Consider the following 102,104-nt stretch of genomic DNA (forward strand, 5'->3'; position numbering starts at 1 on the left):
ACGAAAGAGCTTTATCAGGATGTGTATAGGTGGCATGGTGGCTCAGTTGTTAGCATTGACTGTTACAATTTATTTACATTTAAATAATAATGCAACTTTACCTTAAGTAAAATTTACAATCAGAGAGCCTTCTCACTTGCACCCTCAACTGACAACTTGGACATTGTGGAACTCGCGATGACACAGTAAACTTCCAGTATATAATTTCTGCTATTCTCTATTAGTGGTGCTGAAAGAGCACAGCAGTTCAGGCAGCATCCAAGGAGCTTCGCAATCGACGTTTCGGGCAAAAGCCCTTCATCAGGAATAAAGGCAGTGAACCTGAAGCGTAGAGAGATAAGTTAGAGGAGGGTGGGGGTGGGGAGAAAGTAGCATAGAGTACAATGGGTGAGTGGGGGAGGGGATGAAGGTGATAGGTCAGGGAGGAGAGGGTGGAGTGGATAGATGGAAAAGGAGGTAGGCAGGTAGGACAAGTCCGGAGAAGTCATGGGGACAGTGCTGAGCTGAAAGTTTAGAACTAGGGTGAGATGGGGGAAGGGGAAATGAGGAAACTGTTGAAGTCCACATTGATGCCCTGGGGTTGAAGTATTCCGAGGTGTTCTTCCTCCAGGCGTCTGGTGGTGAGGGAGCGGCGGTGAAGGAGGCCCAGGACCTCCATGTCCTCGGCAGAGTGGGAGGGGGAGTTGAAATGTTGGGCCACGGGGCGGTGTGGTTGATTGGTGCGGGTGTCCCGGAGATGTTCCCTAAAGTGCTCTGTTAGGAGGCGCCCTGTCTCCCCAATGTAGAGGAGACCGCGTCGGGAGGAACGGATGAAATAAATGATATTAGTGGATGTGCAAGTAAAACTTTGATGGATGTGGAAGGCTCCTTTAGGGCCTTGGATAGAGGTGAGGGAGGAGGTGTGGCCGCAGGTTTTACAGTTCCTGCGGTGGCAGGGGAAAGTGCCAGGATGGGATGGTGGGTTGTAGGGGGGCGTGGACCTGACCAGGTAGTCACGGAGGGAACGGTCTTTGCGGAAGGTGGAAAGGGGTGGGGAGGGAATTATATCCCTGTTGGTGGGGTCTGTTTGGAGGTGGCGGAAATGTCGGATGATTTGGTTTATGCGAAGGTTGGTAGGGTGGAAGGTGAGCACCAGGGGCGTTCTGTCCTTGTTACGGTTGGAGGGGTGGGGTCTGAGGGCTGAGGTGCGGGACATAGACGAGATGCGTTGGAGGGCATCTTTAACCACGTGGGAAGGGAAATGTGCGGTCTCTAAAGAAGGAGGCCATCTGGTGTGTTCTGTGGTGGCTTCTGCTAGTTTATTGAGAGTGTTGCTTCATAAAGTGCTGGTTAAAACACAGTTTGTTGTATGCGAGAAACATGGATAAGGTGGATAGTCTTTTTTCCCCAGGCTGGAATTGTCAAATACTGGGGCACATAGATTCAAGGCAAGAGGGGAAAAGTTCAAGGGAGATGTATGAGGCACCGTTTTCACACAGAGGGTGGCAGGTACCTGGAACATGCTGCCGGTTGACTTTATAAAAGCAGATATTTTAGCAAAATTGAACAGGCATTTAGACAGACACATGAGCAGGCAGGAAATAGAGGGATGCCAACTCTGTGCAGCCAAGCAGAATTGGTTTAGCATGGTTGGCTGTGCTGTTTTGATCTATGTTCTATATGTTATATGTTTTAAGTCATGGTCAATCATTTTAATTGACCACTGTGACTTGTTTGCCATTATTGCTGAAAAAAAATAGGCCATGCAGTTTGAACAAAAACAGAAGTTGCTGCAAAAGCTCAGTAGGTCAGGCAGCATCTGTGCAGAAAGATTAGAGTTAACGTTTTGGTCCTAGTGACCTTTCCTTCGAACTTATAGAGTTGTTGACTATAATAAACACCGTTTTAAGCAAGAAGAAAAATCCCACGACATGAATCAACATAGAGTAAGCAGCAGGAAGGCTGCCCACCCAGAAGCCGAAGGGCATCACGTCCATTCGACCAAGTGTGGGGGCAGAGTGCGCAGGCGCGGCGTTGCTGGTCATTGACAAGGACAGAGATGGAAATAAAAGCTGTTTGTGTCCTGAAAGATCAGCACGATGTTTATCCTTATGTCCATGATTTATCCGACCCTATCAGCGGCGTCAATGGAGTCGTCGTTTTTGAATCACAGGTGAGTTTCTCACTGGGGTTCTTGGCCCAACCGGCGGAACCTTCCAGAACAGCGCCTCCACTTTAATAACATGGCGGCAGGGGTTGGCTGGCGCCGTGTGTACGGTTAAACCCAGACACGAGATGAGTTTAAATAATGTGAATTTAGTGCCCTCGTTTCCGGATTGAGATGAATGAGTTTTAACAAAGGGGAAAAAAAGAGGCAGGAACGCTTGGAAATGGACGCACCGGGGTTTCACTTTGACATGGACAAGACAATTCGGGCAAATGAGAGTCATCCTCCAGTTTCTGCTCTTGGTTAACTGTACTGCGATTTGGGAAGCAAAATGCAGCAACCTTTTATTAGCTTTTATTCTTATTTGGTGTATAGCTCATGTCATGTTAGTGGTGAGGAATGGATAATCTAGGGCCGCCGGTATATCCTCTCTGATCCAGATTTTTAACTTCCTTTATGTTTCGGAAGCTCACCCGTTCCCGTTAAACGGGAGATCCAAACCAGTTTGTTTCAATTGGCCGATGTTGGCGTCAGACTTTCACACCACAGAGGTATTTATTACTGCGTAGTAGAGTTGAACAAATCCCCTGAGAAAATTAAGATCAGGTAAAGAGCTAAGGACAACCTACTGCACTTTTTACAATATGTGCAATTTTTGAGAGCTCTTGTGGTGCAGTGGTAGTGTTCTACTCCTGAGTCTTGGGCTCAAGTCCCACCTGCTCCAGAGGAGTGTAATAATGTCTCTGAACAGGTGGATTGGAAAATATCTACAACCTAATTTTATCTCCTTATTGGTGCCGGTACTTGGTTCAAGGACTTGTGACTCATTTATAAAGTCATGAGGGGCATAGATAGGGTTAATGGTAGGTATCTCTTCTCTAGGGTGGGAAATTTCAAGACTACTGGGCATATTTTTAAGGTGGGAGGAGAGAGATTTCTAGAAGACATAGGAGCAAATTTTTTACACAGAGGGTGGTTTGCTTGTGGAATGAACTCTGAGGAATTGATGGATGCTGACAGTTACAACATTTTAAAGACGAATAAGCACAACTGGGAAAGGATTGAAGGGATATCATAGAATCCCTACAGTGTGGGAGCAGGCCATTGAGTCTACAGCAACCCTCCGAAGACCATCCCAACCAGATCCACCCCCATACAACCCTACACTGACACAGGGAGAATGTACAACTCCACATAAACAGTCACCCAAGATTGGAATTGAATCTGGCACTGGAAGGCAGCAGTGCGAACCACTGAGTCACCATGCTGTTCTATTAGCTGGTTTCTAGCAGGTCGGACTAGTGTAGTTTGGGATTATGTTGGGCATGGACTGGTTGAACTGAAGGGATGTTTCCATGCTGTATGACATCTAACCACAAAACCTCTAAATTATGGAGAGATTTGCTTCAAATGTCATTTTTAGGAAATTACAAATGTAAGTTGATCAAGCAGCATGGTTGATTCTCTTAAATATCTTTTAAAATGGCCTAGCAAGGTAATCAATTCTTCTATCAAGGTTGGAAAGGAATGAAACTGGAAAGAGTGCTGAGCATCAACCTAGCCGTGAAAATGAAAAATGATAAGCCAGCCTAGGCAAAGCTGCAAAGTTCTGTCAACCAATGTCTGGAGACATGCCAAAATTGGAAGGGCTGATCTGGACACTTGTTGAACAGTAGCCAGACATCGTAAAATTTGATTTGGTGAGTATGACTGTGCCACAGACATTACCATCACTATCCTTGGATATGTCCTATCCCATCAGAAACATAGACCCCACTGAGGTGGTGGGGTATACTTTTGGAATGGGTTGCCTTGAGAGTCCTTACTTTTGTCTCTAAGCTCCAGGAGGCCAGATGGTATTAGGTCAAATGTGCAAGCAAGTTTTCTTCTGATTACTACAAATGGTTTGAACAGCTAATGAATCAGTGCGATTTTATATTGATCACCATTTGGAAGAAGCATTAGAATAGCAAGGGCAGACAATGCACAACTGGTGAGACCCTATAGAAGCATATCTGCTCTACTGGGTCTGCAGCAGCTGATCAGAGTCAGAGGAAAAGACCTGCTTGTCTTTGTTGCTGGTCTATCTATCATAGATGTATGACATTATTGGTCATCGTGATGACTGGACAGTCCTTCTGGAGATGAAGTCTAATACTCACATTGGTCCTGCTACAGACATGCTGGACAATATTTTTCAATGTGGAGTAAGTAAGGACTACAGATGTTGGAGATCAGAGTCGAAAAGTGAGGTGCTGGAATAGCACAGCAGGTAAGGCAGCATCCAAGGAACAGGAGAATCGACATTTTGGGCATAAGCCCTTCATCAGGTAGGGCTAACGAAGGGCTTATGCCCAAATGCACCTATTCCTTGGATGCTGCCTGACCTGCTGTGCTTTTTCAGCACCACACTTTTTCTACAATATCTTCAAACAAATTTAGCAATTCCAAGACAGGCATCTATGAAGCATCGTGAGCCATCAGCTGCAAGAGCATTGTATTTTGCTACAATCTGTAACACTATGACCTAGCATTTCTCCAATCTACCATTATTATCAAGCCAGTGGACCAATCCTGGTTCTGTGAATGGTGTAGGGAAGCACACCAGGCACACCTACAATTGAGTTGCCATAGAAGACTACGTTATGCTAAATTCCAGCAGTAGCAAAGTGTAGACAGAACTCGGTCACCCCACAACTAACAAATCAGATTTTGGCTATGCACTCCTGACATATGCAGTCATGAATGTTGGTTAATAATTAAACAAATAGCTGAAGCAGGAAGCTCAACAAATACTTCTATCCTCAGTAAAGTGGAGCCCGGTACACAGTGTAAAAGACAAGGCGACAGCATTTGGAGCCATCTTCAGTCAGCATCACAAGTGTCACCGTTTAGCTAATTTGTTTCACTTCATGTGATATAAAGAATTGTGGATGATCCTTGACATGAATGCCATATTGGACTGAGTGCAGCTTCAATGAGTTAGATCAAAACTGGTGTCACTGGCAGTGAGGGGGACAATCCTCTCAGTCCCTAAAGTTCCTCGCTGGTGACCTAGGCCTTATCATTTTCAGTTAATTCATTATTGACCTTTCTTCCACCATAGGGTTAGAAGTGGGAATGTTTACTCCTGATTGCACTATTTGTGACTTTTCACACTGAAACAGCCTATGTCCATGTGTACCAAGACCTGGACTACGCCCCGACTTGGGTTGATAAGTGATTAGTAGCATATACACAACACGAGTGCTAGGCACTGACAATCTTTAGCAAGAGAGAGTTTAACCATCTCACCATTTATATTCAATGGGATGCCCATCACTAAATCCTCCACTACCAACATCTTGGGGTTATCAAGGGAACTGGAACCTGAACTGGACCAGCCATATGCATACTGAATAAATAATATCACAATTAAGTACTGAGTACCTAATCCACAATAACCTGTTCACTGTCTCTCAGTCTGTCTTCTGCAAGAACCATTTCACTCCTGACCTCATTACAGCCTTGGTTAAAATATGGACAGAAGAGCTGAATTCTAGAAGTAAAGTGAGACTGTCTGTCCTTGACATCAATGCCATCTTTGACTGAGTGTGACTTCATCAACGAGCCCTGTCAAAGCTGGAGTCAGTGGGAAGGGCAGTTGTGGGGTGTGATTTTGTGTGGTTGAAGTCATACCTGAAGTCATACCTCAAGGTGGAGGATGATTGTGGTTGCTCGAGGTCAGTCGTCACAGCAAGAGTTTCTCAGGGTATTTTCCTCTTAACATCGCTGAGGAGCTTGATTTCATGATACACCTATGGATTAATTGGAATATGGTCTTTTGGAATACTACCAATGTGTCATGAGCCAAGTTCTTCAGTGCTAGGCCCAACCGTCTTCAGCTGTTTCATCAAAGAGCTCTTGTCTATGAAGGTCAGAGCTGGAGATGTTTACTGAAGTTTGCAAAATTCACTATTTGCAACTCCTCTAAGCAGTCTGTGCCTAAATGTAGCAAGACCTGTACAATATCCAGGCTTTGGCTGAACGGTGGCAAGTGATATTCAAGCCACACAAATGCTCTGCCATAACTGTCTTTAACAAAGAATCTAACCATAGTCCCTTGACATTCAATATCATTACCATCACTGAGTACCTCGTTATCGATTGCAATCCCCAAGATGTTGATCAGAAAGTGAACTGCACTATCCATTGTGGCCACAAAAACAGGTCAGAGTTGAGGAATCCTGCTTTGTCTCCCCAAAACAACGGCAAGGTTGAACTCAGGAGAATGATGTAATATTCAGTTACCTGGAAGAGTGCAACTCCAATTTGCAAGAAGCTTGACATAATCCAGGACAAAGCTGCCCACTTGATTGGTACCACATTCATTCCTTCCACCACTGACACTCCGTAGCAGCAGCGTGTACAATCTACAGGAAATTCTGCAAAAATTCACCAAGGCTTCTTGACACCTTCCTTCCCATCACCAGTTCCATCTAGAAGGACAAGACTGGCAGATACTTGGGAGTGCAAGTTCCCCTCCCAGCTACATACTATCCTGATTTGGAAATCATTGCTGTACCTTCAATTTTTTGGGGGTCAAAATCCTTGAATTCCCTCCCTAATGGCATTGTGTGTCTACCTTTAGCATGTGGACAACAGTGGTTCAAAATACGTCACTTTCTCATAGGGATGGGCAGTAGATGCTGGCCCTGCCAGTGATGTCCTCATCCCATGAGTAAATTTAAGAAAAAGGACACCACTTGCCAATTCCCCTCCAAGCCACACCTGATCCTGACTTGTACTGTTTTGTGTTCTTTCCCTGCTGCTGGGTCAAAATTCTGAAATGTTATTCACAAGAGAATCACAGAAGTCTGACGATGTAGTGGGAGGCCAATTGGCAGCGTAAGTGTACTTTTATCCTGTGGATTGCAGTCGTTCCTTATGGGCAGTTAGGGATGGGCAATAAATGTTGGCCTTGCCTTTAATGTCTGATCCAGTGAACAAATTTTTAAAAAAGAGCTGTTAAGTATATTGAGATTGACTGACTGTGATCGCTAGGGTCTTTTTGCATAAAGGAGAGATGACCTAACTTGTGGCCATGTTAAGGTGGCAATCTGCACAAGATGAAATGGCCATTGTAGGGTGGAGTGATTATGGATTCCCAAACAAATTGTGGATTTATACTCTGCAGCTCTCTTTCTGCCTCCGCTCCCCCCACCCCCAATCTATCCTCACGTGCTGCAACCAATATCATTTTAAGTACAGTACTGATGATGCATATGGGGCAATTAGCAGCTCACTATTTCCTAACCTAATGGGAAAGTAAAGTTGATAATTCAGTTTGGGAATTCCTGGACCTGTAATGATGTGTTATCCCAGATCACATAATATCTGTAAATATTAATAGGTACTTGTTATGTAAGTTTAGCACTCCCACCAGTGGATCCATTGGAAATTTTTTTGCGATTTTTGTGACAAAGCTGTTGTGGTATATAACCAGTAAGAAAAGGAAAAATTGTTAATCTTTAACAGTGAAGCTGCATAATTCCACTTCACACAAGCATTGTTTGCAAAACTAAACTTATGAAGAACTTTAATACCCATTTAGGGGCCCGTTTTTAAAACTTATTAGTCATCAATTGCCAAGCACCACAATTCATAGGTAGTTCCTGTAGCCACCAATGAATTGTATACTATTAAATTCGAGATTTTAAAAATCATTCTGCGCTACCTGTTGTGTGGCTCTGATTCTGCATGCTGTTGGCCTCCTGCCTGTGGCATGTTCCAGTTGCCTGCCTGGGAATTACCTAAGGACCACAGTCAATACTAATTTCGAAACTAGGTAGAAGTTTACAAAATTGAGAGGCATGGATAGAATGGATTGTGGAGTTTTTTCTGCAGGGTAGAAAAGTTATTTACTAAGGGGTGTAGGTTTAAGGTAAAAAGGGCAAATTTAAAAGGAGATGAGAGGCATGCTTTTTACACAAGGTGGTAAATGTCTCTAAAGGTCAACATGCAGGTTGAGTCCATGATTAAGAAAGCGAATGCAATGTTTTCACTTATCTCAAGAGGGTTGGAATATAAAAGCACCATTGTGCTACTGAGACTTTATAAAGCTCTGGTTAGGCCCCATTTGGGGTACTGTGTCCAGTTTTGGTCCCCACACCTCAGGAAGGACATACTGGCACTGGAACGTGTCCAGCGGAGATTCACATGGATGATCCCTGGAATCTAACATATGATGGGCAAAGATATGAGGAACGGCTGAGGATCCTGGGATTGTATTCATTGGAGTTTAGAAGATTAGGGGAGACTTAATCGAGACGTACAAGATAATACATGGCTTGGAAAGGGTGGACGCTAGGAAATTGCTTCCGTTAGGTGAGGAGACTAGGACCCATGGACACAGCCTTAGAATTAGAGGGGGTAAATTCAGTACAGAAATGCGGAGACATTTCTTCAGCTAGAAAATGGTGGCCTGTAGGATTCATTGCCGCAGAGTGCAGTGGAGGCCGGGAAGCTAAATGTCTTCAAGGCATAGATTGATAGATTCTTGTTGTCTTGAGGAATTAAGGGCTACGGGGAGAATGCGGGTAAGTGGAGCTGAAATGCCCATTAGCCATGATTGAATGGCGGAGTGGACTCGATGGGCCGAATGGCCTTACTTCTACTCCTATGTCTTATGGTCTTATGTCTAGAATGCACTGCCAAAGACGGTGGCAGAAGCAGACACAACAGCAATGTTTTAAGAGGCATCTTGACAGATACATGAAAAGGAAGGGCATAGAGGCATATGGAGTGTGTAGAGGCAAAAGATGGTGTATAGAGGCAAAAAGGTGTTGGCATAGGTTTGGAGGGTCAAAGGACCTGTTCCCATCGTGTACTTTGTACTTTTCTTTGTTTTGGTATTATTCGTGTTGGTTTAGGAATAAGCATTATGTAAGGTAAAAGGAAAACTCACTTGCTGTTTGAGTTGTGCCAATCTTTGGATGGAATCTCTCACAATGTAACACTCCCTATTTGAACAATTGGTTTACTGCAAATTTTTTTGAAAGACCTTAAATTATATGTTAATAAAAATGGCAAGGATAACTGTTGCATGTGTTGAGAAGTCGTTTTTGGAAGTAATTAGTTGAGAACCAGTGTGCCTGCCTAGCTGTTAGTTTGGGGGCATTTCAAAATTTCCTAACCAGGTACTTTGGCCTTTATGATTGTCATCATTGTTAATGAAAAATCGTTGGCTGTGTTTGAATGCTTACTTGGTTAAAATAACATATTGTGAACTTTATTTATTATTTTATTTTTGTAGGCAAATGGTCAAGTATTAATAAAAGGAACTTTTACTGGATTGACTCGTGGAAAACATGGGCTTCATGTGTGTACTTTTGGAAATCTTTTTAATGGTATGACCTGTGTTCCAAATGCATTTATAAATAAGCTTATTTTCTAACTTGTACAACCTATGTTTTTGCATATAATTATATTTTATTGATAGCTTTCTATCTTATTCATATAACATGGGTTAATTTGTTTACAGAATGTTATGATTAATCTTTATATTTGACTTTAGCTCTGTCTCTGGCAATAGCAAGATTTTAAACTTCCTGGGGGTAGTAAGAACAACAATGGCACCTCCACATCTTGTTGGGAAGATAAGAACTATATCTTACGGTTTAAAAATAAAAGGTCTTCCTCTTTAAAGTGAATTTGAGGATATATTTTCTTTGTCTGATTTGGTTGTTCTGTGGATTTTAATTTCCAGTTATGGGTAGTGTGACTCTGACTCTGATAGCCACTGTGAAGGATTGTGAATTGCAAGTGACGTTGCTGGACATTTTTTTAGTCCTCCTTTTTGAGGTCTAGTCTGTCCTGATGTGATAATGCTGACTTCCAAAATGTAGAAAATGATCTTTAAGTTGCACAAGGTAAAATTTCAGCAAAAGTAATTTTTTAAAAACTAAACCCTTCCCACTTGCAGTTAGAAAACAACTGAGAGCTAAGTAATTACTGAGATCTTTGCCTGGAATTGACTTCAACCTTGGCCCACACATGCTCTTGTTTCACAGATAAGTTTCAAGAAGCCAGTGAAACTCTTGGACCATACTTTTAACTGAATAATAGCATGTCAATATTATTCTATTTTAGCCTTTTGAAAATTAACATTTTATCTTTCTTGAGGGAGCTCTGTGTGCACAGTCGAATACACTCCAATGAAATATAGAAATCAGTGGGCCAGCTTTCTGAGCATTTGTCACTTTCTCTGCTTTTAATTCTTTACACCAAAACTCACTCACGCTTCCATGTTAAACCCTAGCCCAGTGCATTCTTTATACACTTCTCTTTCAGCTTTTGTCTTTCTGTGTTCATCTTTATTCTTCCTTGTAGCCCTTGCTGGGATTGGTAGCATCATTCTTTCTGGTAACTTTGAAAATTCATCAGTTTGAGCCATTTTATATTGAGATATTTGAGATGAGGAGAAATTTCTTCACCCAGAGAGTGGTGAGCCTCTGAAATTTGCTACCACACAAAGCAGGCAAGGCCAAAACATTGCGTGATTTTTAGAAGGAATTGGATATAGCACTTGGGACTAAAGGGATTAAAGAATACGGCGGAGAGAAGCAGGAACAGGCTATTGAATTACATGATCAGCCACGATCGTAATGAATGGTGAAAATAGCAATGTTGAAGGGCTGAATGGCCTACCTGGCTCTTATTTTCAATGTTTTTATGTAATTTCAGATACCCTTGTAAAGCACTTTTTTTTTCCAATTTGATATAAAGCTTGAATTAAATCTGTTCCATGCAATAGTTAACGTGAAATTAACTGACTTAAAGGAAAGCTGCTCACAGGGAAAAATAAGTGTCCTTACATGTAGAATTGATGCTAAGCACACAACTGAGGTTACAGTCTGATTTGAAGAATTAAATATGACGACTCTTTGTAAGTAAAATCTGTTGTAAATCGTTCCTGCATTCACTTAAATGTACAACTCGTGTTGCTATCTTTTGATCTTATACAGCTCCCAATGGGTTATGGTATTCTTTAAGGCATCCTCTATTAGCCAATTATTTAATTGGCTTATTTCTGTCTTCTGATTTCTGCCTTTAATAGTACTTGTGCATTTTTGGTTCTCAAATAATTTTTCTAAATATAGATGGAAATGACTGTTAATTTTAATACATGGAGGCAGCCAAATTAAATCAACCTCTTTTTAACCCTGCATTTGAAGCATAGTAACATTTAAAATACTTAATGGCCCTCAAAATTGACCCTAGTGGTTTCTAATCAGAATTTTTGAATAACAAGTACAGACTTTCTGAATAGCTGACTTTAGCCTCCAGATTTATAGTTTAAGCCAGAGATTTAACAATTCATTAATAGCACAAGGCTTTAGCACAGTAAATTTAGACCACAAGATAATTAATTAATGTCTATGATTTAAACATAGAACAGACCAGCACAGTACAGGCCCTTTGGCCCACATTGTTGTGCCGGCCTTTTATCCTACTCTAAGATCAGACTAACCTATCTTCTATGTACCTAACTAAGAGTCATTTAAATGTTCCTAATGTATCTGACTCTACTACACTGCTGGCAGTGCATTCCATGCACCCACCACTCTTTGTGTATAGAACCTACCTCTGACATCTCCCGAAACCTTCCTCCAGTTACTTTAAAGTTTTATGTCCCCTCGTGATAGACTTTTCCGCCATGGAAAAAAGTCTCTGGCTATCCACTCTATCTATACCTCTCAACATTTTGTACACCTCTATCAATTCACTTCTCATCCTTCTTCACTCCAATGAGAAAAGCCCTTGCTCATTCCACCTTTATTCAAAAGGAAAAACATAAATTGAGATTTGACGGGTCAGTTCAGTCAAGCTATTTCCATGACATGTTGTCCCAAGGCACATGGGATTGTATCTGACTTGGTTTCTGACAACAGTGATGTATTCAGGTAGCTTCCACTAGACTGCAAGGAATAGTAATTTAATGTTTATAACTGAGACTCTATTCTCTAAATCTGAATAAGTTGATAATGAGAGGACAGCCAGGGAACAATTAAATCTCCATCCTGTACCCAAAATCCTTTTGACCTAAACACAGTTCAAAAACTAGTTGAAACTCTGGTTTCTTTTTGTTGGACTGGTTGTTTCTATTCAAATACTGGGTAATTCAAGATTGAGACGGGAAACATTTCTGGCTGTAACAGCTGCTCCTTTTTTTTTTGAGGTATTTTAGGTGCTGAGGTGATTTCCTCGAATTCCAGGGCCAGCAATTTACTGTTTTATATGCCATTGCATTGTTTTGGAACTTTAGAAAAAAAGTCAAAACAACAGCAGTTTTGAAAGGGAGAAGAACAGACAAAGGAAGCACATGGTGAAGTCAGTGCAGACGAGAGAGAGAGAGAGAAAGAAACTGACACTGCTTCTGCTGTTTGAAATCATGTATCATTGGACATCGGAGTACATCTGGGAAAATTAACAAACAGTGAAATTCGCAACTGATCTTGGAGGAACTGTTTGGGTGACGATCACAGCACAGAATCCGATAAGTGTGTTCTTTTTAGTGGCCTACAGAAAGTCTGCAGTAGTGAGTAGAGTGGTTCTTACTTGATTATGTTTTTGGAGATATGTCTCTTGATTACACTTAAAATATAAGCCATAACTATTAATTTAACCGGGCAGTGTTTGTAGAGGAGTAAGACGATGTTATTTTCTGGGTCTGTAGAGTGTGATGGAGCAAAAATGGCCTTTAGTACAGTGATATGTGCTTCTTGTCAGATGTGGGAGTTTAAAGAGAGTTTAAGGGCTTTCCGTCACAAATGCTGTTGGTTGCGAATCAGATCAAATGAATCGATTGGAAAGACAATTAGAAGCAATGAGGAATTTGCAACGGCATCAGTATGTGATGGATGGCAGTTATAGGAAGGGGGAGGGTAATCTCCTATACAGTCACATAGATGGGTTAACTCCAGGAAAGGTAAGAGAGGTAGGCAGCTAGTGCAGGAGTCTTTTGTGGCTATACCCATTTCAAACAGGTATGCTGTTTTGGAAAATGTAGGGGGTGATGGATTCTCAGGGGAACGTAGCACGAACAGCCAAGTTTCTGGTATTGAGACTGGCTCTAATGCAACGAGGGGTACGTCTAGTTCCAAGAGATCAATTGTGTTAGGGGATTCTCTAGTCCAAGGTACAGACAGACCGACAGTTCTGTGGCCAGCAGTGAAAAATCAGAATGGTAGGTTGATTCCTGGTGCCAGGATCAAGGATGTCTCAGAGGGTGCAGAATGTGCTTACAGGGGAGAGGGGCCAGCAGGAGGTCATTGTCCACATTGGAACCAATGACATAGGAAGGGAAAAGGTTGAGATTCTGAAAGGAGATTACAGAGAGCTAGGCAGGAATTTAAAAAGGAGGTCCTCGAGAATAGTAATATCTGGATTACTCCCGGTGCTATGAGCTAGTGAGGGCAGAAATAGGAGGAGAGAGCAGATGAATGCATGGTTGAGGAGCTAGTGTATGGGAGAAGGATTCCCATTTTTGGATCATTGGAATCTCTTTTGGGGTAGAAGTGACCTGTACAAGAAGGACGGATTGCACCTACATTGTAAGGGGGCTAATATACTGGCAGGGAAATTTGCTAGAGCTGCTCGGGAAGATTTAAACGAGGAAGGTGGGGGTGTGAGACTCAGGGAGATAGTGAGGAAAGAGGTTAATCTGAGACTGGTACAGTTGAGAAAAGAAGCGAGTCAAACAGTCGGGGCAGACAGAGACAAGGTAGGACTAATAAATTAAACTGCATTTATTTCAATGCAAGGGGCATAACAAGGAAGGCTGATGAAATCAGGGCATGGTTAGGAAGATGGGACTGGGATATCATAGCAATTACAGAAACATAACTCAGGGATGGACAGGTTCCTCAGTCTTTGACCCACTATATCCAACCAGAGGATGACTGTTGGGTGTTAAGAGCCACCCACCTAGCACAAGGGTTCACTGCAGACTCAAACCAAACATGCCGAGGAAGCATACAGTGAGAGCCACATTGCCACAAAAAATACATTATGCAGCAGGCCCTTGAGGTTTAGAAGCAGTAGTTCTGCAGTTTGCCCACTGTTTCCTGTATGAATCATGATGGTCCCCTCATCATGACCCTTGAAGGAATTGTCTTCACCACAAAGAATACACTGAGCAGCTTGAGAACTGGAAGGGATAGAAGCAGGGAGGAAACAATCAGCAAAACCAATAAGATTGTGTGATGGAATAGAGCTTCAGCCTATGTTGCTGGTCACTCTAATGAAGGCAAGCAATATCCTCTTCAGGTGTGTGAGGACACACAGCCACGCTTGGATTCCATTGGTTTGGTGCTTCTCTAACTATATAGAGCATCTTGGTTTGCAAGAGGGAAGAAGATGATGCAATGTGTTTGACTGATGCGCCTACTGCTGTCAAATAGACGTCAGTGTGAAAGCTGAGATGTGGGTTGAGGCTTTTAGCTGTCTGAAGCTTGAGAGAGTGGGATGCAGCAATAAACATTCACTTTTAGTTGTGATTGCCAGCTAACTGCAGTTTCTAATAAAACTGTTTTTCCTAGAATTATGTCTCACAAACTTGATTGAGTTTTTTGAAGAAGTAACCAAGAAGATTGAGGGCAGAGCAATAGATGTGATCTACATGGACTTCAGTAAGGCATTCGACAAGGTTCCCCATGGGAGACTGATTAGCAAGGTTAGATCTCATGGAAAACAGGGGGAACTAGCCATTTGGATACAGAGCTGGCTCGAAGGTAGAAGACAGAGGGTGGTGGTGGAGGGTTGTTTTTCAGACTGGAGGCCTGTGACCAGTGGTGTGCCACAAGGATTGGTGCTGGGTCCTCTACCTTTTGTCATTTACATAAATGATTTGGATGTGAGCATAAGAGGTACAGTTAGTAAGTTTGCAGAGGACACCAAAATTGGAGGTGTAGTGGTCAGCGAAGAGGGTTACAAGATCTGGACCAGATGGGCCAATGGGCTGAGAAGTGGTAAATGGAGTTTAATTCAGATAAATACGAGGTGCTGCATTTTAGGAAAGCAAATCTTAGCAGGACTTATACACTTAATGGTAAGGTCCGAGGGAGTGTTACTGAACAAAGAGACCTTGGAGTGCTGGTTCATAGCTCTTTGAGGGTGGAGTCGCAGGTAGATAGAATAATGAAGGGGGCTTTTGGTATGCTTTCCTTTGTTGATTAGGGTATTGAGTACAGGAGTTGGGAGGTCATGTTGCGGCTGTACAGGACATTGGTTGGGCAACTGTTGGAATTTTGCATGCAATTCTGGTCTCCTTCCTATCGGAAAGATGTTGTGAAACTTGACAGGGTTCAGAAAAGATTTACAAGGACGTTGCCAGGGTTGGAGGATTTGAGCTATAGGGAGATGCTGAACAGGCTGGGGCTATTTTCCCTGGAGCGTCAGAGGCTGAGGGGTGACCTTATAGAGGTTTACAAAATTGAGGGGCATGCATAGGGTAAATACACAGTCTTTTCCCTGGGGTGGGGGAGTCCAGAACTAGAGGGCATAGGTTTAGGGTGAGAGGGGAAAGATATAAAAGAGACCTAAGGGGCAACTTTTTCACACAGAGGGTTGCGGATATATGGAATGAGCTGCAAGAGGAAGTGGTGGAAGCTGGAACAATTGCAACATTTAAGAGGCATTTGCATGGGTATATGAGGGATATAGGTCGGGTGCTGGCAGGTGGGACTAGATTGGGCTGGGGTATCTGGTCAGCATGGACAGGTTGGACCGAAGGGTCTGTTTTCATGATGTACATCTCTGACTAGCTGCTCAATGTTCCAGGAAACAAATGCTACAAGAAGGATAGAAAGGGAGGCAAGAGATGAGGGGGAGTGGCCTTTTTGATAAGGGATGGCATTATAGCTGTGATGAGGGAGGATATTCCTGGGAATACATCCAGGGAAGTTATTTGGGTGGAACTGAGAAATAAGAAAGGGATGATCACCTGATTGGGATTGTATTATAGACCCCCCAATAGTCAGAGGGGAATTGAGAAACAAACTTGTAAGGAGATCTCTGCTATCTGTAAGAATAATAGGGTGGTTATGGTAGGAGATTTTTACTTTCCAAACATAAACTGGAGCTGCCATATTGTAAAGGGTTGAGATGGAGAGGAATTTAAGTGTGCACAAGAAAAGTTTGATTCCGTATGTGGATGTACTCACTGGAGAAGGTGCAAAACTTGACCTACTCTTGGGAAATAAGGCAGGGCAGGTGACTGAGGTGTCAGTGGGAGAACACTTTGGGGCTGACGACCATAATTCTATTAGGTTTAAAATAATGATAGAAAAGGATAGACCAAATCTAAAAGTTGAAGTTCTAAATTGGAGAAAGGCCAATTTTGATGGTATTAGATAAGAACTTTCGAAAACTGATTGGGGGCAAATGTTCACAGGTAAAGGGACGGCTGGAAAATGAGAAGCCTTCAGAAATGAGATAATGAGAATCCAAAGAAAGTATACTCCTGTTAGGATGAAAGGAAAGGCTGGTAGGTATAGGGAATGCTGGATGACTGAAGAAATTGAGGGTTTGGTTAAGAAAAAGAAGGAAGCAAATGTAAGGTATAGACAGGAAAGATTGATTGAATCCTTAGAGTCTAAAGGCAATAGGAGTATACTTAAGAGGGAAATTAGGAGGGCAAAAAGGGGACATGGAATAGCTTTGGCATATAGAATTAAGGAGAATCCAAAACGTTTTTGCAAATACAATGACAAAAGGGTAACTAGGGAGGGAATAGGGCCTCTTAAAGATTAGCAAGGCGGCCTTTGTGTGGAGTCGCAGAAAATGGGGGAGATACTAAACAAGTATTTTGCATCAGTATTTACTGTGGAAAAGGATATGGAAGATATAGAAAGTAGGAAAATAGATGGTGCCACCTTGCAAAACGTCCATATTTCAGAGGCGGAAGTGCTGGATGTCTTGAAATTTATAAAGGTGGATAAATCCTCAGGACCGGATCAGGTGTACCCTAGAAATCTGTGGGAACCTAGAGAAGTGATTGCTGGGCCTCTTGCTGAGATATTTGTATCATCGATAGTCACAGGTAAGGTGCTGGAAGACCGTAGGTTGACTAACGTGGTGCCACTGTTTACGAAGGGTGGTAAGGACAAGCCAGGGAAGTATAGACCAGTGAGCCTGACGTCGGTGGTGGGCAAGTTGTTGGAGAGAATCCTGAGGGACAGGATGTACATGTATTTGGAAAGGCAAGGACTGGTTAGGGATAGGCAACATGGCTTTGTGCGTGGGAAATCATGTCTCACGAACTTGATTGAGTTTTTTGAAGAAGTAACAAAGATGAGGGTGGAGGTGTAGATGTTAGCAAGGTTAGATCTTGTGGAATACAGGGAGGACTAGCCATTTGGATACAGAACTGGCTCAAAGGTAGAAGACAGGAGGTGGTGGTGGAGGGTTGTTTTTCAGACTGGAGGCCTGTGACCAGTGGAGTGCCACAAGGATCGGTGCTGGGTCCTCTACTTTTTGTCATTTACATAAATGATTTGGATGTGAGCATAAGAGGTGCAGTTAGTGAGTTTGCAGATGACCCCAAAATTGGAGATGTAGTGGACAGTGAAGAGGGTTACCTCAGATTATAACAGGATCTTGACCAGATGGGCCAGTGGGCTGAGAAGTGGCAGATGGAGTTTAATTCAGATAAATGTGAGGTGCTGCATTTTGGGAATGCAAATCTTAGCAGGACTTAAGGTCCTAGAGAGTGTTGCTGAACAAAGAGACCTTGGAGTGCAGGTTCATGGCTCCTTGAAAGTGGAGTCGCAGATAGATTAGTGAAGAAGGCGTTTGGTGTGCTTTCCTTTATTGTTCAGAGTATTGAGTGCAGGAATTGGGAGGTCATGTTCAGGCCAAAAAGGACATTGGTTAGGCCACTGTTGGAATATTGCGTGCAATTCTGGTCGCCTTCTTATTGGAAAGATGTCGTGAAACTTGAAAGGCTTCAGAAAAGATTTATAAGGATGTTGCCATGGTTGGAGGATTTGAGCTATGGGGAGAGGCTGAACAGGCTGGGGCTGTTTTCCCTGGAGCATCGGAGGCTGAGAGGCTACCTTATAGAGGTTTACAAAATTGAGGGGCATGGATAGGGTAAATAGGCAAAGTCTTTTCCCTGGGGTGGGGGAGTCCAGAACTAGAGGGCATAGGTTTAGAGTGAGAGGGGAAAGATATAAAAGAGACCAAAGGGGCAACTTTTTTTCATGTAGAGGGTGGTACGTGTATGGAATGAGCTGCCAGAGGAAGTGGTAGAGGCTGGTACAATTTCAACATTTAAGAGGCATTTGGATGGGTATATGAATAGGAAGGGTTTGGAGGGATATGCGCTGGGTGCTGGCAGGTGGGACAAGATTGGGTTGGGATATCTGGTCGGCATGGACAGGTTGGACCGAAGGGTCTGTTTCTGTGCTGTACATCTCTATGACTCTAAATATTTGCCATCTGTTTGAGCATAATGCCTCTCTGGAGTTGAAGCACCTACAGAGTGTACTTTAACTAAGAATCAACCAGAATCAACATATCAATTTGTTTTTTTGAAACTAGGTGATGCTCACAGTCCAAAGGTCATCTTCAGCTCTCAGCTCACAGTTCACAGCTCCAAAACAAAAATGAGAAAGAAAAATTAAAAAAAATCAGCTTCTAACATGTTTTAAAAATCAAAGCAGGAGTTGGTGTTTTGCTAGTTCAAGGTGCTGTATGAACCTTTATTAATACCATAAATAATTAGCAAGATTGAAGACAGATGACTAGTAAACTCAGACACACAGGAATGATTGTAATTGTCTTGAAGATAATCGTACAATTTTACATTGAAGTGGCTGGCATTTGTTTTTCTTTTCTCCTTTGCCAGTGATGTTTGCATTCGTTATCTACGTATACTAAGTGCAGTAGGTCTTCCTTCAAAGAAAATAACTTTGTTTTGTTGTAATTTAGTCATCTGGAGTTCTAAAATACATAACTTACTTTTAGGTTATCATAGTGTTGGACCTCATTTCAATCCCCGTAAAAGAATTCACGGTGGGCAACAAGATAATGAAAGGTGTGTATTACATCCAGACATTTCCTAAATAAATAGACAATGCATGTTAGATCACAAGGTAGAATAGCTGAGTTGTGATTTAAATGTAAAATATTCAAAATAGATACCAGCATGAAAGACAATATAAATATTTTAATGAGTTTTCAAGGAACTTGAATTGTTGCCGTTGCAGTATGAGAACCTTAGTCTACAAATTTCATCCTGAGAAAAAGATTTAATTCCTTTATTCACTGCCTGAAAATATTCATCTGACAACAATTTCACTTCCATTTTGAATGGCAATTTCTTGAATTAGCCTGAGTACTTTCTTGGGTAAACCCTGATCCTTGGTAATTTTACTTGGGGGTTATCAGTCTGCAGGAAAAGAAAGCTTACGAAGAAAAAGTATACTATTGCTTTTGTCATTTTCATAACTAATGTTTTGAAGTAAAGTCTTACAAAATAATTTTGATAAATAGTGATATTCCAGGTTGTAGGTTTATGTTGTTAGCGTTATATGATAGCTGGGTTTGTGCAGAACATCACGTTGAGAGAGTTCCACCAGCAACATCCATGCTTATTGGACAATATGATTATCTCTCATGGCTTTCCCGATTCGTACCTCTTAAAATTAAGAACGTATGAGTAGGCCATTTCAATCCCCTTTAGCAAAATTACTTCCATAGAAGGATGTTCTGACAATGAGATCTTGTGGTTGGAGACACCAGAACGCTTTATTTCCCTTCTGTGCTAGAAAATGTAAGACAGCATGTATTGTATGTCCAGAGGCATTGTGCATCTTAAGACTGTTTCACCAAGGAGGTTATTGGCCATCCCTGACACACTCTCTGGATGACTTCAAGCTATGGTTTACTGACTGCAGGGTGTTAGTCATTGGAGGAAATGAAAGATGACTGTACCCGAACCTTAATGCGGTCGTCATTCCAGTCATTGAGGGATGTATTCAGTAGCAGCCAAAAATCTGCAAGGGCCTGCTTTCGCTAGGTGCAGACATCCTTTTGTGGAAGAAGCTACAGCATGACCCTAGAACAAGAAAAAGACATGTCCACAGGTCTGCAAGCTCACTAGCTTTTTCATGCTTCAAAACAATTGATGGGACCCACAAGGACCAAAATCAAAACCATGTAAGTTAGATCAATATGAAAGAACTGTATTTTATCAATATTTAGTTTGTCTGTCACGTACAGAAATGCATATGAAATTGAAAGCATGTATGGTCACTTTAGGATAGAAAGTACTTTACTGAATTTAAAGTACAGCCACAGTTCTCAGCCAAAGATCAGATTGTTTGAAATGTAACAATTGGCTGTTTAGTAGATACCTAAGTTTTGGTTGTGGTTTTGATAACAATTCGAATTTAACCAATTAGTTTAAATTATACCCAGGATGCCAGTAGCCAATAGAATTTGAGTTTTATTGGTTTCCAGGTGTCAAAACCATCAAATTCTAAGAATTTTAATGTGTCATGGAGGGTACAAAGACCTGGAATTTTGAAAATTAGAGGGAGAGCAACTGCTGTTTAGAGCCGGAGAGGTAACTGCTCATCCACCGTCTTGCTCTCAAAGAAATTAAAAAACACTCTCTATCAAAAGTACCTTTTCATGTAAAACATACTTGGAGTAAAAAGAAAGAAGACTACCCAGGGAGATCAGATGGAAGATTGAAGATAGCAAAGAACACAGACTGTGTGGTCTTGAGATTAACTTGATGCCATGTTTAATAATTGTGGTATTGCAACAGCATTTTTTTTATTTGTACAGTTGGAGTCAGATAGTAAGTAGTTAAGAAAAAAGTTGGGGTTTGGATTTGTGAATAGTTTTTGTTTAATGTTCAATGTTAGGAAAATAAATTGTTATTTTCTTTAAATAGTGGAAATTACGAGTTCTTTGTCACTCACTCACTTGCATTTTAACAGATTTCAAGGTGAGGCTAGCTTTTCTGGGTGTTTTGGTTTTAATTAACAGAGGGGTTTGACCTCCCAATGGTAACACATGTCATATTCAGTTGAGGTATGGACTTGCTTCTTGTGTTATTCACTTTGTGAATCCGTATAGTGTAAAGCTCTACAAGCATTGTTCTGATTTATTTTTCTAATAATAATACTGCAATATATTCCAGGCACGTAGGAGATCTAGGCAACGTTGAAGCTAATGAAGATGGTGTTGCTGAGTTTCAAATAGAAGATCAACTCATTAGTCTTTCAGGAATTGAGTCTATCATTGGTCGAGCCATGGTGGTAGGCATTAAAAATAACCCTGTTTGCCTCATAAACAGATATTCTTTATAAAACGTATTTCAATCTACAAATATATAAAGACTTAGTGATGCAACAGATAAATATACACATTTTATATGATAACAAAACTGTCCATTTGATTGAACATCTGACTCTCTCTCTTAATCTGATTATATTAATTATATGATATTTAAACAACAGAGTAAGCTGTAAGAAATTCATGCCTATTTGAAAATGCCTTACTGTAAAATGGACATCTTCGTGTTTTTTGGATTCAGAAAGTAGCATTTTGACTGCTGGGACACACTACCTTGTCAGATTAGACCGTTAACTTGGATACAAATGGTGAATTTCTTTTAAGCATGTACACTACCAACTTAAAATCAAGTTTCCATGCATTTTCAGTCAGGATATTTGAAGCAGTAGCAAAATCCACTGCATTTTTCCAAAGCTTTACACTGTTCGCAGTGAAACAAAAATGTCTGCTAATTATGGAAGTTATAAAATGAGCGTTGAAATTAGCCATATGGAATTTATTTCCACAGCTATCAATCAAGTGTTCCCTATTTAAATGTAACCCTACATAGAATTTTGATGAGCTGATGATGCATGAGCTCAGTGTTGTCACTATCTGATGCCTGCAAATGCTTGCTTTGTGAATCATGAAGTAAAAGCTATGATTGATAATGTTACCTGATATTTTCCCTCTTGAAAGCCAGAGACTGGTAACAGAATGATAATAAAGTAAGAATACTGGATTTTTTTATAATATATTTTTATTAATTAAAAAATAGATTTTTAAATATTACAAATATAAAACAATGCAATTCAAAACAGTACAAAACTAAACCCAAATAATAAAAAAAATTCCCCAACCCACCCTCCTGTACGAATGTATAAACATATATAGAGAAATATAAAATTTTAAAAAACCTAAACTAGCTATTTAACTAAATACCCAACAACAACAACAACAACAAACAAATAAATAGTCATAACTCAGCCAGCCAAACAAAACACTCATACATTCACAGTTCCTCCTCCCTGAATATTGGACTCATGAAACACAATCGTTACGGCTGTATAAAAGCCCTTGTTAGTGTGGCAGATAAATCTGTGTCTAGGTATTTCAAAAAGGGTTGCCATGTCTTGTAAAAATTCTCAGTTTTGTGGTGTACCGTATTTGTGAGAAAATCCAGGGGAATATGCTCCATAATAATCTTCCGCCAACCCGACAGGCCTAGGGGGGTTTTCTGATATCCAACCTAGCAAGATATTCTTCCTTGCACAGAATGTAAGAATATTGAGAAGTTTTTTTATTCTTATGCGCGTCTGCAGGAAATTGGGTAGGCCCAAAAAGAGAGAAATAGGATCCTTCTCCATCCCTACACCTAAAATCCTCTCCATTGCACCCGCCACAGCGCTCCAATATGTTTGAAGCCTGTCACAAGACCAAAGACAATGGGTAAGAGTGCCCGTGCAGACCTTGCACTTGGGACATGCTGAAGATACCCCTGGTTTAAATTTTGACAAACGGTCTGGGGCTAAGTGGACCCTGTGGAGAATCTTCAACAGTAAAGCATGGGTCCCTTGTAAATTGATATCTTCCTTGTATTCTCCCATGCCTCTGAAGAAACTTCAACATCCAGCTCTCTTTCCCACATCTTACAGAGTCGATCAGACTCATCTGAGGTGGCACCCTCCAATTGGTGATATAAAGTACTGACAGAGAGTGTACTCTTAGCCCTTAGTACCCCTCTTTCTATGTCAGATTTAAAGGGATCAGTCAAAAGTGTTTTTTTTTAATAAAATCCCTAACTTGGAAAAAACAAGAGAGGTCTCTATTACGTCTCCCTCAAATAAATCACCCGTGCAACATACACCCCTAGCTGCCCAACGTTTAAATCCTGAATCTATCATACCCGGTTGAAAGCCCAGCATACCCACTAAAGGTGTAAACAAAGATGTTTTGCCAATATTACCTTCCCTCTGCCGAATTGCCCTCCATGCTTTAACAGTATTGATGACTATTGGGTTATGGCAATATTCCCTAACTGTCCTCACCTTGTCCAAAAACAGCAAACTGGTAGGGGGCACCTTGCCTGGGAGACTTTGATATCTAGCCATAGTGAAAGAGGGTCCCCACAAACCCAATCATTCACATAGCTCAAAAGCGAGCTTAATTGGTAATTTTTAATGTCTGGAAGGTCTACTCCCCCAATCTGTGAGGCAACTGCAGTTTGGCTAATTTAATGAGGGGCCGTTTATGGTGCCAGTTAAAGGAGCTGAACCAGCTGTTCAGTCTCCTAAGTGTTTGTTTATTGAAAATCAGGGGGAGCATTCGTATAGGGTATAGCAAACGAGGGAGAATATCATCTTAATAAATGCTATCCGACCCAACCACGAGACTGGAAGTGTCTCCCATCTTTGGAGATCTTGTTTAATTTTTTTCAAATAATTGAGTAAAATTGGCTTTGGCTTTGAACGCTGCTCGTTGGATGCTGCCTGAACTGCTGTGCTCTTCCAGCACCACTAATCCAGTATTTGATTTTCAGCATCTGCAGTCATTGTTTTTACCTCTTTGGCTTTGAACAGCCAATCCAGAACTGGAGTAATGAATATGCCCAAATACACAAACCCCCCGTGACTACCTAAATGGGAATCTATAGTCACTCAAGAGCCAGCTCTTTCCTAAGACCATCCATAGGCATAGCCTCTGATTTAGCAAAATTAATCTTCTACCCTGAAAAAGCGCCAAACTTGTGAATGCATTGTATCAGGTAAGGCACTGAAACTGCTGATTTGTCAACAAAATTAGAACATTGTCTGCATACAGCGAGATCTTATGTAATTTTGACCCCACTTCTGGAGCTGATATACTGAGATCCCCACGAATAGCTTCTGCCAACGGTTCAATCACCAACGTAAAAGTAATGGTGAAAGGGGACAGCCCTGCTGGCTGCCCAAGAAATATTAAAATTGCTTGATCGTACCCCGTTGGTAATGACCGCCGCGAGAGGTACACTGTAGAGAACCTTTACCCATCTCATGAAAACTTCACCCAGACCAAACCGGTCTAGAGTATAGAAAAGGTACGGCCACTCAACTCAGTCACATGCCTTCTCTGCATCTAAAGAAATCACCAATCCCTGTATTGACTGCTGTTGGCATGCTTGAATTATGTTAAGCAGCCTCCTAACATTATTGGAGGATCTGCGACCCTTAATGAAGCCCGTCTGATCCTCTTTAATAATAGAGGGTAACACAGTCTCCAGCCTTAACGTGAGACCCTTAGAGAGGATCTTAAAGTCCACATTTAAGAACGAGATGGGCCTGTATAAAGCACAGTCTTCCAAATCCTTTCCTTTTTTTAAGGGTAAGTGAAATATTGGCCTCTCTCAGAGATGGTGGGAAACAATCATGACTGTATGAATCATTAAGCATATTCAGCATTGAGCCTGACAGTATACTTATAAATTTCTTATAGAATTCACTGGGAATTCCATCAGGACCGGGTGCCTTTCCACTCTGAAGCTGCCTCACAGCTTCCTGCACTACTTGCTCTGATAGTGGGGCATTGAGAAAGGACGGTTGTTTGGGAGTCACACCTGCGAGCGTCAGATCTCTTTTAAAAAAAGGATTCCATTTTGGCCTGCCCCTCCTCACAATTCTCAGACTGATATAACTTAGAGTAGAATCTCTGGAATGCCACATTAATCTTTTTAGAATCACATTAGGTTCCCAGACCCTTCTCTAATCGCTGTACTGGTTTGTGGGGCACTTCTCTTTCTGGCAAGGTATGCTAAGTATTTGCCTGCCTTGTTCCCATACTCTTATAACCTTTGCTTTGCAAAAGCCAACTCCTTCTTTGCTGTCTGCGTGAGCACAGAATTTAGTGCAGACCGCAGTGCCGTAATCCTCTGGAGTTGGACCAACGAGGGTCTGTCAAAGTAGGCCTTCTCGGCTGCCTTCAACTGTGTTTCAAGGAGATGTTGCTGCTCACCCTTCTGCCTCTTCCTACTGGTGGAATATGAAATAACTAACCCCCTGGCATAAGCTTTGGCAGTTTCCCAGAGAAAAGATGAGCTATCAACCGAGCCTATGTTGATGTCTAAGAATGCCTGAAATTCCTTAGAGAAATACTCCACAAACTTACTGTCCATGAGAATAAAGGGGTCCATTCGCCAGTACCTTGATTCCACTGTAACATCCTTAATCTTAACCTTGAGGTACACTGGAGCATGATCAGAGATCCAGGGTTACTGCCAGATCCAGGGTTACCGCAGGGGTCAGAAAAAAATCAATCCTTGTGTGACATTATGCGGTTGGAGAAAAATGTGAAATCCCGACCTGTAGGGTTGAGACACCTCCAGACGTCCACCAACCCTAATTCCCCCACACAGACCCAATAACAGTTTAGTTTGTGCAGAGGGTATCGAGGGACCTTTAGGCAACCTGTCTACTGTGGGGTCCATGAGGTAGTTAAAATCTCCCCCTATAATGATGTGCTGAGACTTATCAGTTTAGAAAAAGCATCTTCCAAGAATTTAAGAGGATGAGCTGGGGGACAATAAACATTTAAAACACCATATTCTTCCCCATTTATCAAGGCTTTAAGAATTACAAACCTCCTGTATATGTCTTTAACACATTCCAACAATTTAAATGAGAGATTTTTCCTTACCAGTATAGCCACTCCCCCACTTCTGGTATTAAATGATGAAAAATAAACTCGGTCAAAGCCATTCTGCTGTAATTTGTGTCTCCTGTAACAAAGCATTATTCACCTTCTCCTTTCTAAGACTCAAGAGTACCGTCTTCCTCTTAATTGGTGAGTGACGTCCCTTGATATTCCAGCTACACCATTTAATCAAATCATTAGCCATAATCTTCTGCAATTACATTTAAATTCCAAGAGGAAGAACCCAAACCACAAATTGCTGAGCCTTAGTGTCACATGGTCCACCAAATATAAAAACTACATAAACTAAAATCACTACATTTAACAAGCATATAAAATTATTAAAAATAAAATCAACAAAAACCAGAAAACAAACCAATACATAAAGCAGCAATAGTGCTGAGTAGGGGAACTCACCCCCTGCCTGGAGGGGGCAACTACCCATCCCGAACTGCCCATAAATAGGCATCTAACCATCTCAACTCCCTTCACTTTTCCCAGCTAGAGCTGCATCGCAAGCACAAGCTAAAAAGAATAAACACCCCATTGAATATCAATATGAATAAAAAGAACATTCTTTTATTTTAAAAAAAGGGGAATAAATACCACACCCATCCTTTGGTATGTCCTAAATTTGAAATTTAAAATGTACATCTTAAACACAGCCAGACATAGTTTGAACCAAAATTATTATCAATAGAGGGAAAAGAAAGGGGAAAAACAAAGCTCCAACCGGATTTCCTCCATTTCTTTTACTGAATGATAAACACATACCCAGGCAACAATATATATACATACTACAATTGTTTAAATTAGGTTATTTTGTCCACAAAGTCTCTTGCCTTCTCTGATGTGTCAAAGAGTTTCATGGATCCATCTAACATGATCCGAAGCATTGCCGGATATCTTGGGGAGTACTGAATCTCAAGCTCCTTCAGTCTTCTCTTAACACCATCGTACAATTATCGTTTCTGGATCACCGCCGCTGAAAAGTCCTGAAAAAACATGATCTTTGACCCCTTGTAAGTTGGGGCCTTTGGATCCTTCCCTTGGAGTCTGGAAGCCTCCATGACTCTCTCCTTATCCTGGTAATGATGGAACCGCACCACGAAAGGACGAGGGTGTTGACCCAGACCCTACCTCCGTGCTGTGACCCGGTGAGCCCTCTCTATGGCAGCCTCCAAATCAAGGAATTTTGGAAGCCAATCTTCAACAAATTCTGCAGGCTGCTCACCTTCCTTACCCTCAGGCAGACTGATGATCCAAATGCTTTTTCTCCTGCCCCTGTTTTCAAGATCATCCACTTGGTCATGCAAGTTACGAACCTGCGTCTTCAGGGCTTGGATCTCATCCTTGAATGAACTGGCATCAGCTTCCACCACTGTGATCCTGTGCTCCACCTCATCCGTCCTCTTCTCCAGGTCTCCCAGCTGCTGCTCGTGCTTCTGCAGCATGAGAGAGACTGGAGCCAGTTTCTCTTCAATCTGTTTCCCCAACATCTTGCAAGATTTCGAGAGCTGGCTCACCAGGTCCTGGAGAGTAATCGGCTCCAAGGCTGCTATAGGCTGAGCTGCAGACCCGGACTCGGATGCTCCTCCTGCCTCTTTAGGCATTTCTGGACAGCTGAAAATACAGGTAAGTCAAATTTTTAAATGTTTCTTGGGGCTCCAGAATCTTTCCAATGCCCCAAGAAATCCTGATGACCTGGGTTGGGCGGGTTAAAGGACCGTCCTGCTCCTGCTGCAATGCGAAGCTGTGCAGTGCAACCTTCTCAGATCGCCGCCATCTTAGATCCCCCCCCCAAGACGACTAGATTATTAATCCAGAGACCCAGATTAATTCTGCAGAAGAATGAGTTTAAATCCCCACCTCTGAAGCTAGAAATATTTAAAGTCAATTAATTAGTAAATCTGGAATACAAACTTTGTCTCAGTAATGATGACCATGAAACTATTGGATTGTTGTCAGGAAAACCATTTGGATTACTAATTTCCATCCGAGAAGGAAATCTGGTGTCTTTACATGGTATTCCACGGTGACTCCAGACACGTGGCAACATAGGTGACTCTTAACTGACCTTTTTGAAATGGCCTAAAAAACTAGGCAGTTGCATCAAATCACTCCAGAAAAATTGGATAAGAAGAAACCAGTATCTACAGAATCTTCATGTTGGCGCACGTACATAGTTGCAGATAATTTGGAAACGTATGCATATAATTCCAGATTCACTAATCATTGCATATAATTCTGATGTCATCAAATGCAAAGGAAGTGCACGTGCACAGAACAGAAGTGCAGTATTTAAATGAAGTTCAGCAGGGAGGTATGAGGACATGGGATGGAGTGAGCTGGTGGGGAGTTAGGTCAGTGTGGAAGGAGAAGTGAGGATTGGAGAGAATAAGAATGTAAGGAAAGGAAGTGGGGAATGAAGGGGAGCGATGACTGGTGTCATGGTAATGAGGATGAGGGAAGCGGGGGGGAAATGAGGCCTCTTTGCTACTACAACCTCTTTCCCCTCTTCACTGCTGTACCCTCCTCCCTCCCCTTTCACAGTTGCACTCTCTTTCCCTGACACCCCCATCACCTTCATAGCTGTACCCTATTTCCCTCCCTTCATTGGCACAATCTCTCTCTCTCTCTCTCTCTCTCTCTCTCTCTCTCTCTCTCTCTCTCTCTCTCTCTCTCTCTCTCTCTCTCTCTCTCTCTCTCTCTCTCTCTCTCTCTCTCCTCTTCTTCACAGCCACACCAAGTTTAAAGCCAAATCTATTTAAATGCACGTGTGAATGTCTGCTATCCATAAACACAGCCTCAGAATAAAACTGATACTGACCTATGAATGGGAAACTGACAACTCTGTCCAAGCTGATCTTTGCATTGCCTTCTTTGTTTACATATGGGAACATGCTAAAATTGGTAAAGTTGTTCTATGGACTATTGAAGCAACCATGCATACTAATACATACCGATCATATACTACAACCAATGTTCCAGTTCCCTCCATCAACATCCCTGTGTATGACCTAAGCATTAAGAGTTTGAGGCACAATTGTATTTAATTGCGAGGGACTAGCCTTTGGAATCCTCAGTGTTGAACATTGTACAACATGATGTTTTATGGCAACAAATTAAGGAAACTTCCTGCCTGCTGCCATCTTTTACCCTCCCACAGCTGATGAGCTGATAAACTTCCATTTCCCACTGTACTTTGGAAAACCACTGAGGGTCGCAAGGACACAGAATGCTATCTTATTGTGGACACCAAAGCCCATGATGAAGAGTGGTATGGGTAGTATCACTACTGGGCAAGTCCTGCAGGAGATGGCTTTCCATCTGTTCTGTGGTTATAAATAGCACTTTTGAAACCTATGGCCACTACCAGCTAGAACAACAACAGCAGCAGATACATGGGAACACTGCCACCTGTTCATACCCCTCCAAGCCACTCACCATGTTGACTTGGAAATGTGTTGTCGTTTATTAAGTGTCACTGGGTCAAAATCCTTGCATTCTCTCCCTAACAGCATGTGGGTCTACCTACACCAAGCAAACTACAGGAGTTCAAGTATGTAGATCACCACCACCTCAAAGGCAACTAGAAAAGGGCAATCGATGCTTTACAAACCAGTGATGCCCGCGTCCCAAGGATTAATGTTTTTTTTAAAAAAAGAGAAACACATTTGTTATGTGGCTTGATTTTTTTCAACAGACCTTTTGGACTTGTGTTTGAAGGATAGTGGATAATGATGTTCTTTTTAAACAGTTGAAGAAACAGTGGAGCTTTTTTTTTAACAAGATGTTTCTTGAAAGTCACAACTTTTGTGATAACTGTGTCTTTACAGCAGAGCTCTACCAGGCTTTATGAATAGCAGGTTGCAGCTTCTGCTTTAGAGTTTGTTTGTTTGTTTGAATTTTCTGGCTGGTGACGAACCTGTGGGAAAGAAGGAAAATTTCTTTGTGGGTCCAGTGTGGTATCTGGCGATCTGGTGCAGTCAGAATACCTATTGACAGCCTGAAATAGATCCGGAAGAATCTTTGATACAGTCTTTCCTGATCAAGCTGCATTGACAAAGATCCAGTCTTACTTGTATTTGCTTATGCTTGACAATATCCTTCTTTATCTGCCAGAACATCAGATCAGACAATGATCTGAACATTCCACACTTTATACTTTTTTTAAGCTTTCATGTAGCGAGACTTACTGACCAACTTCTTTCATGTTTTACCGTGTGTTTGTACATTTAGTTATTTGCAGGGTTAAATATTTGTTTTCATGTTGCAAACAGTATGTGTTAAGCAGTTTTGTATTGTTGAATAAGTCTGTTTCCAATAAATCACTAATTTTATGTGCATTAAACAAACTTGGCTGATGTTTCGGTCTAAGAGAAAGCATATGATTAGACAAATCGGGGACCTTGTTTACTGCAGACCCTTACCTGGTTCTGAGGAACCAGTGGAAAACACCTCTCTGTATCTACTCTGTTCAGTCCTCTAAGAAACCTGTACGTTTCAGTAAGGTCTCCTCTCATCATCCTAAACTGCAATGAGTACAAACCTAACTTACTCATCCTCTGAAGAAAATCTCTCCATTCCTGGGATCAACTAAGTGAACTTTTTCTGGACAGCCTACTATAGAAGTATATATCCACTTAAATAAAGTGACCAAAAGTGTTCCTTATAGAGGTTTATAAAATCATGAGGGCCATGGATAGAGTGAACACCCAAGGTCTTTTTCCTGGGATACGGAAGTCCAAAACTAGAGGATCCAGGTTTAAGGTGAGAGGGGCAACATTTAAAAAGGTCAGAGAGCCACCTCTGCGTGAATTGAATGAGGTGCTGGAGGAAGTGGTGGAGGCAGATACAATTGCAACGTTTAAAAGGCACCTGGATACATATATGAATAGAAAGGGTTTAGAGGTTATATGGGCCAAATGCAGGCAAATAGGACTAGGTCAGATTTGGATGTCTGGTTGGTACAGACAAGTTGGACTGAAAGGTGTGTTTCCATGGTGTCTGACTCTGCTGTGGTCTGACCAATGTGTATAGTTTCAGTTTCTTTCGAAATAAAGGCTGGCAGTTTATTTGCTTTTCCTGTTACTCACTGACCTTTTGTAATTCATGCACCAGGACCCCAAATCCTTCTATGCTTTCTCCATTTAAATAATAGCTTTTCTACTTGTTTCTGTAAATGTGCAGAGCCTCACATTTTCCCAAATTATATTCCATCTGCCAACTTTCTGCTCACACACTTAAATTGTCGGTCGACTTCTTGCACCATCCTCAACACCTGTCTTCCCACCTATTTGGTGTCATCTGCAAACATAAAGGTAGCACTTTCATTTCACTCATCCAAATCATTTATTTCTGTGGCATTTCACTAGATAGAGGTTGCCATTCGAGAATACTCCTTTCATCCCAACTCTGTCTGCTATTCATGCTAATATACTCTGGGACACCGTAGTCTATTTGTCGACCACCAATACCAATCTACCCCTGCTTCCCAATGCGTGTTCCCATGTAACCACAGAAGGTGCACCACCTGCCTCTTCCTCTCCTCTGCTCACCAATCAAGCACCCAAACAGTCTTTCCTGGTGAAGCAGCATTTCACCTGTACCTCTTCCAATCTTGTGTATTTTTATTCGCTGTGCCCAATGTGGTGTACTCTCCATCAGAGAAACCAAATGCAGATTGGGTCACCGCTTTGCCTTTTCTGTGTGCAAGCGTGACCCCAACTTTCCTGTAGCTGGTCATTTTAACACAGCATCCTGCTCATATGCCTACTTCTCTGTCCTTGGCATGCTGCAATGCCTCAGTGAATCATGGCGTAAACTGGAGGAACAACATGTCATTTTCAGAGTAGGTACTTTATAATCTTTTGGGCTTAATACAGGGGAACCTCAATTATCCGAATGACATAAGTGTCCAACACCCCCTGCCCCCAAACCTCATTCAACACTGCCCTGCCCACCCAGCTTCCACCACCCCCCAATCCCATCCAAACCGCACCCCCCCAACCCTGTCCAACACTGCCCCCTGCCCCCTCTCCAGGGCAGCCAGACGGTACACCAACAAGACTGCTGCTGCAGCTGCCTTTATGGGGTAAGTCTCCAAATAGTACACACACACAACTTTTTACTGCAACGTTTTGACAGGTTCCACCTTTCCCCTGTACAGAACAATGTTAGAGAGATTATCTGGGGAAGCAGTGGGGTGGGGGGAGGTTATAGTACGCCTCTGTGTAGAACTCTCAGGACAGTGTGGGGAGAAAGAGAGAAGAGGGTGGGAGGTCAGTCATTTGGAGACAGTGCCTGTTTAATCACTGTAAACAAAAGACGCGATGACTGTTGGAAACGCGTCTTTGATGTAATGTTTCTATTGGGACCTCGAGATCTCCTTCTGATAATTGTATTTGGATAATCGAGGTTCCTCTGTATTGAGTTCAACACTTCAAATTGTAAACCCACTCCCATTCTTTCCTTTTCTTGTTACATTTTCTGTCAGCTCGGCCTCTCTTCCCTTCCCCTATCCCACTGTCTGTTATTTCCAGTTTGTCAGTTAGATACACCATTGTTCTACCATTCTCACATCCTGATCACTTAACCTGAGCTATCAACCTTCTTTCTCCCCCAGTACTCCACCCTCCACTCCCCCCAAACCCACAATATTGCATAAATGCTGCCTCTCCACATTTCACATCAGTTCTGATGAAACTCTTCACGGAAACCGAAAGAACTGTGGAAGCTGTAAATCAGAGCCAAAAAAGAAATTGCTGAAAAAAACTCAGTATATCTGGCAGCATCTGTGAAGGGAAATTAGAGTTAACCTTTTAGATTGAGTGACCCTTTCTCAGCATGTTCTATTGTATGTTTCTTAATGTTTTTGCTATTGCATTCTACATATTAATAATTACCTGATGCCTGTGGAATAAAGAATCCTTGCTTCATTATCTTTGGACCTCTTGTGTGATCAAATTTCATGTTATACTATCAATTCTGTAGAGGTTCATAGTCTCCAACGTCTTCAGCAATATCTAATGGTTACAAAACATACTCGAGCCAAGATCCTGATCCCTATTTTCACAGCTATTTACAAATGAGAGAACAATTAGAGAGCAAATTCCTGCTCCACATCTGGCAGCAGTTCTACTTGCATATGTGTCATAGCTTTGAGGTCACATCCCTTAAGTTTGTCTGTAGCTTGCATGATGTTCTGTACTGTATCTTCAACAAATTGGCACCTCATTTTTATGGTCCTAATACTGGCATTCTCTCTACCCTCTTCATTGAACAAGAGTTGTCACACTTACCTGACTGTACCACAAGGGATATGCCAGGCCAGATGGGCAGTAGAGATGAACCCCTCCACAGATTGCTGCCTGGGCCTCTTTATAACCAGCCTGGCCAGGCCTGGAAGCAGACCCATGAGGAGGTCCTAATATTTCCTCACATCCCTCTGCACCAGATGCCCAAGGATCTGGAACATAGGGCTGTAGCGCATCCAAACCATAACAAACCAAAACATGATTGCATATGGCCACAACCAACATAAACATGATCAATGGATTCCATAGCACCATCCGTGAACCACCACAATCTATAGTTCTATGGGACTGCTGCATGCAACAGCTTCCACCCCAGATTCCGGATGGAAAGTGGGAGGACTCTTGCACAGAGAGCCCTTCACTGGGGATCCCCAACACCCAGCATCAAAAAAGCATGCCAAGACATGCCTGGGTAGCAGAAGTAAGAGTCAGGGTGGATAGTGTGCAGCATTGGCCTGTACAAAAATGCCTCTTTGCAATGTGGAAAGACACACTACACATACCTAAGAGACAGGCGCTCCATCTCTTTGCTCAACAGTATAAATGTGGCCACCTTTGTCCAGCCACGTGATGATTCTGGAGTTCAAAGTCCAACACATTCCAGTATCTTATTCCAGTGCCTAATAGTCTGATTTCAGAGAAGTACCCTTGCACTGATCGAAAAGTCAGTTCTGACTTGTGATCATTTAATGTTCTTCTCAATGCTTCTCTTTCAATCCCCTTGGATGCCATCTTGCATGCCTTGTGTGAGGTCTGGTTATCTTCTAATTGATCTAGCCATCATCATCATCAGATGTGGTGCACCCAAGGAAGTGATCCAGGGCAGAAATGGTTCTCAAAGAAGAGATAGTCTGGGGAATAGCCTGTGGATACGTGTGGGATGCTGTTAAATGCATAAACCAGCTCCAGACAATACACAAGCCATTTTCATTTATTTGTAGAAGGCAAGGTGTGCAGATGATCATGCAGAACATGACTGAATTATTCACACCATTCTTTACTCTTTGGAGGCTTTGGGGTGGTGCAGCTCTTGGCGCTGCTACAGACTTTGCAAAGCTCCTGTAGTATCATGCTTTTGAAGTTGGGCCACTGTTTATTCTGAATCCAATATGACAAACTAATCACACACAAATAGTTGGATTATTATTGAGGCATTTTGATCATAGGTGCAAGTACTGTGCATGACCTTGGTGAAGACATCGTTGAGTACAAGAAATTGCTCAGTCCTGTTATTGTTAAGAACTGTAAAATTAATTGCAAGGATCTCTAGATGTGACTAGGGATCCTATATGAGAGCAAAGCTGATTCCTTGCTTTAACCAAAGTTAATTTCTTATCATTTCAACAGCAGCCCTCAATGATAACCATCATCCTTGGACAGTAATAGTGCTTTCTGGTAGGGCAGGCAACCTTCCTGTCACGTGGTCTCTTGCTTGATCGTGAATTGCTACCAACATGTGATACTTGAGGCTGTCGGGAAGGCTGAGTGGCTTCACCTCTCTCTCCTTGTCATAAATCATTTGAGAAAGGTCTCAATCTTCCTGTTCCAGTACCTCAGCAGTTTCTGTGTCAGTTAGAATTCCCTCGTCAGTTGGAGCTGGGTTATTGGATGTTCAACCTTCCAGTAATGTTGTGGTCTCTCCTGATGTCTTTGGTGTCTGAAGTCCTTTCCTGAGATAGATAGCAGAGGTGAGGCAAACTATTTTGCATCTGAATCACCACTTCATTCTGTGACACTCAATAATCTTGGTCTGATTGTCATAGGAAATCTGGGTCAGAATCATGCCATTGACCTGAAACCTGGCCATGGGAAAGAGGTCAGCCAGAGCCCCCTCCAAGTTGGCAGGGGTGGGTTCCCAGTGGGGTCAGTCTTCTGTCTGAGAGCATCGGTATTTAGATAACTTTAGTATGACCTGTACCAGGTCTCTGGAATGGAAATTATACGCGTTCAGCAGCTTCTGCCAAGCTTGGCAGAAGTTTGAAAGTAGGTGAGTGGGTTGTTTTCTGTAAACACTAAAAACTATGTACCAATCAAAATGTCTCTGAATTTCTAGGAAAATAGCCCACCTCAAATTTAGCAGTTTGAGTTTCATACCAGAGTAGTTCTCCATATTCCTCTCATTGAACTTGAGATCTTGACTGGTACAGGTGTTCTAACTATTCTATTCTGAATCATGATAGCACTGCATCTAGGTCAAGAAGACTGACATCAGTTTTCAATATGAAAAAGTGTTGGAAATCTGGATAACAAAGACAGATGAAGAGACAGGCTTCTGGTTGAGAGTGCAAAAGGAGTGTTCGTTTCCGGGGTCTGGCTCTATGAGATACTCTGTGACATGTGACTCCTTGTACATCCTTTCCAGCCACTCCATCATCTTTCTCCGATTTCATCAGCAAATCATAAGTAGGGTGGCAAACCTTGCACAAACTTCTTTAGTGCTGTTCACTCACATTGAGGTCCATTGATACCTTTGATCTAATTGCCACATTTCTGTGCAATTCATTTTGCAAAATGGAAGAATGGTTTTCAGTTTTGCCTACAATTTGTGCTATTGTTGCATCTGAGGGCACATAAACTGAATGTGGTAAAGACTTGTTTTGGTACTACAGTATGCTAATGCATTCTTTCATATGCATCAGGTAGAGTATGCTCAGTTTTTGCGTATTAGTTTGCACTGGATCTAGCTTCTCAATGCCAAACAATTTGTTCTGGCCTTTGCTTTCTGTATTGACACTTTCTGTATTCTCTGGTACCACATGCATTATGTATTTTGTTTAAAGGTGTGCAATTTCTGTGTGGTTTAATGGTGCTGCACCATCCACTCGACTTGCCTATATTGTATAATGTGAAGTGTTAGATCCCAGAACAAAAGTACTGTATGTCGTATTCATAGAGTGCTGCAGTAAAACAAGTATTATTCCTGCTGCTGCATATGAAGGGTTGAGCTTGTATATTTCCTGTCAAATCTTCAAAATTAATACTGCCACCAGGTTACATTAGAGACAAAATAAACTGCAGATGCTGGAATTCAAAGTAGACAGACAGAAGGTTGAAGTATACAGCAAGCCAGGCAGCATGAGGAGATGAAGAAGTCAATGTTTTGGTTATAACCCTTCTTCAGCACCAGGTTACATTATGCATTCTAATTGTATCAATCATACAACGAGAATTTCTAAAACAATAATGTGATTTCTTAATTTGAAGTCAAGGCTGTATACATAGTGTTAACTGGAAAGGTGAGTAGATACATCCATCAGGACAGCTGCTGTATTCTGAATTTAGAGCCATGAGACTGCTACATTACATCCTCCTATTTTCTGGGGTTTGTGATGTGTTGCTGCTGCCTAATGCTGATGGGCAGAGGGGGTGGGGTGGCCCTGTTGGTAAGGGATGATATTCAGTCCCTTGCGCAGGGGGACCTAGAATCAGGGGATGTAGAGTCAGTATGGATAGAGCTGAGAAATTCTAAGGGTAGAAAGACCCGCTTCGGAGTTATCTACAGGCACCCAAACAGTAGGATGGATGTAGGTTGTAAGTTGAATAAGGAGCTGAAATTGGCCTGTCGCAAAGATGTTACTACAGTTGTTATGGGGGATTTCAACATACAGGTAGACTGGGAGAATCAGGATGGTATTGGACCTCAAGAAAGAGACTTTGTGGAGTGCCTCAGAGATGGATTCTTAGAACAGCTGGTGCTGGAACCTACCTGGGAGAAGGCAATTCTGGATCTGGTGTTGTGCAATGAACCAGAATTGATCAGGGACCTTGAAGTGAATGAGCCATTAGGAGGTAGTGACCATAATACAATAAGCTTCAATCTGCAATTTGAAAGGGAGAGGGTACAATCGGTAGTGACAATATTTCAGTTGAATAAAGGGAACTATGGAGCAATGAGGGAAGAGCTGGCCAAAGTTCAATGGTACAATGCCTTGGCAGGGATGACAGTGGAGGAACAATGGCAGATATTTCTGGGTATAATGCAGAAGATGCCGGATCAGTTCATTCCAAAAAGGAAGAAAGATCCTATGAGGAGGCATGGGTGGCCGTGGCTGACGAGGGAAGTTAAGAAACATATAAAGTCAAAAGAGAAAAAGTATAACATAGCAAAGATGAGTGGGAAAACGGAGGACTGAGAAGCTTTTAAAAAACAACAGAGGATTACTAAGAAGGAAATACGCAGAGAAAAAATGAGGTACGAAGGTAAACTGGCCGAAAACATAAAGGAGGATAGTAAAAGTTTTTTTAGGTATGTGAAAGGGAAAAAAATGGTTAACACTAAAATTGGGCCCTTGAAGACAGAAACAGGGGAATATATTACGGGAACAAAGAAATGGCAGAAGAGTTGAATTGGTACTTCAGATCCGTGTTCACTGGGGAAGACACAAGCAATCTCCCAGAGGTAACAGTGGCTGAAGGACCTGAACTTTAGGGAATTTATATTTGCCAGGAATTGGTGTTGGAGAGACTGTTAGGTCTGAAGGCTGATAAGTCCCTGGGGCCTGATGGTCTACATCCCAGGGTACTGAAGGAGATGGCTGTAGAAATCTTGGATGCGTTAGTGATTATTTTCCAGAGTTCGATAGATTCAGGATCAATTCCTGCGGATTGGAGGGTGGCTAATGTTGTACCACTTTTTAAGAAAGGAGCGAGAGAGAAAGCAGGAAATTATAGACCAGTTAGTCTGACCTCAGTGGTGGGAAAGATGCTGGAGTCAGTTATAAAGGATGAAATTACGACACATCTTGATAGCAGTAACAGGATAGGTTGGTCAGCATGGATTTAAGAAGGGGAAATCATGCTTGACTAATATTCTGGAACTTTTTGAGGATGTAACTCTGAAGATGAACAAGGGAGATCCAGTGGATGTAGTGTACCTGGACTTTCAGAAAGCCTTTGATAAAGTCCCACATAAGAGGTTAGTGAGCAAAATTAGGGCGCATTTTATTTTGGGCAAAGTACTAACTTGGATTGAAAATTGGTTGGCTGACAGGAAACAAAGAGTAGTGATAAACTGCTCCTTTCGGAATGGCAGGCAGTGACCAGTGGGGTACCGCAGGGATCAGTGTTGGGATCACAGCTTTTTACAATATATATTAATGATATAGAAGATGGTATTAATAGTAACATTAGCAAATTTGCTGATGATACAAAGCTGGATGGCAGGGTGAAATGTGAAGAGAATGTTCGGAGATTACAGGGTGACTTGGACAGGTTAGGTGAGTGGACAGATGCATGGCAGATGCAGTTTAATGTGGATAAATGTATGGTTATCCACTTTAGTGACAAGAACAGGAAGGTAGATTACTATTTAAATGGAGTCAAGTTAGATAAAGGGGCAGTACAAAGAGATCTGGGTATTCTTGTACACCAGTCAATGAAGGTAAGCATGCAGGTACAGCAGGTAGTGAAGAAAGCTAATAGCATGCTGGCCTTCATAACAAGAGGGATTGAGTATAGAAGCAAAGAGGTTCTTCTGCAGCTGTACAGTGCCCTGGTGAGACCGCACCTGGAACACTGTGTGCAGTTCTGGTCTCCAAATTTGAGGAAAGACATTCTGGCTATTGAAGGAGTGCAGCGTAGGTTCACAAGGTCAATTCCTGGAATGGCGGGACTATCTTATGTTGAAAGATTGGAGTGACTGAGCTTGTATACCCTTGAGTTTAGAAGATTGAGAGGGGATCTGATTGAGACATATTAGATTATTAAAGGATTGGACATTCTGCAGGCGGGAAACGTGTTTCCGCTGATGGGTGAGTGCTGAACCAGAGGACATAGCTTAAAAATAAGGGGTAGGCCATTTAGGACAGAGATGAGGAGAAACTTCTTCACCCAGAGTGGTGGGTGTGTGGAATGCTCTGCTCCAGAAGGCAGTGGAGGCCCAGTCTCTGGATTCATTTAAGAAAGAGTTGGATAGAGCTCTCAAGGATAGTGGAATCAAGGGTTATGGAGATAAGGCAGGAACAGGATACTGATTGAGGATGATCAGCCATGATCATAATGAATGGTGGTGCAGGCTCGAAGGGCAGAATGGCCTACTCCTGCACCTCTTGTCTATTGTCTATTGCTCCTTTAACAAGGTTATTCTGTCCTTGTTTTTCTGTTGAGAGGGGTCATAAAGGCAGAGATTCCAATATATCTGGAAATGCCCACTTGAAAAGGCTTTTAAGTATTTAAAAATAAACTTGTACAATGAAAGGGGAGTGACCAGTTCTCCCAGTTCAGGGTTTTTTCTCGTTTTGGGTTAGTTTTAGCTGGGGATGCAAAGAAACAGCTCCATACTGATTGTCTCACTCTTTCTCTCTGTAATCTCTCTCCTGTAATAATCTGTGTTTGAATTTACCCTTTTTGCCAAGGGAATATTATGGGATGTTGCAGGAAATCGGAAAAGCTCTTTGTTGTGTTTTCGTGTTGGTTGGGTTTTCAAATAGTTATGTTATTCTAAATTTGGTTTTCTTTTGTTTGTGTGTAAATAAATTCTGTTTGTTTAAAACCCAATGGTTTGACCTGCTGCCTTGGTCCTGGAATATTAACCTTACATCTGCTTAAAATAACTAGAAAAGTTAGATTCTGGATTATCTTTCTAAAATGTTTTGAGGGGTCTGGCCTGGTCATAACAGTGGTCAGAGTTACTTAATACAGGCAGTTGACAATTTATTGCAATTTTCTGATAGTTTATTGAATTTATTCTGAAGCAGCATTTAGATGCAATACATTATTTGGATAAAGAAAGAATACAACCTTGACAACTGGGAATGGTTCACTGATACTAGGGGGGAATAAAAACAGCCTGTCAGTGTGGAACCTTTGATGTGCCATCTCTTCATTATCTGAAGTTAGCATCCTGCTATTTAATCAATGTTGAAGGGCCTCCAATTGTTCTTCCAGCTTTGGCAGCCGATATTCATCCTTAATGATGAATATTAAGCCCTCTGCCGATGAATTAGGCAGTTCAGGTCAAATCACCTGTTCCCCCATTAGTTTTCTGTGATTATTCTATGAACAATTCTGTAATTTTGTGATTCCAACCTTTGTCGTGTATTTGTGTGATGTATTGATAACATTATCAGCCATTCTGAGCAGCAAACAGCTTAGCCTAATCTTGTTGCCTGCAGAGTGAGCACCTCCTTAATAAAGCTCCTGACGTTCAATACTTTGGCATCCTGGTCCTTCTTGGCACGAAACAGAAAATGAAAACTGGTGACAAGGATAAAACCTGCTTTGAGATCCTCTGGGTCTACCCACTGATTCATCCAAAACAATCATGGTTCTCACTGCAGATCTTACATATGCTTTGATAAAAGTAAATAAATCACAAAGTAGAGAATATCGCAGTTATCTTGGTTCGAGATCGGTCAAAAGAATCAATGGAATGCAGTCTGTACAAAGCAAGGTCATTAAAGTAAGGCACCTTGACACAATTCTGTCCAGCAACACAGAGGTTAAAAATTCTGTGTTCTGTGCAAATATATTTGAAAATTACACATTATTTATATGTTAATTTTAGAGACAGTACAGCCTTAATTATAGGAAAAGACCAATCATATATTATAAGGTGACATGACTTACAGCAAGTTAATCCAATTATATTCCCCGGGAAAGGGGTCTTAATTACAAGAAAAGTCCAATCAACTGTGATATGGTGACATGATCGACAACAGGCTAATCCAATGATATTCTCTGGGAAAGGGGTCTGAATTATGTAAATCGTCATGTCATTGTAGCAGTTTAAGGTTAGTTTGAATGGTCAATTAATGTGTCAGCATTCATTTAATGAAAACTCCATTGTTCTTTCTTATCTTTGGATTTTAGCTTAATTCGGCAAAGCGGTAGTATAAGTTTGCAGAGTTCAATCGTTATTTTCAGCCATTTTGTTGTGTTATTTTAAATTGAAAAGCCATTTTGTGGTTAGTAAAAATCTACGTATACTTGTTGCTTCTGACAACAACCTAAATTAAAATTTTAGATCCTCATATTTAAGTACTCAGTTTTCTGGTATTCCTTTCCAGTCAGTGTTGCTGCTGGCTTTTCCTATTGAAAGGTGGAGAACAAATGACTTTCCAGCCCTGGTCTATTTCAATTCAACAGTCAAAAATCCACTCTGCAAGTGTCACAAAGAGAAAGATCCATTTGAAATTGCAGCCTGTTTACATGTTGTATATGCAGGAAATGTTTCTCCCCTTAACATGCTAGGACCTCATGATTGTGCAAATACATATGAGAGGAGGCTTTTTCACACCTCCCTTGGGGCCTAAGGATTTGTTTACTGACTGGTTTTATTACATCAGGAAAATGAATTTCATCTCAAGGTTTTTTTAGTGCAGCCTTGTTGCTTTCATGAAACCTTTGTGGTCACGTGATGGCTGTGGCCATTATAAGTTGGCATTTTTGGTCCTCTTTTAAAACCATTTCTGTCCATGAAAGCCCCAGGTATTGAAACGGACTGTGGTATTCAAAGATATTCATATCAGTGTGACATGTTGAACATGGATTTTTGACCTTGTATGTTCTGAAACAATGAACAAGAAATTGCCAAAGCAAGTAAATAAGCACAGATTTTAAGAGACAATAATCAAAATTATTGACAATCAACTATTATTTATACATGACATAAGCATAATCTCCATGCACTTAAATCAGATTAATCAGATTGCTAACTTCTAAATACTTTTTCAATATTATAATTAATAAACTCTTTATTGTAGTGTGACTGGCAACACAATGCAGATATAATGGTGAGAATGAAAATTTTCATTTTCAGTTTTATTCAGCGGTGCAGTTTCATTGTGTATTTATTTGATGGTTTGTCTTGATGCAGGCCTATTTTTGTAATAATTATATTAATATTCTCTTTCTATGTACCCTATTTAACTTGGAAAAAAGAGACCAATATCTTCTAAAGAATTAAGTTCTTATGACAGTACGTAATAAAAGTGAGATCTTCCTTTTTAAAAAAACCTAATTTGTGCTGGCTTTGCTTCTTTGCCTGCTGAAAACCAGCCCTTTCATTTAATCATGTCGTGCTACTGCTGATAATAGAATTGTGATACATATGCGTCTCTGTACCTTATTTCGTCAAAAAGTGAAGGATAATTTGAGATTTTCCCTCAAACGTGGGAGTAAATTTTTTAATCAATCCACCCTTGAAGGAGAAAATGCTCTGGGAAATTGTCAGAAATTGCCATTACGTTGATTGCAAAGAATGATGAATCTTATTTCTTGGGTGAATCTGTGTGCATGTCAATTATTGTTTTAAATGTATTATTGTTTTAAATGTAGACATTTTTTACTTTCTAAAGATTCAAGCAGAGGAAGATGATCTGGGAAAGGGTGAAAATGAAGAGAGCCTCAGCACAGGGAACGCTATTACAGGTTTAGCCTGGGGAGTCATTGGAATAGCTGATGTCACTGCCAATTAAAAAAGCACACATGTCTCAGTTCCATGTCAGCAGTCAAATGTTCGTAAAAAAAATGTTTTCACATTGAATTTAATATATACCAATGTACTACAATGCAGAAAATATGCATTTGTTTTGTTATAATTTTTTGAAGAGATGTGTTTATCCTGTATTAAATGTCTCAATATAAAATTTGTTCTTTTTTTTAATCAAATGTCATTAAAGTTTGTTGCCAAAATGTGAGTTTGTTTGTACATTTTATGTTGGTGCACCAGTTAAATATTACTGCCAAACTTTATTAGTCAATCTCTTGTATATAGAGTAGATTTAGAATCTTTCTATGCAATTGCTCAATGAGATCACATTCCTGTAAAGATGTTTACATCTTCCAATTTTATGAGACACAGCAGAGAGATAAGAACAGTTCCTAAAGAACGTTGGTGTTAGACTGGGTATGCATCAAGTCATTAGGGAACCAACAAGAGGGAAAACTCTACTTCACTCTATCCTCACCAATCTACATTTTGAAGTGAAATCTGTTGATAATGATATCAGTAGCAGTTACTGTTGCACCATTCTTGTGGAGACAATATTCTGACTTCACATTGTGGATAACTTCCATTGTGTGGCATTAAAATTGTGCAAACTGGACAAACTTTAAGCAGATCTAGCAGCTTAAAACTGGACATCCATAAGGTGCTTTGGGCCCATCAGCAACAGAATTATATTCAACCAAAGTCTGTAAACTCATGCCCCAGCATATCCCCTACTCTACCATTACCATCTAGCTTGGAATTCTACCCCAGTTCAATGAAGAATGCAGGAGGGCATGCCAGAAGCTTAAAAATAAGGTGGCAGCCTGGTGAAGCTACAGCACAGGACTATGTGCACACTAAACAGCCAAAAGAAAAAGACAGGGCTAAGTGATCCAACAACAAACATCAGATCTGAGCTGTTCGGACCATATTTGGACCAAGGCTGTAATGAGGGCAGGAGCCAAGCAAAACCCAACTGAGCATTGCTGATCAGGTTATTTCCTTTACAAGTGCTGCTAGGTAACACTTTCAACAACCCTTGTCATCACTGTCTTGCTTTTTTGTACACAGGACATAGCTGGGCTTGACTAGTCTGTGAAACAGCTATCCCAATTTTGGCACAAATCTCTACATGCTTTCATGGAAGATTTAGCAGTGTCGGTAGGGCTGTGTTTGCCAATTGTCAAGTGATCTGTTTGGTATCATCTCTTTGTTTAGATATTAAAGCATATTAATACAACTGAATTGCTTGCTTAGACTGTTCAGAGGGCATTAAGAATCTGGACTCATGTAGGTCAGACCATATAAGGATGGCAGATTTCCTTCCCTAAAGGAAGTTTGAACAAAAATCAACAGCAGGTGGTCACCATTAGGTTAGCTTTTGATTCTAAATTTTATTGAATTCAAATTTCACCATCCAGTGTGACTGCTACTGTCACTGCTTCTTCCCATTTAAATTACAGTGGTTTACACTGAGTCAAGTCTGTGTGCTTCATTGCACATCAGAAGTCCTGCAATTCAGATCTAGGGCAGTTTAATGTCAGTGGAATGAACAACCTGTATTTGTTTTTTCAAATTTGGCTCGAACTTTGATTCAGTCCCCTCATTTGAAGGCTGCATATGTGAACATTTGGATATTTTCTGTAATGCTTACGGAGAACAACATCCAGCTTCGTTCGGCAAGAAGGAACCATTTCCTTCTTTGAAATGGGAATTCTATCACGTCTCCCTTTACGCTTGATCTTTGCAAAATAAGAGAAGACACTTTTAAATGACTGAGAGATTATGAATCAAAGAATGGATAGCATAAATGTAGTAGGCCTGAAGGACCTCTTGATAGATGCTAAAGATCTTAAATCATGTACCAGAATGATGATAAATGAAGTATTATGTCTTCTGATTCCCGAATTAGAAATAATCATATTTTATACTCAAAAGTTGGAGTGCTGAGTACATTTCTAGCTATTGTATCCGATAGTTTTTTATATATGTGAATTTATATCTAGCAACTATAGAATTCCATATACAGAGGGTTTCAATGTCATTCGTTGGTGCACACGATGCGGTGCTGTAACCTTTCTAACGCACATGCGCGCCACCAAAATTCCGAGACCGTTCTGTTGACGCCTTGTCACGAAAGATCAACCGTTTAATATCCGCGACAAGTAATTGCTTGCAGGGGAAATATCGTTATTCCCATTCGATATAAATGTTTGAGAAACAAAATAACAGTTTATGTAACATTCGCTAGATTTGAAAATAAGGGCTTACCCATTTCAGACAAAGATGAGAATTTTGTTTCAAGAGGGCAATGGAATTCTGCTCCCATCACATTTTTAATATTTAAATATTTTGAGTGCAAATGTAGATAGATTCTTGATGAGAAGGGGTTGAAAAGTTATCAGGGATAGGTGGGAATGTTATGTAATCAGATCAACCACTAGCAAGTTGAAAGGCAGAACAGATTGAAAGGATGAGTGGTCTTCCTCTGCTCCTAATTCATATATTTGTACATATGTATATTCTTCATGTAACCCAGGACTGATAGTGTTGGTCAGCACAGTAAATGTGGCACCCTGCTTGTATATTCACATAACAACTGGTTCCTTTATATGTAATACACAATTCTATTAGATTTAAAATAGTGATGGAAAAGGTTCTAAAAGTTGAAGTTCTAAATTGGAGGATGGCCAATTTTGACAGTATTCGGCAAGAACTTTCAAAAGCTGATTGGGGGCAGATGTTCGCAGGTAAAGCGACGGCTGGAAAATGGGAAGCCTTCAGAAAAGATTTACAAGGATGTTGCCAGGGCTGGAGGATTTTAGCTTTGGGGAGAGGCTGAACAGGCTGGGGCTGTTTTCCCTGGAGTATCGGAGGCTGAGGGGTGACTTTATAGAAGTTTACAAAATTATAGAGGCATGGATAGGATAAATAGACAAAGTCTTTTCCCTGGAGTGGGGGAGTCCAGAATTAGAGGGCATAGGTTTAGGGTGAGAGGGGAAAGATATAGAAAGAACCTAAGGGGTAACTTTTTCATGCAGAGATGCTAAAGGAAGTGGTGGAGCTGAAAATGTGTTGTGGAAAAGCACAGCAGGTCAGGCAGCATCCAAGGAGCAGGAGAATCGACGTTTCGGGCATCAGCCCTTCTTCAGGAATGAGGAAAGTGTGTCCAGCAGGCTAAGATAAAAGATAGGGAGGAGGGACTTGGAGGAGGGGCATTGGGAATGCGATAGGTGGAGGGAGGTCAAGGTGAGGGTGATAGGCTGGAGTGGGGTGGGGGCGGAGAGGTCAGGAAGAAGATTGCAGGTTAGGAAGGTGGTGTTGCGTTCGAGAGATTTGACTGAGACAAGGTGGGGGGAGGGGAAATGAGGAAACTGGAGAAATCTGAGTTCATCCCTTATGGTTGGAGGATTCCCAGGTGGAAGATGAGGCGCTCTTCCTCCAACCGTTGTGTTGCCATGGTCTGGCGATGGAGGAGTCCAAGGATCTGCATGTCCTTGGAGTGGGAGGGGGAGTTGAAGTGTTGGGCTATGGGGTGGTTGGGTTGGTTGGTCCGGGTGTCCCAGAGGTGTTCTCTGAAACATTCCGCAAGTAGGTGGCCTGTCTCCCCAATATAGAGGAGGCCACATCGGGTGCAGCGGATGCAATAGATGATGTGTGTGGAGGTGCAGGTGAATTTGTGGCGGATATGGAAGTGTCCCTTGGGGCCTTGGAGGGAGGTAAGGGGGGAGGTGTGGGCGCAAGTTTTGCATTTCTTGCGGGTGCAGGGGAAGGTGCCGGGAGTGGAGGTTGGGTTGGTGGGGGGTGTGTACCTGACGAGGGAGTCACGGAGGGAGTGGTCTTTTCGGAACGCTGATAGGGGAGGGGAGGGAAATATGTCCCTGGTGGTGGGGTCCGTTTGGAGGTGGTGGAAATGATGGCGGATGATACTTTGGACTTGGAGGTTGGTGGGGTGGTAGGTGAGGACCAGTGGGGTTCTGTCCTGGTGGCGGTTGGAGGGGCGGGGCTCAAGGGCGGAGGACGGGAAGTGGAAGAGATGCGGTGGAGGGCATCATCGATTATGTCTGGAGGGAAATTGCGGTCCTTGAAGAAGGAGGCCATCTGGGTGGTACGGTTTTGGAACTGGTCCTCCTGGGAGCAGATGCGGCGGAGACGAAGGAATTCGGAATATGGGATGGCGTTTTTACAGGGGGCACGGTGGGAGGAGGTGTAGTCTAGGTAGCTGTGGGAGTTGGTTGGTCTATAATAAATGTCCGTGTCGATTCGGTCACCCGAGATGGAAATGGAAAGGTCTAGGAAGGGGAGGGAGGAGTCTGAGACGGTCCAGGTGAATTTGAGGTCGGGGTGGAAAGTGTTGGTAAAGTGGATGAACTGTTCAACCTCCTGGTGGGAGCACGAGGCAGCACCGATACAGTCATCGATGTAGCGGAGGAAAAGGTGGGGGTGGGGCCAGTGTAGCTGCGGAAGATGGACTGTTCCATATATCCTACGAAGAGGCAGGCATAGCTGGGGCCCATGCGGGTGCCCATGGCTACTCCTTTGGTTTGGAGGAAGTGGGAGGATTGGAAAGAGAAGTTGTTCAGGGTGAGGACCAGTTCAGTCAGTCGAAGGAGGGTGTCGGTGGAAGGTTACTGGTTGCTACGCCGTGAAAGGAAGAAGTGGAGGGCTTTAAGTCCTTTGTGATGGGGGATGGAGGTGTACAGGGACTGGATGTCCATGGTGAAGATAAGGCATTAGGGACCGGGGAAGCAAAAATCATGGAGGAGGTGGAGGGCGTGGGTGGTGTCTCGAACGTAGGTGGGGAGTTCTTTGACTAAGGGGGACAGGACCGTGTCGAGGTATGCAGAGATGGGTTCGGTGGGGTAGGAGCAGGCTGAGACAATGGGACGGCCGGGGCAGTCAGGTTTGTGGATTTTGGGCAGGAGGTAGAAACGGGCGGTGCGGGGTTGTGGGACTATGAGGTTGGAGGCAGTGGTTGGGAGATCCCCTGAGGTGATGAGGTTCTGGATGGTCTGGGAGATGATGGTTTGGTGGTGGGAGGTGGGGTCATGGTCAAGGGGGCAGTAGGAGGAGGTGTCTGCGAACTGGCATCATCTCCCAGACCATCCAGAAATCATCCTCTCCCAGACCATCCAGAACGTTTCAGAGAACACCTCTGGGATACCCGGACCAACCAACCCAACCACCCCGTAGCCCAACACTTCAACTCCCCCTCCCACTCCACCAAGGACTTGCAGGTCCTTGGACTCCTCCATCGCCAGACCATGGCAACACGACGGTTGGAGGAAGAGCGCCTTATCTTCTGCCTGGGAACCCTCCAACCATAAGGGATGAACTCAGATTTCTCCAGTTTCCTCATTTCCCCTCCCCCCACCTTGTCTCAGTCAAATCTCTCGAACTCAGCACCGCCTTCCTAACCTGCAATCTTCTTCCTGACCTCTCCGCCCCCACCCCACTCCAGCCTATCACCCTCACCTTGACCTCCCTCCACCTAACGCATTCCCAACGCCCCTCCCCCAAGTCCCTCCTCCCTACCTTTTACCTTAGCCTGCTGGACACACTTTCCTCATTCCTGAAGAAGGGCTGATGCCCAAAACGTTGATTCTCCTGCTCCTTGGATGCTGCCTGACCTGCTGCGCTTTTCCAGCAACACATTTTCAGCTCTGATCTCCAGCATCTGCAGTCCTCACTTTCTCCTCAAAGGAAGTGGTGGAGGCTTGTACAATTGCAACATTTAAAAGGCATTTGAATGGATATATGAATAGGAAGGGTTTGGAGGGATATGGGCTGGGTGCTGGCAGGTGAGACTAGATTGGGTTGAGATATTGGTCAGCATGGACGGGTTGGACCGAAGAGTCTGTTTCCATGCTGTACATATTTCTATGACTTGATGATTGTATGACACAAAGGGAGGGGGTTTGTGATTAGATCTTTATTTGCCCAAGGCAAGCAGTTTCCTCATATTGTGGTGGCAAAGACCTGAGGTGGTCAAATTTGAAGAATATATCGATTTACGAATGATGGTACTGCAACGGTATTCTAACCCATTTAACCCACTCTAGTCGCCCTCTTTACGCTGCAAAGTCTGACTCTTAACTCCAAGTAAGTAATGTTTGGGCATCTTAATGACCCTCATTACATTATCATTCCTCTGTATATTTGACGCCAATGGGTCATGAGGCATCCACATCCGTGATATATCTTTCTTGTACTTTCTCTTTTGCGAAGCAACATGTTAACTCAGCACGTGGCGAAGTCCCTCTCTCGAGTGCGCGTGTGCATTGGATGGTTTGGGGGGGAGGTGGTGTTAAAGGCGCATGCTCAGTTCTCATTGGTGACGTGAAGGCGAGAACATGATTGCGACTGGCATTTGTCTTTTGAAGGGTGAGGAAAGTGAGAGCCCGATCCATGGAACGGTCACCTTCGAATGGGATGTAAGCGTTGTGTAAATAGTAATAAAGTGTAGTAAACGTTGCTGGCCTCAAATGCATTCTAGAGAAAAAAATTGTCAGGGTGGGGCGCCATGAGGTACAGTTAATGTTACATAAACTCTCATTTTGTTTCTCAAACATTTATATAGAATGGGAATAACGATATTTCGTTGCGAGCTATTACTTGTCGCGGATATTAAAAGGTTGATCTTTAGTGACCGGGCGTCGATATTAACGGTCTTGGAATTTTAGTGGTGCGCATGTGCGGTAGAAGGGTGACAGCTCGTGTGCACCAACGAATGACGTTGCATTGTTCTGCTCATGGAATTCTGCTGTTGTTCTCCATTTAATTGTGAAGTCAACTACACATTTTCTGACATTATATTCTACCTGCCGGATGTTTGTCCGTTCACTCAACTATCTGTCTGGAACCTGTACACTCTTCAAAATAAACATTCTCACCTATCTCCGGTGGGAACCTGAGCTATGGATCAGATGATGGAGTAGGTCATGAGCAGCCAGATACAGCATGCAGAGAGTCTGTGAGCAGGTATAGGCTCTTGATAGGGCAAGGGGCAGTCAGTGTCATGGCTTGAAGTGTGTCTATCTTAATGCAAGAAGTATCAGGAAGAAGGGTGACAAACTTAGAGCATTGGAACTATGATGTTGGGGCCATTACAGAGACTTGGATATCACAGGGGCAGGAACGGTTGTTAGATGTTCCAGGGTTTAGATGTTTCGGAAGGAATAGGGGTGCATGTAAAAGCTGGAGGACTGACACTGCTAATCAGGGATAGTATCACAGCTGCAGAAAAGGAGGGTTTGTCTACAGAGTCAGTATGGGTGGAAGTCAGAAACAGGAGAGGAGCAGTCACTTTATTGGGAGTTTTCTACAGCTCCCCAAATAGCAACAGAGACAAGAAGGACCGATTGGGAAGCAGATTTTGGCAAGGTACCGACGTAACAAGGTTGTTGTCATGGGTGACTTTAACTTCCTGAATACTGATTGGAACTTCCTTTAGTTCAAATAGTTCGGATGGAGCTGCTTTTGTCAGATGTGTCAGGAAGGGTTCCTGACTCAATATGCAGATAGGTTGACTAGTGGGGAGGCCAGATTAGATTTGGTGCTTGGTATCAGATTTCTAGATGGGAGAGCATTTCGGTGATAGTGATCACAACTCCTTTGCCTCTGCTATAATCATGGACAGAGATGGGAGGAGACAGTATGGGAAAGTATTTAGGGGTGGCACAGTGGTTAGCACTGCTGCCTCACAGCACCAGGGTCCCAAGTTCAATTCCAGTCTTGGGCGACTGACTGTGTGGAGTTTGCACATTCTCCCCATTTCTGCGTGGGTTTCCTCCAAGTGCTCTGTTTCCTCCCACAGTCTAAAGATGTGCAGGTCAGGTGAGTTGGCCATGTTAAATTGCCCGTAGTGTTAGGTGCATTAGTCAGAGGGAAATGGGTCTTGGTGGGTTACTCTTCGGAGGGTCGGTGTGGACTGGTAGGGCCGAAAGGCCTGTTTCCACACTGTAGGGAATCTAATCTAATTGGAGGAGGGGGAATTACAATGGTATTAGGCAGGAACTGGGGACCCTAAATTGGGAACAGATATTTTCATGGAGGCTCTTGAGAGAGCCATTGCTGAAAAAGCTTTAGCATGTAGGATTAAGGAAGACCCTAAGGCATTCTATGCGAGGATGGCCAGAGTGAGGGTAGGGCTAATCAGGGATAGTGGAGGAAACTTGCCCCGGGAGTTGGAAGAAGTAAGGGAAGTCCTTAATAAATTCTTTGCTTCAGTATTCACTACAGAGAGGGACCTTGACATTTCTGAGGACAGCCTGTAACAGACTGATGTGCCCAAAAGGGTTGTTGTTAAGAAGGAGGATTGGCTGAAATCTTTGAAATTCATGAAGATAGGTAAGCCCCCTGGGCTAGACCGTATATACCCAAGGTTACTACAGGAAGCGAGGGAAGAGATTGCCGGGTATTTGGTGATGATCTTTGCATCCTCACTGTCCACTGGAGTATTCAAGTATTCCCGTACTCAAAAAAGAGAATAGGGATCATCCTGGAAGTTACAGACCAGTCAGTCTCACATCTCTTGTGGACAAAGTATCAGAGAGTATCAGAGAGGATTCTGAGAGACAAGATTTGTGATTACTTGGAAAACCATAGTTTGATTAGAGATAGTCAGCATAGGTTTGTGAGGGGCAGGTCATGCCTCACAAACCTTATTGAATTCTTTGAGGATGTGACCAAACAGTGATGGAGGTAGAGCAGTGGATGTAGTGTACATGGATTTTAGCAAGGCGTTTAACAAGGTTCTCCATGGGAGGCTCATTCAGAAAGTAAGGAGGCATGGAATACAGGGAAATCTGGCTGTCTGGATACAGAATTGGTGGTACTAAAGTCAAGGACTGTTCATGTGTACACAAAGGGTCAGTTGATGATGGATATCAGCCTCTGTGGAGTTACTTCATTGGTCATAGAGGTAAAGCATGATCCTAAAGAAACCTGCTTGCAACAATTGTGTTTGAGTTATGGTAAGCATTTCTTACATCATGCCTTTGTTTAGGAAGCTTGACTCATTCGACCCTACCATTGAGGACTGGGCCCAATATGTGGAAAAAATGTATTATTGTTTCCAGATGAACAACACTGTGGCAGACGAAATGCAGTGAGTAATTCTCCTGACAGTGTGGAGCTGCAGCTTCTTCTTTATTAGAAGCCTTACTTTCCCTGAGACACCAGAAGATTTGACAACATAGTTAAGGAATATTTCAATCCTAAGCCGCCTCTAATTCTGAAACGCTGTCGTTTTTACTTGGCAACCCGAGGATCACGGGAATCAGTATCATGATTTTTGACTAGGTTAAGACAAGTGGCAGAAAAGCCTGTGACTTTGTTTTAACTCTTAATTAGATGCTTAAAGACTTTTGATATGCAAAAATGCCTACTTGCTGGAACTCTACTGGTCTTCAAACAGGCGAAAGTGAGGACTGCAGATACTGGAGATCAGAGTAAAGATTAGAGTGGTGCTGGAAAAGCACAGCACGTCAGGGAGCATTCAAAGAGCAGGAGAATCGACGTTTCGAGCAGGAGCCCTTCATCAGGAATGAGGCCTGCTCTTTCCCCATAACTTTTGATTCCCTTAATGATCAGGAATCTGTCTATCCCTGCTTTAAATATGTAAAAGGGTTCTGCATCCACAGCTTTCTGTGGCCTGCTCTGACCTAACTTCTGAACAATAAAATGTCTCCTAATCTCTGTCTTGAATTGAGACTTAATTTTAAGACTAACTATGCTGTCCTCAGCAGTTACCAGGTAAAATCCTCGATATTTTTGCCACTTCTATTTTGGAACCAGGTGTTCAACTTCTATGTATATAGTATATATTTTTTTAAAAATCCAAGACTTCATAGCCTCTTGTGCTTATCCTGTGGATATTCTTTTTCAACAATAAGTTACTGACTCTTCTGTATCTTGTCTGGAACTTTTTGCTGTCATGTAGCCTGAATTTTTCCATAGTTCAAAATAATGATCAATCATCATATATTTGTTGACTATGAATGTAAATTACAGTGACACTTGATCACTTTGATTACATAATAATGTTATGTAAATTGCTTCTTGGGCATTGGTCTTTCTCAAAAATCCAATGATGTTTCCATTACCATGAAGAATGCTCACTAAGGAGAAAATTCCCAGAAAACGTGAGGATAGGTTGCAGGGTTGGACGTTGTGTAATAAGGATTTGGTTGTAGAAATGAAGGATACAGATGGTAGGTGTCACAATTTGAGGTGAAGTGAGATGTGAAGCCAAGGTGCTATGCTTAAGGTTAGCCCTGTACCTTTAGGGAAATAAATGGGAAGTGAGTTTTGAATTGTCCATGGGACAAAATTGTGTGGTTCAGGTCATGGGAGATCTGGAAACAGTAAGAAAAATTGGATATTAAGGATAGAGATTAATGGAAAAGAAATTATGGGATAGTTGCAAATATCTGTGGAATTAGGAAGCAGAATTGAAAGACTCGTGCCATACCACCACTTGATAGGCATATCTGAAGACTGTATTTAGACAGTTTAAAAATTTGCCAATCAACATAATGTTGACATGGATTTTAATTCTAAGTGTTCCTTGAGACAGAATTAATTCTACATCTTGATATCAGAAGCATAACTGAAAACGTGATGTGATTATAGTTATAGACAGGAAAAGTGAGTTTAGGATCTGTTGATTGTACCCACAATCACTGATGTGAAGCCTAAATGATGTTATGTCCAGATCTTGTTAACATTTGATTGACAGTCTACACAGCTGATCTCATTGGGCATGCCTCCCACTTTTTTTACATTAGATTATTTGTAGGACTTCCCAATGGCAATTTAAAATGCACCTTTTAAACAAAACCTAGGTTGATTTGCTGAAGACATTAATTAATGTTGAAAATAAGACTGAAGGATGTAAGTTGGTTCTTTTGACAGTTCCAAAGAGGTTTTATTTCAGAGTGTGAAGACATATTTTTGTCTGTCGTTGCTAAAAGGATTGAGTTTAAAAGCAGGGTAGTTATGTTGCAGCTGTGTAGGGTGCTGGTGGGGCCATACTTAGAGTACTGCGTGCAATTTTGGTTTCATTACTTGAGAAAGGATATACTCGCACTAGAGGGGATGCAGAGGAAGTTCACCAGGTTGATTTTGGAGTTGAGGGAGTTAGCTTATTTCAAGAGACTGAGTAGACTGAGATTATATTCATTAGAATTTAGAAGAATGAGGGGATATCTTATAGAAACATATAAAATTACGAAGGAAATAGATAAGATAGAAGTAGATAGGATGTTTCCACTGGCGGGTGAAATTAGGACAAGAGGGCATAGCCTCAATATTAGGGGGAGATGATTTAGGACCGAATTGAGAAAGAACTTCTTCACGCAGAGGGCTATGAATCTGTGGAATTCCATGCCCAGTGAAATGGTTGAGGCTTCCTCATTAAATGTTTTTAAAGCTATGATATTTCCTTTTCTGTTCAAAAAATTAAGGGTTATGGTGGGAGGGTTGGTCAGTGGAGCTGAGGCCACAAAAAGGTCAGCCATAATCTTATAGAATGGTGGAGTGGGCTCGAAGGACAAGATGGCATACTCCTGTTCTTGTTTCTTATGTTCTTATATTGGTATATTTAATGGAAACCAAGTACACCAAAAATAAATTGCAGCGTTGATGAGAAATGGTACTGTAAATTAGCCCTTGGATTGTCAGTACCAAGAATTGGATTCTGTACAGGAAAAGCTTAATTGATGTACTTTGAAGAGTGAGAGTGAAAGCTGACCTTTGTCTCTCCATTTTTCTGTATTACAAGAAGCAACCATATTTCTAACTAAACCATTTCTAATAACCATATTTCTAACTACTCACTTTAACAGTATATATCCCTCACTTGAATGATTAGACTTTCATGAAGATTCATGTTTAATTATATGAACCTGGATTTTTTTTTTAATCTTGTAGGAAACTGAAGAAGTGTTTGTACAAGGGACTATTGAGGGATTGAAACCTGGAAAACATGGACTTTATGTTTGTTCTTTGGGCAACGTTACTAATGGTGCGTACTATACAGGCTCTGCTGTTTCCAAATAATCAATAGTTTTAATATCTATCAGCTAATATGCTAATTCATGCAAGTTAAGTAAATGTGAACAGTTCTCAGTTTTCATTGTTATAGAAATGGTGAAAGGTCGTCTTCAGGGGTTCTGAGAAAATGAAATGCTTCTAGGGAGAGATGCTACAATTGGAAATAATAAATCTATTTGCAGTTTTCAATGCTAAGGTGCTCTTGCAGTCCTTTGCATTTCTTAATTATAGAATTTTTTGGAGGAGATGTGTGCAGAGGTGGAATTAGCCTGGATTACTTAATCATTAATTACCATTAGACATTGTGGTTTATATAGGTAAAAACATATCTCTTGTCCTGTTTTATCTTCTTGAGCAAATATTGTGTTTGCATTTCTTTTCTCGACATACATCTGAGGTGAAGATTTTTGAACATCTTATTGGGTTTTTAGTTCTTCACAGTAAATGGCATAAAATACATTCCAGAAACAATGGGAAACCACGGGTCGAGAGATAATGAAATCAGTTTGTTCATTTTATTTCTTCTCACACAGCTTTTTCCCTTTTGGAGTATGGTGGGGAAGTGTTGTAAGAATTAGCAGATTATCTGTCTGTTTAGAATTAGAATTAAATTTATTATCATGGGTTCTCATGTTACATAAGAGCAGGAGTACAGTAAAAAGTGTACAATGTCAGCAATACACTGTGCTATCTTAGGTACAAGAAAAAATAAAGAGAAAGATTACATTAGATTATAGATATACATAGTATGAGTTAGAAAAATAAGAAATAAAGCTAAAAAGACAAACATTACAGACTTTTTCTAACGGCTTCCACATGGTCTGCTCGAGCTCTTGAGTGCTCTGTTGTCAATAAATCCTAGAATGGAGCTTGAACTCAGTGCTTCTCGTTTGGAGGCAGGTGCACTACAAAGTGAGATATACAGTCATCGAAGAAACAATACTGGAGAAATTAATTTGAATTTGTAGCAATAAGTCTCCTGGATCTGATGACCTTCATGCTAAGGTTTTAAAAAGGGGTAGCTTCAGAAATAAGAGGCATTGGTTATAATCTTCCAATATTCTAAATCTTGTAGAGCATTTCTCAAGGACTAGACGATAGCAAACACAATCCTGCTAATTAAGAAAGAATAAAGAGATAAAATTGGAAAGTAGGCTAATTAGTCCAATATCAGATGTAGGAAGAGCGCTAGAATTTTTAAAAATTTCTTTCACTTGGTATTATCTTTGCTGTATAGGTTACGGTTTGTTGCTCATCTCTGAATGCCCTTAAGAAGGTGTTAAGTACTTTGCTGAAACATTGCAGTGCATCTGGTTTAGGTGCATACACTGTGCCTTCAGGAAGGGAGTTCCAAGATTTTGATCCACAGATAGTGATGGAATGATGACGTAGTTCTGGTCATGATAAGTAGATTTACTGAGAACCAACAAAGCAGCCAATGCAGATGGAATAACTGCTGAACTACAGCAGAGAAGCACTCTTGGTCTGAATACTTGCCCTCATCTCCCTTGTCTGGACGGAGGAGTGCTTGCTCATGGATCTCTGAGACACTTTGATTATGACCATCCTTAAGTAAAGAAGTATGACCAAACAACAGAGGGGTCTACCTGCTGTCTGCCACAGGGTAGGTCACCTAATGGGCCTCTCATTTTATGTTTAATCTAACATACTCCAATAGCTTGCTTCTGTTGTGTGGCACTATCCCCTGATTCCATTGGGATTTACAGTGAACCACCGGTTTGGATGTCTCCTTTCAGTGAGACCAGACATTGATTTTGAAACTTAACATCATTGCCAGTGTGCCAGTCTTTCACCATCTGAGGAACAGACAATTTGATGGTAAAGACGTTGAACCCAGCACCAGGCTCATAGGTTACAAGGCAGTTGTGCTACCTGACCTGTAAGTGTTGGAAATGTATAACAGGCATCTCAAATCCCAGACAAAATGTCACCAGTGATGTTTCTACAAAATCTTGCAAATCCAATGTCTCTGGCATCAAGGTACCAGTTAGTCAGTCAGCTGCATTGGAAAGGCATGGGCCGAAGTCAGGGCGACAGCAGCAGGACGAAAATGGGCTGGACCCAGAGCGACAGCAGCAGGGTGAGCACGGGTCGTAGTCCTGGTGGCAGCAGAGTTAGTCTGGGTGGAGGCCAGCGAGTAGAGGTAGTATTGCCTCATGTTCTGCAGCCAGCAGGCATGGACTTATGTTGGAAAGTACTAGAATTTCCAAAACTTAGTACTTTATATTCTATCTTTATCATTTTGAACTTTTAAACTGTGTTCCCATGCTTAACATTTTTTCTTACTCTGTAACACTTAAAGTATCGGTACCTAAGTTGGTACTGAAAGGCGACATTACACTTTTTTTCACTGCACTCGTTGAGTGCATATGACAATAAAGGCTATTTTATTCGTTCAAATCATCTGCACACATGACGTAAGACTTTCAAAACAGATTCTCTTCTCTGAACTTCATGACAGCAAATGATTTTCAGGAAGGCAGAGAAAATCATGTAAAGGGTGTCCTCAAAGTTTCTGTGAATAAGTGCAATATCTCTACCACCTTATGAGAATTTCTTACCCTTGGCTGACCAAATTGGAAAAACAGTATCAGTGAAGGTGCCAACAATCTTAGACATCTCTGATGGTTGGAAACCAACAATTAAGAGTGGAAGGAGTGTGAGAAAACTCACTTGGGGCAGAATGTGTGGATCTAGCATTATATTATTTTGTAATCTCAGGACCCAAAACTCCAGAGTGGAAGATAGCCATCTTCGGACTCAGGGACTGCCTATGAAGAAGCTGTAGATGTTAAGAGGTGTGGAGTTGAGTTGCTTGCCAAAGACTTTCCAGCCTCTGACCTGTACTTCTCATCATAATACTTATGTGGCTGGCCCAATTCAGTTTCTGGTCAGTGATGTCATGACCAAGTCTGGAGGGGTGAATTGGTTCCCGCTTTGTGTAATCTTGATCTTTTTAGTGTGCAGCTATATCACACTTCAATTAAAACATAGTACAAGTCAAATTAAGGAACCAATTAAAATGTTTCCAGATTGAAAGAGGAATTTTATTACTTAATAAACCCATGAATAAAAGATGTAATATCAAACACAATTACCGTGATAAAGTTTAAAAAAGAGAGGGAGTCTGATTCAGTAGAAAGATTAAGCTTGAAAAGGTTGCTAGTGTCTTGAGTTGTTATGTTAAAACTGAGACCACAACAGTATAACTTGTGTCATCAGCAATAAGAGTATTTACAGAATCCTTGAGGTCTTCAAGTCGTAGAGATGTACAGCGTGGAAACAGACCCTTCGGTCCAACCTGTCCATGCCGACCAGATATCCCAACCCAATCTAGTCCCACTGCCAGCACCCGGCCCATATCCCTCCAAACCCTTCCTATTCATATACCCATCTAAATGCCTCTTAAATGTTGCAATTACACCAGCCTCCACACATCCTCTGGCAGCTCATTCCATACATGTACCACCTTCTGAGTGAAAAAGTTGCCCCTTAGGTCTCTTTTATATCTTTTCCCTCTCACTCTAAGCCTATGCCCTCTAGTTCTGGACTCCCCGACCCCAGTGAAAAGACTTTGTCTATTTACTCTATCCATGCCCCTCATAATTTTGTAAACCTCTATAAGGTCATCTCTCAGCCTCTGACGCTCCAGGGTAAACAGCCCCAGCCTGTTCAGCCTCTCCCTAATAGCTCAAATCCTCCAACCCTGGCAACGTCCTTGTAAATCTTTTCTGAACTCTTTCAAGTTTCACAACATCCTTCCGATAGGAAGAAGACCAGAATTGCATGCAAATATTCCAACAGTGGCCTATGACTCACGTCTTTGTTCGTCTTATGCATTGCCTTAATGAGCTTGGCGTAACCTTTTCAGGTGGCAACCTTAAATCAGTGTTTTCTCTTTTTTTTAAACTATTTTAGTCCATGAAATGTTCCAGGTATTAAAATCAGATGACGGAAATTTAAAATTGATCCATATTTTAACACTACCATGACAATTGTAACTCCCAAGATTTTGCTAGTGAGGTATTCAGTAATGTGAATGCCATTGAGTGTATAGGTGAGACGATAGTTATTGTCTGTCACTTGTCTGGTGCAAATGTTACTTGCCACTTATTAGCTAAGCTCAATGCTTTTGAGATCTTGTTGCATTTAGAGGTGGGATGCTTCAGTGTCTGTGTCTAGGGTGCCGTGATTTAGTGCTGAACATTATGCATCATCGGTGAGCATTTGCAGTTCTGAGTTATCATGAAGGTAAGGTTATTGAAGAAACAGCTGAGTCCAGGACACTCCACTGAGAAAGTCCTGCTGCAATATTCTGTTTTGATGTCAAGAACAGTTAATCTCGTCTTCCTTCTTGAATTCAGCTCTTTTATCCATGATTAGACCACGACTGTAATTGGATCTGGAACTGAGTAATCTCGAAGAAACCCAAACTGAGTTTGAGTTCTGAGAAAAATGTGCCAGGGTATTTTAATGTAAACATGAATTTATGGAAGGAAAATGGTCTTTAACTAATCTGTCAGAATCTTGAGGATCTAACTTAAAATATCAAAAATAGAAAGCCATGAGTATGAATATTTTTGGATTTTCAAGATGATTGTAATAAGGTACCACACAAGAGTTTATAATGATGAGAAATTTATTCATCCTGAGACTGGTGAGCCTTTGGAAGTTTTTGCCGCAGAAAAGGGTTGAGGCCAAAACATTGAATGTTTTCAAGAAGGAATACAATACAGTTCATGGAGCAAAAGGCGTCAAAGGACATGGGGAGAAGCGGGAATAAGGTACTGAGTTGGATGATCAATCATGATTATACTGGATGACAGAACAGGCTTGAAAGGCTGAATGGTCTAGAATTGGGGATAGTATATCAGCATTAATCGAATATTGATAGATGGAAAGCAGAGGATAGAATTACAGGATGCATTTTGAGTTAGTAAATTGGTTTGTAAGAATTGGGGTTGAGGCCTTACCTAGATTAAATTAGATTCCCTACAGTGTGGAACAGGCCCTTCGGCCCCAACACATCCACACTGATCCTCCAAAGAGTAACCCACCCAGACCCATTTCCCTCTCACTAATGCACCTAACACTGTGGGAAATTTAGCATTTCCAATTCACCTAACATGCTCATCTTTGGACTATGGGAGGAAACCCATGCAGACACGGGGAGAAAGTGCAACCTCCACACAGACAGTTGTCCGAGGCTGGAATTGAACCTGGGTCCCAGGCACTACGAGGTAGCAGTGCTAACCACTAAGCCACCATACCGTACCTACTTGTGATATGCACTAATGAGTTAGATCAGTGAGTATCCCAAGTTTGCTGAAAGAGTACATCTCAGTGAGCATGTAAGGGGCGAGAGGAGAATGCAAATGTTGCTGAATGGTGCAGACAAGTTGGATAAATCAGCAAGAAAACTAAGAAAACTGCAAAGGATCTACTTTGCTAGGTAACATCATCAGTGAGACTCCAGTGAAGTGCTTGTGTTCTGTCCCGATTTCTATTTGTGTTTTGCTCTGTTAAGGTGGGTGATATCATTTCAGGTTCAGAACTGATGATGTTACCAAGCATGGTGACGAAGCATCTGAAAATAAATCTTCCAGCTCAGCGAATAAAGTTACAACCTGACCCTCCACGTTATTGAAATGCCCAAGTTCAATTTGCATGCATCAATGGTTACTGGAAATTGACTTTGACCAGCATCTGACCCCTAATCACATTCACTCTGTACGCAAAACAAATGAATGAACTAATGATTTCAAATTAAGTGTAGCTGTATTTTGCAAACGGCTCATATCTTTGTTGCGAAAATATCCGAGCATTCAGCAAATCCAAATCTCATGCTTTTACCCATCAAACTGACAATGATTCTGCCCATCCTGGGTTTTATCTCTGCCTTTTTCTAGCAGCAGTTCACATCTAGTGAACCAGTGTAGAGAACATAACTGAGCATTCCAAACGAATTAATTACTGTGGTAATATCCCTGTACTGTGTGCAGATTGTGTATGTGACTTATGGTTCTGCAACAGCAATGCCCTCCCAGCCCTTGAACTGTACTAAGGACTAGCCCCTACCAGTTCCCAACATGGCCATTTGGTTATATGAGATTAGATTAGATTCCTTACAGTGTGGAAACAGGCCTTTCGGCCCAACCAGACCATACCGACCCTCCAAAGAGTAACCCACCCAAAACTATTTCCCTCCTAACACTAACATTAGTGGACAATTTAGCATGACCAATTCATCTAACGTGCACACCTTTGGATTGTGGGAGGGAACCCATGCAGACAGTTGCCCAAGGCTGGAATCGAACCTGGGACCCTGGTGCTGTGAGGCAGCAGTGCTAACCACTGAGCCACCGTGCCACTGTTCCCAGTTGAAGTGGGAATTGACACAAGGCACACAGATACAAGGTGGCCGCTGAGCCATAAGTTGGTCACTTAGCACACAAGTTGGCCGCTGAGCCATTACATGGAAAAGTACAGAAGGCATATGCAAGATACTGCCGGAGGCCAACAGGATACCAGCACAATAGACGCAGAACATAGATGATTAGTTTAAGGCAGGTGGGGGAGAGAATACACATCAATAATGTCTACTGCCCGCCAAAGTGTCTGAGTCCAGCCACCACCTTCAATAGAAATGTTAACTACCTGTATACAAGTGTTAATACTTCAGATCTGCAGTAATGGAAAACGATCTTCCTTCTCAGGAAGAACGATCACAACCAATTACAGCAGGAATGGACTTGCGCGTAGCTGCTGAAACTGATAATGACTCTGAAATGTTTTCTGTAAACAAACCATGCTGTACAAACAAAGACTCCATACTTGAACTTGTATACCATGAAATGTATAAAATATCATGACGTGCTCACAGAGAGAAGGCTCACAGCTGACAGCCATGCTGACGGATGCCCCTTTCTCCCCAGAGCTCTGGTTTTTTTGTACAATAAACTCTGTCGTTGAATTCCGATTCTCACTCCGAGACTGGTGATTTTCCCCATAAAACATTAATGTCAGTGAATTTGTTGCCCAAGCAGCTGGTTCATGCTGCAAGTATTAGATTGACTTTTCAGTGTGCTTTTCATCCAGAATGTCTGTTTTCCCCCTTCCCAGATAGATCCTTACAGTCAAGCAGCCTGTCTGAATTTCTGCACAAAAGAACACCTCGGTGCAACCTTAGAACTGGTGTGTTGCAAGGCATGGATGCTTAAAGCATGTTGGTAGGTGCTAAGTAAGTGAGAGTTAAGAGAGCAAGCAGGCACCCTGAGATGACGTCTACTCCAGTCTGTGAACTGGGTGCCTGACCCTCTGTGTGAAGTGTCACTGCTGCAACCTTTCAGTGTGCCCAAAAATGCAAGTCTGTGCTTCCAAAGCAGGTTTCAAGTGTATCCAAGAGGTGCCGATACTGAAAGTGATGAGTTGGCAGATGCGAGTGTCCCTGGACTTAGGGTCTGTGCAGCTGGTGTTTGTGGATCGTGAAGTTCAGTTTGACCAAATGCAGCATGGAACTCTTTCAGAGTTGAATCTGCCAGGTACCTGCTTTGATTTCCATGTCGAGGTTTCTCAATGTCTAACTTGTTAGGTGAGTTTGGAAAGATCGGTGGAGATGAATGAGATGAGTTGAGCTGTCAATGAAGCATTTTACAGCTTGTCTCCTTTACAAATATTCGAAGCAAGGAACAAGGGTAGGCCACTCTGCTCTTCGAGCCTGCTCTGCCATTCAGTGAAATCATGGGTGGTATGAGGTGGCACAGTGGTTAGCACTGCTGCCTCACAGTGCCAGAGACCCAGGTTTTATTCTAGCCTTGGGTGACTCTCTGTGTGGAGTTTGCACATGCTCCCTATGTCTTGGTTTTCCTCCCTCCGTTCAAATGTGCAAGTTAGGTGGCCGTGCTAAATTGCTCCTAGTATCGAGGGATGTGGGGGCTAGATGGGGTAATCATGGGAAATGTGGGGTTATAGGAATGGGGATGGAGTGCGCGGGGAGGATGGGTCTGGCTGGGATGCTGTTAGGAGGGTTGGTGTGGACTAGATGAGCCAAATGGTCTGTTCCCACTCTAGGAATTCTGTGATCATGGCTGATCTGGTTTAAATCTCAATTCTACATTCTTGCACACCCTTGATAATCTCTCCTTGGTAATCAGGAATCTATCAACCTCTGCCTTGAAAATATTTAAATATATTGCATTCACTGCCTTTGGAGAAAGGGAATTCCAAAGACCTGCAATACCGAGAGATTTTGATTTCCTCACCTCTGTTTTAAATGGGTAACCTCTTATTTTCAAACTGTGATCTCTAGTTCTGGATTCTCCCTTTAGAGGAAACATCTTTTCCATACTCACCTGGTTGCGTCTTCTCAGGATCTTATATGTTTCACTTACGTAATTTCTGACTCTTCAGAATTCCAGAGAATACAATTTTAGCCTGTCTCGCCTTTCGTCATGGGGCAGTCTGCTCATTCCAGCTTTTGGTCTAGTCAACTTTTTCTGAACTGCTCCTAGTGCCTTCCAGTGGCCAGTGCTGTACACAGTACTCCAGATGTACCTTAATTGGCAACTTGCTGCTGCTGAGTGAGAAACCCAATACAGCACTTCTGAAAAGCATAAAAGATGGCACAAGTGGCTCAAGTGTCAAGCCTCACTAGAATTCTTATCTGCTTCTCCCACAGATTTCACCACACTCAATGTTGCTCAGACCCCAATAAGATTCAGTCCTTTATTTCAGATTTCCGGAATGGGCCAGTTGTTCTTTAACTCTCTTTACTTCCAAAGCAAAAAAGTTTAAATCTTGGCTCAATATTTCATCTGCATATTTTTAAAGGGAAAAGAAAAAACAAGTTGGAAAGCTAAGTAGAATGTTGCTTAATTATGATCTGTGTAAGTTTTGATGCATAACTAAAACCCATGGTTTACCTTTCTCATTAGTATTGAAAACGCTGTGATAGGTTTTATAAATGGACACAATTCTTTTTATTTGTGGGACGAGGGCATCACTGATTAGACTAGCATTTATTGCTTGTCTCTAATTTGCCCAGAGGGCAGTTAAGAATCAATGACACTGCTGCGAGTCAGAATCACATGTAGGCGATATTAGTGAAGGATGGCAGCTTCCTTCTTTAAAGGACATTAGTGAACCAAATGTTTTTTCTAACAATTAACAATGGATTCATGGTCCTCATTAGACTCTTGATTCCAGATTTGTATCAAATTTAAATTTCACCATCTCCCATGTGGATTTGAACTCCCAGAACATGACTTGGGTCACTGGATTATTAGTGCAGCAATAAAACTACTATAGCCTCCCCTAAAGTATCACTTTGGGTACTCTAGCCTCTTCTGAAATCATGTATGATGGGAGAGCTAATTCATAACATTTAGTCTTTTGTGCTCCAACTTCTCCAACCTCTCTGTGCCATTCCCTCTGCCACTTCAGCTTCTTCTGTAAAATTGTTCAAATTTGCTTTTGGTCATATTTCCCAATCTTTCTTCCACTATTCCTCAATCTCCCTATGTGAAATATTTGGGTATTTTAAGGGTGAAAATTATTTATTAATCCTGAAGATTCCATTTTTGTTTCTCTTTCATTTCCTTCTCTCATACATTTTGAATATACTTCTTGGAGATGCCTCCATTCTGATCGCCTACATGTATGGGAGTATCTGTGTAGCTTCTTTAATTTGGTTATTTAAAACTTATAGTGGTGTTGGTATTGCATATTTTCCATTTGTTCTCTGCATCTTTCCTCTATGGGATCAAAAAAACATAAATTGCCAGAAAACAGGTGATGAACCAAGGTCAAAAGACATGTTTAGTAATTTTCTGTTATTTACAGAACTAAATACAAAGTAACTCCAATGCAAATTATTTGTTTTAGGGTACATGAGTTCGGGCATTCATTATAACCCCTGCAACAAAAAACATGGTGGACCAGAAGATGCAGACAGGTGAGGTATTTCTTGCATTAAGATGCTTTATTTAGTTTCTAAGTAGAGTCCTGAGTAGATCAATTTGTGCTTCAGATATTTAAAGTTTAAACATATAGGCCACCTATGTTTGTGTTTTTGATAAATCTTTTTGTAACTTTGAGTAAAGTTCTTAAACTTCAAATATACCACAGAGTCACAGAGTTATACAGCATGGAAACAAACACTTCGGTCCAAGCAGATATCTTAAGCTGATCTTGTCCCATCGGCCAACATTTGGCCCATATCCTTCTAAACCTTTCCTATTCATGTACCCATCCAAACGCTCTTTAAATATTTAATTTCAACTACCTCCACCACCTCCTCTGTCAGCTTGTTCCATACACATTGGAGTTACTTTGTATTTAGTTCTGTCAATAACAGAAAATTACTAAACATGTCTTTTGACCTTGGATCATCACTTGTTTTCTGGCAATTTATGTTTTTTTGATCCCATAGAGGAAAGATGCAGAGAACAAATGGAAAATATGCAATACCAACACCACTATAAGTTTTAAATAACCAAATTAAAGAAGCTACATAGACACTCTCATACATGTAGACGATCAGAATGGAGGCATCTCCAAGAAGTACATTCAAAATGTATGAGAAAAGCTGTCCCTTGGATCCCTTTTAAACGTTTCCCCTCTCTCCTTAAACCTATGCCCTCTATTTTGGGCTACCCTGGGAAAAAGGCTCTTCACCCTATCCATGCCCCTCATGATTTTAAAAATCTCCATAAGGCCATCCCTCAGCCTCTGACACTGGCAACATCTTTGTCAATCTTTTCAGAGCCCTTTCAAGTTTAATAACATATTTCCTCTTGAAGGCAGAGCAGAATTGAACGTAGTTTTCTGAAAATGGTATTACCGATGTCCTGTACAGCCACAACATAACATCCCAACTCCTATAGTCAGTGTACAGGCCAATGAAGGCAAGTTTACCAAACACCACAATTCCACTTTCAAGGAACTAAGAACCTATACTCCTAGGTCTCTTTGTTCAGTATCCCTCCCATTCATCTTCAAATAATAATAATTATGCAGACTAACAGTTGATCAATTGTTCAGAACTTTTTTTGAATTAAATATCCTGAGAAAGGTGATTTTTCGATTTGTGTTCAGAGTCCAAACTTTATGACATGCAAAAATAGTTCTAAGTTTTTAAAGGTGACAATTTGAATGGAACTCTGCATGATAAGAAGCTGAACGTCCAGTAAAAGTTCTGTTAGCTGTTCTCCTCAAAAGTATCATTCATCTTTCAGCTTCAAAGCTAGTTTTGTATATTGATACATAGTGTAAAGCCTTTTTCTCCTGTACTCAGAAAATTGTGTATCTCAACAAAAGTGACTGGCATTTATAAAGCAATGTTGACAAAAGAACTTGCATTACATAGCGCTTTTTTAATATATTTATGATATTTCAAAGCTTTCCTCACATAATCTAGCACTGTTGGAGTGTAATCTCTGTTGCTAAATAAATCTGACGGATGTTTTGCGAAAACCTTAATTGAGGTAAAAGAACATGTATTCTTTTTTGGCAATGTTGGATAAGTGACAAATGTTGAGGGAGACTACCCTCTGTCAATTCTATTCTGGGATCATAACAAGTTGCATAAACAAGTTGGCCTTCCATTGACTTGATTTAGGTGCTGAACAGAAGTGATTTTTAACCTCTTCATCCTAAATGGAATATAAACTGTGAAAATGGTGAGTGCCTATTATGCATACCTGCTGTCTTCCTTTAAATGCCAAGTTAAATACATTGTTTGGGGAATCCAAGATGGCAGTGACCCAGCAAGTCTGAGTCTATAGTGCTCCTCCCAAGACTTGGGCAAAGTGGGTCACCCACCTCCACCACACTCACCAAATCATTCAAAATAGTTTTTACTTGATGTAATTAGTCGCTTAGTACTGAATTTAAACAATTTAATCTCCAGTAAAAATGACTAAATGGAAGGGAGCCCGCAGTTCTCAGCAGGCAGGAACCCCTCCCCCACCCTCTCCAACTGCAGCAGAGGCGTCTGCAGCCACCCCGGGGGACTTACCTATGGTGGCGAGCCTCGCGGAAGATCGATGCCTTCATCGAAGAGTCCCAGAGCCAATGGGACTCGCTCTCGGCCGTGCTACAAAAGCACGACCGAAACATCAAGGAAATTGAGCGCCAAGTCGGACGGGCGGTGCTAAAGGCCACGACCTCCAAGACTACAGCAGAATCAGCCATGGATCGGGTCTGGACTCTCGAACAGCGAGTCTGGACCTGAGAGAATCACATTGACGACCTCGAGAATCGAGGTCATCGGATAAATATTCGTTTGCTGGGCCTTCCCGAACGGGAAGAGAAGGCCAGCTTACAGCGTTTCTTGAACAGTGGCTTCCACAGCTTTTAAATCTGGAGGCTGGATCAGGCCAGGTAAGGGTGGAATGGGCCTACCGGGTTGCAATACACGGGCCCAGCTCGAACCAGTGCCCCCGCCCGGTCCTGTTCTGGCTGCAGAGCTATAAGGAGAGGCAGATGCTCTAAGAAGTTTCCAGAAATCTTGCGAAAGATACCCAAACCATGATTTATAAAGGATCCAAGATTGTTATTCCAGGACTTTTCCCCATCTCTGGTCCGAAAGAAGAAGGTGTTTGATGAAGCGAAGAAGTGTTTAAGGGACTTAAATATTCAGTATTCCTTACGCTACGCTTTAACCATGAAGGGTCCGTGTATAACTTCGGGTCACCGGAAAAGGCCAAGGAATTTTTGGACTCTCTTAAAATTTACCTAAGAGTTAATTGATGTTGTTTAGCTCTTCCCCCCCCCCACACCGGTTTACATCCCCCCCTTTTTATTATATTAATCTCTTTTTTTTTACCTGACTGTTTAATATTATCATCGGGGGGTGGGGAAAGGGATTTATTTATTTGTTCTCTACTTAGCGATTTTCTCACCTTTTTTTTAATATATAGGCTTGGTGGTCTAGATAATGTTGGTGGGGGAGTTGGTTACCTTATCCTGTTTTATTTCTGTCTTTAGGTTTTCCCCTGTTATTTTGTATCATTATATTTAATTATTACTTGTTCAGGCTGTAATTTTATAGTTATATATGTTTATACATTATCAAATATATCCAGGTGTTGGTGTGGGTTGGGGGGGGGGGGGGTGTAGGGTGCTCACTGTTAACTCTAGCTCTGTAGTATATTTGAATTTTCTTCATCCTATCGAGAAGCGCCTGGGTCAAGGGTGGGGCACTGGTTGGGAGAGGATACGATGGACTGTTGGAAAGGAAGTGATACCACCTGGGAACAAGGGGGAAAATCTCCATTTAAATATGTTCTATATTTTTTAAATTTAGAAATAATTATTTTATTATATTGATGTGAGTGTATTAAAGAGCCTTTTAGTTTTGTAAATTTTATATGCTCTATGCTCGGGATGTTCTGGATAGGGTCTTAGACTTGCCCGGACGATTATGGTTGATCAGTCGGTTAAGTGGTGCATCTGGAATGTCAAGGGGAGTAATTCACCAGTCAAAAGGAAGAAAATACTATCAAACCTCAAGAAAGAAAGGGTTGACATAGCTCTCCTACAGGAGAGCTCTCCTATTGGATAAAGAACACTTGAAATTACGACAGGGTGGATTTGATCAGGCCTTTTTTTCTTCTTTCAGCTCAAAAAGCAGGGGAGTTGATATTCTTATTCGTAAGAATTTCCCTTTCAAAATCCTAAATCAGATATAAGACGAATCTGGGCGATATATTCTGATTAAAGCCCTTATAAATGGAGAGGAATATGGGATCCTAAATTTGTATCGCCCCCCCAGCGCATCCTTTTAAATTTATAACGGAAGCCTTCTCAAAATTGATGGCTGTCAGTGCTCGTCATACAATTAAAAATCTCCCCCTATAATTGTATTATGGATCGGGAAATAGATAGGATTCCCAAGAGTACTGCAGGAGTATCTCCCAGATCTAGACAATTGGTGGATTTGAACAAAGAATTAGGACTAGTAGATGTATGGAGATGCCTTCATCCACAGGGCAGAGATTTTTCTTTTTACTCCAATCCACATAAATGTCACACCAGAATCGATATATTTTTTGCCCCCTTGATTTTTTAAAATTCCATATCATCCTGTAAAATAGGCAGTATAGCAATTTCCGATCACGCTGCTGTATATATGGAAATCAAGGCGAGGAACAATGAGACATCCCCCCAGCATTGCCTATGGACCCCTTTCTGATGAAAGGTAGTAAATTTGTAAAAGTGCTTCTCTCAAGAATTTAAAACTTTTTTAGAAATTAATTCAGGTACGGCTAGCAACCCATCAGTATTGTGGGAGACCATCAAAGCTTACGTGCGAGGTTTGATCATCTCATACTCAGCGACCCAGAAAAAATTAAAGGGAGAACAACAGGGTCTGCTCGAAGCTCGCTTAAAAGCGGCTGAAACAGCATACGCTGACAGATCTTCTATTATCAAATTACAAAAGATTACGGCCCTTAGGACAGCTCTAAACACCATGCTTACCCAAACGGCTAAGAGGGAAATATTATTTGCAAAACAAAGGTTATATGAATTTGGCGATAAACCTGGTAGATACTTAGCATTTCTCGCAAAGAAAAAGAAAGCCCCTCAAACTATCACATCTATCAAGGAAAGTACGGGTATTCTGATTAATGATCATAAAAGGATTAACGCAATCTTTAGAAAATTTAATTCTGATTTATATAAATTGCAGGATTGCGAAGACAGGACTAGGAGGATGCAGTCATTTTTTAAAAACCTGACATTTCCGGACCTAACTCCGGAACAGGTATCGGTCTTGAATGTTCCCCTAACAATCCAAGAAATACTTGACGCAATCAGGCAACTTCAGAGCGGTAAGGCGCCCGGCCCAGATGGCTTTCAAGCTGAATTCTATAAAGAATTTGCAGGAATATTGGCTGGTCCACTTATGGACATGTATAATTATTCATACAGTCAGGGTTGTCTCCTGCCTTCGCTGAAAGAGGCGAATATCTCTCTTATCTTCAAAAAGGAAAGGACCCAGAAGATTGCGTGTCATACAGAACAATATCCTTGCTAAATGTAGATTTTAAAATCCTCTCTAAAACGTTAGCATTGAGGCTAGAAAGGATATTGCCACCAATCATAAAGGAGGATCAGATGGGGTTTATTAAGGACCGTAGATCATTCAATAATGTCAGAAGGGTTTTGAATGTGATTCAAGCTTGCCATCAGGGAAAGATACCAGACGTAGTAGTCTTATTAGACGTGGAAAAGGCATTCGACAGGGTTGAATGGTCATATTTGTTTTACACATTGGAAAGGTTTGGTGTTGGAAAGGCGTTTACCAAACGGGTCTCAACACTGTATAGTGATCCCAAAGCAGTTGTGATTACCAATGGATTAGGCTCGGATAGCTTCAGTGTGGATAAGGGCTGCCATCAAGATGTCCTCTTTCGCCGTTGATATTTACGCTAATAATTGAGCCACTAGCAGAAGGTATACGGGCTGATCCTAATATAATTGAACCACTAGCAGAAACTATACGGATTGACCCTAATATAACGGCCCCGAGGATTGATACAGGTAAACATAAAATTACCCTTTATGCAAATGATCTTCTGTTTCTCAGTAATCCTTTGATGTCCGTGCCTCGCTTAATCCAAGTTATTAATACATTTAGTGTATTTTCAGGCTCTAAAATTAATTTCTCAAAATCTGAGGCTATGCCAATGGGTGGCCTTGCTAGTATATCCCACTTATTGGACGGATCCCACTTTCCCTTTTGGTGGTCCCTGGAGGGTTTCTTATATTTAGGCATTTTTATTACCCCAGTATTTGGTCAGTTATACAAGGCTGACTTTGTGCATTTACTGAAAAGGATAAGGCAGGACCTCCAGCGATGGGAAGACCTTCCAATTTCCTGGCTAGGTAGAATAACACTAATTAAAATGAATGTCCTGCTTAGTCTCCTATACCCTATGAGAATGCTTCCGGTGATGCTGCCGAGGCTGGCAGTACGTAAATTATATAGCTGGTTGGGTTCCTTTTATCTGGAATCATAGACGGCCTCTCATTAAGCTGAAGCAGTTACAGCTTCCACAGGCAAGGGGAGGATTGGATTTCCCAGATTTTAGGAAATATCAGTTAAGTTCCCTCTTAGGTTACATGGCCGATTGGGTCTTGTCTGACCTGCAATCAATCTGGCTGGACATTGAGGCTTCTCAAGTAAAATACCCACTTATTAACCTTTTATTTTCAGACAAGAGGAAAATCATTACGGATCACTGTAAAAACCCTATAATACTAAACACAATTAAAGCTTGGAATATAATGTGGCAAAATAAGGGCAACTCACATAAAACATCCCCCTATACTCCGATAGTGGGACCATGGGGATTTCAACCTGGGCTTACAGCTGTCACTTTCAAACTCTGGAGATCCAGGGGTATCTCATGTTTAGGGGATCTGTTTAAAAAAGGGGTCCTGATGTCTTTTGAAATTTGGATTACCTAAGGGTTACCTCTTTCGATACTTCCAAATTCGAGACTACATACACAAGAAGAAAGATAGTCTTTATAAATCAGGTAGAGAACGTAGAGTGGTATGGCCAATGGGGTTATCTTCCATCAGCCTATTTATCATTTAGTACATTATGAAGTAGCAGGAGATATGGACAATCTGCTTAAAACATGGGATCAGGATTTGGGACTGGAAATCTCTATAGAAATGTGGAATGACATTTGGGAAAACGCGAGAAGAATCACCATCTGCAACAGAACTCAGGCCATTCAGTTGAAGATACTTCATAGGACCCATATAGCACCAGACCGATTGGCAAATTTTAAGGCAGGAGCATCTCCAATGTGTCCCAAATGTAAAATAGAGGTGGGCACTCTTGTACATTGTTTATGGACCTGTCATAAGATCCGTAGATATTGGACTAAAGTAGCAAGTGCTCTGACAAATCTTAGGAATGGAAATTAGAGTGAACCCTGTATCTCTCCTTTTGGGCTTTTCGAACTTACCCTCCCTGCATATGCATGGGAAGAGATTATTTTCTATTCTTTCTTTCTGTGCAAGGAAACATATTTTGGTAAACTGGATGGCTGAGGGCCCCCCTGGACTTTCGAATTGGCACAGATTAATCATGGAATGTATTCCCCTTGACTTCCTTACAAATATGGTGCACCAAAAGTCCGCATTATTCCATAAAATATGGCAGCCCTTCTTGAATTACATTAGTACACATATCTCGGCCATCCTAACAAGGGCTTTTATTTAATTGAGTTGGCTGGTCCAGGGCCCCTTGGGAGAGGAATCCTGCACGAATATGGGTTTTGTTACGATTTGATGTTAGCACATTACGAGCATGTATCTAACTACCCAATTACTGTGTTATCTGTCATTTTTTTATCTTCTTTGAATAATGTAAGAGACTTAATTATACACTCTGATTAGTTGTAGGTTAGATTAGTAGTTAGTTGAGTTTTGTTTTTTTTCTCTCGGTATTTTTTTTGTTTGATAAATTTTGTTTTATTATTTATTTAAGATTTAATTGTATATCACTGTTTATACTTGGGGTTTTTTTATTTGGAAACTTGTAAAAATATGTTAAATTTTCAATAAAAATATCTATTAAAAAAAACTTTAACTGATAAAACAAAGTGCTTGGCAGAAACTAGCAAGGCTTTCTTGAATGGATCGAAGTCAGTCCAAAAATGTTATGAGAACTCATGTAAAATTGTTGCTGAGAAAGACCTAGAATAAGGGACAAGAGTTACCATTACAAAGACAAACTCAATATCAGATTCTGGCCCGAAGACTACAGCTTGAATTCTTTAAATTCATTGACTGATTTTTGAGGTGAATAAAGGGAAATTATCATTAACAACTTAATATTTTCTCTGGAGTTTTATATTACAGATTTTCATCTGCCCAGTTCCTCTAGCAATAGTAGAATACACATTACTTCTGTTCCAGGTTTGGAATCAAGATGGCCAGAACTCATTTATTAAAGGTCACATCAACTTTGAATACTGGAAGCCAAGTTAAGGGCTGAAACTTTAATAGGATCATTTGAACTTCATATTATAGACTGAAGACGTCTCGCACCCCCAGCATCTTCAAACATATGTTTCTTTGCCTTACTTATTTGTTACATTGTTTCCCTCATCATCAGGTGTCATTCCATTCATAGGGGCAATGGGAGAAGTGGGGTTATCACTTATACTGATGAGGGTTAGCCTGAATATTACTTACAAGATGCTAGATAGTAATAAACCCCTGCAAAAGAAATGCCATTAGAATTAGTAAACTCACTCAATGTCAACATCTCTGGGCTATCATTGATGAGAAAATGAACCAGACCAGCTATATAAATACAATGACTGTGAGCAGGTCTGTGAACCTGAGTTTTTTCCGCAAGTAGTTCACTCTTTGACTTCCTAGAGTTTGTCTACCATCTGTAATGCAGAATTAAGGAGTAGGATGGAATAGTTTCCACTTGCCTGGTTAAGTACAGCTCCATTAACACTTGAGAAATCCCTTTGCTTGATTGACATCCAGCCATCAACTCAAACTGTCGCATCTTTTGCCACTAATGCACAATGGCAGCAGGATGTACTGCTCATCAAGTGTCCTTAGACAGCACATTCTAAAACCTGCACCTGAAACCTCAACCAAGCTAGAAAATTAAGGGTTGCCAAAGCAAGGAAATATAACCCACTTACAGGTTCACCTCTAGCTTCACAATTCTAACTTGAAACTATATTGCTGTTCCTTCAATGGTGGAGGATTAAAATCTTAGAATTTCTTTCCTAACAGTAATGTCTGTGTCATGCCCACTTAATCATAGGAAATTCAGGATGGGTCACAAAGTGACATCTACTTCTCAAGAAAGAATAAAAAGACTTGCAGTTTAAATTAATTTATTGTACATTGCAAAGAAAATTAGATTATGAATTAGTGCCAGTTGATAGGCAGACACCTTGTTCTGATGAGTTTCAACCCTTGCCTGAATATGTTTCTTTTTGTTGTGCCATTAATATTTACAGCATCCTTCTCTACTTGGATGAGGGTTGTGACATCAACTGTTCATACCCAGTCTTGCTACTCCCCTGAGCATGGTATTAGAGTGGAAATGTATCAGATGTGAAACGATAATGCTACTGGCAGTTGATGTGAGGACTGCAATGGATGAGGTCATTGATTTGGAACTAAAGGTGAAGAATGTATTGAAATTTGTTGAGGTAGAAAGTGGAAAGCACGCTCATAACCTGAGAGGGATAGTGTTGCGTATTGTACCTGCTTATATGAAATAAGTTGAAGATTTTTGTATCTTGGACCCAGGTTCTGGGAACAATAATGTTGATATTAACTGTCTCGTCATTTCTGTTACAAAGGTTCTTCATGTTTAACGCTTCTCACACAACTTAAGTTTTTGAAGGATTGTGGAAAAACTGATGTTGTTGAACTTTAGTAGAGAAGCCTAGACTTATTTCATGAAAATAAGTAATTGAAAGCCCATTGTGGACGTTGGATTTGCTGCAGAGCCTTATTTGAGCATTGGCTTAACAGACAGAGTGCTTTGATATCTGTAAATAGTTGGGGTACCAGAAGCATTTTTGGAAGGGCTGCACAGCTGATCCTACTTTTTGAAGTGATTGTTGATTTTGGGTGAAACCTTCTTTCTTTGTGAAGAATACTTGCAGGAACTTTCCAATATTGTATTTAACAAAGAACAAAGAGAACAAAGATAATTTAAAGCCCAGTATCAGGCCCTTCGGCCCTCCAAGCCTGAGCCAATCCAAATCTACTGTCTAAACCTGTCACTTAATTCCTAAGCATCTGTATCCCTCTGCTCCCCACCTATTCATTCATCTGTCCAAAAGCATCTTAAATGAATCTACCATGCCTGTTTCTACTACCTCTGCTGGCAACGCATTCCAGGCACCTACCACCCTTCTGTGTAAAGTACTTGCCGTGTGTATCCCCCTTAAACTTTTTACCTCTAACCTTGAAAGCGTGACCTCTCGTTATTGAATCCTTTACCCTGGGAAAATGCTTATCTCTATTTATCCTGTCTATGCCCTTCATGATTTTGTAGACATCAATCAGGTCCCCCTTTAATCTCCTGTTTTCAAATGGAAACAAACCTAACCTACTCAAGCTTTCTTCATAGCTAGCACCTTCCATACCTGGCAACATCCTTGTAAACCTTGTCTGCACCCTCTCCAAAGCATCCACGTCCTTTTGGTAATGTGGTGACCAGAACTGTACACAGTATTCTAAATGTGGCTGAACCAACGTTGTGTACAATTTTAATATGATCTGCCAGCTCTTATACTCAATACCCCGTCTGATGAAGGCAAGCATACCATATGCCTTCTGGACCACTCTATCCACCTGTGCAGCAACCTTCAGGGTATAATGGACCTGTACTCCCAGATCTCTCTGCTCATCAATTTTCCTGTGGGCTCTTCAGTTTACGGTATAATTCGCTCTATAATTAGACTTCCCAGAATGCATCACCTCACATTTGCCTGGATTGAACTCCATTTGCCACTTCTTTGCTGAACTCTCCAGTCTATCTATATTCTGCTGTATTCTTTGACAGATCCCTATGCTTTCTACTATTCCAACAATCTTCTTGTCATCTGCAAACTTGCTGATCATACCAATAGTGCCCTCTTCCAGATCATTTATGTATATCACAAACAACAGTGGCCCTAGCACTAGTCTCTATGGAACACCACTGGTCACCTTTCTCCATGCTGAGAAACTCCCTTCAACTACTACTCTCTGTCTCCTGTTGCTCAACCAGTTCTTTATCCACCTAGCTAGAACACCCTGCCCAACATGTGACTTCACATTCTCTATTAGTTTACCATAGGGAACCTTATCAAACGTCTTACTAAAGTCCATGTATATGACATCTACAGCCCTTCCTTCATCTATAAACTTGGTCACTTCCTGAAAGAGCCCTATTAAGTTGGTAAGGCATGATCTACCCTGCATGAAACCATGTTGTCTATCACTGATAAGCCCATTCTTTTTTAAGTATAAATAGATCCTATCCCTCAGTACCTTCTGCAGCAACTTTCCCATCCCTGACGTCAAGCTCACTGGTCTGTAGTTACCCGGAATGTCCCTAGTACCCTCCTTGTACAGGGGGACAACATGAGCAATCCTCCAGTCCTCTGGCACCTCACCTGTATTTAAGGATGCTACAAAAATATCTGTAGGGCCCCAGCTATTCCCTCTCTCTCCTCCCTCAGCAATCTGGGATAGATCCCATCCAGTCCTGGAGACTTAACCGCCTTAATAATCTCTAGTCTACCCAACATATCATCCCTACTTACATCAATGTGATCTAGAGTTATCAAGCTTCCATCTCTAATCAGTAAACACTGATGCAAAATAATCATTCAGAATCTCACCCATTCTCTCAGGTTCGACACAGAGCCTTCCTTCATTACCCTTTAGTGGACCAATCCTTTCTCTAGTTACCTGCTTGCTTCTTATATTAGAATAAAAAGCTTTGGGATTCTCCTTAATTCCGTTCGCTACAGCTATTTCATGACCCCTTTTAGCCCGCTTGATTCCTCATTTAAGACTGATCCTACTCTTCCGATATTCCTCCAGGGCCTGTTATGTTCTTAGCTGCCTGGACCTTAAGTACGCTTCCCTTTTCCTCTTGGCTAGTCGTACGATTTCTCCTGTGATTAACAGTTCACGAATCTTGCCTTTCCTACCCTTTGCTTTCAATAGGACATGCCTATCCTGCACTATCTTTAACCTATCTTTGAAAGCCTCCCACATAGCTATTTGAAAGGAAGTCCACAATTGATATGTCCAATCCACATTTCCCGGCTCCTGCCTAATTTTGATATAATTTGCCTTGATCCAGTTTAGTACTCTTCCCTTAGGACCATTCTCGTCTTTGTCTACGAGTATTCTAAAACTTACAGAATTGTCGCAGTTCCCAAAGAAATCCCCCACTGCAACTTCTACCACCTGGCCTGGCTCATTCCCCAACACCAGGTCCAGTATGGCCCCCTCCCTCATCGGACTATTGACATACTGCTCTAGAAAACTCTCCTGGATGCTTCTTACAAGTTCTGCTCCATCCAGACCTCTGACAGTAAGTGAATCCCAGTCAATGTTGGGAAAATTAAAATCTCCCATCACTACTACCCTGTTGCCTCTGCATCTTTCCATAATCTGTTTATCTATTTGTTCTTCAGTTGTTCTCCTGAGGAAGCTGTGTCTATCTATACTCCAGAGACATTCATGCATGATAATTAATTTGACCATATGTACCACAATGTCAGGGAGTGACAGACTTTAAAATATTATATGCATTATCTTGTTTACTTATCTGAATAACACTATTGGTCAGCAAGTGGCTGTTTTAAGTGAATTGCAGAGAAAATTCCTTTTTTCTCTTTTTCTCCTGAAGTGTGTATTTGGCATTATTTAGAGAGATCATTGTTAGACTTTATATTTCTGACTGAATATGTTAACCAATCCTTGAAAAGGTATTGTTTTGATAAAAACAATTGTTTATTAAAGGAACTTAGTTGATGGCTCTTTTTAATTAAAACTTGACCTAAATATAATACTTGATTGGCTATCTCAGCAACTGAGAAATATATTTTTATATTAATCTGTGACCCACGAGATAATGGTACAAGAGCGAAGTGCATTTCTCCAGCTTTGGTTGTGACACTTGTGTGTCTAGATCTGCAATGTAGTAATCCTTGTTTTCTTTTTGGTATTGCCCTCCTCTTGTTCTGAAATTCACCTGTTTAAACAATATCACATGAAATTTAAAAACAAATTTTAAGAAAATGAAGTGAATTCCCTGGCTGGAAATTACAGTGCAGCAATGAGCAAGTGTCTGATCCTCAGTATAATTGGATGGGCAAAGAATCCAGACACAATCTTCCTAAAATGATGATTGGTCACAAACCAAAAAATATATTGCACAGTTGCTGCCTAACCTGCTTAGTACAACTTCTTTTGATTTCAGATTCCAATAGCTGCATAATTTGCTTTTAAATTAAAGAACACTTTGTTTGTTTCAACTAAATAGTTTAGGGGCATGTATTGCATGTCTGTGGTACAGGCTGGGTGAACTATTATTTAAGCACTGACGTTTATTGCTTACATTGGCTCCCTGCCTTGCAGTGGAATGAATTGAATTGAAAACCATCTTCCTCATGTAACAGTTCTTGAACACATTTCTATATGTTGAAAGAGTTATGTAAAAGCATTGTCATTGTAATTTCTTATCTATTCTTGCAGAACGTACTTCTAATTTTAAAACTTCTACAATTCTTTATAGACATGTTGGTGACCTGGGTAATGTTGAAGCCAATGATGATGGTGTTGCTAAGTTTGAAATGCACGACCGACTTCTTCGCTTGGCTGGAAATTATTCAATAATTGGACGCACTTTGGTGGTAAATATTTCTTCCCACAGACTCAGTTGTTATACAGCTGTTCTGAACAAATGGCTTGTTGGAATGAAAATTAAAGCATAATACGACACACACATTTGATCTTATGAATTTACTTTCATGCCATTATCCCACCCTTTCATTGGATAGTCTAGGACAGTTAACCATCTCAACAGTTGTTACCCATATTGTCACTTTTTTAACTTAACTTTAACTTCAACCAGTCACACACCCTTCTACCTCGTTCCATCAATGTGAAAACTTTCCCTTACAAAACGAATGCTGTGCTATGCAATCATCAAAATCAATTTAAAAGCTAAATGTATTAATTGCTCACTTTTGAATAAAGAGCAAAACAGCACAGGAACAGGCCCTTCAGTCCTCCAATCTGCACCAACACATTTTGCCCTTCCATACTAAAGCTGTCTTCATTACAGGATCTGTATCCATCTATCTCCTTCCTATTCATGTATTTTTTCAGGTTTTTCTTGAATGCTGCTATTGTGTCTGCTTCCACCATCTCCTTTAGCAGCACTCACCACCCTTTGAAAAACTTGCCTCACACATATCTCTTTTAAAGCCTAGCACCTTGAACCCATGTCCCCTAATAATTGACACCTCCAACCTGAGAAAAAAGCCTCGTACTTTCCACTCTACCCTAGCCATTCACAATCCTATAAGCTTGTATCCGGTTCCTCAACCTCGTGCGTTCCAGTGAAAACAAATCCAGTCTATCCAACCTTTCTTCATTTCTAAAATCTCCCAGGCCAGCAACATCCTAGTAAACCTTTTCTGTACCTCCTCCAAAGCATTCACATCGTTTTGGTAGTGTGGTGACCAGAACTGTACACACTATTCTAAGTGTGGTCTAACTAAAGTTCTATAAAGCTCCTTCTATTCAATGCCCGTTCCAATGAAGGTAAGCATGCTTCCTTTTGGTAATCTGTGGACCTGCACACCCAGATTCTTCTGCATATCAATCCCAAGGGTTCTGCCATTGACTGTATAGTTTCCACCTGTACTTTACCTTCCAAAATGCATCACCTCACATTTGTCCAGATTAGATTCCGTCAGCCATTTTTCTGCCCACATCTCCAGCTGATCTTTAACCTTCTGCATCCTCTGACAACCATCCTCTCTATCTGCAACTCTACCAATCTTTGTATCATCCATAAGCTGACTAATTAGATCAGGTATGCTTTCCTCCAAATCATGTATGTTGACCACGAACAGCAGAGTCCCAGCACTGATCCCTGTTGAACACCATAGTCACAACCCTCCATTCCAAAAAGCATCCTTCCACCAGTACCCTCTGTCTCCTAAGACTAAGCCAGTTCTGGATCCACCTTGCCAGTTCATCCCTGATACCATGTTACTTCACTTTCTGCACCAGTCTGCCATGAGAGACCTTGTCAAAGGCTTTACCGGGTCCATGTAGACAACATCAACTGCTTTCCCCAATCGATCATCATCTTCACCACCTCAAAAAAACCCAATCAAGTTATTGAGACATGACCTACCCCACACTAAACAATGCTGTCTATCGCTATTAACTCCATTCGCTTCTAAATGCATATAGATCTTGTCCCTGAGAATCTTTTCTAATAATTTCCCTACCACTGAAATGAGGATCACAGGCCTGTAATTTGCTGGATTATCCCTGCTACCCTTCTTAAACAATGGGACAACATTGCTTGTTCTCCAGTACTGTGGGATCTTACCTGCGGCCAAAGAGGATACAAAGATGTCTGTCAATGTTCCAGCAATTTGTTTTTTTTGCCTCCCTCCATATTCTGGGATAGATCCCATCTGGACCTGAGGACTTAACTATCTTAATATCTTTCAAGAAACACAACACCTCTTCCTGTTTAATAGCAACATGGCTTAGAAATTTGACACTCCCTTCCCTGAGATATCCTCCACCAATTCCTTCTCTTTGGTGAATACTGATACAAAGTATTTGTTTAGGACCTCACCTGCCTCTTCTGGCTTGTACATTGATTTCTTCCTTTTGCTGAGAATGTATTTGTTCAGCCTTTTTACTCAGAATGAATAGTTTGGAGTGCCAAACAAAGCTTGATAGTTGTGTTACATAACTAAATAGCTATTTAAAGAATAGATACAGAGTGTTCGGCTCACTGTTATATCCTGATCTTTCCTCCTTTTACATTTATCCAATTTTCCCTGAGGTGGATCTGTAATGTTTCCTTTAGCTACTCTTTGTAGTTCCATGAGTTCCATGTTTCAGCCATTCTAGATGAAAAGTAGAATTCTGTTAATCTTCTATTGATTTTTTTTTCAGTGAGTGCCTTACATTTATGGTCTCTTCTTTTGGTCCCACCCACAAGTAATAACATCTTCTCTATATGTTTATTCTTAAAGATTACATTTTTTTTGCTCAAGATGTCCAGCCAATTTTTACTGATAGGTGTAACCTATCCATTCTGGTATTACTTTAATAAACCATTTTACCACTTCAGTACTTAGAACTATTTTCAATATTCCAAATGTGATTTAACTAATGTTTTATTCTCTAGTGTCAATTTTATTTCTCTACAAATTAACCTTTGTGCTTCATTTACTTTTCAATGGCTTTATTAACCGATATTACATATTTCATCTTCTTTTAATTCCACCTCTTGTCTTGTATTTACTCTCCCGTTTCACCTTCGATCTCTGACACTGAACAGTCTATGCTCAACAAAGGACTATTTTATTCCAATATTTCCCCATCACAGATTGGAATGCAGAATGATTCTGAACTCTTCTGTGGCTTTGCCTCCATTCTCACTTGGCCAGCGTTCTCTTTGTCCTCCATAAACCCTTTCCCTGTCACTAATACTGTGTTGTGGATCAAACTAGGGATAAGGTTACTTTGAAACTCGTGATGTGTAATGAGGCAGGTTTAATAAATGATCTCAGAGTAAAAGATTGCCAGGGAACAGTGAAATAACACAGATGACTTTAGTATTCAGTTTGAGAGGGAGGAACTTGGAATTAGAAACAACTGTATAAGATTAAATAATAGTAATTACAAAGAGATCAGGGTAGAGCTTGCTGGAGTGGTTTGAGAACGGAGCAGCGAAAGGCAGTTGAGAAACAATGACGATGGCTGACAACAAAGACATATTCCATTGAGAAAAAAGGAGTCTAGGAAGGAAAATGAGCTAATCTTGGTTAGCCAGGAAAGATGAGGATAACATTAAATGGAAAGAAAAAAGCATAATATGTGGCAAAAGTTAGTGGTAAGCCAGAGGACTGGAAAGGTACTACAAAATCAACAAAAGATCAACAAAGGGAAATAATAAACTTTGACAGTAAAGTTGCAAGTATTATCAAGACGGACAGCAAGAGTTTCTATAAATATATAAAAAAGGAAGAGAGAAGCCATGGTGAATATAGGCCCCTTAGAGAATGAGGCAGGAGAAATAATAATGGGGAACCAGGAAATGGCCAAGGAGTTGAATAAATACTTTGCATCAGTCTTCACAGTGGAAAACATAAATAGCATTCCAAAATTACTAAATATTCAAGGGACAAAAGGAGAAAAGGAAATAAATGCAATAACTATCATGAGAGAAACCAGTGGGGCTAAAGACCGTTAAGTCCCTGGGCCTTATGGGATGTATCCAAAGGTATTTAAGGAAGATCATGAATGCAATGGTAGTAATTTTCCATGAATTCTTAGATTCTGGATTGGAAAACTTCAAATCTATGCAAAGCTAACCTATTATTTGGAAATAGAAGGAGACAATAAAAAAGGTAGGCCAGTTAGCTTAATATCTGTACGCGGAAAATGAGAGACTGCAATATAAACGGATTTGATAATAGAGCATTTAGGAATACTTAACATGATTAAGCAGAATCACCATGCCTTCATGAATGGGGAAATCATGCTTGACAAATTTATGAGAACTCTTTTAGAATGTAACCAGCAGAATAGATAAAGGGGAAACAATGGATGTAATAAATGTGAATTTTCAGAATGTATTTAATGAGGTACTAAACTTGAGGTTACTTGTTAGGATAATATCCTAAGATGTTGGGGGTAGTACATAAGTATTGATTAAGGATTGTCTAATGGAAAACAGAGTTAGGAAAAGGAGGGGCAAATTCAAGCTATCAACCTGTAAATTTGTGGTTTGCCACAGGAATCAATGCTGGGCATTATTTCCAATATGTATGAATAACTTGATGAGGAAAGTGATTGATTGTACTATATCCAAATTCACAAATGACATAAAAATGGTTGGGGAGGCAAGGGGTCAGAGTGACACAGATTCTGCAGAGTGAGATAAATAGGTTACATGAGTGGCATATTGTTTTTAGTTTGGAACTTGTAAAGGTATGTGTGGGATTAATGGGATTGTACTTTTCTGTGTGTTTAACATTATTTGAATTTGTATTGTAAATAAATAGTTTTGGTTATTTTATTTTATCATTTCATTTGATTGAATTTATTTTGGTAAATAAACTTCTATTTTATGGTTAAAACAAAAGCTGCAACCTTGCATGCTTATGTTTCAATGAGACAACACTTTGTTAAAACCAAAATAAACATTATCTAGCAAGCTAGGTTTTGATGTCAGATATGATCTGTCGAGTAATAATATTGGATGGGATCATAATAACACTTGTACCCCTGATCTTTCTGTTCTTCTATCCCATTTAGTTTCCTTATTCTTCCAGAAAATATCACCTGACACATGTTTATGTGAAGTTCATTTGCTATTTACACACCCAATCTGCAAGTTTTTTACTTTTGTGGATTTAAGACAGCAGGTAACCAAAGTACTTTACAGCCAATGAAAACCTTATGAAGTAAAGGTAAAGTCACTGTAGTCCAACCAGACAATAGGGATGCTCTCTCATTACAGAGAGATGACTAGTAGTGGTTTAGGGTCATCAACCCTCGGATGAGGGGAGATGTTGAGAAAGCGAGTTCTTCATATTAACGTCAGCCGGTGCAGGAATTAAATCCATGCTTTGCATCATAGAATATTCACTATTGTAATGTAGGAATGTGATAGGCAATCTGTAAACAGCAAACTGTTGTACACAGCACTATAATAGTATCAAAGTAGTCTGTTTTTGTGATGTTATTTGCAGATAAATATTGGCTAAGGTGCCAGGGATAACTACTCTGCTGTGCTTTGAAGTGAAGCAATATGGTCCTTAGTGTCCACTTGAGAAAATTGAAAGGCCCTCAATTTAATACCTTGTCTCAAATATGATACCTCTGACAGTGTAGAACTCCTCTTTCAGTCTTGCACTGATATATCAATCTGATTTTATTTGCGCTCGAGTCCTGAACTTGACCCACAAATAACTGTCTCAGAAATTACTATCCCCACACCCTGTCCCCAAATTTGATCTCATTACAAATTTTGATTTAGTGCGACTGTTTCCCAAGTCAAAATCTGTTATGTTGTTAATGAGGAGCTTGTCCTTCAGTTACTTGAAACAATAGTCAGATCTTATTTGTAGTACTGAATTCCATCTTGAGAATGAAATCTCAGCCTTGGAAAGAGTGATATGGGGTGGTTCAGTTGTGAGCACAGGTTGCACAAACTTTTGCATATTCTTGGAATTTTAAATAAAGTCAGATTGAGCTGTTTAATATTTTAGGTTAGATGCAGTGAGGCAATAGGTCTTTTGTTGGGAAATCAGAAAAAAATCTTCAAGGAGAAAGTGAGGACTGCAGATGCTGGAGATCAGAGCTGAAAATGTGTTGCTGGAAAAGCGCAGCAGGTCAGGCAGCATCCAAGGAACAGGAGAATCGACATTTCGGGCATCAGCCCTTCTTCAGGAATGAGGAAAGTGTGTCTAGCAGGCTAAGATAAAAGGTAGGGAGGAGGGACTTGGGGGAGGGGCATTGGGAATGCGATAGGTGGAGGGAGGTCAAGGTGAGGGTGATAGGCTGGAGTGGGGTGGGGGCGGAGAGGTCAGGAAGAAGATTGCAGGTTAGGAAGGCGGTGCTGAGTTCGAGAGATTTGACTGAGACAAGGTGGGGGGAGGGGAAATGAGGAAACTGGAGACATCTGAGTTCATCCCTTGTGGTTGGAGGGTTCCCAGGCGGAAGATGAGGCGCTCTTCCTCCAACCGTCGTGTTGCCATGGTCTGGCGATGGAGGAGTCCAAGGACCTGCATGTCCTTGGTGGAGTGGGAGGGGGAGTTGAAGTGTTGGGCTACGGGATGGTTGGGTTGGTTGGTCCGGGTGTCTAACACCTCTGGGACACCCAGACCAAGCAACCCAACCACCCCGTAGCTCAACACTTCAACTCCCCCTCCCACTGCACCAAGGACATGCAGGTCCTTGGACTCCTCCATCGCCAGACCATGGCAACACGACAGTTGGAGGAAGAGCGCCTCATCTTCCGCCTGGGAACCCTTCAACCACAAGGGATGAACTCAGATGTCTCCAGTTTCCTCATTTCCCCTCCCTCCACCTTGTCTCAGTCAAATCCCTCAAACTCAGCACCGCCTTCTTAACCTGCAATCTTCTTCCTGACCTCTCCGCCCCCACCCCACTCCAGCCTATCGCCCTCACCTTGACCTCCCTCCACCTATCGCATTCCCAACGCTCCTCCCCCAAGTCCCTCCTCCCTACCTTTTATCTTAGCCTGCTGGACTTTCCTCATTCCTGAAGAAGGGCTGATGCCCGAAACGTCGATTCTCTTGTTCCTTGGATGCTGCCTGACCTGCTGCGCTTTTCCATCAACACACTTTCAAATCAGAAAAAAAGCTGTTTTACACACAAGGATAGGGAAATAATGGAAATCTCCGCATCATAAGAAATTTGCAACTTTCAACATTGCCTCACAAAAATTGATCTGAAAAGTATCAAGATATTGAATGAAGGTGTGGAATTAAGTTGTGCATCAACTATGTTAAGTGGTTCAAGGAGCTTACTAGAAGATGAGTGGAGGGATTCAGCCGCTACCATTTTTATGACAAATAAATGAAAATATAGTGATGTAACTATATTTACATTACTTACATGCTCTAAGCCCATGGTGTCACTTATTGGTATTTCTTTTTCTTGTTGAATCTTTTCCTACCTCAACCTCCTACGATGTCTAACTACTCCCAAAGTAGATGGAATCACAGTGATAGCATGACAGATGATGCAGTTCTGTGGCAGTGGTCAGGGTCTGGCTCATTGATGCCATATGATACCTCAACAAAAGATGGGGGTGGCTTGTCAAATTTGAAAATGCTGTTGAATATGGACAGTAAGTGTGGATTATCTGCTGTTTGAGATGTCAGTTGACCATCATTTGTGTGACACAAGTGTTGTCATCTTTGTTAGAATCCCTACAATGTGGAAGCAGGCCATTTGGTCCATAGAGTACACACTGAGCTTCTGAAGAGCATCCCACCCAGAACCACCTCCCGACTCAATCACCCTGCATTTCCTATGGCCAACCCACCTACCCTGCACCTCCTGGACCCTACAGGCAATTTAGCATGGCCAATTCACCTAACTTGCACATCTTTGGACTTTGGGAGCAAACCAGAGCACCCGGAGGAAACCCATGTGCAAACTCCACACAGACAGTTGCCCAAGGATGGAATTGGATCCAGGTCCCTGACACTGAGAGGCAAGAAGGAGGATGGTAAAAGGTTGTGGCTGTAAGAGCTGCTCCTTTTTTTGAGGTACTTTCAGTGTTGGAACTGATTTCCTCAAATTCTAGCGGCAGCAATTGCTGTTCTCTAAGCTGTTGCATTGTTTTGGAACTTTGGGGAAAAGAAAGGTTAAAACAATGGCATTTTTAAAAAGGAAGAAGACAGACAAAGGTAGCAACCACATAGCAAATAAATCAAATGGAGAAATAAACCTGGACTGCTGTCTGACCCAGCAGTGAATCTGCACAACTGACTATTCTGCAGTTTGATTTCGAGTATATCTGGACATTGAAACTTGTCTTAAGAAGAATTAACAAACGGCGAAATTCGCAGCTGACCTTGGAGAAACCTGTGTGGGGAAGCTCACAGCATAGGAGCAGCTAAGTGGTTTTTAAAAGTGTAAACTTGCTGTTTTTTACTTGTAAATCTATGATAGTGACTTGAGTGGGTTCTTTTTAGGTTTTATGTTATATTAAGATCCATCTCTTGATTAAACTTTAAAAACACAATAGCTACTAAGTTAGCCTGGAACAGTGTAAGAGTAGTAAGACTATGCTATTTTCTGAGTTTGTAGATTGTTAAGGAGCAAAGTTGGCCTTTAGTAGAGTGATGTGCGCTTCCTGTTGGATGTAGGAGATGAGGAGGAGTTTCCATATTATTGATGAATATGTCTGCAGAAAGTGTGTTTGGTTACGATTCCTGTCAGATCACATGAATCAGTTGGAGCGGCAGTTGGAGGCAAGGAGGTCCTCGACGATAGTAATATCTGGATTACTTCCAGTGCCACAAGCCAGTGAGGGTAGGAATAGGAGGATTGAGCAGATGAATGCGTGGCTGGAGAGCTTGTGCAGGGGAGAAGGATTCACGTTTTTGGATCATTGGAAAGACTTCTGGGGTAGAAGTGACCTGTACAACAAGGACGGATTGCACCTGACTTGGAAGCGGCTTAACATATTAGTGGGGAGATTTGCTAGAGCTGCTTGGGAGGATTCAAATTAGTGGGGAAACAATGGGACCCAAGGAGATAGTGAGGAAAAAGAGATCAGTCTGAGACTGGTACAGTTGGAAAAAGAAGCAAGTCAAACAGGGCAGGCAAGAGCAAAGCAGAGAATGAGGTCAGACTGATGAATTAAACTGATTGAAGTATTTCAATGCAAGAGGCCTAACAGGTAAGGCAGATGAACTCAGGGTATGGTTGGCAACATGGGAATGGGATATCCTAGCAATTACAGAGATGTGGCTCAGGGATGGACTGGAATGACAGTTTAATGTGCCAGGATACAAATGCTGCGGGAAGAATTGAGAGGGAGGAAAGAAAGGAGAGGGCATGGTGTTTCTCTTTGGTTAACATTACAGCTATACTTCGGGAGGATGTTCCTGGGACTACATGCACGGAAGTTATTTGGGAAATAAGAAAGATATGATCACCTTTATTGGATTGTGCTATAGTAGTAGTCAGTGGGAAATTGAGAAATACATTTGTAGGATCTCAGTTGTCTGTAAGATAAGATAGGGTAGTTACGGTAGGGCATTTTGACTTTCCAGACATAAACTGGGACTGCCATAATGTTAAAGACTTGGATGGAGAGGAATTTGTTAAGTGTGTACAAGATGATTTTCTGATTCAGCATGTGGATATACCTACTAGAGAAGCTGCAAAATTTTACCTACTCTTGGGAAATAAGACAGGGCTAGGTGTCAGTGGGGAACACTTTGGGGCCAGTGTAATTCTATTAGTTTTGAAATAGTGTTGGAAAAGGATGAACCAGATCTAAAAGTTAAAGTTCTGAATTGGAGGACAATATTAGGCAAGAACTTTCAAAAATTGTTTGGGAAGGGATGTTCCCAGGTAAAGGGACGGCTGAAAAATGGGGAAGCCTTTGAAAATGAGATGAGACCCCAGAGACAGTATGTTCCTGTTAGGGTAAAGGGCAAATCTGGTAGGTGTAGCGAAAGTTGGATGACTAGAGAAATTGAGATTTTGGTGAAGAAAAGGAATGAAGCATCTCTCAGGTACAGATCAAGTGAATCACTAGAAGAGTATAAAGGTGGTAGGAGTATACTTAAGAGGGAAAAAGGGGACATGAGTTAGCTTTGGCAAATAGGGTTAAGGAGAATCCAAAGGGATCTGAAAATTCTTTAAGAACTAAAAGGTAACTAAGGAGAGAAGAGGGCCCCTTAAAGATCAGCAAGGCCGCCCATATGTGCAATCATAGGAGTTGGGGGAGATACTAAATGAGTATTTTGCAACAGTGTTTAATGTGGAGAAGGATATGGAAGATATAGAATATGGGAATGTAAATAGCGGCATCCTGAAAAATGTCCATATAATAGAGGAGGAGGTGCTGAATGGCTTAAAATGTATAAATGTGGATAAATCCCTGGGACCTGATAAGGTGTACTGTTGAACGCTGGGAGAAGCTAGGGAAATGATTGCTGGCTGCCTTGCTTAGATATATGCATCGGTAGTCACAGGTGAGGTGCTGGAAGACTGGAGGTAAGTTAACATTGTGCCACTATTTAGGAAAGGTGGTAAGGAAAAACATCCAATCAACAGGTGGTATTGTTCTAGATGGTTTAATGCTTCTTGAGTTAAGAATTAATTAAAAGAAAATTCACTGTATATCTAACGTACAAAATTTTGTTCCTGATCAATTTTATTATATGTTTTCATATTGTAAATACAATATCTTTATCTGTTTTTTTGATTTATCGCTGAAACAGAAAAGGAACATTTTTTTTAAAAACCAAGGATTGCTGCACTATTTTTAAAGCAAGTAACCTGACACTCATATGCTGTTTACACAGCCTTTGATTGAAGCAGTGGGCCAAGTCTAGTTGCGTATGAGCTGGAGCCAGTACGTTACCTAACAATGGAGCTATGTTTAACAACAAGTATCAGATTGGTCTGTGGGACCAGTGTCCAGTTATTGATGACAAAGGCCCTCCTGCTTGCCAAAACTCTGGCTACCTGATAACTGAACAGTTTGGGGATGCAAATGTTCAGGTCAGAAACCTTGGGACCTCTGAAAAAGAAGGTATTTTTGCTCTGCAGTGAAAAGCATCTCAAGCCTGTCATTAATTAGTTTATTTTCCCTAATCATTTTCTGTAACTGTGACTTCGAATTAAGAAATCCGAGGTCCTTGTAAGTGTAAATCATTCACCCTGTGTCTCCTGCAAACCAGTGAAAATACCTGGCGAAAGAAGATTAAGCAGCAGTTTTTGGATCAACAAAAGGATCATCTCAGCAAGTTCTATGAATAAGGACCGCTGAACTCCCTCGTCAGTCTTTCCTGCTACCAATAACACCCATTTTTTGTGACCATTGTCATAATGATTTTTTTTATATAAGGTTACTATGCCCTTAAGTTTTTTTCCCAAGAGAGGGGGTAATTGGCCAGGCTCCAGCTCGGCTGGGTTTGAAAGGTGTATTGGGGCCCTGTTTGTTTACTCCGAACAGAAAATGCCTCTGCCAAAGGCTTTCATGTCTTAAAAAAATATAATCAAAGGGGAGTGCCCAGCTATCTGTGTAGCTAGCCTTTGTTTAGATTAGAGTTTTTGGTTCAGTTCAGTAGCAGTACATGTGAAGAAAGACTGGTGGGGCATTTCTCTCTCTCTCTCTCTATCTCTCTTTCTCTCTCTACCTCTCTGTTATAAATATTAATTCTTGTTAAGTACAGAAAGTAGTCTGTGCTTTCTGACAGCCTATCAAAAAGACAGTATATTGGGAAATTCTGTATACTTTAAGGACTGTTTAATTTTTATGATGACTTTATGATCAGCAGGACTGGTCTTCCAGAGTGCTTCCTCAGAATTAGAATTAGGTTTATTGTCTTCTGTACTCAAGTTACAAAAGAACAGGAGCATAAAGTCATAGAGATTGTACCAGCCTCCAACACTTCCTCTGGCAGCTCATTCCATACCACCCTCGGCGTGAACAAGTTGCCTCTTCGGTCTCTTTTATATCTTTCCCCTTTCACCCCAAACCTATGCCTTCTCGTTCAGGACTGTCCCACCCCAGGGAAATGACTTTTTCTATTTATTCTATCCATGCCCCTCATAATTTTGTGAACCTTTATAAGGTCACCCCTTACTCTCCGACGCTCCAAGTAAAACAGCCCAGCCTGTTCAGCCTCTCCCTATAGCTCAAATCCTCCAACCCTGGCAACATCCTTGACTGAACTCTTTCAAGTTTCACAACATCTTTCTGATAGGAAGGAGACTAGAATTGTACGCAGTATTCCAACAGTGGCCTAACCAATGTCCTGTACATCCGCAACATGACCTCCCAACTCCTGTACTCAATACTCTGACCAATAAAGGAAAGCATACCAAACACCTTCTTCGCTCTCCTATCTACTTGCGACTCCACTTTTAAGGAACTATGAACCTGCACTCCAACGTCTCTTTGTTCAGCAACACTCCCTAGGACCTTACCATTAAGTGTATAAGTCCTGCTAAGATTTGCTTTCCCAAAATGCAGCACCTCGCATTTATCTGAATTAAACTCCATCTGCCACATCTCAGCCCATTGGCCCATCTGATCAAGATCCAGTTGTAATCTGAGTTAACCTTCTTCGCTGACCACTACACCTCCAATTATGGTGTCATCTGCAAACTTATTAACTATACCTCTTATGCTCGCGTACAAATCATTTATTGAAATGACGAAAAGTAGAGGACCCAGCACTGATTCTTGTGGCACTCCATTGGTCACAGGCCTCCAGTCTGAAAAACAACCCTCCACCACCACCTTCTGTTTTCTACCTTTGAGCCAGTTCTGTATCCAAAATGGCCAGTTCTCCCTGTACTCCATGAGACGTAACCTTGCTAACCAGTCTCCCATTGGGAACCTTGTCAAACGCCTTACTGAAGTCCATGAACATCATGTCTACCGCTCTGCCCTCATCAATCCTCTTTTTTTACTTCTTCAAAAAACTCAGTCAAGTTTGTGAGACATGATTTCCCACACACAAAGCCATGTTGACTATCACTAATCAGTCCTTTGCCTTTCCAAATACAAGTACATCCTGTCCCTCAGGATTCCCTCCAACAACTTGCCGGCCACCGACATCAGGCTCACTGGTCTATAGTTCTCTGGCTTGTCCTTACCACCCTTCTTAAAGAGTGGCACTACGTTAGCCAGCCTCCAGTCTTCCAGCACCTCACCTGTGACTATAAATGATACAAATATCTCAGCAAGAGGCTCAGCAATCACTTTCCTAGCTTCCCACAGAGTTCTCGGGTACACCTAATCAGGTCCTGGGGATTTATCCATCTTTATGAATTTCATGACATCCAGCACTTCCTCCCCTGTAATATGGACATTTTCCATGATGTCACCATCTATTTCCCTACATTCTGTATCTTCCATGTCCTTTTCCACAGTAAATACTGATGCAAAATACTCGTTTAGTATCTCCCCCATTTTCTGCACATTGAAAAGTGTGCAATATTGCCAACACACAGTTGCATCTTAGGTACAAAGTACCTATATACCAGTCTTACGCACAAAGAAAAGAAAAAAAATACACTACATTACAGATATACATAGAATAAGTTTAGCTTTATCTTTTTCCTAAAAGATGGACATTATAGTCATTCTGTCAGGGCTTCCACGTCTTCTGAATAGGCTCCACCGGTTTCCAACCAGTAACCATCATTCTGGGGCCGCTGGCCACCCTCACCTTGCTCCAGGTGGTTGGCCACCCATGTTCAGGGTTGTTGGTTGCCCCTGCTCTGCTCGGGCCGTTGGCGGCTCCCACTTTACTCCAGCCTATGGCTGTGATCCTCTCTCCACTTGGGGCTGCTGGCTGCTATCCTGACTCAGGGCCACTAGCCAGTTCCCCCTCTGCTCCAGGCCATTGGTAGAAGAGAAAAAAGACAAGAGTAAAACAACATTCTTTATAGCATAATCAACCTGGCATAGTTTATCAACAAAATAATTATGACACATTTAGTCATCAAGCGATCCAAACCAAGCTTGATTTTTTTTCACCTGAATGCCTCTTAATCTCAGATTGCCATTAACTTCTTCGAGGAAGCACCTTTTCTGTAAAACAGTAACAACTGTGACTTGCTTGATCTACTTTGGAAATCTTTCGTTCCTCTGACATTTCCTTCATGCTAACAAAATTATTCCTCAGTGATACTCTCTGTTGAATGTATAGTATCCCAGAAGAGACGTTTTCCAGGCAAACTTTTCTTCCATATAAGATTTCCTTTAGAATATTGTATAATCTCCCTGTATTTAGTTTCTTTTATGATCTGAGGAGTTGTGAATACTCCTGAATAGTTTGCAAACATCACCCTACCTCTAGCTTGTAATGGAGGGAAGGTCATTAAAGCAGCTGAAGATGGGTGGGCTTCACACACTGCCTTGAAGACCTCCTGCAGTCATGCCCTATAACAGATGATTCACTTCCCACAAATAAACTATATTCCTTTGTGTTAGGCGTGATTCCAACGAGCAGTGAGTTTTTCTGATCCCCATTGCTTCTTTGAAATCTTTGCTACAGCTCATTTAGCCACACTGTGGAATTCTGCATTGTTATCAAAGTCACTCCCTCTCTGTTCTATTGTTGAGTTCACCTCTTTTGTTCATGTTTGGACCAATACTGTGTTGAGGTCAGGAGCTGAGTGGACCTGGTAGAAGAGCCCAGACTGTGTGAATTAGCAGAATATTGTTGAGTAATTGCTATCAGTGACAACTTGCAATATTTTTTTATGATTGAGAGCGTGAACTGCTGGGGCAGTTATTGGCTGTGTTGGATTTGTCTGACTTGTTGTGGGTAGGACATATGTGTTCAATTTATGATGTGATTGGGTAGACACTGGTGTTTTAACTATGTACAACAACAACTTGATCAAGGAAGTGACTAGCTCTAGAGCTAACTCTTTTGTATTTCTGCTTGAAAGTTGTTTGGGTTCATTGTATATGCAGTATTCACTGTCTTCAGTCCTTTCTTGATATCAAATAGACTAAATCGGATTGATCGAAGTTTGGCATCTGTGATGCTTGGAGCCACAGCAGCATGAATGATCATTGACTCAGTATATGCAGTTGAAGATGCCCATTAAGGGCCTGCGGCAGCGAGGTCGTCCTCCTGGCATTTGGGCTGGTGGCAGTAGTAGCTATGCTCCTTCAGTGATTGGGGATGGCAACGGACTCTGCAAGATGGCAGCACCAGAAAGGCAACATCTACAAATGAAGCGGGATTGTGACCTGGAGACAGCCTGACCTGGCATCTGAACCAGGGACTCTTGGTTGTGGGGCGAGTGTGGGTTCAGCTGCGTCAGTGAAGTGGGCCCAGCAGTGAAGGAATGGCAGTTAAAGTTACCACCAGTTTTGTATCTGCCAGCAGGAGGTGGCTCAACACATCCACATTTGCTACTTGGCCTCTTGGAAGGTGTTCCAACTTGTAATTATATGCACTTAGTATTAGAGCCCACTGCTGAATTCGGCCTGAAACTATGAGTGGCACTGCCTGATCTCTCTTAAGTAGATCTGGCAGGGGTTTGTGGTCTGGGATGTGGAGCCCAAAACTGCGCACAGTACTCCAATACTTGTGAATCTGAAATGAACACGATGGATGTCACCACCTTGACGCCTTTGCCGCCTGAAGAAGAGAATGAATTCTGTAATGCTCTGGGTGCAAGAGATGAGTTGGTGTGCGTTACATACTGCTGGTTTTAGAGGCAGAGTTGGAGGAACCTGACCCAATTTTTGAAATGGTGGAGCTGCAAAAAAATGAACCAGCCTATGTCCCATTATCAAGTTAAAGAACTCTATGTTGGTGAGTCCTGTGCAGGTGGCAGCAAGACAGTAGAGGTCTCCATTGAGGCTAGGTGCTGGGTCAGAAGGACTGATATTCCGAACTTTATACTATCGTATTTTTATAATTTATTCCTGAGTCCTGTAACGCTGGGCTATTTATTTCTTACCTTTTTCTTTGTTTTCCTGAGAATTTGATCTTAAGTATCTGTACCTAAGAAGGTGCTGTAATGCGGTGACTGTGAACTTCTCGCTATACTTATTTGAGTTAATGTGACAATAAAGCTAATCAATTTGATTCATTCAGTTGGTGCAAATACTTCAGCTTTACTGCTGTAAAACTATCTCAGCAACCACAAGGAAATCTGGAGTGTCAGTTGAGTAAGAAATTCAAGATTTGAGATAGGAATGATGTTCTTTTGGGATTGGAGTATCTGAGAAATAGGTTGAAACTTTGTCTTACTGTTTATATTAAGATCTTTCGAAACGTGTGTGTTTGTGTATGGTATATATATTCTGTATACTTGTTTTCTCTTTTGTGTAATAAATTTGTGTTGTTTTATTGAAGAACATTAGCAGCCTACTGTGCATATATTTCAGTGACTTAGAACAAAAGTAATCAAATGCAAAAATTAAATTTCTGATCTATCAAGCCAGTTTCCTCTCAGGGGTTTGACTTGACTGGTATTACCAACAGCTGGGATCATAACAGGGTAGGTTTCAGTTCCAGTTGGGAAAGCCTTTTGGTTCTCCCCATCATCACCAGCTATTTCAATTTTGCCAGGACCAGATCTTTCTGCATTCAAAGTCTGATGTTCTGAAAGAAGTGTGTCCAGAAAATTTAAAACTACTCCAGACTCTTCCAGTGGCGTTACCACCAGTTTTGTATTTGCCAGCAGGAGGTGGCTCAACACATCCATATTTGCTACTTGGCCTCTTGGAAGGTGTTCCAATTTGTAATTATATGCACTTAGTATTGGAGCCCACTGCTGAATTCGGCCTGAAACTGAGTGGCACTGCCTGACCTCTCTTAAGTAGATCTGGCAGGGGTTTGTGGTCTGGGATGTGGAGCCCAAAACTGCGCACAGTACTCCAATACTTGTGAATCTGAAATGAACACGATGGATGTCACCACCTTGACGCCTTTGCCGCCTGAAGAAGAGAATGAATTCTGTAATGCTCTGGGCGCAACAGATGAGTTGGTGTGCGTTACATACTGCTGGTATGAGAGGCAGAGTTGGAGGAACCTGACCCGATTTCTGAAATGGTGGAGCTGCAAAAAAATGAACCAGCCTATGTCCTCAGACCCAGAAGGAAGGAATGTAGTGATTGTAATGAGGTCAGCCAGGTGGATCACATGTGTTCCCTGATTGGACCAGATTAACAGCCTCAATCAGGAAGCTTTGGCTGATGGATAAAAATTGGAGTGTCAGACATCTTGTTCAGCGTGAGAGCTAACTGTGAGAGTGCTGGATCACTGTCTTGGACTTTCTACATGTAAATAAAGGGTGACTTGATAATGGGACACCGGCTTTTTGGAGTTCTTTCACAATGCACGTCAGTAAAATTCTGAACTAATTCCTTGTTCTGCGCCTGTCTGTCCAAGCCCTCACTTCCGTTCTTTCAGTACTTTCTGATGTTATCATTTATAAGCCTTTCAAAAACCCAAGGTACCATTTCGTGAGAAAGCATTAAGAAATAATTGAACAATTGTGTCATATCTGAAGGAAACAACTAGGTAATTCTTGAAGGATATTACTATCATAAGTTGCTCCAGTCTTTTAAAGCTGACAGCGAAGATTTGTCAGATTAACCATGATTTATTTGAATTACAGAATGGGCTCAAGGGGTTAAATGGCTGACCCTTATTTTCATGTTTCTACTTCTTGCTCTGGCTATCCAAAGTTATTTATATGGGAGTAATTCTCCTCCCCATATTTCAATATTGTGCACCATCAGCATCAAAATAAACTACAGATTGTTTGTTTTAAACCCATTTGTGTAATCTTTTAAAGGAATCATTATTTTACTTTCCTCCTCTTTGAATTTAATACTGTAGTTTATGAAAAAGACATAGATAGGTAGCTACCTCTTTGCCCACCAAATGTTTTTTATATGTTTTGATCTTGCAGTTGGGAGAATGAAATCATAGAATTTCTACTGTGTGGAAGCAGGCCATTTGGCCTACTGAGTACACACCAATCCTCCAAGGAAAATACCATGCAAACTCGCTCCCTACCCGATCCCTGTAACCCTGCATTTCCCATGGCGAGTCCACTGTGCATGCACATCCCTGGACACTATGAACAATTTAGCATGGCCAATCTATCTAACCTGCACATCTTTGGAGTGTGGGAGGAAACAGTGGCTCAGTGGTTAGCACTGCTGCCTCACAACATCAGGGATTCACGTTCAATTCCAGTCTGTGTGGAGTTTGCACATTTTCCCTGTGTCTGCGTGGGTTTCCTCCGGGTGCTCCGGTTTCCTCCTACAGTCCAAAGATGTGTAAGTTAGGTGAATTGGCCATGCTAAATTGCCCCTAGTGTTCAGGGATGTGTTGGTTAGGGGCATTAGTCAAGGGAAATGTGGAGCAACAGGGTAGGGGAATAGGTCTGGTGGGATACTCTTCGGAAGATTGGTGTGGACCTGGGCCAAATGGCCTGCTGCCATACTGTAGGGATTCTATGAAACTGGAGCACCCAGAGGAAGCTCCTGTCAGACTTTGGAGAATGTGCAGACTCCACACAGTCAGTCACCTGAAGCAAGAGTCAAACCTGTGTCCCTGGCGCTGTGAGGCAGCAGTGCTATGTACTGAGCCACCATGCAAAATGGCCATCAAACGCATGTGGATGAATTGAAAATATTTTTGAATATACTGTTCATTTTTATTCAAGTAACTATGTGAAAAATTACTATGTTGTTATTTGCAGGTTAAATTATTAACGTTTTCTTTCTCAAAGGTTACAGAGAATGAAGATGACCTGGGTAAAGGTGAAAGTGATGAGAGTGCTGCAACAGGAAATGCTGGAAAAGGTTTAGCCTGGGGCATAATTGGAATAGCTAACAAATAAAAGTAGTCAAAAAATGAAATGAGTAATACCCTGTGTGCTGAATAATAAAATGAAGTAGGTTTCACCATAAGTGGGAGATTTACATAGTGTTTGAAAACGTTCTTTCTGAAGTTACTTTCTTTATCTTTGTTCTTTGCAGTAAAATTCTATGTTACTCTGATAACTTTTATCATTTTATTATTTCAATCAAAAAGTCAAATATGATATTAATATTTTGTCAATTTTGTAGGTATTTATAATTTCTGCTTATGCGAGCTTCAGGTAGTTGTCAATTCTGGTCAGAAATGAAAAAAACAAAGCTTACAATTTCCTTGAGCTTTAACTTGCAGGATTCAATAAAACCTAAACAATTATTTATGTTCTCCTTGTAAAAATGTTCAAGAATTAAATTGCTCAATTCAGTGCAATATTGTAATAAGTTATGATGGCATTTTTGACTGTTCACGAATTATTTGAAATAAAAAGGAAAAACTGAAAGTCAAAGACAAATAGTAAAACTTGCGTTTTAATTATGATTTCACAAAACAATAGCAAGAGGCAGATTTTCATTCCAAGCAGGCTTAATGTGTCTGTCCCACAGAATGTGTCATCTGGTCATCCTAATATAAGGCCATACATTTGGAATGATGAGTTGCAGCCACTGTTTAATCACTAAATCTTTCAACTCGGAATGGGAATTAGGGGAAACCACTCTGTTGTTTGGAGGCGTATCTGCCACAAAGTAAGTTGTTTGTGGTTGTTGGAGCTCATTTCGGCTCCAGGACATGTCTCCTGGAGTCCTTCAGAGCAGATAACTTTGTATAATCAATCTGTTCAGAGTTGTTATACCTCTCGAGGTTGGAATTTGAACCTCAGCCTCCTGGTTCAGAGAGAAGGCAATATCAATGCACCACAAGAGCCTTAGTTCATTCAGAGTAGTGTCCTAAGCTCAACCATCTTCAGTTGCTTCCTCAATGACCTTCCACTTACTTTAAGGTCAGAAGTGGGGATGTTCATTGATAATTGCAGAATGTTCAGCACCATTCAAGACTCCTCTGTTACTGAAGCACTTCATGTTCTGGTTTATGCTGGGAAGTATCTGGTTTATGCTGAGAAGTAGCAAAAAACATTCACACCACACAATGCCAGACAATAGCTATCAGCAATAAGAGACAATCTTACCATCACCCCTTGACATTCGGTGTTACCATCACTGAGACTGTTCAAATATTGTGGTTGTAAGAGCAGTTCAGAGGCTAGGAACCCTGTAGCAAATACGTCATGTCCCGACTCTCCAAAATCTGTCCACCAACTACAAGGCAAAAGTTAGGCCTGTGATAGAATAGACTCCACTTGCCTCCAACAACTCTCAAGAAGTTTGACATCATCCAGGACATAGCAGCATGCTTGATTGGCACTATACCCAGAAACATTCATTCCATCCATCACTGATGCTCAGTCACAGAAGAATATATGATCCACAAGATACACTGCAGAAATTTGCCAATGATCCTTGCCAGCACCTTCCAAACCCAAAACCACTTCCACATTGAAGGTCAAGGATAATACATTGATGAGAACACTACCACTCTTAAGTTCCTATTGGGAGCATTTGATGAAAGGTCTGGAAATTGGACTTGACAGGACACTAATTCATTCTTCAAGAAGAACAAAGTGGCTGAGGATATCATGGTAACAGTTTTCTTAAGTACTATTGGCAGCAAGACCTTTGTGATTCTAAGGAGTCTGGTACAACCAGAGAAACCCACAGAGACAACATTTCAAGAGTTATGAGAAGTGTTAGAAAATTACTTTGCACCAATGGCTGAATAGTTCTGTTTTTATGAACAAGTACAGCACAAAGGAAAGTCCATCATCCAAAGAGGTTTACATAACATTGCAAATTTGGAGGATTTCTCTTGGATGCCTTGCAGGACTGTTTGTGGCATTCAATATGAGGTCATCCAGTGGAAGTGATTAACAAGGAAAGAGCTGGATATTATGCAGCTTTCTAAATTGCTACCTCTGTGGACACTAGTGAAGTAACCAAGTTGGCTGACAATGCCTGGGTGCATCAAGTAGTGGAATCTTGGCAGGTTGCAGGATCAACTGTAAAATGCCACCTTTGCAGCAAGAGTGGCCACAAGAAATCAACATGTTGGACCTGAGAAACCCAGGTATAAGGAAGTGGGCCATGTTGCTTGAAATTGCCAGTCCAACACAACTCAGAGAAGAGGTGCCTGAAGGAGATGAGTCAGAGGGCAAAGCATAGGTACATGCCCCCAGCCAGGGAGTTGATGGAATCAGCTGCTTCTGCGAGTGAAAAACCCAGACTCACCAGAGTTCTAGTTAAATAGACTCTTAGTATAGGGTGAAACTGGTAGTTTCTGGGTTCTTCCCAAAAAAGAGGGGAAAACTAAAAATGGAAATGGATGCAGGCACAGAGGTGTCCCTGGTTCCTGAATCAGTATCTAGGGAAATGTTAAGGGCACTACTATTAAAGCCAGCAAAGATTACACAGAACATGTGGTGCCACTGCAGGGGCGTGCACTGGTTAAAGGGACCAATGTGAGGAATTGCTACTTTACATTGTAAAAATGAATATCTTTATAGCATTATTTGGACTTTCCTAGTTACATAATTAAAATTGAACTGAGGCATGGTTGATATGTTGGCAGAGTCAAACATGAGTGCAAAAGATCCTGGAGAGTACAAAAGTGGCTTCAAAGGAACCCTGAAGGAAATGAAAGGTATTGAAATTAAATTACTGCTGGAGTCATTGTGGGTAAAAAGCTTAAATACAAGGAAAATAAAGATTCTGAAGATGAAAAGTCCTGATCACGAGGGTTAAATTCCTTCTTTGCAATTCCTTTTGATTTTTAATAATGATGACATGCCCTTTTTGTCTTAGGAGGATAAGGGAGAGATATTTTCAGTTTGCTGGCTCTGGAGAGCTCTGGATCTGCTGTATTAACTGATTTGTAGCAAACTTTTGCTGAATTAATCTGAGCACCTTCATCAGGCAATTTTAAAAATTCTTTGAGCCACTCAGTTTTAATAATGGATCGATCTCACTGCTCAAATAGCAGAAATGGGCACTACTGATTTTTTTTCCACCAGTTGTAAAGCTCTCGAGTCATTTTGGCTACATAGCAGTCTGACTGACATAGCAAGGTGTGAATGCTTAGCAGATGCCATTGACCTCCTGCAGGACAAAAACCCATTAATTTTGTTGCAGTAAAAACACCTCAACCTGAAGAAAGCCAATACATTTACTTTATCAGTTATAAGATATGGCTTACTGTTAACCAGACATTACGTGCCTCCTGCAAGCAAGCAAATCTACCTGGAGAAAGAACAGAGATGTTAATAATCCACAAGGATCATCTCAGTAAGCCCTGTCCCCAGGGACCATTGAGTTACTTTCCAGTTATTCCCTTTGCCTGTGACATTCATTTCTTTGTGTGCCTGTATGGGTGTAGAATAAGTTTTAACTACTGATGTTATATGTAATAAATAGTAATACTTGCTAAGTACAGACACCCAGTGCATAATCAACCAGGGTTGAAAAGACTGGTCAATTGAGGAATTTTGCCACTTTCATAAAACATTATTTATTTTCTCCACTCACGAATAGTGCGGTTTGATTTCCAACATACCAGTCTAGGGAGGCAGAACTTAGTCTACTGAGTAAGAATATGTGGTTTCTTTCAGTGTGCAAATGCAGTTGTCTCTGATCCTGCACCTCTTTAAAAATACATCATTTAGTTTCTAATGCATGTCCTTATTTTCCACTAAAAATGATCATCTCACACTTGTCTTAAATTTAAGCTGTGAGTTTTCCCATTTTTCCAGTATATATAGTTACTGTTAGTTCACTACTTGTATTCTAACAAGAATTCTGTGTCAGCACCAAACTTTGGAATTATATTATTCTACTTTTTTATGTCCAAGTCATTAATGAGAACAGTGGTCCCAAAATTGAGCCTTGTGTGACACCACTTCCTTCCAGTCTTGAAAACCCATCATAACTACTCTGCCTCTTAGCCAATTTTGAGGGCATACAACTCATTAATCTTAAAGATTTTAACTGTTCACCAATTAATGATGCTATACTTTATTAAACACTTACAGTCTGGTCCAAATGATGTCTCTTGGCACATTCTCCCCAAGAAATCAACTTTCTGCTGTTAATGTCAATACTATCATTAATCTAGGTGAAGAGATGATGGGAGTGTCAGCTAAGTCACAGAGCTATCATGGGGACTAGTTAGGTGATCACCTCAGTGGAAATGGTGTCAATCAAACTAAGGTAAGTACTGCATCACAGAGAAGGTGATTTGAAAGCTGCAAGAATAAGAGAGACAATATAAAATAATAGATCCGAATTTAAAGAGGGTGCATGAGCAGAGGGATGTGGGAATCTATATCACATTATTGATAGTGATGGGGTATGTGGAAAAAGCAGCAAATAAAGCTTATGGGATCCCAGTTTTCATAAACAGAGGCCACAGGTTACAAAAGCAAATAGATTATGGTAAATCTTTATAAAATGACTCACCTGAAGTTTTACAAAGATTGTGAAATCAAGAAAATGCAAGAAAGATTTGTAGTAATTTTAGTGATGAAAACTTCAGTTCCAAAGATAGGTTGGGGGGAAACAAAACAAGAGATAGGAGAGATTTGGAACAAATATTTTGCAACAGTTTTTACTGTGGAGAAAGAAATGGAGGCTAAGGAACTTAGGGAAAAATATTGATGTCTTGGACACAGTCCACATTACAGAAGAGGAAGTGCTGGAAGCCTGGGAACTATAGACTGGTGTGTTTGACCTCAGTGATGGTTAAGTTATTGAAGGGGATTCTGAGAAATAGGATTTACATGCATTTGGAGAGGTAAGGTTCTGAATATCACTCAAGGTTATGAATGGCTTTGTGTGTGAGAAATCATGATGCTCAAATTTGATTAATTGTTTTGTGGATGTAACAAAAAACGATTAATGAGGACAGAGTGGTATATGCACTTTAGTAAAGCCTTTGACAAGATTCCGCTTGGTGGACTAGCTAAAGCTAGATCACATGGGATTAGAGAGAGCTCGGCAATTGGATAAAAAATTAACTTGACAGTAAGAAACAAGGTGTTGTGGTAAAGGGTTGTGTTTCAGATTGGAGGCCTGTGACTAGCGTTGTTCCACAACGATCGCTGCTGGGTCCACTTTTGTTTGTCATTTATATAAATAATTTTGATGAGAATT

At 41.3% G+C, this 102,104-nt stretch overlaps 2 protein-coding genes across 2 annotated transcripts; both read left to right on the forward strand.

Moving 5' to 3' along the window:
- Positions 1-1,993: 1,993 nt before the first annotated feature.
- LOC140486194 (superoxide dismutase [Cu-Zn]-like) lies at positions 1,994-43,089 on the forward strand. Its single transcript, XM_072584981.1, has 5 exons — positions 1,994-2,152; positions 9,441-9,534; positions 19,157-19,226; positions 21,345-21,462; positions 42,759-43,089. Exons 1-5 carry the CDS (start codon positions 2,039-2,041, stop codon positions 42,876-42,878), a joined length of 516 nt encoding a protein of 171 aa, XP_072441082.1. The 5' UTR covers positions 1,994-2,038; the 3' UTR covers positions 42,879-43,089.
- A 6,155-nt stretch (positions 43,090-49,244) lies between these two features.
- On the forward strand, positions 49,245-97,304 carry LOC140485902 (superoxide dismutase [Cu-Zn]-like). Its single transcript, XM_072584350.1, has 5 exons — positions 49,245-49,326; positions 54,827-54,920; positions 64,853-64,922; positions 78,282-78,399; positions 96,761-97,304. The coding sequence occupies exons 1-5, from the start codon at positions 49,246-49,248 to the stop codon at positions 96,869-96,871; spliced, it is 474 nt and encodes a 157-aa protein (XP_072440451.1). The 5' UTR covers position 49,245; the 3' UTR covers positions 96,872-97,304.
- The last annotated feature ends 4,800 nt before the right edge of the window (positions 97,305-102,104 follow it).

This window comes from Chiloscyllium punctatum, chromosome 15, assembly GCF_047496795.1.
Source record: "Chiloscyllium punctatum isolate Juve2018m chromosome 15, sChiPun1.3, whole genome shotgun sequence".
Taxonomy (NCBI): Eukaryota; Metazoa; Chordata; class Chondrichthyes; order Orectolobiformes; family Hemiscylliidae; genus Chiloscyllium; species Chiloscyllium punctatum.

What these genes read in the sequence shown, in the direction of transcription:
- LOC140485902 (XM_072584350.1), top strand. Translation starts at nt 49,246, where the DNA reads ATGATTGCGACTGGCATTTGTCTTTTGAAGGGTGAGGAAAGTGAGAGC. An exon ending in CGGTCACCTTCGAATGGGAT is followed by an intron (nt 49,327 to 54,826) that starts GTAAGCGTTGTG and finishes TTAATCTTGTAG; the next exon opens with GAAACTGAAGAAGTGTTTGT. An exon ending in TAATTGGACGCACTTTGGTG is followed by an intron (nt 78,400 to 96,760) that starts GTAAATATTTCT and finishes TCTTTCTCAAAG; the next exon opens with GTTACAGAGAATGAAGATGA.
- LOC140486194 (XM_072584981.1), top strand. Translation starts at nt 2,039, where the DNA reads ATGGAAATAAAAGCTGTTTGTGTCCTGAAAGATCAGCACGATGTTTAT. An exon ending in TCGTCGTTTTTGAATCACAG is followed by an intron (nt 2,153 to 9,440) that starts GTGAGTTTCTCA and finishes TTATTTTTGTAG; the next exon opens with GCAAATGGTCAAGTATTAAT. An exon ending in TTTTGGAAATCTTTTTAATG is followed by an intron (nt 9,535 to 19,156) that starts GTATGACCTGTG and finishes ACTTACTTTTAG; the next exon opens with GTTATCATAGTGTTGGACCT.